The sequence below is a fragment of the Clupea harengus genome, chromosome 4 (assembly GCF_900700415.2).
Source record: "Clupea harengus chromosome 4, Ch_v2.0.2, whole genome shotgun sequence".
NCBI classification, from domain to species: Eukaryota; Metazoa; Chordata; class Actinopteri; order Clupeiformes; family Clupeidae; genus Clupea; species Clupea harengus.
In genome coordinates, this window is record NC_045155.1 from 21,837,197 (window position 1) to 21,959,092 (window position 121,896).

At 40.1% G+C, this 121,896-nt stretch overlaps 5 protein-coding genes across 15 annotated transcripts in view; 1 reads left to right on the forward strand and 4 right to left on the reverse strand.

Moving 5' to 3' along the window:
• The window catches only part of klhl21 (kelch-like family member 21), a 21,295-nt gene extending 8,624 nt beyond the window's left edge, over positions 1-12,671 (reverse strand). Inside the window, exons 1-2 of one of the 2 annotated variants that reach the window (XM_031566772.1) lie at positions 12,485-12,671; positions 3,426-4,498 (exon numbers count right to left, since the gene is read on the reverse strand). In XM_031566772.1, the coding sequence (XP_031422632.1) occupies positions 3,426-4,452 (1,027 nt within the window). In that variant the 5' untranslated portion in view covers positions 4,453-4,498; positions 12,485-12,671. Of the gene's footprint in view, positions 1-3,425; positions 4,502-12,484 lie in introns of both variants that reach the window. The other variant, XM_012820821.3, reaches the window with a different exon arrangement.
• A 16,467-nt stretch (positions 12,672-29,138) lies between these two features.
• ubiad1 (UbiA prenyltransferase domain containing 1) lies at positions 29,139-43,653 on the reverse strand. The gene is made up of 5 exons (XM_031565573.2): positions 43,595-43,653; positions 42,633-43,419; positions 40,586-40,825; positions 35,741-36,377; positions 29,139-30,287 (listed from the first exon to the last, which is right to left on the reverse strand). Exons 1-5 carry the CDS (start codon positions 43,651-43,653, stop codon positions 29,800-29,802), a joined length of 2,211 nt encoding a protein of 736 aa, XP_031421433.1. The 3' UTR covers positions 29,139-29,799.
• Positions 40,373-42,154, reverse strand: LOC116220330. Its single transcript, XM_031566773.2, has 2 exons — positions 40,586-42,154; positions 40,373-40,511 (listed from the first exon to the last, which is right to left on the reverse strand). The coding sequence occupies exons 1-2, from the start codon at positions 41,984-41,986 to the stop codon at positions 40,488-40,490; spliced, it is 1,425 nt and encodes a 474-aa protein (XP_031422633.2). The 5' UTR covers positions 41,987-42,154; the 3' UTR covers positions 40,373-40,487.
• A 14,580-nt stretch (positions 43,654-58,233) lies between the features above and the next one.
• On the forward strand, positions 58,234-84,110 carry mmp23ba (matrix metallopeptidase 23ba). Its single transcript, XM_012820759.2, has 8 exons — positions 58,234-58,638; positions 63,622-63,761; positions 63,907-64,046; positions 66,701-66,868; positions 67,108-67,272; positions 69,119-69,229; positions 79,284-79,410; positions 83,364-84,110. The coding sequence occupies exons 1-8, from the start codon at positions 58,510-58,512 to the stop codon at positions 83,536-83,538; spliced, it is 1,155 nt and encodes a 384-aa protein (XP_012676213.1). The 5' UTR covers positions 58,234-58,509; the 3' UTR covers positions 83,539-84,110.
• Positions 84,111-89,769: 5,659 nt separating this feature from the next.
• Positions 89,770-121,240, reverse strand: cdk11b (cyclin-dependent kinase 11B). Of its 10 annotated transcripts, XM_031566775.2 has the most exons (21): positions 121,146-121,233; positions 119,693-119,758; positions 118,060-118,188; positions 116,976-117,091; positions 112,476-112,603; positions 112,183-112,330; positions 109,025-109,093; positions 106,557-106,699; positions 104,566-104,697; positions 104,328-104,423; positions 103,503-103,622; positions 103,300-103,371; positions 101,474-101,682; positions 99,277-99,367; positions 97,369-97,596; positions 96,475-96,596; positions 96,161-96,268; positions 95,740-95,856; positions 93,614-93,762; positions 91,828-92,017; positions 89,770-89,925 (listed from the first exon to the last, which is right to left on the reverse strand). In XM_031566775.2, the coding sequence occupies exons 3-21, from the start codon at positions 118,168-118,170 to the stop codon at positions 89,833-89,835; spliced, it is 2,442 nt and encodes an 813-aa protein (XP_031422635.1). In that variant the 5' UTR covers positions 118,171-118,188; positions 119,693-119,758; positions 121,146-121,233; the 3' UTR covers positions 89,770-89,832. The 10 variants fall into 10 exon arrangements, with proteins under 10 accessions (XP_031422635.1, XP_031422638.1, XP_012676284.1 ...); XM_031566778.2 differs by lacking the exon at positions 119,693-119,758 and having other exon boundaries at positions 112,183-112,327; positions 121,146-121,240; XM_012820830.3 differs by lacking the exon at positions 119,693-119,758 and having other exon boundaries at positions 106,557-106,693; positions 121,146-121,240.
• Positions 121,241-121,896: the final 656 nt, after the last annotated feature.

The following is a 121,896-nucleotide window of genomic DNA, read 5'->3' on the forward strand; positions in this document are numbered from 1 at the left end:
AATTTGCCATATTTGAAATCATGTCAATAGTTTCATGAGTGAATGTCTATTTCTAAAATGATACAAATCAAGTTTTTAATGTCCCGTATCTACAGCAATACCCTATCATAATAACAGATTCATTCTAGTACAGGAGAGACTTTTCAATAATTAAAAAGCAGAGGTGTATATATCGGTATCGGCAATCGACCAAAATGAGCTTGTAAATATCGGCATATCGGATATCGGCTAGAATTCAATATCGTGCATCCCTACTTAAAATCTAACTATTCTTCTTCTAAAAATCTAACTTCTATTCTGAAACTAACAGGTAACCAGCGCAGTGATTTAAGACTGGTGTGATGTGTGCCCTCCATCTTGTTTTGGTGAGGACTCGTGATGCAGCATTCTGTATTATTTGTAATTATTATTTGTCGATACAAGAGCTACCATCTTGCCAGGAACAGTGACAAGTATTCCAAAAAGGTGATGAGCTGTTCTTTTAAATGATTTGACTATTCAATGTTTCCTTTGGTCTGTTTAAGCAGGATGGCCCACCTTGCTGTTTTTTGCCATTTTTGGGTGTTTGCCTCCCTAGTAGCTATTATAATCAGTGACGTGGAGAAATATTTTGTGGAAGCCAAGAGACAAAACCTCTAATTCTATAATCCTCTCACACACACATGGTCCTCTCACACACACATGTGGTCCTCTCACACACACACACACACGGTCCTCTTACACACACATATGTGGTCCTCTCACACACACACACACACGGTCCTCTTACACACACATATGGTCCTCTCACACACACACACACACACACACACACACGGTCCTCTTACACACACATATGGTCCTCTCACACACACATGTGTTCCTCTCACACACACACACATGGGGTCCTCTCACACACACACACACATATGGTCCTCTCACACACACACATATGGTCCACTCACACACACACATATGGTCCACTCACACACACGTGTTCCTCTCACACACACACATATGTGGTCCTCTCACACACACACATATGGTCCTCTCACACACACACATGTTCCTCTCACACACACACACACACATGTGTTCCTCTCATACACACATGTGGTCCTCTCACACACACACACGTGTTCCTCTCACACACACACACATATGTTCCTCTCACACACACACATATGGTCCTCACACACACACATATGGTCCTCACACACACACACGTGTTCCTCACACACACACACACACACACACACACACACGTGGTCCTCTCACACACACACACACGTGGTCCTCTCACACACACACACACACACGTGGTCCTCTCACACACACACGTGGTCCTCTCACACACACACGTGTTCCTCTCACACACACACACACATGTGTTCCTCTCACACACACGTGTGGTCCTCTCACACACACACACACACACATGTGTTCCTCTCACACACACACATATGTGGTCCTCTCACACACACACACACACACGTGGTCCTCTCACACACACACATGTGGTCCTCTCTCACACACACACATGTTGTATTGTTATGGCGCTATATAAATAAAATTGAATTGAATTGAATTGAATTGAATGTTCCTCTCTCACACACACACATGTTCCTCTCTCACACACACATATGTTCCTCTCTCACACACACATATGGTCCTCTCACACACACATATGGTCCTCTCACACACACATATGGTCCTCTCACACACACACACACACACATGTGGTCCTCTCACACACACATATGGCCCTCTCACACACATATGGTAATTGCAGACGACACCTTTAAATCAGTGGGCTTAAGGGTGCCCGTGTTTTAAAAAGCTACCTATCCATGCTGGAAGATTTACCTAGCAAGCTAAATAAAACTAATCGTGTTAGCCTTCTGTACATTTATTTTATAGTGACTATCAACAAATCAGATATAACTAGCCTGGCGCTTGCTAACTAGCTGGCTAATCACTAAACCCATGGCTGGTTTAAAAAAAATAAATAAATAAAAAAACAGCTTGCAAAACATGGAAACTCAAGTGTAAAACTATACAGCTAAACTATTGCTGAGAGCAGCTTGCTACAAACAAGTTTAGCTGTTCACTTAACCACGTCTGTACCATGTGTTTGAAGACAATGGTTTGGTGGTAATGTTGAGGAGCACTGACTCTGCACACCCACACCTTCAAAATGGCCAATAGCAGTGCACTTTTTGACCACCTATGACACAATTCCTAAAAACTATGAATGCTAAAAAAATGGCCAGATGATTTCTCCAGCTGTTATCTACCCATCTGGAAGTCAGATGCACTTACAATGCCTCCAAAAGTATGGATTTACACAAAAACAACTTTAAAGCAATTTTAAAAGATTTACCCCAATGAATCACAGTGCTAAATACAGCTGCGCTAATACATTTTGTGCCAATGTCACCCTCTCCTGGCATTGATTAAATCCATCTGTTCCTCAAAATTCCATATTTATATATATCTTTGTTAATGAAAACCCCTTCATGGCCTAAAAATGGCTTGGATGTAGCTCTACACTTTTGCCTCATTTAGTATTCGTGGATCTTAGAATATGTATATTAGTCCCGCCTTTATCTATCTGCCTTCAGCTTGACTATGTTATCAGGCAGCTACTGATGTGTCGCTAATGTTAAATTAAACGCTGGCCCCAATCCCCAGCACTGACTAGCTAGAATGATAAACATCCAGATGTGAATTAAGGGAGAGAAAAAAACTCTTCTAACTCCATATAAAGTCTCTGAAGAAATCCATTTAGTTCATCATAAGGCATATCATACTATATGTATACGTACAGATGGTACCTCTCCCTCCTAACAGGCAAGTTGACAGGATTGGTTCTTTAGGTTTCTGACATATCAAACCCAGGCTGTCTGACAATGTGTTTGCAGTTCCAAGATGGAAACACTGAGCCATGGCATTGACTGCTTATTTCCCTCTTGATATGTTGTGTATCATATAAAAACACCATATGGACATGTTGACAAGGTTCAAAACTTGATTTTCACCGGAGGGGGTCTTCAAAGGATTTAGGATAGGATTTAATGTAAAATTTAGGGGGATCTAGCAGAAATAGAATACAGTATTAAAAAAATATCACCTATACCTACGAATCATTGTGTTTTCATTAGATTAGAATGAGCCCTACATATCTACATAGGGAGCGAGTCTTCTATGGAGTCTGCCATGTTGCACTGCCATGTTTCTATAGTAGCCCAGAAGGGACAAACCAAAACACCGGCTCTCACCCTAACCCTATTCATAACCATAAATTGTAATTAACAGAGTTTCAACAGATAGTTTGTTTATAATCTGAACATCTGTAGATCGTCTGTAGGAAACCATCCAAATGAAGTGTGACCAAAATGTTATAGCGATTATGACTCCAATAATAACACTCCAAAGGCATTTACCTGTCACGTACATATCATTGCCCAGAGCAGCAATGCTGTATCCTCCACCTAAATGGTCAGGAAACTCTGCCAGATACCTCCACTGGCCCGTCTGTGGGTTGTAGCAGTCTACAGTCACCAACTCATCACAGTCCTGATCGCATCCCCCCACCACCACCAGGATCTCAGCTAGGCCAGTGGATGGACGGGGGTGCATGCGACGACAGGGCCAGTCATGGCGGTCATATTCACAGGACTGGAAGCTGCGGGCCTCACTGACCAGCCTCAGGCATGATGGTGAGAGGTACACCAGTGGGTCACTCTCCACATGGGCCAGTAAGTAGAAGCGGCGCACAAATGGCAACCGCACCTTCTGCAAAAGCTCTGGCCAATAGTGCAGCCGTCGTTGCAGGTCGACCTTTACCCAGCGTACTGCTATCTGGTATGCAGTCTCCTCTTTGTCCACACACAGTCCATTGTCCGACATAAACTCAAGCAGCCGCTTCCAGGGCAACCGCTCAAAGTCTTTGCCCTTGGCCAGGTCAACAATATTCTTGAGGACATAGCGGCGAGCGCTGGCAGCGAGGTCACGGCAGGCATAAGCCTCTGCAAAGTCTTGGATCTCCAGGCAGTTGGACACATCTAAATGCTGCTCCAGGAACGCACAGCAGGCCTCCTTTACGGATGGGAACTGAAAGAGGTCCGCTGTTTTCAAAAGAAGATCCACATTGTCCTGTGTAACCGTGACCCGGCCGGTGTAGCAGAAGTCTACCAGTAGGCCTAGCAGCTCTGCTGAAACTTCATAAAGGACCACGCGGTCCATGGCACTCTCGCGGAGCGTTCCAGCAAACATGGCACGGAAATATGTGCTGGCAGCAGCCAGGACCGTCCGGTGGCAATGGAATTCCCGGCCCTCAGCACACAATGTCACATCAAAGAACTTGCGTTCAGCCCGCAGCTCATGAATCCCTCGCAGTAGGTTGAAGGCATGGGCTGTGTCAAAGAAGGGGAGTGTAGAAGCCTGTGTCTGAACCAGTGGTTTCTCCATCACGGTCCTCACTGGGTTTGTATGCGTATGCAGGATAATATACCTTCTTCTGTAAACAAACAGAAAAGAGTGAAGAGTAAAAAGAGTTTTGAAGAACATACAAAATAATATGTTACCTGTTATTGTAATTGTTACGATTATTTACAGAATATGATCCACTTTGATATGCATCATTGTCATAGCATTTACTAGATCACCAAATGAAACACAGATGCCTAATGCCCTTCTAAACAACTGTGACCAAATGCACAAAGCAGCTAAAGTAAACCAATCAGAAAGCTCCACAAAGAAACACAATATTCTGGAACTTTCTGATTAGCTCACATGGCTGATCTAGCTTACTCTAATGAATGTGAATGAACTGTGGATGTGTGCCATCTTTCCTTCTGACTGCTGTAGGTCTATAAATACACCAGCGATATCCAATTCCAGTGTGTGTCTGGGGAAGGGGAGGGGGCGGGGGTTTACTTTACTCTTCACACCCTGATGGGACATGCAACAAGCACCCCACCCCCATCGTGCTGTACCCCTGAGCTCCTCTGCAGACACAAGCCAGGCCTCTCTACTCCCATCTCACAGGGCCCAGACACAAAACAGAAAGAGAGGCCCATCCCAGGGTCTGAAATGAACACTTACCTTTCCACCGGACATCTATATCCTCTCTCTATCATTCCTCCAAGCACACTAGATTGTTCAGCTACATAAACTACAGACATAGACTACAGTAGAATAGTACATCCCTTCATCTTTTGCTAACCACTTTTCCTTGGCCTCGATGGAAAATGCAATGAGATCAAGGAAATACATGAGAAAGAATTCACAAGAATATAAGAAAAGACAACTGCCGTGCTAAGAGAATCCGACTGCACTCACACCAGGCTACGTAAGGTGGATGTTATTGACGTCGGCCATGTTGATCGGTTGTTGTTGGTGCGGCGATTGTGCAAAACAGGGCTCTACAGTGCACCCATTTCACTCGTATATGCAAGTCAATATTTTGGCAAGTGACTTCCAACGTTAATATAGAATGTGGAAGTTGACCAGAAGTTTGTCGTTTTTTAGTGTTAGCATGGATAAAAACATGAACAGAGCAATGTCACAAAAAGGTGATTATAGTCTTATTTTACGGTGGACAGTGGTAAGTGATTCTACCGTTTCACTGCACGTCAAGGTACATGATGCCTTAAACTTATATTAAACTTTGAAAAAATATTTAAAATATATTTCCAACTTCTTTAGTTGTTCTTTTAAGTTAAGTTAGTTTCACAACATTTTGACATGCACGATGGTAAAGCCCAATGATCTTGCTGTTCGTTTGGCATTGTTTGTCCATATCAGCAAACTTTGATAGTTATGAAAAATATAAATAATCATAAACTATTTTTGGAGCAATATTTTCATTCATGTTTCATTTCATTGAATTCAATAACTTGGAATTGGTACCATGGTATGCCTGTAGGAAAGAAAGTTTAAATTAAAGATGTTTGTCCCGCCTTTCTCACAGGTTTTAATGCCACAGTTTCTGGGGGTTGGTTCTGCATGCTCTGCAGTCCTCATTTTCCCCAAAAGGCTACCTGTTCCAAGCGATGGGCCTATATGGTAACCAACCTTTGGATGAGTTACGAATCACACAAAAATATTAATCATAAAAGAGGTATTATCTCACAGTCCCACAGTAACCATTTCACAGTCAACTATTTTATTTTCAATAAATATTGTGGCCAACAGTAGGTATATTCGTCCTTCAGCCAGAGGTCCCTGCTACAGCTCCTGTCTGCTGCCCCGTTAATGAAGCAGGAAAACTAGGTGAGTGTCATTTCCTATTAACATCAGTCGGCTTAACCAGTACGTTAATTGCAAAAAGTCTGGATTAGATCAATTGAAATGCTATTTGATGGTGCTAATTTCTGGGGGATGGTGATAAGACTAGTTTTCCTCCATGCAGAAAGTGATGCATCTCCAGTCAATTAAACATTGGGCAGCACTTAGGCCCAGTGCAGCACAAAAGCAACCAGTCAAATATGGCAAAGGCAGAGCCTCACCTGTCATCTTGAAAAGTAAAAAAAAAAAATATATATATATTTTATAAAAACAATTATAAAATAAAATAAATATTCATATTTCTCTACTAATCTGTGGTATAGGTGTAATTTCTGCATGATTCCAATCATTTCGAGCATTTTTATAATCAAAATCGCTGAATTCGCTGAATTTGCGCATGTCATATTCAAATAGACGGGAGAAAACAAGGGACGTGCGGTCAGGTTAGGCACCATGTATTGTCTATGGGAGCTAGTGAGGCAGTGCCTCACCTAGGATTGCGCAATCGCTCCAAACTGGGTTTTGCGCATGCGTGTGCATGCGTAGAACATTTGAGCTGAGCTCAAAACGCATTGAAAAATCATGTAGGTGAGGCACACAGTACCTCTGCCTCAATGAAGGGGGCGTGCGAGAGCGCACCTGTCGGGGTTATGCTGGGGAACGTTGCTCTTCTTCTACACTTCTGTGGAATGGAAGATTTTATTGCTAAGCTGAAGCAGTTCTCAAAACTGGACTTTCAGTCCAAACGTGAAATGATTGATAATGGGAGACCCATGCCGGAGCTAAAAGGTATGCTTCAAGCGTCTATGTGAAGCCATTTAACATCACACAAGTGGTTGTGATCACTTGGAACCCAAGACTGCTTTTTATTGGTGAGCTAATTTTGGAAATTAAACTTAAATTGTAGGTAAATTGTGTTTCCTGGTTGCAATGGTTATCCTGTTGCTACGTTAGCTAATTAGCTAGCTAAGGACACTTAATAACCTTACGAGTTAATCGGAAGAGTTCAATTTGCATGAAATGATAGCTGGTTATCTAGCTGATGTTATAGTCTCCTCGATTTAACTATTCAAATTATAATGGGAAAAGGTACAAACCCTCAGGGTGCTTGTGCAACTTCGTAAGAAAGAGTTCATATTAACGAGTTCATATTCATGAGTGCATAATATTTACACATGAGTTCATCACAAGCTAGCAGCTGCCTACTGTATGCACCTTACCTATGTGTGTGTAAAGAATGCTGATATGAAAAACAACCAGTAGTCAATGTGAAAGCTGCCAATTGAATGGTGATCTTAGATACTCTATTGGGTTTATGTATTTGTAAATTTGACTCTGAAAGAATCAGTGCCTCACCAGCCACGAACCTCACCGCACGTCACTGGTTCTAACACAGGACATTCGTGACATGTCAAAATAAATTAATGAATCAATAATTGTTAATTTTTCCTTAACTCCTGTATTCTGACTGTTCACCAACACAGCTAGCAAAAACTCTGAAAGATACAGCAACTTTGCAAGACATAGTTATTGTTATCCTTCTCATTGCTAAACTGGGAAATCCAGACGGTAGATAAGTAGCTTTAAAAGCAGGATATTCAACATTAAATTCCATTAGGCCTAATAATATCTAATGAATCGAATAAATAACTAGCTTACCATACCACTTGTAAAGTATTGACAACTGAACATAGTAAAAATGATAAAATACTTTAATTAACAGGTTAGTTAAAGTCATGTGTTTTGGACTAGATAACTTACTTCAACCAACAACGTTTAATTAAGTTAGCCATAACGTTATCCGCTAACTTACTTACAACTGCAGCTACTGTAGTCTTGGTCGTCTCTCCAACTGAAACCTTTGGAATTCTGTTTGTAGTCGAACTCCGCAGTTCTCACATGCCCCTAGGTGAGCGCTACACAGTTGCTTGGTTTGTTCCCAGCATTTTCCCAACAGCCTCTTACTAAAATGAGTTTGCTTTCGATCATGGAATAGTTTGTAATAGCCTACTGTGTTGCAAATTAACACAATATCACACACACACAGGCTTCAGAGTTTTGGCACTGTAAATGTATTTGAATGTAAATGAATAAAACTGCAATTTGTGTGACATTCATTTTCAATTCAGTACCAGCATAACATGAAATTGCCTTTTTGTAAGTGCTGGGATGCAACATTTAATATAACTGCTAAATTGAAATTCATGTGGCTACAAGTATGATGCCTTCAAGTGCTTCTAGTAAGATCCTACTTTTGACTTCGGAAATTGTATTTACAACTTGTCTCACATTCAAGTCCCTGGTCGGACACCTAATAAGGAAAACTATTTTTTTAAATGAACAACCGGTCAAAGACACTGTGCGAATACTGTTTTCCTAACTGCTCAAATAAGGCAAAAAAATACCTTATTCTTAATGTTGACTTGCACACGCACCACATTTTAAGGTGCAGCTATTACTATGGAAACAGTGGAAATAAACAGAATGTGCAGGGGAATCCAATTTACGGTACTGATACATGCCAGCAAAGCAAAGTTCTGGATTAATTTCTGTTGGAGGCAGGCGATTGTGACGTAGACAAGCAAATTGGGCGAAGTGAAAAGTTGGGAAACGTTTAATCCTATGCAAATGAGGAGCGAATTTCGCTATCAGCAGCCAATCAGATTGTTTAGTGTTGTCTCTGACGGTTTGAAAATTGCAGGACTGTGGCGTTGTTCGGTCGTTTAATTTGCTAAAAAGAAAAGCTTGGAGGGCGTTGTTGTTGTTCCTGGTACATTAGATATTTAATCCTGTGCTTACTTTAACAGAATGACAGTTCTGAAATAAAGACAAGTGACTGGATAGCCTATTAGCTGGCTAGCTTGCTAACTAGCTCGCTAGTCCAGTCTTTCACTATTTCCACACGACACGCCCACTCTGGCATGCGTCAGTACCGTTACAGTTATAAAATCCACCATGTTTAGAGTTACAGATTCCCTCCTGTTTCCCACATTAATTTCCCATCAATGAGTTGTCTCCTCCCTCCCGACGTACTGCCGTTTTCTCAGACTAGGTTACAACCATGATAGACATACATCCTTAGGTCAATATATTGGGCATTTTAACCTTCATCTCTCTGCCAAACATTTTCCTGATGTCTTTAAATCACAGTTATAGTCGATAAATGATGTTTGACGGTTCTATGTAAATTTAATTAGCGGTTGATTGAGTATTAAAGAGTATTTTTCATGTAATGGGTGAATTTTATGTTTATTCAGTAGACCATTTAGTGCTATTGACAACCCCACTTTCATTGTGCCAGCTTGTTTACAGGGAAGCTAAGCCAAATGGCAAATGTCCATGGAGGGATGAAATAACAGCTGATAGGCCTAGTGTGCCCTCACCAATGCAGTACTCCCAGATAGGTTATTCAAAATAAATCCATAAATATCTATGTTTATACTGTGTTTTATGGAAGTGAAACGGAACAGCAGCTTGACAACTCAGGAAGCTGTTCTGCAATTAAAAATCTATTTTAAAATTGCCTACCAATCTTATATATGCACTTGGGAAATTGAACGTAAAATATGATCAAACCAAATATAAAATATGAACATTAAAATATGATGAACTGACATTCTGATATTCTTTAAAATCCTGTTTCCCCTTAATCTTTCCAATTGGTGCATTTACTTGTATTCAGTGATGCCGGTAACGCGTTACTTAGTAACGCGCTACTCTAATCTGACCACTTATTTCAGTAACGAGTAATCTAACGCGTTAATATTTTCAAACCAGTAATCAGATTAAAGTTACTTGTCCAAGTCACTGTGCGTTACTATTTTGTCATTAATAGTAAAATATATATTTGATTTCTTCTTGCGTCTCTCAGAGTGAAGTCATGTAGTCTATTCGACAATTAAGTCACGTTTTCAGCATGAGGGTCACGTCACGCGTATATACATAGCAGAGGTCAATGCTGAAGTCAAGCCTGATGGCTATCTAACTAAGCTATCGCTAGGTATGATAACTAACTATCTAGTTGAGAGAACATCCACAAACAGTTATTGTTCATGACAACTAGTATTATTACAAAACGTGTTAATGTTCAAATCAAAATGTTAATGTTACAGTCAACATGTTAATGTTACCGTCTGTAAAATTGCACGCTAGCTAGCGATAGCAAACGCCAGCTATTTACCAGGAGCTTAACATACTGTATGAATCAATATTGAACAAAACCTGGCGATCTGATACAAAGCCATAGCATCACATCAGGATCATCATTTTACAAGCAAGTTATCGCTACAATGACTGTGAAATACTTTCAGCAACATGCATACACATCCCTTGAACAATAACGTTACTGGGATAGCAGCTATCTTGCTCCACAATGCTACGTTACTGTACTGTTCTCTAGATTGTCACCATCCTAGCTAGCTAGCTAGATACCTATCCACAGTCTCTCGCCAGAGACGGAATAAAAAATAAGAATAACGAATCTTTGTAGGTTATTAGCTAACCTCAACTATTATATACAGATCGTACCCAGTGGTGAAAGAACATGACTAGTCTACAATGTTGTGCTGGTTGCATTTAATGAAGAGGTCGTGGGGTTTCTCAATTTTTGACAAGAGGTTTGAGAAGCTTCTGTTAATGAGGTACACTAGCTAGTTATAGCTGGCGGAGCTACTGAGTAGGCATACCCACAGGATCAATGAACCGGCATGATAAAAGAGAGCCACGACATAATTAACTCATGATGATTTAACCATTTTGTTTCTTTTACTATTTTAAACTTCATGTGCTATCTTTATATCCAGCAGCTGATTTTGGCAGCTTTCACCAGCTTGGGTCGGACAGTCGCTCCAAGTCTGTTTACTAGACGTTATCACCGCCTGTCTGCACGCTGGCGAGGCTCACTCACGACCAAACAGAGCCGTGAGCTTGCCACCACAGTCTCAAACAGGCGGGATTCCTGTGCTACTCGAAACTATTTATTTCTAACTCTAAAAATTAAACAAAATAATTTCACTAAAACGGTTGTTATGTGTGAATTTGACAATCTCAAAATGAAAATAAAAATATTTTTTTTGGGGGGGGGGGGGGCTAAGGAAACGTTTGGGGGGGGGGGCTCCAGCCCACCCAAAATAGGGCTAGATACGCCACTGGATACATTGTACATTGTTGTTGTGTACTTTACTGTTAAAAATGCACTTCTAATAAAGTGAGTGTTGGCAAAACTGGTTGTCATTTTTATGTTGAGGCGGCGGGGACCTTGGCGACAGCTGCTGAATGTAACTAATAAAGTAACTTGTAATCTAACTTAGTTACTTTTAAAATCAAGTAATCTGTTAAGTAACTAAGTTACTTTTTAAAAGAGTAATCAGTAATCAGTAATCCGATTACTTTTTCAAAGTAACTATGGCAACTATGCTTGTATTACAGTGATGCATTATGTTTAAGCCCTTAGAAACACTGACGTTGTAAAACATTTTGAGAGTTCTGAGGAATTTATGTACACTATCACTATGTCTTAATCATTTCCATTGGTTGTTATCGCTTTGCCATTTTTGCTCCTAATGCATAGGCCTAAAGTAGAGTTTTGACAAACAGCGACCACCAAGCAGTACCATACGCACAGGTCTACGCGGGGAAACCTAAAGTTTCGAGCGTCATAAACCGACCAAAACATTCCTGCAAAAGCGGACGGTGTAGCCTATTGATTACTCCACAAGTGTTCCCACTTCACGTAAATAGACTAGTCATCAACAGTGATTCAGTGCTACGCCATTGTGAGTTTCAAAATAATTAAATGTTGTCCATCTGCTGATCACTTGTTAACTAGTTTAGCCCCATATGCTGATTCCCAGAAAAGAAAGAAAACGCGAGAAGACTAACGTTAGCCTGTATAAATAGGCTACACATCGCTGTAAACTAACACAAAGAGAGCTGCTGCTAAAAAGCGTTGCTTTCCTGTCTGGCCCGAAAGAGCCAAGAGTACAGATTCGGTAGTAGCTCAAAACGAACACTCGATTAGACTGACACATAAACATATCCTAAAACCTCTATAAAGCTAAACCAGTGGACATGACCGCACACGCCATATTGACATATGACACCGTGACTTGACAAGTCAGTTTGACGTAAATAACTAACGTTAGCTTCCCGGAGAAGGACATAACCTTAGCAAAAGACCAAACACGGGTGAACGTCGATATACTCCACTTACCTAATTTTTCATATGTCTAATCAGCTCCTCTTCACTTCGAATAACTGATCTGCCACAGTTTCAAAAATAAATCATGACCTAATGCAAAAGTTGAAGCGAGGAACAGTCTCCTTTTTGGAATCCATGTGCAACTGTGCTCACTGGCTTACTTGCTTCTCATTGGCTATAAAACAACATCGTGACGTGTAGGCCTACGTGTGTTACGGTGTTGCAATCATTTATAAATAGATGGATGTCAATGTCGCAGTTATAAAATATTGCTTACAAAAAAGCTTTATTTTCATAAAATGTTAGCTATAACAAGCATTTTCCGAAAACCCGTCCTCACAAGGTAGCAAAAGACTGAAGAGTGGTTTCACTTTTTCCCCAGGATGGAGACAGCGGAGGCTGGAAGTAGGTGTTTCTGAGGTTTATTGCTTATTAAATTACATTCTATGCAACCAGCAAAATGAGGTGTCTCTAATAAAACAACAACCCCCTGAATACACTCTACGATTAATAAATAAATAAATACATATATTTGTTCAACATGTCTTACCGTCAATTTATTCTTAGAACTTACTCACTCCCGTGACCCCACCCCTTATCAATGACTGACCTGATGAAAAATTCATCATAACCATTTTACATATTCCAAGACATAGGAAGGAGAGAACACAAATACTAGTGGCATGTGTGGTGACATTTACAGTGCCCTCCACAAATATTGGCACCCCTAGTGAATATGACCAATATAGGCTATAAAAAAATATGTCTTTGCTGTTTATCCTCTTGGTCTTTCACTCAAAATATTCACAAAAATCTTACCTTTTCATTTAAGTAAAATTATTCAAAGAAAAAAAAACTGTTGACATTAAATAAATATTTTTCCCCAAAACATGTGTGCCACAATTATTGGCACCCCTAGAAAAATCTTATAATTCAAATCTAACTGAAGTATATTTCCAGTCATGTTTTACATTTTTAAGTTCACCTGTTTGATAAGGAACTCTTAAGAGGTCAACCATGACTTCCTGTTCCACTGGCGTACAAATATGAGGTGACACAGGCCAAATTCCATTAGTCATTCATCACTATGGGAAAGACCCAAGAACACAGTGGCGATGTGCGACGGAAAGTTGTGGAGCTGCACAAATCAAGAAATGGACACAAGAAAATCTCTAAAGAGTTGAAAATACCCATTTCCACTATCATGGAAATAATTAAGAAGTTTAAAGCGACAGGAGATGTTAAGAATCAGCCTGGAAGAGGACGTGTGTGTACATTGACCCCACGCACCGTGAGGAGGATGGTTCGACTGGAAAAAGAATCTCCAAGGATCACAGCTGGAGAATTGTAGAGGTGAGTTGAGTCTTGGGGTCAGAAAGTCTCCAAAACTACCATCAGACGCCACCTACATCCCCACAAGTTGTTTTGGAGGGTTGCCAGAAAAAAGCCTCTGCTGTCAATCAACTACAAACTAAAGCCCCTACAGTTTGCCAACTGTAAGTCAGACTTTGAATGGGGCCGAGTTATATGGTCAGATGAGACCAAAATAAAGCTTTTTGGCAACAAACATCAAAGGTGGGTTTGGCGTAGACAGAAAAATAGCCATACAGAAAAGACCCCCATACCCAATGTGAAGTATGGTGGCGGATCTTTGATGTTGTGGGGCTGTTTTTCTTCCAAAGGCCCTGGACATCTTGTTAGGATACATGGTATTATGGACTCCATCAAATACCAGCAGATATTAAATGAAAACCTAACAGCCCTCTCCAGTAAGCTTAAAATGGGCTGTGGTTGGACCTTCCAGCAGGTCAATGATTCGAAGCACACCTCAAAATCAACACAAAAATTGTTCACCGACCGAAGAATAAAGGTTTTGCCATGGCCATCACCGGCCCCCGACCTAAACCCCATAGAAAATCTGTGGGATGAGCTGAAGCCGAGTCTACAAACGTTGACCTCAGAATGTGAAGGATCTGGAGAGATACTGCATGTAGGAATGGTCTCAGATCCCGTGCCATGTGTTCACCAACCTCATCACGAATTATAGGAGAAGACTCAGAGCTGTTATCTTGGCAAATTTTGAGGAAAAATATATATTTAATGTCAACAATTTTTTTTTTTCAATAGTTTTACTTCAATGAAAAGGTACGATTTTTGTGAATATTTTAAATGAAAGACCAAGAGGATAAACAGCAATTTTTGTATAGCCTGTTTTGCTCATATTCACTAGGGGTGCCAATAATTGTGGAGGGCACTGTATTTATCGGCATGCAGAGCTGACGTTGACCACGAATAGGGTTTGCATGAGCTGTATTGAGGTTCTGTTGCACTAATAGGGTTTGCATCACCTGTATTGAGGTTGTGTTCCACCAGTTGGGTTTGACCAACATCGCTTGCGAAAGCGGCATAATACCCCTCTTGGACAGCCCACAGTATTTGCTTCTCTGACTCATCAAGGTCCTCGCTGTTTCTTTCCATAACTGGATAGTTTGCATCCTTGTGGAAGTTTACGGGACCTTCAAAGGAAGCTGAAGGTGTGAGGCTTTTGACCGGTATGGTGTTTGAGTGAGAATTTGTTTGTGTTTAGTTTTGTTGAGTTATGATTGGCTGACATGGTGCAGGAGAAGTTTAGTTATAGCAAGAGTGGCAGGATGCAATAACAGTGCACAACTGACTGGCGGCAGCCACAACACGCACTGCATGATGTAGGCCTACCCAGGAACCGTAAAGGCTCTCCTACACAGTACCACATGCGCTGTCTGTACCCACTGCTACTAAACACAACGACATGGCTGACAAGAGGTATGAGGTGGGCAATATTGCTTGGATGAAAAACTGATATCTGAGACGGTTTGGTCTTTCTTCAAAATTGATTTTGACTTTAAATCCTTACAGAACATTTTTACAAAATCTTGCCATCTTTCATGTCTTGGGGCAGTTTGCGCGTTGTGCTTGGAGCCCGATGGTTGCTGTTTACAGCTATTTTTTTATTTATGATAATACAGTGGGGAAAATAAGTATTTGAACCCCTGCCGATTTCGCAAGTTTGGCCACTTGCAAAGAAATGTGTGATCTATAATTGTAATAGTAGGTGTATTTTAACAGTGAGAAACAGAATATCAACAAAAAAATCCAGAAAACTGCATTTTATAACATTTATGACTTAATTTGCAATTGATGCAGAAAATAAGTATTTGAACCCCTAGCAAAACATGACTTAATACTTGGTGGAATAACCCTTGTTGGCAAGCACAGACGTCAGACTTTTCTTGTAGTTGGTCACCAGGTTTACACACATCTCAGGAGGGATTTTGGTCCACTCCTCTTTACAGATCCTCTCCAAATCCTTAAGGTTGCGTTTTCAGTGGGAGAGAATGAGGGAATGAGGTTCAAGCCCAATATTCCACGTTACATGGCCCCATCCATAGTCCCCTCGATGCGGTGGAGTTGTCCTGTACCCTTGGCAGAGAAACAGCCCCAAAGCATAATGTTTCCACCTCCATGCTTGACGGTGGGGATGGTGTTCTTGGGGTCATATTCAGCATTCTTCCCCCTCCAAACGCGGCAAGTCGAGTTGATGCCAAAGAGCTTGATTTTGGTCTCATCTGACCACATCCTGTCTCCCAATCCTCCTTAGAATCATTCAAGTGTTCATTGGCAAACTTCAGACGGCCCTGTACATGTGCTTCCTTGAGCAGGGGGGCCTTGCGAGTGCTGCAGTACTTCAAACCATTACGGCGTAGTGTGTTGCCAATGGTTTTCTTGGTGACTGTGGTCCCAGCTGCCTTGAGATCATTCACAAGCTCCCCCTGTGTAGTTCTGGGGTTATTCTGCACCTTTCGGATGATCACCGATACCGCACGAGGGGATATCTTGCATGGAGCCCCAGACCTAGAGCGATTGACAGTTGTTTGGTGTTGCTTCCATTTACGGATAATCGCACCAATAGTTGTCTGCTTCTCACCAAGCTGCTTGCCGATGGTTTTGTAACCCATTCCAGCCTTGTGCTGGTCTACAATCTTATCTCTGACGTCCTTGGTCAACTTTTTGGTCTTGCCCATGGTGGTGAGGTTGAAGGTGTGAAGTATGATTCTTTGGACAGGTTTCTTTTATACACGTCACCAGTTGAGATCAGATGTACCTTGTTAGGCCTAATGAGGACTAATCTGTGTGCTTCTTGGGCACATAACTGGTCATTGGGAGCCAGAATTCTTGCTGTTTGCTTGGGGGTTCAAATACTTATTTTCTGCATCAAATACAAATAAAGTCATAAATATTATAAAATGCAGTTTTCTGGATTTGTTTGTTGATATTCTATTTCTCACTGTTAAAATACACCTACCATTACAATTATAGATCACACATTTCTTTGCAAGTGGCCAAACTTGCGAAATCGGCAGAGTTCAAATACTTATTTCCCCACTGTATATAAGCCTGTCCTGCGTGTGCACAGGTGGTGCCATTTCATTAAATAACCTGGGTGTATTGATTTGAAAGATTGTATTGATTTTGAAATAAATGGAGTCAATGTGGGAAAGGTAACTTCTATTCACTGTGTCTTCATAGAATGATGAATTATGGCTTAACCATTACATCTATGTCAGAGTATTTTTCAGTTATTTGGATTCAAAGCTGTATGTTCTATTGGTTTTGCCAATACAGTGGCCGCTTTTAGCGTCTTTTGACACCTATCAGTCCATATTGGTATCAACCTCCTCTTATCAGTTTTACCTATATTCGTGTAAATGCACCCTCTTCTGTTTACCCAACATATGGATGTTTGTTTTACTTTACTTTACATATTTGCTACATGTGTTCTTGAGACGTCTACGTCATCATGATCAACACTTTCCTGAAAAACCTTGTATGCAATCTGACACGTCTTCTGCCCTCTGGTGGATTACCATACACTACAGTGGGTGTATGCTCTATCTAAAAATGGCTGCCTTCAAGTATTTGGCAGGGAAACTTTACTGTAAGAATAACTAATATTATTATAATAATAATATGATATTGTTACTAATAATTCAATATAACAATGTACTGTATTGAAGCAACTTATAATCACTCAATATTTCATACTTTATTTTATAGTCAAATTGTTTGCTGAAAATGTATGTGCAGGCATTTAAGGTAATTTATCTGTAAATCCCTCCATTGTCTTTGTGTTGCAATTTATGATGCTGTCAGAAAGATCATCAGCAACTATTTGATGATGCAGTATATGGACTCAAGGCCCCTTCCTGAGGTGCAAACATATAAACTTAATTTGGCCACAGGGTACCCTCTAATAAGCAAAATGTTTTTTTACTGATGACAAGGCGAACTGAAAAATGTGTAAAAGGTTCTTGTTTGAGAAATAAAAAGATCTAATGACATGTTCCAATTTTTTTTCACAAATATAGTCTACAACATCTTCCATCAAACATATACAATGGCATATTAGTGATTAAACACTAATGAAAACATAATTATGAATACTATATTCCATTTCTGCTAATTAATCTTCCTAAATCATACGCAATGTTTATCTGATGTTTCCAATAACAAAACTAACATAACTGCCTCTGCTATTACAAAGACATTGCTCTGGACTGCAACTTCACTTACCAACACATTTAATTAACCATATTCCAATATCCAAAATATACATTCCCCATAAGACATTTCTTTATCACAACATCACACTATATATCTATTTTACACCCTGTCAGTTCACAGCCGCCACAACAATAGCTTCCGAAATGTTTGATCAAATCAAAATATTCAACAAACTTTTCAATTCTTCCCACAAACAAAATCATTCACAATAGTGATAGACCGGTATGGGTTTTTCAATGGCCGATGCCGATATTTAGAGAACCGAGTGGTCGATATATAAAGCCGATATCATGTTGGTTGCAGGAGTGGTGTAACCATGACAACAATTGTCATTTCAACATGTTAATGTGGATGGCAAACATTCAGTAAACGATATAAAAACGGTAGTGTGGACAGAGATAGTTTTTATTTATGCCCGGGTTAGTGTGTACAGGGCATAAAGCAATCTATCCTCAGCTCATGGATCAAGGCTGATCAAGGCAGAAAAGGTAGATAAATGATGACATTATCAGAAATAGAATATGAGCTGAATGAATGAAATCTCTAATGCACGTTAGGACCATTAATGCTTTTATATACCTTCTTAACACATCTTTTAATCTTCCCATGGATTCTCAAAAAGCCAACCGTTTACATTTTTTACATGTAACACATGGACCAACAGATAGTATCTATGATTGACATGAACAGACTCTCTAATTTGTTCCACAGCAGCCACACATTAATGTGCTGTCTGCAGAATTTTTTTTATAATCAGCCTCATGAGCAGGGGCGGCGCCAGGGGGGGGCTAGGGGGTGCTCTAGCTCCCCCTGGATTAGCCATAGCACCCCCATAGCACCCCCAAGAAAATAATGGTTTATTTATTATTGTTATTTAATTTCATTCTGCGTTATTTATTGTGTGATAATAATATTATAATATTTAACTCACTAAAGAAAATAATAACAGATTGAAATGAACAGATTGTTTTAGACACAGAGCAATCATTCTGTCATAACCTTTGACCCAACTTTCACGTCGCACGCTTGAATGTTGACGTTACCGGACGGTTGAAGGAGAAAGCAAGCTAGTGCGTGGTAGTTTCAAGTGAATATCAACAATGCATTGGTTTTTGCTACCTAAATGTCCATGTTTGGAAGAACGATTAAGAAAGAATAGTGACGTAGAAGAAGAAGAAATGCCAGGGGTATCTGGTGTGGATTTTTAAGGAGAGGAACGTTGTGGTCAAGGAGGTCAACCCTCCACCACTACTGAGGGTGCTAACCATGGTGCTAGCAGCATCAGTGACATTAGCATGAACGCTCAGGATGGTCCGAGAAGACCAAAACTCCAGAAATATCCACCTTGCATGTTTGGAGTCCAACAAAGGAGTTTTTGTAAAAGCTGGTTGGGACAGTTTGCGTGGTTGGAGTACAATGCAACTAAGGTATTGCTAGCTGTGTAACATTAATGAAAGCTGTCTGATTTGTGGCATACATTGATTGCCCTGTGTCGCTGAAGACTCGTTTCGGTTGATTAGCAACTAAGATGCCCTTTTTTGCCGAAGATTTTAACTTTTTGCCTTTTTCCGCTTTTTTGGATTTTTTTGGAGCCGCCTTAAAAAATTCAGATACTCTTTAGCCTAAGAAAAGCAGTCTGTCTATGTGCTATGTATACTTAAGGTTCTATGTGATTATTGATGATTGTGAACTGAAATAATATATACCTTTTTAACGCATTTCTGACTCTTTGACTGTTTTAGTTATTTCTATCTGCTATTCCAAGATTAATTTTACTCTATCTGACATGGTAGTGGTCACCTGTCGCCCAACTTTAATCCTCACTACCACAAGTGTTTTAAAGTAAATTAGGTATTTGGGATTGCGGACTCTATAACATGCTGTATGCTTTTTGACAGTGAACGTCGCAGATGTGCGCGTCTGTTGGAAGAAGCCTAAATAATGATAATAATAATACAATCGCTTTTGCGCTTTTCATGGACCCCAAAAACGCTTCAGAGAGCAAACATGTAAAGTTGTTGTAGTAGAGAACCATGTGACACATAGGCTATCATCCTCATTTCATAGCACCCTCACTAAAACGCCTAGCTCCCCCATAGCACCTGCAGAAAAAAATGTCTGGCGCCGCCACTGCTCATGAGCACAGTTTATTGGCCGATGCCGATTAACAAAAAATGCCAGATATCGGCCCGATTAATCGGCCGACCGATTAATCGGTCTAACACTAATTCACAATAACAGCATTCTCTTTCATTCAATTCAATTTTATTTATATAGCGCCAGAACAATAAAATTGCTTCAAGGCGCTTTACAGAGCCCAGAGCCTGGACCCCCTTAGAGCAAGCACAATGGCAACAGGGGCAAGGAAAAACTTTCTGTTAATCAGGAAGGAACTTTAAGCAGAACCCCAGCACATAAGGGGGGACCCATCTGCTTGAGGTCGGCCGGGAGGAGATAGGAAGGGGGGATGGGGGGAGGGTTGTGTGGCAGAAGGGGAAGGGAAACAACAAGTGTTGTACACAGCATGCATTTAGATGCACATAATATATATACAAACATCTTATGATATATAGATGATACATACAATGGAGGGCAATAGGGGCAACACATTCTTTAAGGTAGTTTAGAGCCAAGTTGTTTAGGGTTTGTATGTTAGAAGGAGTACTTTAAAATCAATTCTACCTTGGACAGGGAGCCAATGCAGAGAGGCATGTACAGGTGAGATGTTCATATTTTTTTGTTCTAGTGACAGTACGAGCAGCAGCGTTCTGTATAAGCTGGAGGCTCTTTGAGTTGTTGCTGCATCTGGACAGGAGAGCATTGCAGAAATCTAGTCGCAAAATAATAATTAATAATAAGTAATAATTCTCTTGGTTATTTTACTTCATTCTTGCTCATGCGCTCACTTTATACGGCGGTCATAATACAGGGATCCTTTCCATGTTTCCAACAGTCAGCCTCTCCTCAAATCTGTCACTGTAGCCTTAACTATGCCCCCTTAACTGACAAAAGACCACAAGTTGCATACATTAACTCTGTCTTACAGCTGGCATTGACCGGGAACATACGTTCTTCTCTCCCACAGTCTGAAGACTACACACTTGTCTCTTAGCCCTTCAGAAGAGCAGGCCCCCGCTCTCACAGCCAATGCAACAAACAAGCCAAGCAAGTAATCGCGGAGACGACTGTGAAATCTGTAAACGGAACAAACTAAGCGACCGGGTCCTTCGATCTACACTGCACAGCAACGGCGACATCACAGCCATGACTTCATCCTCTTCATCCTCAGACACTCTTCTTTTTCAAAACATTGGTAACCCCTTTCCCCCAAGGACAGGTAACTTCGAAAAATTTGGGATTTGCGGTCAGAGTGCATGTTTGGCACCCTGTAGACCCGGGTTCAAGATTGGCGCTAGCCAATCAATCCGCGTTTAGGTTAATATCCAAAGAGCGCACCGCTGATAAAAAAAGATGGAGGACCGAACTGCGTAGATGGGCGTATTTGTACATAAAAGGTGTTTGTTTGACTTTTTTTTGCTTAGATTTTTTTAAAGTTACTGAGAAATATACACTGTACAATGTAGAAAAACTTTATTGTAACTGAAGAATACGTCTAAGGGAATTTGCGAGGTGTCTGAGCCAGCTATCTAATGTTAGCACATTAGCAAGGTAACTACCCACAAGGTAAACAGCTCACTAGCGGCGTGATTGACAGGTCAACAACCAATCTCACTATAAACGTCTCCGTTATCAACACAACCCCATGCGCCAGATACGCCCTGTCACGGCCAGGCCAGGCCAGGCCAGGGCTAGATGCCCAGTCCAAAGCAGTCCAAGAAAACCCTCAAAGGGTTAAATCCAAAATCCAAAGCCAATTCCAGCCAAACAGATAGGCAGGAGGAACGCAACAGGAAGACGAGGCAAGAGAGGTGTCCAGGCAAGCGAGGAGATAATCCAGCACTGAATGCTCTTCAGAGTGCGGTTAAACACAGGCACTGACGAGGTCCAATTAGACACAGGTGTGTGACCAGGCACAAGGAAGAAATGAGGTCTAATTAGCCACAGGCACCAGACCTTCAGTAGCCCACAAATCTTGGGGCAAATTTCCGAGAGAGGACCTTGAGAGGAAGGTTGGCAGTCGATAGCATTACCCTATGACCGGGCCGGTAGGCAGGAGCAGGGACGCGCCGTCTGTCAGCCAACTTCTTGTACTTCTTGCCAGCTTGCAGCAGATGATGTCTAGTTCGGGCATACTCTCCAACAGCGTCTGACAAAGGCCTGTACGGATGGCACGGCTACCTCCTCCTCCTGGGTTGGAAAATGCAGTTGTGCAGTAGCCACAAGGCAGTGGGGGGGAAGGATTGTCTCGGGACCTTCTTGATACACCGGGGCATACAGTCTGGAGAGAGCATCTGGCTTGGTGTTCTTTGAGGCCGGTCTGTAAGAGAGCACAAAATTAAATCGAGAAAAAAAAAGTGACCACCTAGCCTGGTACGAGTTTAGACGTTGAGAAGGCACTCTCAGCGTCCTTGTTCCAGAGAAAGCGGACCTTGGTGGATGTGAGGGCAGTACGCGGGGCTGCGATGGAACTGTAATTGCGAACGAACTTGCGATAAAAGTTTGCAAAGCCCAAGAAGCGCCTGAGCTCTCGTCTGGAGGAAGGAACGTCCCACCCAGTTACTGCCTTTACTTTGCCTGGATCCATCTGGACAACACCAGGGGAGATCACAAATCCCAAGAAAGCCACAGATTTCTGGTGAAAATGACACTTCTCAGCCTTTATGAAAAGTTGATTCTCCAGACGTTGCAGAACTCGTCTCACATGAGGTGGGAGAAAAAAATCTAAATTCGTTCAAATAACGAATGCAAAACAATTAATAAAATCTCTCAAAACATCATCCACAAGAGCCTGAAATACATCAGGAGCATTAGTTAAGCCAAATGGAAGAACCAAATATTCATAGTGACCAGTTGGAGTATTGAACGCGGCCTTCCATTCGTCCCCTTCTTTGATGCGGACTAAGTGGTATGCCTTATGGAGGTCTAGCTTGGTGAAGAACTGAGCACTCTGCAGCAGCTCAAAAGCGGTGGACATGAGTGGTAAGGGATACCTGTTCTTCACAGTGATCTCATTAAGACCACGATAGTCAATGCACGGTCTTAGGGACTTATCCTTCTTCGCAACAAAAAATAATCCAGCCCCGGCCGGCGTGGATGAAGGGCGAATGATCCCAGCAGCAAGAGACTCAGAAATGTACTTGTCCATAGCCTCTCTCTCTGGAGGAGCAAGAGAGTAGATGCGTCCCTTAGCCAGGGAGAATATCAATGGAACAGTCATATGGGCGATGAGGGGGAAGAGAGGTCGCTCTAGACCTGCTGAAAACACACCGTAGATCCAGGTATTCAGGGGGAACATTGGAAACATCAATATCTTTATCAGGGTCAGAGATCTTGGCACATACCGGAAGATGGGCAGAGGACAAACAGGTAGCCATGCAGTGAGAACTCCACGAAAAGATGGAGCCGTCTTGCCAATTAATGTCGGGGTTATGGAGCTGTAGCCAAGGGAGTCCAAGAGCAAGTGATACATGAGAATTATCCATGGCAAAAAAATAAAATTGACTCCACATGATTCCCAGAAAACTTCAAAATGACTGGCTCACAAGGTAAGGTACCTACATTACTCTGATGCCCATGTGAGGCTGGTACCCATTGTACCTACATTACTCTGATGCCCATGTGAGGCTGGTACCCATTGTCCTGTCAGTGATGGGGGATGATGCTTGCCTCATGGTATTCCATTGTATTGCCGGTTATAGCGTTCTAACTCAATACTGGACTTCATTGTCCTTAGTAAACATTTGTACCCAAAAAAGATCTCCAAAATAGGGCCCAGGTTGAAAAATTCAGATGTTTCCCTTTAACGTAAAAATAGATACAAAATATCACTGTATGCATGCCATTCGCTTGCAAGTCCATGAAATAGAAAGTGGAAAATACGAGTTTTAAGCAATTGGTTATTTAAGCAAGACAGATATCCAATCAAATTCACCTGCCAGAGCAATGGCAGAGGCGGATCTAAAGAAATGTTCATAGGGAGGCATGAAAACTTACAGTTGTTCTCTATATACCTTATGTACAGTATATACATGTATAACATTTGTATGAGCATCAGTCCAAATTATTAAACTTTTCAATGACATAAAAATAGTAAGCATTTGATCTTATGTAGGCCTACTCTAGGCTTTACAAGAAATAAATATACTGCCTAGAAAGCTACAGAGCATATGGTAGGTCTATATACAAAATCATAAAAAATGCAAGTCATTGTCATTGTAATTGTAATTGTCAGGTTTTAATGGCACACACGACACACTGCAACACACACGTGCATATATGGAGGCGACACAGGACACACACACACACGCAGGCCTGAGGTCGCGGTGAATTTATCCTCTGCCTTTTTCCCATCCTGGACCGTCCTTCCTCCAGGACCCCCAGGAGCAGTGGGCAGTCCAACTTAGATCAACACTCACTTAGATCAACATATAACTGGTGTATTGAAAACATGAGATGTGATGTCTTTGCTTGGACGGGAGAAGGAAGCGATCAGGAAAACAGGCATAGGTGTAGAAAATTCAGTAGAATAGTAATAATAATAATAATATTATTTTATTATTTATTGTTTCATTACTTATATAATTGGCACTACTGAGGACGTGCTGAAGGTTTTGGAGGGTGGCGCTCAGACTGAAGGTTCCATTCTTGTTTAATACGGGTGTTAGAAAGGTTGAATGGACTGATAGGTGCTGTTCCGAACGAAATCATTTGTTGTTCACACTAACCAAAATCGTATGTTGTATTTTATGCATGGTACAATGTTTGTCACAATTTCATCAATAGCGGTTCTAGTTAGGCTATAGTGCCCTATAGTAACTCTAGACAGCCAAACAGTCCTCTGTTCTAGTTAGGCTATAGTGCCCTATAGTAACTCTAGAGCCAAACACTCCTTGCTGATTTATTGAAAACAAAAAAATATTTTGTTAAAAATATGACTACATTTAACCACTATTAGTAGACTTACCTTAATACCACAAATCCTACAGCCTACCTCCTAGTCTACCGAGTATTTCTTCAGTGTGATAAACAAACAAGACATTTTACTGTAAGCTTCTTCAGTAAGAAGACATTTTACTGAAAGCTTTTTCAGAACTATGAAAACCATAGGTTGCTGCCACATCAATCATTTCCATATCTGTCTGCTTATGATGTCAGCAGTCCTGCCACTAGGTGTCACTATACACATTCAAGTGTTTGTGCCATCAATAATATGCCTAAAGAAGAGTGAAGAGCACGAGTAACCTGCAAGTCAAATGCTGTTATATGCCTATACGTCTTTAACATGGAATTCTACCTTCTACTGATGATCCTGTGTCTCTGGACATTTTAGTTTAGAACCTGTACTTGGCATAACATTACATTTATAGCATCGGCTAGTCTTAAGTTTATCTGTTCATGGGACTGTTTTCCATTCCATTCATCTCCTTTGCACCACCTATTTTATACACAGAACTGAAAATTCAGATTCATGCAAAAATTTTTACTGCGCATTTCCATTAAGACCATTATTTGTGTATGCTGGCTTTACTCTCTTACTTCTCTCCCATTCTACACCTTGCAACCTGTATGTCCTAGTGATGTCCACCTGCTCCACATATTCTCCCCCCTCCTTTTTTATTCTTTGAATCTACTGGGACGGCAGAGGGGTCCCCCCCTGAGCTGGGCTCTGCTCAAGTCTTCCTTTACACTGTCACCATGTGCTTGCTCTGGGGGTTCAGGCCTTGGGCTCTGTAAAATGCTCTGTGACACTGTGACACTTAAAGGTGTTATATAAATCAATACAATTGAATTATATGTGAATTATGATGAGGGAAATGTCAATCATTTGTGTTTCTGTGTTTTCATGATCTATAGCCCATCCATAGACACGTGCAGTGAATACATCTCAATTAGCCGAATTACAAGCCTAGACATCTGAGCACACAACACCTCTCTAATACTGACATCAATAACTAAAGCACACACTGAATGGACATGGAGCTACAGCACTGGAGGTGCGGACTGGGGGGAAAAAAACCTAAACACTCATCTAGGTTTGTGTATATGTGTGCATATATATGTATGTATATATGTATGTATATGTGTATATATGCCTCTCAATAATACGATATGTATTCAATAGGGAGTCGGTGGGGTGGGTGAGGTCTGGGAGTGGGGGAACTTGAGCGAGTTTGAATGTGCATGTATTTGTCTTTGTCTTGTGTCTTGAGGACCCCCTCGAAAACGAGATGCTGCATCTCAAGGGGTTATCCTCCAAACAATACATTTCAAATCTACAGGTCAAATTTTATATGGCAGAGCTCTAACAACATAAGTAGCCTATAGCCCAACTAAACAATTTGGTGAGAAGTTTATAGCCTTCATTGTACTTGTAGAATTTGGTCAGGGCCTACCGTGTAGCCTATATGTTGGAAGGGATAGCGAATAGTTAATACAACACAGTGAGAAGTTGAAACAAAATTATATTGTTTTAAACAAGAGATCTAAAAAAAATTTAAAAAAATGTAACTTAAATATTTTATCGTTTAACTTATTGATGAAATTCAATTGAAAATGTTTAACTGTTCAAATGTAGAAACATTACTACTCTTTATTTATAGATTTTTCTAAATCCATGTTACAAAGTGCTTCACAGAGGTCATACAATCATGAGGTTTTAAAAGAAAACCTATAAAACCAATTAGGTATATAAAAACAATATAGTAGTACACCAATGTGGATGTGGAGCCAAACCAAAATGTAATGGGTTCTTCCTTGGCCCATGCTACATCCCTCAACCAAGACCAATAAAAATCATCCAGATAGTTTTTATGTAATCCTGCTGACAGACAAACAGTCAAACAAAAGGCAATGAAAACATAACCTCCTTGGCAGATCCAATTCAAGGACTAACATTTAATGTACAAGTTTATTTTTATTAGGCTACAATATTGAGCATGTGCGATACAGTGTAGGGTTCCAATGGGTTCCAACTGTCGCAACACCTTCAACTGTCAGTTGTCTCACAAAACGATCATTCTTTCATTTTAGATCTTAGCAATTGGTGTCATAATTTGCTAGTCTAAGGATAAGAAGTTAAAGATCATCACAGAGGTAGTCTATGTTTTTACTAAATCTGAGTTTCTTCAGGGTACTGAGCCACTTCTACTATAGTATTCCATCGAAACAGAACAGCCTGGGGTCTCCCCTCGAAGACCTCATGGCCGCTACGTGTTCTCACCTGAAGAGTGGAATCTCCCCTTTTAGAACATCTTTGGTTTGATTGAGGTCAGAGAACATTGTGTTGCTGAGACCTATTGTCGTGTGCTAAAATCTACTGAATAGAGCATTGACATTTTGCCTAAGTTGGCCTTCAGAATTAATTGATTCTCTCCAACCAGTCGGCTTCACATTGAGTTTGTCACCTATGTTGGTAATTCTATACCACAATGGAGACTCAGTCAGGCAATGGTAGAAGCATTTACAATGATGCACATTAAGAGAGAAAGAGCATGGCTTCCCATAAAGATTCACCAGCTTCTCTGACTAAAACAGAGAAAGTCTCAGTTTAGGTATTCTAAGTCTGCAGGAGAGGGGGGAGTTAGTCACAGAGCTCGGAACACATGGGCCACCCTGGGTCCAGTTCTAATGTGTGATATAGAACAGATACCAACCAAAACACCCCTATCCCTATCACTGAGAACACAGAGGCACACAGATAGATATGGCACATTCAGGAACACACAGATGTCTGCTTAACCATACTTCTAATTCTAAGAAACATAAAGGCATATGAGTAGAATAATAAGACATAATATATGCAAATCTTAAGACTTTAGTTCTGACTTGAATCTCTCACCTACTACATCTGACATATAGAGAATGTATAGTATAATGTATATATAGAGAATGTATAGTATAATGTATACAGAGCGAATGTTTAGTATAATATATATAGAGAATGTATTGTATAATGTATATAGAGAGAATGTATAGTATAATGTATCATGTATAGAGAGAATCAGACACAAGCTGTTTAGAATGTCCTGTCATTCACTCAGTCCACTATATAGTGAATTACATTTTATAGAGCTCTACAAATTCTAAACTGTACATTTTATTCAGACATAATATATATATATTATTATTATTTATCTCTCTTATCAAATAGAAACCATAAAGCCGTTTTAGGACTTCATTCAATTTTGTGTCAATCAATGGATGTGGTTAAATTTCGCCAGTATCCAAACTATTAGTGTGACCAACTAATAAATACATTTCTCACCAATGCTTCCAATCTCATTTTTCTACACCCTGCATGATTAAACAAAGACATTGATCACTTCTGCCGTAAGATTGGTGTGGATGGTAGTATTTTTGGTCAAATCCATGCTCTAAAAAGCTACTCCCACAATACACCATGCAAATTGAATCGAAGCCCATCAGCGTCTTCCTTCAACCTGTATACGTTCCAAGACCTACTGCGGATAGAGGCGAACACCATATAACTTGTTTTTCATGTACACATAAACCTATGATAAAGTTTAAATTATAAATTACTCACAATAACAGATCAACAACAATATTAAGTAACAAAACAATTGTAACAACATACTGTTAATAAAGTTATGTGAATGTGGTCACTCAAATAAATAGGATTTTGACGTTTTTGCTTCCGCTCAACAGACGATGGGAGCAATGAAAAATATCAGGCCCTCCCATTTGATAAACACGTAAAGGGAACGCGTAGGCTGCGAAATGCAGAACAGAGGATAGAGGACATGCATGAAAAATGTGATGTGCTTCAAGGCATGTCATGCAAGTTCAAAGTGGTTCGAAATTTCAAATATACCCGTATCTCCAAACTGAGTTCCATTCTGCTATTCTGTCATTATTTAATGTCCACACCAAGACCACACCATTTTTTTCTGCAAACCACCACTCACAGACATACAGTATCACTTGATTATGTTTACAAAGCAGTTTAATAATCAAAGGCAGGTTCTTTTATAATTGCGTGTATCTAATAGCCCACCGAAAATGAGACATAACATTTAGTAATAACCAATTAGACACACATGGATGTAGGTCTAGAAGCAGTTTTCTTCCATTCTGTTTGGGTGGGCAGACAACCAACAGGTTTGGGCATTACTCAACCCTTGCCTACTCGTAGACACGCCCCTGCATCTAGACATACACACATGAATTTTAAAGGCACATGTTATTCTTCATGGCATCAACAATTAGCTTTAACATTACAGATCAGAAGGAGACAAGGGATTACAGATCTGAGACCTTTTCTTTAAAAATAGTGAAAGTGTGAAATTAAGTACACAAGGGCCTGCTTTCTTTATTTAAGGATTGTTGTTCACTTTACACTTAGAAAACAGAGGTAGTGAAAAATAACAAAGTAAAACCTGTCCTGTCAGCAGCCTCATAGACATACAAAAACCAAGCTTGAATGTACGAACCTTCAAATCCTTCTGATAAATCACTTTTTCAATATGAATGCAGTAACTTACTTTTGGAATATCTCTAAGGAACACAATTACATAAATACAAAACAATGCAGAGAAGCAATTTTACATGAAAACAAATTGCCAAGAAAAAAAGTCCTAAAAACATTTTCACATTAACGGTAAGCTGCCTTTTGGTGCTAGGATGATTCCAAAAACATAGAAGAGCCCCATGAGCAGGTTGAGTTTGGCAGTCTTCTGGGGGATTTTGGAGTAACACTGGCCGCGGAACTGGCGCTCCAGGGGGAAGGCCATGGGCAGCGTGAGCAAGGGCAAGGCCATGCTAATGGTGTAGCGTGTGGCCAGGATAGAGAAGAGTACATAAGGGACAAAAAGCAATAGATTATAAATCACATAAGATAGTGTAGGCCCCACCAGGATGGCCAAGGTGACAATGCCTGCCTGCTTGTCAGAGTCCATGTCTCGGGTGTTGTTGCTATGCAGGATAGCCTCTGTGTTGAGGGCGAGTGGCACGGCGTAGACCAGAGGCAACACTGAAAGATATCCAACCTGCACAGCATGTGCGAACATCACAGCCAGAGGGCCGAATGTGATGAGGATAACCACATCACCCAGGGCCACATATTTGAAACCAATTCCTAGAAGACAAATAAATGAGTTGGTTAAATTAGTGTGCACTTTTTCCTGACGTTCCACTGTCATGTTTCACCTAAGAGTAAAACATCTGAAAACATTAAAACAACATTTAAATGTGTGTACACAACCCTTAGCAAAACCATGCTGGACCACCACACAATTATATATGTGTTAACCAAAATGACATTCAGACAGAGAATACACAAGTCCAGTTGTGATGACACTGGAAATCTCGTTTTTTTGTTTTTGAACCTATGTACCACATTTAACTGAAATCTGATTGTGTGGGGTGTAACCCATTGGGTGATCTGACATGGAATGACACAATAACATTTACCCATGTGTAAATGCTTTTGAGCCCTGAATTGATCTTTTCCTAATTATCTCTGGTCTCTGCAAGATCTAAAAAGGTTTGTAGAGGTGACTTATCCAGTTAACATTCCTAAGGATGCTTAAATTGTTTACAAAAATGGACAAAGTATACTGCACAGAAAAGTATACTGTAACACTGCAAATGGCATACTTTTGAAGAATCCCTGTACTCAATCAGCAACTAAATATCGTTGTGATGTCGAATCGGGCTATTGCTATTCACACCACTTGTTCTACCCAAGTTCTCTGTAGCTTTTAGAGCTGTGAACAGTTTTAGAACTAAATGAATGTCATGCATATTAGGTGAGTTTTCTTTTCTTGTATTGATTTAGGCAAAGACAGAACTTCTAATTAGAAAAAAACAAGGATTCTTAAGGTAGCTTCAATTAAACGGCAAAAAGGAGGATATAAAATGTACTTTAAATGAACTTCACAACACCAATTCTGCGTCAGATCTGGCTGTCATAAACAACAGGCAGCAGTCCAGAGGGACCCATACTTTTGGCTGCTACATCAAAGAAAGAAGTCCGCATTTGTAAGAATACAGCAGATGTGTAGGCCCTTTTGAGAAATGTGGTACATACACATGGTGTAGGGATGTCCTGATCTGATCTCAAAGGCTGATCATTGCATTGATTGGTAACCTAAGCCTGATCTTTTGATTGATGTCAGCTGTCACACAGCTGTCATAAGCAGAGAGCACACGTTGTGGCAGGACATGGCTACAATGTCTGCAGATATGAAATATGAAAGCAGACCAACAGCTACCTGTAATGTCTGCAATGGCAGCATTTCATGAGGCGGTAGTAACAGAGCTGCCTTCAATACTACCATTTTGATACGGCACCTAAAAAGATAAACATTCAACGGAATACAGCGAGTTCACTCAGGTATCTCGGGCAAAGGCTGCACTGAAGCTACACATACTGGAGGGTATACTGAAAAGCATACTGAAAAGCAGGCAGTCGAGGAGATGCTGAACAGTTGGGAAATAGACAGGTCCATGTCATTTTGCGGGCCAATGCAATAAATATGAAAAAAGCAAAGGATAATAATGGGGTACCAAGCATGGGCTGTATCGCACACATGCTTCAGCTGGTTGTGTACAAGGGTCTGTTTTCTCAGTGCAGCATCACCGACACACTGGCTCATGCAAGAAAGATTGTGGGGCAGACTCCAGACTGATATGAAAATGCCAGCCAAGCTTCTACAGCAAGATCTGCAAGTTAAATGGAACACCACTCACTATATGATGCAGAGCCTTCTTGAGCCAAAACGGCCTCTCAGTGTCTGTGCAGCTGAACACAACATTCCAGCTACACTGACCGTGAACCAGGGAACACTAATGGAGAACACAGTGAAGGTCAGCTCCCTTTGTTGAACAGACAAGGGTAGTGAGTGCTGAGACTGCAACTGCAGCTGATGGGATCGATGGCATAACGGTCCTTAAACGTGTTCTTTCTTGAGAGCACAGCACTGGCCAGAGGATCAAGATAATAAAAAAACACTCTCCTAGAGGCAGTGGATAGACGCTTCAGCCAGTTAAGACTGAGCCATTCTACTGCATTGCCACTTTTTTTTGGATCCGAGATACAAACACAGGCATGTCGAGTACATTTACTTTTTGAATGCTATATTATGTCTATTTTGCTTTATAATGGATCTAATGTAAGTCAGTATTAATCATTTAAGCACATTTTTTTTTTCTTTTTAGTTCTTTTTTCATGTTGGTTTAGGCTAGTTCTGTTAATGGTGAGATGTTTTTTTTAAATTTAAGTACACATCATTTATCTATTTTCAGATACTTCAGAAAACCTGAGGCATGCCAAGGATGCTCTCATTCAATAGGCAGAGAAGATGGAGGGAGGGAAGGCTGCCAGTCAAGTGGCAGAGGCAGAGCCTGTGAAAAAGGCACCACGTCTAAACACAGCAAGCAGCAGTCTTGGCAGTGTCTCTGATGAGATTTTAAAAGAGAGTGAAACAGAGACAGGGGACCCGTTCAGATAGTCTTTTTTGCTTAGGAAGGTTCCTAACTGAGTGGCAGCCACGATAAGAGCTGGTAGAATGATCTAAATGCTTAAGAGGGGTGTTTCAGTGCTTCCTTTTGTATCTCCTTTAGCATAGGGAAGAAGATGGTATCGCCCCACAATTCCTTGCGGCAGCAACAAAAACCTTTTTAACAACAAATCAACATGCAACTGACCCACGTCAATAACATCCACCTTTGCATAATCTGTAGCCTAAGACCCAATGCAGACGGACTCTAGTTTGTCTGAACCCGGTGAACCCCGTCTCCGGATAGCCCTATCGTGCAGACGAACGCACTCTATCCGCACACTGTATCCGCACTCCCTCGAATCGGGGGTCCAAAGTGAGTAACCTCGAAATCCGATTGCTGTTGGTGTTCGTCTGCACGCTATCCGCATACCTAATCGGATTACCCCACGTGATCGCATCATTAGACCAGCCAGAACAACGGACACAACCGGCATTATTTAATAACTTAATGGGTTGCCATGGCGCAGTGAGTTTGGCAGCCAGTTTGGCAGCCAGTTATAACAGCTCTCCAGTTTAAAAAAAAAAAATTCTTCCTATTACCTTGCTCCTTTTCCACGTGAATTTCCCTAACGGGATTAATACAAATGTATCTATCTATCTGTTGTTAGGAAAGGGATGACATTAACAAGCCACACTTTAATCTATCACTGTTTAATCTATTTGCATCAGACCATTTTTGAAAAAACAGTTTTTAAAAGTGTCAGCAATAGCCTATATGAGCAAATCTGTTCTAAACTCTTTATTATCAATAACAAATATAATTATTTTTCGCGCCACCAACAGGCGTGGGGGATGTACTACAGCTGAGTCAATCGGATTCGCTGGGTTCATGTGCACGCGATTTAAAAAGTTGATATGTGTGAAAAATGAACCCGGGTTCAGGCAAACTAGAGTCCGTCTGCATGGGGTCTTAGACCCCATGCAGACGAAGCCTAGTTTGCCTGAACCCGGGTTCATTTTTCACACATATCAACTTTTTAAATCGCGTTTACACAAAAGAGTGGCACTATGTAAACAGATCAACGAATCTGACCATTATGATGACTTGCCATCCTCCTGATATACGCTCCAGAAAGTTAACACCAATTGTTATGAGTGGCTAAACCGATTCAACAATTAGGCTAGATACTATAGGTATTTGGAAATCGACTGAAGTCAGTTTGCAACCATGAAAAAGCGCAGCTATACCGATACACACCGGCTGCATGACATGAAGAATGACGTACAATCATGCATTTGACGTTGGCGTTCGGTGTAGCTCTGGTGTCATTGAGGTAGCTAATACTGCTATTGACTCCTTATTAGGGAGCTAACGTTAGCAATATAAGATACTATCTTAGATATATTTTCACAAAGGGTTATTATTATTACTAACAACAAATGTAGGCTATTGTTGAGGGCTTTGTCCTTCACGTACTGTAGGCTACCTCTGAAGTAACGTTAACGCTAGCTAGTAGCTATCGCTATCGTTGTCTGACAGGACTAAAGCTAACGTAACATTCATCTGTTTTGAAACTTCCGTCTATAATAAAAAATCTTTTCACGTCAGATTTGCTCATATAGGCTATTGCTGACACTTTTAAAAACTGGTTTTTGAAAAATGGTCTGATGCAAATAGATTAAACAGTGATAGATTAAAGTGTGGCTTGTTAATGTCATCCCTTTCCTAACAAAAGATAGATAGATACATTTGTATTAATCCCGTTAGGGAAATTCACGTGGAAAAGGAGCAAGGTAATAGGAAGATTTTTTTTTTTTTAAACTGGAGTGCTGTTATAACTGGCTGCCAAACTCACTGCGCCATGGCAACCCATTAAGTTATTAAATAATGCCGGTTGTGTCCGTTGTTCTGGCTGGTCTAATGATGCGATCACGTGGGGCAATCCGATTAGGTATGCGGATAGCGTGCAGACGAACACCAACAGCAATCGGATTTCGAGGTTACTCACTTTGGACCCCCGATTCGAGGGAGTGCGGATACAGTGCGCGGATACAGTGCGTTCGTCTGCACGATAGGGCTATCCGGACTCGGGGTTCACCGGGTTCAGACAAACTAGAGTCCGTCTGCACTTGGCCTAATGTAAGTGCAGTTGGATTCTCTTTGCACCGTGGTAGTCAGGTACAGAGTTACCTTGCAGAGCAAACCATCCCATTGTCAGACACCCCACTCTAGTTTTATTATTATGTAGTTTTTATTATAATGCTGCCTTAAGCAGAAAGACGTTTTGTTATTGTTGCTGTGACAATGTGTCAATGTTAAAGCTGTTACACCACTTCGAAGTGGAATTGTGATTGTACCACTCATTTTGAGTGTTCTTGTTTTACCACTTCAATGCTGCACTTAGTGGAATTAAGGTGTTTATAAAGACATCTTTTAGTTTGTTTACTTGATTATTTTGTAAAAAAGAAAAAATGAAAACCAATGCTCCATGCAAGCAAAATTGTGATAAGACTAAAATATTTTGAGTCTGTTTCCTTTGTTAGGCATATTTTGTTTAAATGCATTGCAGAGCTATTCAATTGTCAACATTGGATTGATCTTAATAACTTGAATGTACTTAAAGTGTGCACTGTGCTACTCTATTATCTAGGAAAAGGCAAGTATCAGATCGGGACTCGACAGATGCTCAATATTAAATGACTCAGATTGGGATTGGGGGCAAAACAAACTTGATCAGGACATCCTTAGTATCCTGTAGCCTTAAACAAGCCATGATTCCTTGCATTCACAGTGTTATGAAGAATAGAAATGCATAAGGCCTCTAACCAATTAGCTGCACCTCATGCAGAGAGGTGGGTAAAGGCAATTAGCTGCACCTTATGCAAAGAGGTGGGTAAAGGCAAGCCTGATGTTCCTACAACAGCAGTCAAGCACTCATTTTACAGTCTTGATTTTCCAGCACATGCATCAGTCCACCTGGGCTGAAGGCTATTTTTGAGACAGCATCTGTCACGAAAATTAACATTGTGTACACACACAAGGTTGAATAAACTGTAGAATGAAAAAAACTAAATTCTGTTTTACCTCCTGTGTACAGAAAAGAGCTTGAGAGGCCACCAAAATAAATGAGTGCCAGGTGTTCTAGCCTAAGGGTGGAGAGGAAGAAGAGCAGTGTGGCACAAAGACAGCCAACGGAGTACAGGACCGCTCCGAACATCACCACATCCTGTGGCTCAAGGATCTGGTCCACCAGTGTGCGATCGTCACTCTTCTTATGGTCAATGCCCTTGGAGAAGTCATAGTAGGTATTCACCAGATTGCCAGCGCCATGCACGACTAGTACAGCCACTGCACACACCAGCAACACCAGCAGGTCCACTTGACCTTCAAGTTTATAAGCCAAGGCACTGCCCAGAGCTACTGGTGTGAGGGAAGCACTAAAACTCCAGGGACGTAGAGCCAGCACATAGGCTGCACACTTGTGTTTGACATCCATTGCCACCCTTGTAATCCCTGATGAGTTCTTAATGTCTGTGTGGTTGTTGTAGACATGTCCCATCAAACCTGTGCCATCACCACCCACAGGCTGTATGGGGTCTTGCTGACCATTGGAACCCGCTGTTAGAACACACGTGGATGAATCAGAGTAGGTAGATTTACTCTGGGCCATTGCCTGGTCACAGGTTTCCAAACACCTCGAACAAGGTGTATACCCCGTAGGCTATAAGAAGTCGAACCTGTCCCTAAAATAAAAACAAATATGGAAAAGACGGTCAGCAATCTAGATTCAAACCCTCTAAAAGCAGTTTACACAAAAGAGTGGCACTATGTAAACAGATCAACGAATCTGACCATTATGATGACTTGCCATCCTCCTGATATACGCTCCAGAAAGTTAACACCAATTGTTATGAGTGGCTAAACCGATTCAACAATTAGGCTAGATACTATAGGTATTTGGAAATCGACTGGTCAGTTTGCAACCATGAAAAAGCGCAGCTATACCGATACACACCGGCTGCATGACATGAAGAATGACGTACAATCATGCATTTGACGTTGGCGTTCGGTGTAGCTCTGGTGTCATTGAGGTAGCTAATACTGCTATTGACTCCTTATTAGGGAGCTAACGTTAGCAATATAAGATACTATCTTAGATATATTTTCACAAAGGGTGTAATTTGATTAACTATGTGAATTGAGATAATACCAACATTCCCCAACTTTTGGCTTTGCGTGAATTTACTAGGGCAGGTAGCTAGATAAGGTAACTGTTAACGTTAGATACGCTAGCTAGCAGGTCAGCACACGTCTGTCGTGCTAGCAAGTTATCAGTTGGCTAACTAAGCAGATTAACTTGAGCCAGCTAAATTAACGTTATACCACAATATCCCCCATTTCACTTAGTGTTAACTCACGGTACAACTCACTGTTCAGAGAGATATATCGCTGAAATACCTACCGAAATGTATTGGCAATGTCCTTCTGACAAGACTTGAAATTCATTATTTGGTTGCCGCTAATGTTAGTTAGCAACGGACATTTCACATATATTAATGCATCACTGTCATAACAGCCGGTAAACTTTCTTTAGTTCTGCAGTCTCTGCTTCCAGAGCATTTCAAGACACCAGGCAGTCGCCATTTTGTCCACGTAATATCACTGTAAGCGCGTCAAGAAAAGAGTCCCACCACCAAGTCCCACCATTTGGTTTCAATGCCTTTGGTTCCTCTTGGTCTCGTGCGAAAGCCATAACTTTTAGTAGCACCAGTGGGAGACAGTTTACAGTTTTTCATAGTCGCTTTGGTACATTTCTCGAAGTGCATTTCTTGAAACAATTCGTATAAACAGCACCACACAATGAATTACATATTTGTCAATGAACATGTCAGTGCCATCAGAATTACATCCTTGTATCTGAGGCTTTGATTACAATTACAGTAGCCTACAAAGTTAAAGTGACACATTGCTGTTTGTGGGAGATTGATTGCAAGAGGAACAGGATTCACATTTATGCTTTTACTATTTGTCCTGTAATTTATGGACAGGCCATATTGTGATACAGAAAAGAAAGACAAGGCTGTTTTACAGCACTGCATAGTGTAACCCACCTAAATAAGTGGATCAAATAGTCGCGTGAAAATCTTTCACGCGACCGTCTCCAAGGAGATCTTTTGTTTTCTTTTATTAAAACTTTTCCTGACACCTTTGATACACCCCGTTTGATTTATGCTCCTCAAAGAAACCCTCTTTTGACTTTTAAATCGATTTTCCCTTTAATTAATATTTCTTCTTTTAAGTTACTTTACTTTACTTATTAACTTAGTAAAGTAATCGTTTTCCTTGACTAGCGTAAACCATCTTGATCTTTCATTTGGATCTCCGATTGGTTTTTTGAACACATTGGAATGTTGGATGGCGAGCTAACCCAGATTGACCAGATTGAACTGAGGATCCAGACTGGAACCAGCTAAGAAACACATACACTGATTTCACTCATTACACACACTATTTGTTTTGTTTTGAACTGGTTAATTGTATTTTATTTGATAATTAATAGAGCTCTCTTTTCTTTTGTATCATTGTCTTATTGTTATTATCATTATTGTTATTATTATATCATTATATTTATTAAAACTATTGTATTTACCATAAATTGTATATGCTTTTATTATTGTCAGTTTTCTTCCCCCTCCAATGCCGAGCCTAGAACTAGCCTAAACACACTAATAACTACGAGAACCCGAAGCACCTCTATCCTAGCGATAGAGGTCATATGCATAGATTGTTCCGCTCCCAGTTGAGTACAGGGGCGCTACAATAGCACAAAGGAATACATGCAACATTAGATATGTAAACACAGGAAACACCACTTAGGAAGAACTGAACATGCACAGCTGTATGGGCCTCTTAGGCTGCACTGGACCTGCACAGCTGTATGGGCCTCTTGGCCTCTTCCTCTTCTTTGCCTTCTTACCCTTCTGCCACACAGTGATCGGCCTACTCCTCTTCTGCCCAGCTGTTCACCCTGTTAATTTCCTTGTTCTTCCATTGTCAGAAATTGTAACACTGTATTGTGCTCTGTCTATATACTATAAACAGATGCACTCCTGAGCTGTTATACAGAACCGGTTGGTCATTGATTGATCTAACGCTTTGCACATTCCCCTTCATAAAGTGAAAGTCAAGATTCACCTGAGGGCAATTCATCAGGAGACATTTACCAAATATGCTTGACAGATTATGACAACATTGTAGCAGCAATTTCTAATTGCCTACCACGGGTGGCTGAGATGGATTTGGTTCTGACGCGTGTAGGAAAGATGAGAAGTAGAGGTGAGTCCAGTTGGTCCCTTTGACCGTTTATTGTAGAATGGTGGATAACAAGTTGTTGGAAATAAAATAAAAGATATTAAACTAAAGAGTCTTTCGTAAGGCACATGGTTCCTTTGCAAACGTCCTGGCACACGGTCAAAAAACTGTTGCCTTCCTCAGCCACGCCCAGATGCTCTGGCTGCTGGATTTTAAGGCCTTTCCCCCTTGGGCTCCACCTTCAGCCTCTCAGGTAAAGTTCAGGTGTCCTCTAGATGGGGTAAAAACACCTACGGCCATAGTGTCACTCATTCATTCTTACACACTCTCACACTTGCACATACTAATAAAGAGAGATAACATAAGAATCAACATAAAGGTTAATTTGGCTCCTACATACCGGCCCCTAATTGTGTTTGTAGAGGCAAAGACAATTATTTACATTACAAAGGAGCCATTTCTATTCGCAGTTTAGGTATTTTCAATCATTAGGCAATCTTATTATGATCTCAAAATATAAACTCAAAGTGAATAAATTCACTTATCTTGAACTCTTTCGGCGTTCATGGTTTTACCTTACAGTCATCACCCTCGAGCAGTAAACAGATTTTGGACACTGGCCTCTCCAGTACACTCGTCCTAGTTTGCAGCTTCACTACACGGACATGGCCTCTGGCATCAGGCTTGGCCTCTAAGACTCTTCCCAGTAGCCAGGAGCTGCGAAGAGCGTTGTTATCTGCTATTAGTACAATGTCGCCTGGGACGAAGTTTCTTCTGGTTCTTGACCACTTTTGTCTTTCCTGGAGGAGAGGGAGGTATTCTAGCAGCCATCTCTTCCAGAATAGCTCGGCTATATACTGGACCTGTCTCCAGCGTCTTCTGTGGTAAAGGTCAGAACTTGAAAAGACTCCAGGGGGCAGAAGTGGGTTAGTTCTGTACAGAAGTATGTGATTTGGAGTTAGGGCTTCTAAATCTTGTGGGTCATCAGATACTTTTGTTATAGGCCGGCTGTTGAGAATTGCCTCAACTTCACAGAAAACAGTGGTTAGGCCTTCATCATCTAAAGTTTGCTGCTTCAATACTGAACATAGGACATGCCTTACCATTCGGATGAGGCGTTCCCAGAACCCACCATGGTGAGAGGCAGTGGGGGGATTGAAGCTCCACTGAACTCCCTCCTTCCTTAGAGTTTGTTGGATCTTTCTGTGTTCCATGGCTTGAAGTGCTTCTCTCAGCTCTCTCTCTGCACCTACAAGGTTAGTGCCATGATCGGATCTCATGTGTTGTGCTGGGCCTCTTCGACACAAAAAACGTCTGATGGCATTGATGCACGAGTCTGTGGTTAAAGAACAGGCCACCTCCAGATGTACTGCTCGGCTGGTCATGCAGGTAAAGATACCTTTTCAGCATGCTCCTGCCCCTTCTCACCTCAAAAGGGCCGAAGTAGTCAAGACCAACGTTCGTGAATGGTGGCAAGTCTGTGACAAGTCTTTCACCTGGCAGATCAGCCATCTTTTGTTCACCAGGTTTTCCTCTGTTCTTTCTGCAAGTCACACAGTGAGAGAGAACCTTCCGTGCAGCAGTGTTTGCATTTACAATCCAGTATGTTTTTCGTACCTGGGATAGCATATGGTTCCTTCCTCCATGTCCAGTTTGAGCATGGATGTAGCGCAGGATCAGAGTGGACACGTGGTGGTCTTTGGCCAGAATGGCAGGGTGTTTCCTTTCCTCTGGCATTGCTGATCTCCTCAGACGCCCACCCACTCTGAGAATGCCACCATCCAGCATCGGATCCAGTCTGTAGATGCTGCTGCCTTTTCTCACACAGGATGCTCCCTCTTGCAGCATGCTGATTTCCTGTGGGAAACTTTGTCTCTGCACATAGGTAAGTATTGCATTTTCTGCTCCTTTTAGATCTTCAACTGTTATTGATTCTTTCATGCTAATCTTGACAGACCTTGTGTTTATTCTGTTTGCCCTTTGATACATATAGTCGTCCTTTGAGTCCTTTCTTTTCTGCACCAAGTGCCTCAATGCATCCTTCACTTTCATTATCCATGCAACAGCTACTCTCAACTTCAGCCAATCTGAAAAGTAATTGAGTAACTTGTCTGTGGGCCTTTCCTCACATGTCTGCATGATGGAATTAACTGTTACAGATTTTCTGACCTCTGGGTCATCCGTACAAAGCTGACTCCTGTCTATTGGTTCATTTGGCCAATCCTCTTCTGATGACCAGAGGAACTCTGGTCCACGGATCCATCTTGGATTCCTCATGAAGCTCTCTGCACTCACACCTCTAGAGCAGTCGTCGGCAGGGTTTCGCTTTGTGTTAATATATCTCCACTGAGACACTTGTGTGGCTTCCCTAATCCTAGATGTCCTATTCGCCACATAGGTGTGGAAGCGAGTGTGGTCATTTGAGATGTACTTTAACACAGCTGTACTGTCAGACCAAAACACTGACTTATCTCTTGTTGATGGTAGTTCTGCTTTGAGCATTCTGTCCACTTTAACTGACAAAGCTGCTGCGGCTAGCTCCAGCCTCGGGATGGTCTGCCTTTTTAATGGAGCTACTCTCGCTTTGCCCATCAAGAATGCTATATGGACCTTTCCTTTTGCGTTAGTCATTCTGAGATAGCTGGCTGTTCCATAGCCTAGCTCACTGGCATCAGAGAAATGGTGGATCTGGCTGTGCACTGACTCACCAAAATGATGTGGCTTGAAACAGCGTGGTACCTCAAAGCCTTCAAGCAGTGACAGCTTACTGTTCCAATTTGTCCACTGCTCAGATAGAGTGTGGGGAATGGTCACGTCCCATCCAAAGTTCTGTCGGCATAGTTCCTGCAACAACAATTTAGCTGGCAAAGTAAGTGGACACAGAAAGCCTAAGGGATCGTAAATTGAGCTTACCATGGATAGGATGCCCCTTCTGGTAAGTGCACGTTCACTGATTGTGATGTTGAACTTAAAGGAGTCACTTTGCACGCACCATTGAAGTCCTAAGGCTCTCTCCATGGGCAATTGATCCTTGCTCAAGTCCAATTCCTTTACCTCTTTGGCTCTGTCCTCCTGTGGAACAGTAGCAAGGACGGCTCTGCTGTTGCTTATCCACTTTGATAAATGAAATCCTCCTTGGTGACAGACTGTGGTGAGGTTTGAGATCAGCTTTACTGCTTCCTTTTCTGTGGGCACAGATTTTAAAACAATCATCCACATAAAAGTTCTCCATTATTGTCTTTGTTACCTCAGGTGGGAAGTTGCCTGCATTGTCCTGTGCAGTCTTTCTGAGTGCAAAGTTTGCAATGCTGGGTGAAGAGACCGCTCCAAATAAATGAACAGTCATGCGAAATTCTGTAGGAGCATCATCCACATTTCCTTGTGGCCACCAAAAGAAGCGCAAAAAGTCTGTATCACCTTCTGTGACCTTGACCTGATGGAACATGGCCTGTATGTCTGCCATCAGTGCTACTGGCTCTTTTCGGAAACGTGTCAGCACTCCTATCAGTGTGTTTGTCAGATTTGGGCCTTGGAGTAGTTCACAGTTGAGGGATGTTCCCTGAAATGTTGCACCGCAATCGAACACTACTCTGATGGTCTTCTTCTTTGGATGATATACCCCATGATGAGGGATATACCAAACTTTCCCATCAGTTCTGTTCACCTGTGCTGGGGGAACCATTTCAGCATAGCCCTTATGAATGACATCACTGAGGAACTCTCTGTACTCCCTTTGATAATTCAGATCTCTTTTGAACTTCCTTTTCAGATTCAAAAGGCGTTGCTCTGCAATCACACGGTTGTTAGGCATTGTCACCTTATCAGCTTTAAAAGGTAAGTTAATGCAGTAGTGACCCTCTATCACTTTAACAGATGCATTGGCAATGTTCAAGAACTTCTTGTCATCTACTGACATTTCACTCTTTTCATCATAGACTCTCTCATTGAAATCAGTGTTGTATTGACTCACCAGAAGTTCTTGCAGGTTAACCAGGGAGATCCTATTAGCAGTCACTGTGGCCTTGTCCACACCTTTACTGCATCCTCCCAATGGACCATTGACTACCCATCCTAGTAGGGTTCTTACAGCATAGGGCCCATCTTCTTGTGAGTTGATCACCTGCCAGGGTTCCATCAAATTTGCTGCATTCATGCCAATGAGTAAATCAATGCCAGAGTCTATTTGGAGTAATTGGACTTCACTGATATAAGGCCATTTCCTTAAATCCGCCTGTGTTGGGATGTCGTCCTTTGTCACCGGCATAGACCTTTGAGTGAAGACTCCAGGTAAAGGAAGGAAGTTGTTGCCTTCGAGTTCGCTCACTTCTAGACCTGACACCAACGTGCTCTTGACAGGCCGTTCTTGTGACATTGTCTTTAGCAAAACAGTTGTTGGTTTCCCTTCCAGGCTCAATTTCTGCGCCAGCCTCTCCGTGCAGAATGTTGCTGAACTGCCCGGATCGAGAAAAGCATAAGTTTGAATGATCCTGTTGCCTTTCACAGACTTCACTTGAACAGGTAAGATTGAAAGTGCACATTTAGAGTTCCCGGCCCCATTATGCCGACAAACATTGGACTTCACCTCTTTGATGTTCTCTGGTGGCTCTGCTGACTTTATGGTCTCACCTTTGACCTGAAAGTTGATGTGAAGCACACTGGGATGCATTCGGTTGCAGATGTTGCATGACAGACGCCCTGCATGGCAGTCTTTGCTTCTGTGTCCTGTACGCAAGCATCCAAAACAGAGTGCCTTTTCCTGTAAAAGATTCAACTTTTCCCTGTGTGTTTTCTTCTTGAAGTCAGAGCAGTGCTCTAGACTGTGAGCACCATCACAGCAGAGGCATGGGAATTTGACATCACTGTCCATATTTGAAGTCACTGGAGTGGTTACTGCTGCCACATTAGCTGCATAACTAACATTGGGCCTAAACATGGGCTTGCTTACCTCGGGCCTTTTACTCTTACTTGCAACTGACTCTTGGATATCTCCAAATACTGGGTTGGAACATATCTTTGCCTGTTTCTCAATGAACTGTACAAGATCTGCAAATGTAATCTTGCTGTTGCCATCCAGTTTCTCCTGAGCTTTAGTCCTCCACTTATCCCTAAACTTGAAGGGTAATTTCATGACTAAGGCTTTCAAGGTAGAGGCAACATTCAGTTCCTCCATGTAATCCAGCTTTGTCATGGCATTACAGCATCCTTTCAGAAACAGAGCATACTCATTCAAGGCCTTTGGGTCTTCAGGCTTCAGGATAGGCCAACTAAGAGCTTTCTCAATGTAAGCGGTGGAAATGTTATACTCATTGCCGAAATGTTCATGCAATAAGCGCTTAGCTCTGAGATAACCCTGATCTCCATCCATATGCTGACAGCTTTTTACTAGATCCCTAGCTTGGCCCTTTGTATATTGTTCAAGATAAAACAATCTGTCTTGTCCATTGTCTGTTTTACTCTCAATGTTATGTTCAAAGGAGTTCATAAATGACCTAAACTCTAAGATATCTCCATCAAAGACAGTAACCCTTTTAGGTGGCAATGTAGATAATTGCTGCTGTCTAAGAAGCATAGACGTGATTTCGTTTTGTCTATTTAAGATCGCAATTAGACTACTGGGAGCTACATTGTCCTGTAACGACCTGACCTGCTCTTGTTCAGGCAGCATAGGATCTGCCTGGGAGATTACAAGATCATCAACCAGCGGTCTGTATTCTGTACTGAGCTCAACTTTGTCAGAGTGATCAATGGCTTTCTCCCTAATAGGTTTCAAAATAGCATTACCTCGAGTTGCACGATCTGCCTGCATATTCAATGCAGACTGTGACCTTTGAGCTGGACCTACGGCCTCTGGGGTTTCCTGGAGTAACCAATGTCCTATATGGTCACCCAGTTCACCTTGTCTGCTGCTTGCTTGAAACAAAGGTACGTGTTTCGCTCTATCCTTTGGTCGAACAATCCTTTCTTCAAGCATGTTGGTTGTGAGAGCCACTTGTTGCAGTGTGTCCATGTTGGCGAGTTCCAGGTTCCTTTCCTCGAAGTACGCGTTCATGCCATCAGCTGGGGTAGAAGCCACTTGCTCCTCAGCACCAGCATACACTGCAAGCTTGGCATTTGTAGCAGACAATTCAGCCTCAAAATTCAAAGTCTCCATTTGCCTTCTAATTTCTTCTCTTTCCTTGGATAAAAGTTGTTCTTTTCCTTCTAAAGCATGCCTTTCTTTCATAGTAGCAGCCTTGGCTAAAAGTGCTGCCCTCTCAGCCTGTGCTACCAGACGAGCTGAGGATGAACTTGATCTTGAACTTTTAGATCCCCTACTAACTGAAGAGATGCTGTCCTTGGGACTAATTTCATCTTCTTTCTCTGCTGGTGGTGCAACTACAGGACAATATTTAATCCATTTATCAGCCCCTTTCCTAAACTCCTCAATAACAATCCTCTTCGGTTCATACCACTGTCCTGTGTCTGTAACACATTCATCCTTTGACAGAAGCTCTTGATATTGTTTGTGCAATTCATCAAACTCCTCCAACACCTCTGTATATTTCTGTAGGTTCTCCTTTACTTGCTCCAGGTTTGCTGGATCAGACATGAGTTCCCTCATCTTATTCATTTTGCGAGTCAAAGCAGCCAATTTATTCTTTCTAACTTGTTTTGCTTCTTTCTTCTTATTTTCTAACTCAAACATTTCTTTTTGCTTTTCAGAGTCAACAGAAGTAACCGCATGGTCCGCCATATTGGAAACTGAACCTCTTTTCTCAACTTGACAAACTTAAAAGTCCTTTTTCTTCAAAAATATAACTCAATAATCCACAAAAGTGATTCTTCTTAAAACAATAAACAAGATTCCTTTCAAAGTTTTTTCGTAAACATACCGATTGCTGCGGATTCACTTGGATTCAACCTTCCACTCACAGAGTGGCACATGCCCTTGAATTCACAATCCCTTTGTTCCCGTATCCAATGCTGCTTTCTTCAAAGTACATCCATCCAAGGTAGTTTTTTGACTAATTGTAGCAGCAATTTCTAATTGCCTACCACGGGTGGCTGAGATGGATTTGGTTCTGACGCGTGTAGGAAAGATGAGAAGTAGAGGTGAGTCCAGTTGGTCCCTTTGACCGTTTATTGTAGAATGGTGGATAACAAGTTGTTGGAAATAAAATAAAAGATATTAAACTAAAGAGTCTTTCGTAAGGCACATGGTTCCTTTGCAAACGTCCTGGCACACGGTCAAAAAACTGTTGCCTTCCTCAGCCACGCCCAGATGCTCTGGCTGCTGGATTTTAAGGCCTTTCCCCCTTGGGCTCCACCTTCAGCCTCTCAGGTAAAGTTCAGGTGTCCTCTAGATGGGGTAAAAACACCTACGGCCATAGTGTCACTCATTCATTCTTACACACTCTCACACTTGCACATACTAATAAAGAGAGATAACATAAGAATCAACATAAAGGTTAATTTGGCTCCTACAAACATGGTTCATAACTTTTGCATGTAATGACTTATGCAATGGATTAATGCCTAGATGTTTTGGGGGATAAGACTATTCAACAGATGACCAGTATAATACATTTTGATCAACATGACATAAGCATTTGATAATGTAAGAAACAGCAGACAATTGTACATAATCATTTGCAGAAATGTGCCAAAGCATTGGCTATTTGTTCAAAATAATGAAAAATTGTTTAGATAATGTTCTGATCTGAGAAATGTGCCAAAGCAATTGAGAAAAATTTTAACCAAAGGCACAAGCATTAAGTTAGTGATACAGAATAGAGCGGGCTTATATACAGACACATTTTACAGGCTCAGGGAAGACAAAGATGTTAAAACACCAGGAAATCACACTAGGGCATTCATACAGCACACTGACTCTTACACGCTAACTAAAAATACACAAAGAAATTAACAGATGGGGGAAACACCAATCACTCCAATTTAAAACATGAAACCCAACTTCTACTATTTTGTATAAGTTGAATGCTATCTACGGTATGTAATAATTTCAACACAAGTTTCCAAGTGGATGTATATACTGTAAGACTGTAGTAGAAGGATGTAGAGAAGCACCTGAAAGAACCTGGACAGTACTCACATTTACAACCTTCTTATAATTTACAATAATATCGCATTCCACATTCTTTGTGAAACAAGTAATTTCATACAATTATGAGACTGACGCTCATTCAAAAAGGAATGTCTGTATTGACTAATGCAATAAAAAAAGAATAGATGGAACTAACAGTAATCAACGTTTCTGAGGCCATGAATCTATTCCATGATGGTGTTCGTGTGGCAAAAGTGTTCATTGACCCAAATGACTATACAGTAATTTGGCATGCTGTTCCTTACAAACCTCTCATACTCTAAGGCATCACTGTGGAGGTAAGATTTTGTGTGCTGTGTTGTTGTCTAATATAGTGCCAAATACTGTTACTGTACACTGTAAGAAATGTCCATATAATTAACACTGAAATGCCGTAAAATCATGACCAGTCAGTTCGGCGTGTGATGTGTTTAGTAGTTTGGTGTGTGGTAGTATGGCTCACGATCTCTAGCGTGGCGGGACCGCAAGAGTTGGCAAACATCTCTGACCAAGATTGCGGAGGCTGAAGCAGGCTGAAGATCCCCTTCCACCATGCTGTAACAGTATGAGCTTTTTTGCACTGGCTGATATAGAAATGCTGAGCAAAGTAGTGTCACAACTGAAGCCGTCTACATGCCCTCTTGATCCCCTTCCCACCAAATTTTTTAAGACCATCTTTGACTCTGTGTCTAAGGACATTCTAGCCATTATAAACTGTTCCCTGCTTACAGGTATTTTCCCATCAGAACTTAAAACTGCCCTGGTGAGACCCCTCCTGAAGAAAAGCAATTTAGACTCTTCAGTTCTAAACAATTTTAGACCCATCTCTAACCTTCCCTTTCTAAGCAAAATCCTGGAAAAAATTGTCTTTAAACAGTTAAATAATTTCCTAGATGCTAACTGTGCATTTGACACCTTCCAATCTGGTTTTCGCTCCAATCATAGCACAGAAACGGCATTAGTCAAGGTTGTAAATGATCTCAGGATTAATGCTGACTCCAAAAAACTATCTGTCTTGGCCCTTCTGGATCTGAGCGCAGCCTTTGATACTGTTGATCACAATATCCTTATTGATAGACTTGAAAATTGGGTTGGCCTCACTGGTCCGGTCCTAAACTGGTTTAGGACCTATCTAACTGGCCGGGAATACTTTGTCGCCCTCGGAGACCACAGCTCAAAAAACATTTGTATGACCTGTGGGGTCCCTCAAGGATCCATTTTAGGGCCCTTACTTTTCAGTCTATACATGCTACCCCTTGGTAGTGTAATTAGGAGGCACAACATCGACTATCATAGCTATGCAGATGACACCCAGCTCTATATTTCTGTAACACCCAACAACTACAGCTCTATTGATTGTTTGGTAAATTGCATTTCTGATATAAATGTATGGATGTCACAAAACTTTCTCCAGCTAAACCAAGATAAAACAGAGGTATTAGTCATTGGTGAAAAAAACGAGAGAGAGAAACTAACTGCACACTTAAAAACACTAGCACTTAACACCAAGCACCAAGCCAGAAACCTAGGCGTCATACTTGACTCAGATCTCAATTTTGAAACCCATATCAAAAATATAATTAAAACATCTTTTTATCACTTCAGAAACATTGCTAAGGTGCAACCGTTTCTCGCTCAGGCTGACACCGAAAGACTGATGCACGCGTTTATCACGAGCAGGCTAGACTACTGTAACTCGCTTTTGTCTGGTCTACCAAAAAAAGCCATTAGTCAACTACAAACAATACAGAATGCAGCAGCGCGAGTCCTCACTAAAACAAGACGGAGAGCGCACATCACACCAGTATTAAAATCACTGCACTGGCTACCTGTTAGTTTTAGAATAGATTTCAAGGTTCTCCTACTAGTCTATAAATCACTCCATAGTCATGCACCTGAATATATAACAGACATGCTCTCAAGGTACACACCCAGTAGATCCCTGAGGTCCTCCGGCACTGAACTTCTAACAGTTCCAAAAGCCAGGACAAAGAGACATGGGGAAGCAGCTTTTAGTTTCTATGCCCCCAACCTTTGGAACACTCTGCCAGAATACCTAAGAATGGCCGAAACGGTTGAAACCTTTAAACATGCACTTAAGACATACCTCTTTGATCTCGCTTATCACTCACTGTAAAATGTATTTAACATTTATGGAACATTTATTTATTGACTTATTTCTGTCTCTTTTCAAGTATTTGTACCCCCCCCCCCCCCCCAGCAGCTGTCTCTTAGTTTGACGATAACTGTGCTGAGCAGTCCTTTATGGTGCCAGTGCGGTTAGTACGTAATTTCCTGTTCATTTATCTCTGGCAAAATCTGTGTCTTTTTATAAGTGTTTTGTAACTTGTAAAATGTATTTATTTAACATTAATGTAACATTTATTTATTTATTTACTTATCTGTGTCTCTTTACAAGTGTTTGTAAACCCCCCCCCCCCCCCCCTTTTCTTTCCTACTGTGAGGCGCATTGTGTTACTTCCTTGTATGAAATGCGCCGTACAAATAAAGTTTGATTTGATTTGATTTGATGAAGCAAAGCCATACAGCATAAATCAGATAAATCATGCAAAAATGCTTGGCATGCTCTGCCTCCTCATCTCACTGAACAGGAGTTTGTTTTGGTTATTTCATTAGTTTACTTTACCGCCAGCAGCCAGGTGAGCAGACATTGGCTATGAGTTTGGCTCGTGGCTAAGAACACGCGCCTGTCTACGTGAAGACCTGAAGAAGGACATAACGATCAGTACTAGAGGTGGTAAGCTAACGGGCCGTATACATGCCAGTGAATTCTATATCCCCATTCATTTATGTTGGAGGCAGCAAATTGTAGATGAGCGAATTGGGCGAAGCAAGCGAAAAAAGTTGGGGAAAGTTTAATCTTATGCAAATTAAGGTCGAATTTCGCCAGCAGCGGCCAATCGGATTGTTTGGTGTTGTCTCTGAAAGTTCGAAAATTGAAGGACTATGGCGTTGTTCGGTTGTTAATTTGCTAAAAAAAAAGCTTGGAGGGCCTTGTAAGGGGTTGTTGTTGTTCCTGGTATGTTAGATATTTAATCCTGTGCTTACTTACTAACAGAATGACACTTCTGATACACGCCATAACACGCCCACTCAAAGGCATGGCATGTATCCGTACCATAACAGTTAATTTGGTGTTAGAAAAAGAACATTTGGCTGTTTTTGACCAAGGATATATTTTGCAGTTAAAATAACGCAGTTAGCATACAAATCTAAGAGGGCGGTTTCAATAGTTAACATTAGCTAAGAATGATTACCTGCTGTTTTTGCAGCAAAACACTAGAAATGTTAAGGGGTTATGTGTTACACTGTAGAGTTCATAGGAACGAGCCACGTTGTGTTTTTAAATGTGATAGTACTGACTGCAAGTGGACATTTTGCACTTATGCAGCTTTTAAGGCTCATTTCTATGGTGTTCACAATGTGCTGCACCCCCTGTTACGGCTAAATATAGCGGTGCAGCCGTTGCAGCACATTTTTAAAGCGCCATTTCGCTGTGTGTGCGGGAATTTCAGACTGTGAAAGAACTAATATCCCACGTAAAAGAACACGTAGTGGAGGGGCAACCTATGGCAAGTAAAGTAACTGGTTGTAAAGATACATTCACCGTGAAGTAATCTACTGCTCACATGTACGGGTGCAGTTCCATCTGGTAGAGTAAGAGCAAGTAACTCATGCATGGCTACCAGGGTTCCCCTCATCTCCTCCTGCATTGATCTGCATTGATCTCCGGCCAGTAGCAGTATTGTCCCTGTATTGATAAACAGTGTGATTGAGTCAATATAGGCATAAGTTATGAAAAGAAAATGACGTGGTGTGTAAATGTAGTTTTGGAAACACAATGTAATGTAATGCTCCTGATATAAACTTAGTGGCTGTCCATCTCTTTCCAGAAAACAGACATTTCTTATCTTTGCTTGACTGAAATCCTCACTGATCTGATCTGTCTCCTTTGGGCCAAATTAGCAGGAGCCTTTTCATCACACCAACACAAACCTGGTGAATGTAACCAATGGAGAACCATGCCACCACATCTATAGAGAGGACAGCTAATTGTGTATCACCATGGTTTCGCCTTCGACTAGTGCGTAACTTGCAATTACAGCAGTTACATTTCTGCACTTCTTTCTTTCTTTTTTTATTTCATTTTGTTATATTTCTTATGTAAAGTAGTATTTATTTATTGTTACACCAGGTTCTATTGCTCGTAGCTTGAATATTCTCTCCCTTGTACGTCGCTTTGGACAAAAGCGTCTGCTAAATGACTAAATGTAAAATGTAAATGTAATGGTTTGATTTTTGACCTAAAAGTCTCATCGGTTCGGACAGAACTGGCCCCATGCATGCAACAGTAGTATACCATCAGTGTTCAACAATATGCCAATGTCATGGAGGGGAGCTACTTCTTCACCAGATTCTCCAGTGTGTCTTATAGCTTTTGTTGTAAAGGAAAATAAAAGTAATCCATTCCAGACACCAGCTGTGGATTTCTCTTGGGGTCACAGAAGTGTGCGGGTAGTAGAGGGTGGTTCACCATGTCCATTGCTTTTGTCATTTGTACACAGAGCTGTGTCTAATGTTATTTTCACTGGCCCAATTAAACAGGGACATATCTCGACCAGTCTCCCTCATGAGGGCATCTCACCCAGGGACATATCTTAACCCGTCTCTCTCACCAGGGCACCTCACCCAGGGACATATCTCGACCAGTCTCCCTCATGAGGGCACCTCACCCAGGGACATATCTCGACCAGTCTCCCTCATGAGGGCACCTCACCCAGGGACATATCTCGACCAGTCTCCCTCATGAGGGCACCTCACCAGGGACATATCTTAACTAGTCTTCCTCATCAGGGCATATCTTGCTCCATGTCAGGACACTCTCCCCATGGCAGGTCCATGTCAGATTAGGACTCCTCTCTTTCAGCATTCCCAGGAAATGACTGTACATGTGGTGGGTTATGTTCCAGGTGAGATGACTGTACATGTGGTGGGTTATGTTCCAGGTGAGATGACTGTACATGTGGTGGGTTATGTTCCAGGTGAGATGACTGTACATGTGGTGGGTTATGTTCCAGGTGAGATGACTGTACATGTGGTGGGTTATGTTCCAGGTGACATGTACATGTGGTGGGTTATGTTCCAGGTGAGATGTACATGTGGTGGGTTATGTTCCAGGGGAAGTGACTGTACATGTGGCCAGTGGCTCTCCAGGCACTCCAGGATACTTCCCTTGTCTTTCTCTTTATAGGAGCAATGCTGTACCACACATCAAAATGAATCATTATAATGCCAGATTACATGCAGATATTCCCATAGACTGGACCTTGTTGAGAACAGAGTGCAGACAAGATTGAATCTCACATGGAAAATTAATTCTATCTTGTCAATTGGTAGCCATTACATAGTTGAATTAACCTCCCCTACACTCCCGTCGCATAACCCTAGTGTAACATAAGTTTGACTTTGGCCCTAACGTTACTGTGGCACAAGGTTTCTGCTAGCATGGTTTTTATCCCACCTATTATAGCCGATAATGTTAGGAAAAAGTTAGGTCAACATTAGCTTTGACATGTAACTGAGCATCATTACTAAAAGAGAAAGTATCTCTGATGTTATTATAGTCTATGAATATTGTACTGTCGTGGCCCTAGATGTGCGCTGACTGCTAACAGGTTAGCCATATTAGCAAAAGCATAGTATGGTTATGGTACTACCCACCCAATCAATGACATTAGATTATTGTGGTGGGTCACACCTAAACTACCTCACCGCTAAACGAACTATAAAAATAGCTAAAATGTATCATAAACTATTGATTACTCGAATGATAACACTAATATAAAATATAAAACTAAACAAACTTACTAACGTAAAAAATCTCATCTAATCTCATCAAAATCCGACCACCACAACTGTCCAACACCAAGAGACTTGATTGTTACCCAGTGCTAGTATTTAGACCTAAAGAGCACAAGTGGAGGAGTCCCCAGAGCAGAACTAGAACCTCAAGAGTCAAGAACTAGATTGTGGTCAAATTAACACTGGAGATCAATACGGTGTTCTTAGGTATGGGCAGTATTTCAGATATCGAACTACTTCAGTATGAATCCTTGTGTAGCCGATTCAGTGCAGGTGCCCAACTGCATAGAAGGCAAAACACTCTCAAACTTGAATATTCCCACCACCATGTTTCACTGTTGGTTTCATACACTGTGGTATCAATCACTCTCCTATTCATCTCCCTACATACTCCCTTCTATTAGTACCAGAAATCTCAAACTTGAAATCATCAATAAATAGGATGTTTTTTTTCAGTGATCCACTACAATATTCTGAGTATGACTTGGCCCACCCCAAGCATTGGGCCTAGTTTTCCTTTAGACTGCTACTCATCTTCTGACACCATAGATACTAGCAGGCACGTGCACAGATAGACCCTTAGTGGTGCTCAAGCACCTGCCCTTTTGCCCTGGATGAGAAAAGTGCCCCTTCTGCTGGAGCCAAATTTTTTCTTCATTCATCAATATTTAAGAATAAAAATTACTCTCTGTCATCAATTCCCCCCAAATGTGTTTTGAAATATGACGGGGCATTTATTTGAGTTCTTATGAGAATTTCGCCCCGACATGCTACCCGGCGCTCACAAGCCCCACGCGCCCCTCCCTCCTCCTCCTCCACGTTTAGTGCTCATGCAGTGCTGAGCGCCAGGCTTCTTCTCTGACCCGCAGCATCAAACAAACAGGTAATGACGGTGTTTGTGCAATCCCCTGACGTTGTTTGGTGATAAATTAACCACAACATTAGCGCCGCTGAAAACATTATGTCGCAACTGGTCCGACGTTTCCTAAAAAAATAAACAAACACAAAACAAAACTGATTTCAAAGCCTTGTCCAGCTGTTTACTGACGTTTGTCATGTTTAATGAAGAGAGAGAGGGAGAGAGATACAGGCAGACAGACAGACAGGCAGGCAGGCAAGCAGGCAGGCAGAGAATTTAAAGGCAGTTTTACGGTTCTACAAATTAGACTAGTTCACTAGTTTTGTTTCATTTAAAATCGTAATTATTGAAACGAAAGGTAGGTCTTAAGTTGGACTACATGACTATATTATTAGTGTAATGCTGCTTATGCTTCAACTCAGTCAGAAAACAGTAAAAACAATGTGTGTGTACTGTGTTGTCAGCTTTACAGAGATAATGTAAGTCACTCTTGATCATTATGCACAACATTGATTTATCTCATTTACAAAATTTGCAGCATAATGCCAAGAAAAGAGAGACTCCAAAAGCAGAAGGACAGGGAACTGCAGCAAGCAGCTCAGGGTAGCAGCTTTCTTTTATCTTGGATCAGGCCATCAACTAGTAAAACAAATAAGGGAGAATCAGTAACCCTACCTGGTTCAGAGGAGCCCATCATGGATGAGGAAGGACAGACAGAGTGTAGGACTGAGTTATGTTCAGGAGATAATTTGAGTTAGTTTGTTAACAAAAATAAATATTTAAGTTGAGAATATCCTACTGTGTTTTTTATATATTTATTTATTATTTATTTTTTTTAATTTCATTAATAATTTTGGCGATGGGTGCCCTTTTTTGGTTTGAGCACCTGCCCCCCAAAATTTCTGTGCACGTGCCTGGATACTAGACAGGAATCTCTTGACATCACTTGTGGTGATTGCAGTGCCGTTCTTTATTTAGCAAATGATGTATCTATGATACATTTCCTATCTCTCAATGAACAAAGCTTTATGTGTTGCTTAAATGTTTTTATTTAGCTTAATGATGGTGTGGTTACATTTAGTCTGCCTGATTGTGCTTTGGGTACAACTGGTCTAGTTTCTGGCAAATAGTCCTTGTTAGTGAGAAGCTGTTGGTCTCATGTTTGGCCAGAGGAGTGAGTGTGTTGACATAAAATCTATGTTTGAAATGTTACCTGCAAAACCTGTATTGGTAGTCACTGCATTGGGGTGTGATCCACACACAAAATATCCCATTGAACTGTGAAACTGTTACAAATATTATATATTACAATTTTGCAGTCTTTATTTCTACCAACAATAAAAAGGTTTGACCTCTTTCTTCTGTTTTTCCTCACCAGATGAGTTGTCCATCTCCATTTTTTGTCCCTCCATCTCTATTGTCTGTCATCTGATGCCACTCTGCAAGTCTGACATGCAGGACGTGCCTGTGTTCAAAACAAACATGGAAAGCTGCCCTACAGAGAGGTCTGCTGCCCTACAGAGAGGTCTGCTGCCCCACAGAGAGGTCTGCTGCCCTACAGAGAGGTCTGCCTTAGGAACTTGATGATTTTGTCTTAATTTGTACAATTTAATATTTGTCTATGGTGGTACTTTTCAGCTCATTGCTTTGTGTTTGCACAGCTCTAAAGATGATATTAGTACAAACAGCACCACACCATTGATTACCTGCAAAAGCACATCATTCGCTCAAAATGATTTGTGTATGTCACTTTGTCATTGCATAAAGTACATAATTTGCATTGAATACTGCATTGATCCCTGATGGTGTTTTTGTGTTTATGTTGACCCGAATGACCGTACACAGTTGCTTTTGTAATGTACATAAATGACTATGGCTAAATCCCACTGTTCCCCTTAAGGCCTTAGCCCTGAACCCTCATACTGAATTAATGTCACATGGTGCAAGAGACTCTTATCTGAGAGGATTGAATAGTCAGGTTTCCAACAGTCATTGAATTTTAAAATCCCATTTTCCATTTTGGAAAAGTCATGAAATTTGATTTTGTTGTAAGTCTAATGAAATTGTTATTGTACTCTTCCATGGATTATGTTATTGCACTATTTATTGCACTAATGTCAGTAGTGTTGTGCAGTTTCCACTTGAATTGAGATGGTTTAACTAGGCTATTAGAAAAGGAAAAAGGTTGTATGTTCATTCAATGAGGCCCAACATGAGGAGGTTTTGTGTATTGTGGGTTGTGAAAGGTCATGGAAATGTCATAAAGGGTCCTTGAGAATTCTTGGAACGGTTTTGGAAAGTTGTCAATGAAAATGGTTGGGAACACTATGATATGGGAATAATATGACAAATTTTAAAGTCTATATATAGCCAGCCCCAATTCATGTAGTTGTTTATTTATTCATTGTTTTTCATGTGTCCTTAAATATTGTTCGTATTGTTTTTCAGATTTGATTATATTTGTGTTCTTTTACCAAAGATTGTATTATTTAACCTCCTATATGGGAAATCTAATGTTTTAATACATCATTCTATCAAAGCATTGTCTTGCAGTTTGCAATATCATGGAGATGATTGTGACATCTAAAAACTCTCTGGGGGGCATGCAGGCCTAAGCCATAAAGCTAAATAAAGCCATAAAGCTAAATATACTAAATATGTTCATCGCGAGATGCATCTTCTTATAGCTGCGTTAAGTACACTGCCAGTTCAAAATTCGTATAAAACAGCCATTGTAAACAAAATGATGTATTATATGCTGGTGCTAAGTTAAATGAATAAAATAACATTGCCTGTGTCACTGTTTGCAACATTAAACGTAAGTGCGTGATTGAAATGAATGTAGCCTACATGTACAGTTGCAATCTGCAGTCAGTTAAATTGTTTCGAAAAAAATGAGGAGGTCAGTCATTCCCGGAAATTAAAATTAATTTACATCTCCAAGTGACTAGGGTACGCATCGCAATGTCGTCAAAGAGACAACATTTGTGTCTGCTAGGGTGTCGCAGAGCTTGTTGAGTACATCAAAACATTTGAAAGGGCCAGACATTGTCACATACTCTGATTGGATAGCAACTCAAAGTTTTGCGTTCTGGTGTGTTGCCATGGTACGGTGTGTGGCTGTGTTTCACGTTAGTTGAAAATGTAAACAAACTTTGGCCTTTATCCTCAGTACCAAAAGACAACTTTTGCCTCTGACCACGTCCAATTTTCTGTGTCATTTGTAAAAAAATTTCATTTTAAGTTTATGCTGCTTAACCACTTTGATTTATTTCATATTATTTATTTCATTTATTTTTAATTAATTCCAAAGTTCAGAAACAGCAGCAAAACAGCCAAGCTCCTCAGAAACACCATAAAAATTATTATTTTTTGGACAAGACTAAGAAATCGTACATATGGCAGACATAAATAAAAAAACGCACATTGCCAAGGAGGAACCAAAACAAATACCAACCAACACCAGGCATGGCCAGCAGGGGCATGATGGCAAAACCAACAGTTCACACAGGAACAGTGATACCTCACTTGTCAATTGTTGTCAAGATCCAGCCTACGCCTTAGATATTATAGGGTCTTGTAGCCAGATATTGAGTCATTTGATACTTTGCCTAATTGAACTATTTATATATTTTTTTAGCCACTGTGGTAAGTTGTCACAGCTGTGGTAAGGTGATGTTGAAGTGGGCTTCTAAAGCCATGTGTTTCTATGATCTCTTGTTTTATTTTTGTATAGGCTCCAATAAACCAGGAACCATCGGAGAGCAAGGAGTAGACTGCTCATCACTTGAAGGCTCATCACCGAGACACACACACAGGCATTGCATACACATATATCCTTTTTGGAAAAACCCCTCTTTATACCATTCTCATTCTCTTTTCTATTCTTTGCCTTCTCTGTATCTTCGACAGCAGCCATAAGCTAATTATTAATGATCAACAGTTGGCCCAAAATAAAACACAATTCCACAATTTGACTTTGATGCAAATAGCCTTAAAAAACATTGTTTACATTCACGTAACCGCTATTAAAAAGGGGCCTCTTTGAGGGTCATTGCACATTTTGATAGTCTCTACCCAATGAAACATCTTCCAAGTCATTATTACGTTTTTCTCCATTTTGTACATCTACGTATTCACTTATTCCTGCTCCTTCAACTTATTGATAAGACTAAAAAAATCTGATGCCCATAATTGGGTAGCACTGTTCGGATTTCACAAACCAGATCAAATTAGGCCTGTTGCAGGGATCCTTTTAGCATAGGTCTACTGCACTCTAGTGGTGGAAAGACTCATAGGATGCCATATGCATTAAAAAAATAAAATCTGTGTTAACATCTTCTAAATCTCCTGTCTGTAACGTAACCTAACCAGAACAATAAAACTTCGTGGTTAATTATTAGTTCAGTAGGCTAGTCCAATATTTGAAGACCTATGGCCTCCATCTGAAGTAATTAAACCTTTTTAGGGTAGCATATAGTTTAAAGTTTGAGGAGAAGTCTGTGAAGACTGCCGCTGTCCCGTGAATGACCGCGGCCAGAGCAATAGCCACTATGAACACACAACTCCTCCCTACGGGGGCTCTCCAGTTTTGTACTGCCCATCAGTGAAAACGGCGACTTGATAAATGGTCAGTTAAACATAGGAAGTCAATGTTGAAGATATCTGGTCATCATATTTGCTTTGTTGACATTGCCGTACGGTGACATTGCATTGATGATGTGCCATTCAAAAAGAACTCTTCCAAAAGGAGATCGTGTCGAACTTCTCATCTTTGTGGTGATGACCGGATTCCTCTTAGTCGGGCCTCAAGAAGCAACAGCATTTCCTATATGGAACTTTGAGGTAGGTTATTGTGTAACGTTCTCTTCCTAATCGGTCTCGGGTAGTTCGGTGGTCCGAGTGGGCAGTGCAGCTCCCGGTTCTTATATAAGTCCTGGTGTCTCACTTAACTTTTTTTAGTTTTTCCCCCCGTTATATTCTCTCGATCGAATAGCGCTGTAGTATAAATATCTTAGGCTACGCCTGAGCGCTTATTGTATTTTATTCTGACCGTTATAAAGACTGCATTCCTTCGTATTCAAACCCTTTAAGAGGGAATAACCCTGGCAACAACTCAGGGTTTTGGATGTATAAATCAATTCTGAGAAACGACTTCAATGTCAAACGTCCTAAACAACATCTGTCGATACTAGTTGGCCCAATCATTCAGTATCCTACAACCTACCATTACGTTCAATGATCGTTAAACCTAATTACTAAAATTTCGAAAACGTACTGTAGCTGGTGTCACGTGGCATAATCTATCCATGTTATAGCATGTGCACACGAGCAGGCTATGGTCTAAAAAGGTTTTTGGAGTGGTAGGCTGTAATTGTACCCTTTTGTTTATTCTGAAGAAAAATATGGCTTCAGTGATTGATCACCCCACCCATTCTTATAATGATGCCTACAGTCATTAGTTAAGTGGTAGAGGAAGTAAAATTATTCACATCTTAAAATGCTACAGGTGATACATACATACATCTGCCAACTTGTTAACTTGTATGAATACCTATGAAATGTGTAAAGATACATAACTAAATATTTACTCCATCAGAGGATAAACAACCAATTTAGCCCTGATTTTAGCTACTAGTTTCTTGTGGCCTACACCAAGTTTTTCAGCCTAGTCCTTTTTTAAGCCCAGATTCAGTACTCAGAACTGAGCCACATACAGGCCATAATATAGCACCAATTTAGCTCTGACTGTCAGGCCTGGGCAAGCACTGGACTGTGTAATATGCAAAACTCTTGGCTGAGTTAAAGGGGACCTATTGTGCTTTTCCCGTTTCTTCCTTTATTTTAGGGTATTACATAGCTTTTTGTACATGTGAACAGTCTGCAAAGTTACAAAAGCCCAACGTACACACCAGAGGGAATAACTCTCTCCCGCAGTAACCCCTTTTCTCAGCTGCCTGAAACATTTTGTTGGAATTCCAGACATTTTCTCTGTGATATGATGATGCAATCTCGTAACACAATCCTTAGGAGAAAAGGCGACACAAACAGAAGGGCAAACAAAAGGACAACCAACATCAGCAAAAAAGACAGAGTCATGGTTCAGATCCACATGACCAGCTCTTTACCATATTACCACGGCGGATCTCTTCAGAAAAAAAGCCAAATCCTTAAACTAATGGAAACTGGGCTCCACCAGCAAACCAGTGGTCATTAGTCAAACAAAATGTTAAAAAGTTAGTCCACAGCTCCACAATGTGAAGTGTCCAAACTAACACCAGCAGACCATGCCTGGGGCCAGCACTCAGCTTCAAATCCAGTGGCTACACAAAGACCCAGGGAAGCATTAGGGCATGATTATGGCATCTCCAGATGTGAGATGTCAGATTTGAGCCCGATCCAGAACCTCTGTTTTTGACTGCCTAATAACATAAAATAAAATAAAAAAATAATGTTATTAGTGTCAGTGGTGTGCGAGACATGACTGTATCAATATTTAATAGTTGGTAAGACAACAGATTACTTCAGCGCCCATCCGAATCAGTTAAAGATTTGTGCATTTAAATGCCTTAGACTCAATGAGAAAATATGCGTTCTAAGCGAAATCCAAACTCTTCTTTCTTCTCCAATTTTTGCAAATTTCAGTGTTTTTCTGTTTTTGCAATATATAGCTCTCGAATACAAGAAATAGTGTGTGTGGAAAAGTGTGTGTCTATTTAGAAGTTTGTTTTCCACAGAGTTTTGATGGAGAAGAATCAGGACTCTCCTGATGGTTAACAGTCCAGCCAACACCCCTGCTCGTCACCATCAAAATCTATAAATTAATTTTGTGTTTTTTTATGTTATCATTTTGTACTTTTCCATTGAAAATACCAACTAGGGTGATGTCCAGATATTTCGTCTATAGGGGGTGCTGCAGTTGACACATTTCAATAGCTTGTTAACCGGTAAATTAAAAGATTATAACATTTTTATGACAAGTTACCCTGACCCTAGCTCGTTACACTTGGAGTGGCGCCACCTAGTGAACAATGTTCAAAGCAAAAACCTAGCACTTCACTAGCTAATTTCTTGTGATGTAAAGGTTCAAACTTCATGAAATTGTACACCCTCCATCACTACCACAACACATAAAAGGCCCAAACCTTGTACAGTAATTAGACTAGAGTGCTGTGGGAAAGAGATGAACACACATAACGTACACATGTCATTACTGCTTAATATTTCCAAAGCGCTGCATAGACTACATCATAATGGGTGCTGTAAGAAAGAGATAAACACATAACATACACATAGCAATACTAGTTAATATTTCAAATAAACTACACTTACCTGTCTCCTTACAAAGAAACAAAAGACAACAACAAAAAAGGCAAGTCAAACTTAACAGCTTGCATGTTGCACTTGGGATCCGTAAAGCCCTCCTACGAGTGCAACACGGACTGCCTGGACTGCCTCCATCTTAAGGCCATAGCGGCCATTGACAGAACGGTTCACACTGCCCTGTAAGAGAAATAAACCAAGTTAGAGAATACTTCAAAATTTCATAAAAGAAAAAAAAAGAATGGGTGACCATTATAATAATAATATTGGCTTACCTTTTCCATATTAGTTGAAGAACTTGACAGGTTAATATCCAAAAAAATATTTTTGCAAGGAGAAACTGGCTTTCGCATGTGTTAAATTTTATCCAAAGTTGAAATTCTAATCTTTGTTTGGGGTTGGTTGCCAATGGCAAATGGCAAAGTAGAATTTAGAATGTTCATGATGTAATTTAGAACTCAAGTTATGGCCTATTGGAGTGCCATGTCCAAGTCAATTTTTCAAATAATAACTTTTATGTTTGTATAGCACCTTTCTGATTATAGCCCAAGGTGCTTTACTGAATTATTACAGAAAATAGCAATAAATACAACAAAGCAAAAAAATAAATAAACAAACAGAAAAAATAAAACAGATACGTGTATAATAAAATATAAATAAAAATATAATGGGTACACAAGAATACTACAAAAGTTGTATCATATCATTTAGAATAAGTTAACAAAATGTACTCCTTAAAGTAACACATCTGACCAATAATACCAATCAGGCAATAGGAAAGGCAAGTTCATAAAATGTATTTATCAGAGTGTAGAATGTCCACTGCTTTAATGTATTTATCACCGTACCCATGACTGACATAACTGACCACCTCAAATTAGTCCTCTGAGCAACACAATGGCCCTTTTAAGGGCCACCCCAGCATTGCTGGCTGTGTGGGTGTGTACGCATGTCTGTGAGTGTGCGAGGGTGCTAGCGTAAGCTAACCAAACAGCGTTTAGGAGCTAGCTAGCTAGTAAGCTTGCGTAAGCTACTGTAATTTATCCTAACCCTGGTAAAAATCCATTGATAATGTGTTTCGATTACGTTATTTACTACTAGCGAATACATACACCGACATTGCTCCACCACAAGTGTAATTTGGGTACTATTAATGTTGAAGAGCAGCGTTAAAAGTGACACAACATTAAAAGTCAGACAATCAACATCGTTACTCAAGGACAAATAAAGTCCTGGTATTATCATTAATTAATATTACTTCCGTGAGTATGGATTGTTTCTCTGTTTCTGGTCAGGTGGCTAGTCTTAACCAATCATTAACTACAATTACTTCCGGGTATATCGATCCTCTACCCTTCCACCCATGGTCTACCAACATCCTCTGCGTTCTTAAAACACCCACAATCCTATGCGCACATATCAGAGCCTTTAAAAATAAAGTACAGCAGAATTTGAAGGCAATGACACACACCTGTATTCTCTTTAGACTGTTCCATTGTTTGTTCTCCGAATGCTAGGTAAGACTCTTGTTGGTGTCTTTTTATTTCGTCTTTTAATGTGCTATTTGTTGGCAATCCAAATACATTAATATACTGTACCTTATTGTTTCGTGTTGATCTGGTGTGACTCCTGTAGGCAATCTACAGGTATCAAATATGTCACGTAAGCACAGGAGTATGCGCCTGTCCATCATCCGCCAGACCTCAGGGCTGGCCCTATAGGGGTTTCAAGGGATGTAGACACACCTGGGCCTAGTCTTTTGGTCTCGGTTTGCAGGTATAGAGTACTTTGAATAGGTAAGGTGGAGGCTTATGTGCTCTTATGAATGGTAACTTGGGGACAAACCCGTAACTCCACACTAGATGGACAAACAGACATTAAAAGTTCATTGTGGGTATCAGTATTCAAATCTGACATGGAACAGACCATTGTTGAAGTAAAATAAAATATATTTTTTTATCGGGTTGATTTGCAGCACAGCTATTTCTATGGTAACAGTGAACATAACTGAGGTTTCGCCTCACCTGAATATTCAGTTTAAGTCTTTTGACAAAGTGATTGACTGTTCATAATACAGCCATGTATAGCATTATGGTGTCATCCATATAGACTCCATTTATCTTCCCTAGTGCTTTTGTCTCATCCTATGTCTCTTCCCTCTTGGCAGCATTCGTTTATGCTTTGGTCCCTGGAAAGCACGTTGACATAGTGTTCATTACTGCTTTCTATATTACATCAACTATATAAGTCAAACTGAAAATTAATTTAATTAAAATCTCTTACCAACAATCCTATTACATTCTGCAAATGTATTGTATTCATTGTCATTAGATTGTCATTTTGTTCTGAAGGGAAGAACTTCAGGACGAAATATATGTGGTGTTCAATTATAAAACAACCTTTTCAACTAAGGAGAAAACATTTAGTTTTGTTGTTTCAATTAGTATAGTTAGTAACGACCTTACATTTAGTATGTTTAGTAACGACCTTACATTTTTGTCCAAGGAAGAAGTTCATAGCTCTGGTGTTTTGATTATTGGGATTCGCAAAGATGCCCGTGCACATGTCCTGCATCTGAATAGGATCAAGAGATACACCCTGACCCCCGAGAAGCTGAAATGGGACAAGTTCAAGCTCACCTACAAGTAAGCAAAGTTGAACATAACGAGAGATTGATTTCCTGTGGCTCATCTGCTAATCATTCTCCGACAGGTATTCTTCAAAATGCAGTCATCATATTCATCTTTCTCCACCCCTTTATGAATTGAATTGAATACATATTTTACGCAGATTGATATCATTCCCAAGGAATTTGATGAATGCCAGTGACACACGGTGGGGCATAGCCAAGGCCTTCAGGATGTGGAGCGATGTGTCACCCTTCACCTTCAGAGAGGTACCATCTGTTGAAGAAGCTGATATCAAGATTGGTGAGAAAATTAGGAAAACATGATGGAATTGAAAACATAAAGGATTTTTTTAAATGCATAAAGCATAGGAAGAGCGTTACACTGCAAAATACCTCTCATATCATGTTATACACAATTTCTACTCTGCTCAAGACACATCTATATACATACTTTGTACCAACCTGTTTACCCGTAATGTAAAAGAATGCCATTGTTGACAGAGTTTCCTGCTTCACAGTTCTGCTTACCATATTTCTGCAGTCCTGCAGTTAATCCTTGTTAACATATATATATATATGTTAACAAGGATTAACTGCAGGACTGCAGAAATATGGCATATACATATGCATATTTTTCGCCAGTTAATTAGTAACTCACACAGTAGCTCTGCCATGTAAAGCATCAATGGGTCTGTCTCTGTCTCCCTCCCTCCCTCCCTCCCTCTTTCACATACAAATTCCATGAATGTATTAGGTAAAAAAAACATGGGATGGACAACACATTTTCATCCACACTCAATCTTTCATATCGTTAAAGTAACAGATGTCATGTATTCCCACCTGGCTGCGCTAACTACCATAGTGGTCGAAATCAGCCACAAATCAATTCAATATATCAGTCTCATAAAATATATTAAACTATCAATTTGGAAATCAGTAATTAGTAATTAAATGAATGACTGCAACCAAAGTTACCTCATCAATAGTGAGTAAAGGTTGATAGTCTTAGGAGTTCTGAATAGAAGAGGTTTGCAGCATTCATTCAATAAATGAATATCAACAATAAATAGCCCAGCATATACAGTCAAAGCATTTATTCACAAAATTATCAACACACACACAAATAAAACACACAATATGTACCGTAAATCCTCAAATAAAGACCGGGATTCAATTAGAGGTCGGGCTTCAGATAGTAGCCGGGGGCGTGGTCGATACGGACAAATAAAGGCCGGGCCCCGAATATAAGCCGGGGGTAAAAAAAGATACCGGTAGCATATTGTAACAAATCACGGATGCATGGAATATTTGTTATGGTTACTTAATAAACACTAAACACAACACAATGTCAAAATGGCACGGGGTTTATGCCCTGGTACAAGTTATCACGAAGAGACTGTGCTACCGTCACACACCTGTATAAACTCAGTCCCAACACAGAATAACGACATGCAATGAGAACAATAAGGAACATTGTTAAGGAACATCGTTGAGCGCTAGTGCATCACATAGAGGAAATTATGCGCCCGCCGCACGGCATTTTGGGGCGACTATTCCGGCACGTTACAATATTTTACTGTAGCCTACCAGAATCAGTCCATCAGCACAAAGCAGACATCACAATTTAATTGAATGCATTTCATAAATACATGTTCTCCTCATGTTGGCTAATTTCATGACTGTTTGCAATAAAAAAAAGAAATGTTTCAGCCTACAAGGCGAATTTGTTATTATACAGTTACTTGCCTAAACGATAGAAGACATTCCTCCAAAATACCTCTTTTTAATGATTTTGTTGCCGTTTCTGATTTCCGCTAAGAAAAAGATGTTCTTCAGGCTAATAGAACTTTAACGTTCCAGGTGTTGTGTAGCAACCCATTACTTGCTGACTTCAAGTAACAACGACATTCCGCTACGTTAAATGACCGGACTTCTTGCGGAATTATATGAAAGATGTGAATTAGAATTGCCAATGACAACGGTCATTAACTTTTCGCAGTGGTGAATATCAAGAAATGACAGACCTACTAACGTTGGGGTGCCCCATTCAAATCAACAGAACTTTTTTGAACATTCTGAAGAGCCGGTAAGAAATAAAGACCTGCCCCTAATACAAGCCTGCCCCAAATACAGGCCGGTGCGCTGTGCAGCCTAAGTAAATAAAAGCCCCGGCCACTATTTGAGGATTTACGGTAATCTAACTAATGAAATAAAGGGGAGTGTGTGTGTGTGTGCGTGAGTGCGTGCGTGCGTGTGTGTGTGTGTGCGTGAGTACGCAAACTTGTGTGCTCCAGTATGCACTGTAAGGTGAGCGCCAGAAAGAATGTGTGTGTGTGTGTGTGTGTGTGTTACTTTGTTCAGTCACCGTAGTTCCGCGTGCATGTGTGTGCACGTTTGTGAACATACATGCGATATGAACAAAGTCCAGGTACCCAAGCCTCAGCAGCAAAATGGGGGAACTCCACCCTAAAGCGCATCACATGTGAAAAACTAAATAAATAAATAAATACATGAAAACATGCAACCAATAATAAACATGAACAAAAGGCCAAATAATTGAACAGAGACCATGTGCACCTGGATCTGTCAATGAAGCCAATCCTAAAGCAAACTGGAGATGAGAAAACTCAGATGCATGCAGTTTTACTGTTATATTACAGACCAGTCTACATTTAACAGGCAGTTCCATTTATATTACAGAATCTTGCAATGCTGTCCATGTTTTATGTATCGCAGTAGGGCTCTCACAAATGCCCATTTGATCTTTATTCTGCAATTAAAATTTCAGGCATTTAGACATAGGAGAATCGATGCAACAAGGTCTCCCACTGCTCTCTTCCGATGTGCAATCCTTTCTTTCCTTCTGTCTAAAGATGGCAGAGATGAGTGAAATAGATTTGACTGTTCAGATCAAATGAAAATGTCATTATGTCATTTACTTTATGTCTTTTGAAGGCTTCTACCCAGTGAACCACACAGACTGCATCCAGTCATACCTTCACCACTGCTTTGATGGGATCACTGGGGAACTGGCCCATGCTTTTTTCCCCTCAACTGGGGAGATCCATTTTGATGATGATGAGTACTGGATCTTGGGGAACATGCGATTCAGTTGGAGAAGAGGTCAGCATATCTTGGCTGTCATAACTTACTGCACATGACTTTTCCCTTTTAACTGCAATTTACAGTTATGCTTATTCACAATGTGTTTATTTAAAGTTGTACAGATGTACATGTACAAAGTTACGAGCAGCATATTGTGAAAGCCAATGGGTTTATTTTGGGAAAGGAAACTCAGTAAACCAGTTAGGTTTGATAGAATGTGAACGCTCATCACAAATATGTCATGTTTTCTTCCACAGGGGTGTGGCTCACAGATCTGGTCCATGTGGCAGCTCATGAGATTGGACATGCCCTTGGTCTCATGCATTCCCAGAATCCTAAGGCCCTGATGCACCTGAACGCTACACTGACAGGCAGGAAGACTATTACACAGGATGAGGTTTGGGGCCTCCACCGACTCTATGGTTTGTTTTGTCTTCTGTAATACAATATAATGAGCTTTTGTACATAATGTTACCATGGGAATGGCCGAGCTGTTCACAGTACCTAAAAACAGCAGAATATGCTTAAATGGTGATGCACTGGCTGATGTTTGATGCAGCTTCAAGTGTTCATTTGCTAAGCATCTATAGATGTAATCTATTTCTTATGTTTGTGAAATACCAAACAGTTTTGACTTCCAGCATAAGGATCGTTTCATGCCCACTCTCTTTGAGCCTCCAGCTACCTCCCAAATCTTCATGAAAAACATCAGTCTTTGAAAACTGCCCTCCTAATATTTTTTTGCAGTGGATTTAAGTTGAACAAAATAATGTTTTTTAAATGCATTGAATGCCTTAAATGCATACGGTTTCAATCAGCTCTATTAACTAAAAGAGCATGTCTCATAAAGCCCCTTTGTACAGGCTCATTGCAACATTGTCCATTGGGAATATGTATGTACCTGTATCTGTCATGGGAAGTGGAATAAGTAAATGGTTGTTTTTTTTATTTTGAGGGCAACTTGACAGTGCAAGACAGTATTGTTGACTGAACTCCGCTTTCCAGACTCTCAGTTTCCTCATGGTTTGTGGTGTTACGTCTAGTGACGTTGACTGAGTCTGAGGTGAAGATGTCCGCAAGGGTTCGGGGCTGTGATTGTTTGAAATGCCAGACTCCGGATTTCAGTTATTGCTGTGGATAGGACACTACATACGCCTCCAATGCTTGAAATATGTAAACATATTCTAAAGCTCTGGCACCTGCAAAACCCTGTTTTTCATAATGGTACGTCCCAAGAGACAAAGGCTTTCAGCTCCCTCTCTCTCTATTAATGAGGTGCTTGGGCTTTTGCAGTTTCATATGTGCTTGTTGTAAGACCACAGCACATTTATTTTGCCGTCTTTGGATTTATCATGATGATGTTTATCATTTATAATTATTATGTTGCCAAACTGTGTTGTTGCAAAACAACATATAGAGCAAAAGTAACAATAATGACAGTGACTTATGGGTAATTGCACCATGGAAAGCTGGTGAAGTCTGCACATCCAGTGGACTCTCAGTCTGTAGGAAGTCCAGGAGAGGGGTCAGCCTTGGGCCCTTGCGGACTCTAAGGAGAAGGAGCGCATAGAACCCGTGAGTCTGTAAATTCTCTGAAGTCCACAAATCCAGATTGGGAAAATTTAAAGAAGATATGTGCAAATAAAGTAAAGTAGATATAATCACATGAAAATAAATTAAAATGCAATACATACAAATAATAAAACAAACAGAAACAGAATACTTTTGACTTCAAATAAATACATTCAAATGAAAATAAGTGAAAATAAAGACAAACATAAAACAACAAACAGCTGAGAATACCAGTTCAACAGAAAATAAAAGTGTTTGTTTTACTATGTTACATTTGCAGTGTATTTAGATGGCGAAACGTGTATAAAATCCAGTGTTGAGCACTAATGTTTTATAGCTGCATGTTAATATTTTAGACAAATGACTTGTACACACTTATCTTTGAGAGCAACAGTAAAACATTATATTTGCAAAAACTTCAGCACCATTAATAGGCCTAATAAAAGCAACCATGAGGTCATGAAAAACATGTGAACTTTTTTAAATGGAATTTACAGATTGACACTCTACTGGCTCAATATTGAGATGCCCTTCTGCTAGTTGAAGTTTTACTATTTGTTATTATGACATGGTGGAACATATTAAAACTGCTTTTAAATCTGTGGCAATCTCAAGTAACTAATCTTTATGATGATATTAATTCATATCCTCCCTTCTCCAACACCTTTTCCTTTGTCTCACGGCTCCTGTCTGTAGGGTGTATGGATAGGCTGTTTATATGTGCTGCTTGGGCTCGGAAGGGCTACTGTGAAAGTAAAAGAAAACTCATGCAGAAACATTGCCCCTCAAGTTGTGATTTTTGCTATGGTAAGTAATGAAGCCCCTTGTTCTACCTTACACTACTTAAACCTCTGATTCTTTAATCTAGAAATTCCAGCTTTTTTGTCTTTGATTGGTTGGTCTGTTATTTGGATTTGTATCAATAATTCCCATTCATGTGCCAGAACTACTGGGATTTCAGAGAAAGTCGCGGGCCTTAGAGGTCAGCTGTGTAAAACTACTACTAAAGCTGCTGCTGGTACATTGGCTATAACTGACTAATTCCATTGTCAAGTAAGAAATTAAGTCTTATGTAAAGCCGTTATTCAAAAGAACATTTGTTTATAGTTTAATTGTAGAGATCATAATGTCCATAATGAGTAGACGTTCACAACATTCTAGCCATGAAACACAATAGTGTAAAACTGCACAATTTATTTTGTCAACACAATTTGTGAGACAAAAATATTTGATTCGATTGGTTTCTGTCATTCTACTGTGTTTCTATTTGTCATCAGAAATGTGAAGAAAATGGCTTTTATATCTTTTAAGGATCCAAGCGTTGAATGGTGACTTGGGTGTGGGGATGGGTCTGTAATGAGAGAGTTGTTCTGGAACTTCCACTCACTCACTCATTATAGAACAATCAGTTGAGTTCACTCTGTAGGGAAGCAGACGTTAAAGGTCCATTGTGTAAGATTTAGTGACATCTAGCAGCAACATTACAGATTGAAACCAACTGAATACCCCTCCGTTACTCCTCCTTTTCCAAGTGTGTAGGATACTACCCCTCCGTTACCCCTCCTTTTCCAAGCGTGTAGGATAATACCCCTCCATTACCCCTCCTTTTCCAAGCGTGTAGGATAATACCCCTCCGTTACCCCTGCTTTTCCAAGCGTGTAGGATAATCTAGCCATCGGTTGCCTTTCTAGAGCCAGTGTTATGTTTGGCCCGTTCTGTGCTACTTCCACATGATGGACTCCCTGGAAGAGGACCCGCTCCCTATGGAGATATGAAGGGCTCATTCTAAGTACTGGTTATTTTATAGTGCATTGATTTCATAGTGCACTATTAGCAGTTGAGAATTCGAACAGCACTACAAAATGTACCATATCATGGACTACTGAGTGAGTGGACATTCTGAACAGAGCTCATGTTTTTCTCAATCTTGGCCTGGAAGTATGTGAGGAGACCTTTGCAAAGGTCTGGCATGAACAGTAGTAGGAAGATGTCAGTGAACTAAATCAGATTAACTGTGGTGATTTTTTTTGTTGTCTAGCCCAAGGAATATTTGCTTTTGATGAGATTGACCCCAGGTGAAATCTTTTGTCCCTTATAGTACATTATTAACCCTACAGCACAGCCAAACACTCTTTGGAAACTGTAGTCTAACATTTGCTCTAGCATATGTTTTTATCCAAAGCCAAGTTTTGTAGGATTAAAGTGCCAGATGGGGAAGGAATTTTCCTATGAAGACCTCCGTGAAGTTGGCACCCCATATGATGAGAATGTGAATAAAAGTATTTTTATGCATTTGAGCATCGCTTGTGCACAATACGAAATGTGTGCTTAAACCATTTTAGAGAAATGAAACGTCAGGTTATTTATTTTATGATGTGATGTCACCCAGCACCCCATTAAGGTCCAAAATACCTCAAAGTAGTCTGCTTCATTTGTGCACACAGTAAAAAACATACGTGTTATTTCTTAAGTTATGAAATGATCTTTGATGTGTGCCGTCACTCAGCACCTCATTAGCGTCCAAAAGACTCCAAAGTAGTTTGATCCGTTTGTGCACATAAAATAAAAATTTGTGGTGCCTATATTGTGTTGTCAAGTGTCTAGCCCAAATTTATTTTATGGAGTTATCTGCGTAGGCTAACAAAAGGTGCTATGCTGGAATCCATGGACACTTCAGTAAACTAACACTGACTACATTCAATGGCGCTGTTGTTCTTCACCGTTTGTCATGTGGAGACACCGACCGCTACGTGTGGTGAGAGAACGGAGCGAAGAGTGATGCTGGGACATTGAGGAAACATCGCTGCCTTTGAAGACAAGGCCAACACTACAACTACACTAAGGACAGTGGACCTCATTCCTGAACGCAGTTAAGATAAAGTTCAGAAGAAATTTCTTCTTAACTCCACTTACGAAGTTCCCGGGACAATTCTGGCCTTCCTGAATGGTTTCTCATCTGGGATTGGATGAAAAAGGACCTAACATGGAAAGGACAAATAAAGGGACAAACGCTCCCATCCTCAGTCTTCCCGGTTTGAAAAGCATCACTAAATGCGCAATCGCACCGTATATAAACCGCATTAGGGTATTGTATGTCATTTTACAAAACAAACCCGCCTGTGACTGCACCTGTGTATTAACTGCAGTTTAAGAAGCTGTGGTGCGAGCTCTATTAGCCATTTAAAAGTGGCAGGGATGGGCATTTCAAGCAAAAATACTACACCTACACCCTTTAACCTAAGACATTATAATAGGAAAAAGTAGAAACCTATGTAATAGTAATAGTCACTGCTGACAGCGGTGTCAAGCATTTCTGGCTATAAAAAGCACTTCTCACAAACCATTTGAAGCGTGGTTCTTCAGACGCAACTAAACCCATTTTTGGAGAAAAATCTTCGGCACAACTGATAACAAAGGTAGGTGTTTACACATCTTTCATCACATGTTAACTAGCGAACAACATTCATTTCTTAACTATAATTGCCCACAGAATTCTTAGTTTCTGGTTTGGTGTTTGGCTGTCATTACAAACTAGTTTTCCGTAATTTAATTCTTGTATAAACGCTAATGTTGTTAAACTTGAATGTCACTTTGCCTAATGCCTAATAATGAGCTAATTTCATTAAGGCTAACTTAATGGAACTCAAAAAGTTTCCATTGAAAATATTGTAAGCCAGCTCTTTAACAGATTTGCTAAGAGACCTGGGAAAGCTAATATGAGAACATTTCATTTTTGCTTAAAGTAACGTAACTGTTCATGGTGAGCTAGAACTGGTGTTCCATGTGACAGAATTGTATGAACTCTTGAAATGTAAAGATGCAACACAATATTTTATGGACGTTATTTGGCCTCCTTCTTCAAATGAAAATGCAATTGGCAGTTAAATGTGCAAATTGGTTATGCAATAAGAAAATACATTTTGGAGTTGGCAATTCAATATGCAATTTGGTCATGCTATATGAAAATGCATTTTGCAAATGCCATTGCAATCGTCAATGCAATTTCCATTACTTGGATTCAAAATTTAATTTCTACATTTGTTTTTTGTAGTCTTTTACATTTACACGTCACCACACTCTTTTGGCGTCAAAATTTAAATTCAAATGAATTGCCAATTGGAAAGTACATTTTAATTTGAATAAAGTGGCCAAAATACTTCCATTTTGTTTTAGAAATGTTGATCGATGTTATTTGTAAGGTTGCTGAATTTAAAGAACAGTTTTTGGGAAAGAGCCAATTGTTGTCCATTTCATGGAAATGCTGGTGTGTCTTTTCTCCCCCTTAGGTTAACCTTAGGAGAGGGCCCCCTGGGAATCTTAGCAATATACAGGGACTGTCTGTAGCCCACGCCTGGGAAACAAAGTAGCACACCAACCAGGGAACCACAGCCCATGCAAAACAGATCAGGACATGCCTCCCACTTCAGTCCACTCCTCCTCAGTATGGGTACCTGAAAGTGTCTCCAAGAACTTGCATGCAATTGTGTGACACTGTTCGTTCAATTTTTCACAAGTCTGTTCTTTACTCTGATTAGTCCGCCCATCTTTCCCATTTGTTTGCTAATGGTAAGCCCACGTGATGCAAGTGTGCATGCCAACTGTGGAAAAGATCCCCTTTTAAAGATCATTGGAATTACTTTCTGTAAGCCCAAAGGCTATAATCGTGCCAACAATTGATATCTCAGGACCCATCATGTTGTACAGAGGTTTTGCAATAAGCAATTTGGTGAACAGGTTGGTCATAATAATGTACTTCCTGCCCTTTGCAAAAGTAGGAAGTGGTCCTATCAGATCAGCTCCTAATACAGTCCATAGCTAGGACACGTTAATGGGCTGCAACAGTGGGACCACTGTTTTACTAAGCCACCCTGTGCCTTTACGGATCCAAGGGATGCCATGCAGCTGTCACCAGCTGTGGACGCCATAGTGCAGTGCTGCTCAGCTCAGGTTCTCTGGTTGCTGTGCTGCTTTGCTTGCCACAAGACATTGAAATCACAGAATCCTGGTCGTAGTATCATGTAGTATTGCATTGAAGTTACCCGTCACCGCCAAATTCTGCCTGCATCAGAATCAGAATCAGAATCAGAATAGTATTTATTTATTTATTTAATAGCATTTCGCGGGTTGGCCAGTGTTAATGTCAAGCCCTGCATATATCCCCACAGAAAGGTAAGGAAAGTTTAACAATATAGAGTATGCCATACATTAACATATTTGTGTTGTGATGTAATGTTCAGTTACAATGTTCATTGTTTATGTTATTAGCGCGCACCTTATGATGTTACCTAAGCACTACCTTTGATCATTTGCTGCTGTTATGCATAGGCACATATAATATTATGTAAAAATATATTTGGATCTCTTCTCCTTTTAAAAACAAGTAACATTGTTATGTAGAAACACAGGGTATACCAATGTATACCACAACTGATGGACCATAGGTACTTAGTCTTGTAATAATTGGCTTTCTTCCAGCTCATTTCCAGCTCATGACAGGCCTTTAATACAAACCACTTTGTAGTTTGTTTTTGTATTAAGTCTGCGCTTTGTAGTTTTGTTTTTGTATTAAGTCTGCAGAATTGAACACAGGCCTCATATTTGTATTTATTTTGTCAAGCTCTTACCATGTTTCAATCATAATAAACGATTCAAGATTCAACATTTGTTTGATTTTGGACCATTTTGTTACAGATTTATTACCACAGTAAATGGTGGATTATTGTTTACAAACAACTTGGAAACTAATAATTGTATCCACTTATTACCAGTCTGTAAAGTAAAGAACTACCATTTTATTACTACATTAAAAATCTTACTACATTTAAAAAGTATTCGCATATTAACTACAAGATACTGCCATTTTGTTTCTGACTTGTTACCACAATCAATGGTGGATAGTTGTTTAGAAACAACTTAAACAATAAGTAATTTGTGGGTTACTATGATTTTTGATGGTACTGTGATGCAAGTATTGCATGTGTATCAATCCCTGCATAAATCTCCACAGTAGGGTGGATACTACCCACCAAGATGTTAAGTGCTACTCCAGTTGATTTCTGTTAAACTGTATTAATTTAGCTCTCCTGTTATTAGAGATAATCAATGTACCAAAATTATCTAAATCAGAATATATATATATTTTTTTGTAATTATATTGTCATGTAAGATGAGAGTTTGAACACATCACATCCAAATTAATATAGCCAATAAAAATCAGTGACAAATTTGAATGTTTTCACTTCAGCCAAGGCCCTGTTCAAGCCTGGGCTAGAGGCAACCCTTTACCACTGTGGCCCTTCACCACTGCCAAAAGTATTGGTCCATCCTTCTCTAATGTCATGGTGAGAAATGTAGGAGAACAGAAAATAAAACCCTTTTACTGTTTATTGAAAAAGCTATAAAAACAGACTATTTCAGTTACACATCTTCAAATAGATATTACATTTGTTGGGCTATTGCTTGGGAATCTTTCACAGCAGCTAAACCTCTCAATGTATTTGTGAGGACTTAACTGGGGTTGTCAGTTGGACACCCTCCTTCATCTGTGTTTTGTACAGTTAGGCCCACAACACCTCTAGAAAGCTCAGCCGTACTCCATACCCACAATATTAGAGACAAGCCCACAGACACCTCAAGATACACCAGTGCCATTACTGAAGATCTTCCCTCAACTACCATACAACCAACACTATGGCAAATCCAACACATTCTTTGACTACTTTTTGATTATTTGACAGTGATTTCAGATAAAAATACAAATATGACATAGAAACTACTAAAGGTGCAGGCCATGATTCCAATCCAATACACCTTTTATCACATTCAGCAAAGTAAAGTGACTCGGACTGAGCCATACACTATTCCAGCCAATCAACAGGTTGCTTCAGGAGCATGGAAGGGAAGGGTGTAATTTTACTGGCTGTACATTTCTAAAACGTTTAGGGTGTAGGGGATGTAGAACCATTTAGTTATAGATAGCTCATGTTTGAATGTGTGACTTGAAGTTACCGACGGCAATTAGCAAGCTATGCCTGTTGGTAGCTAGTGCTAATAGCATAAGAGTACGGCTATGTCTCAAACCGAGCACTTGTGTGAACTAGGGCGTTCACACTGACAGAACCTGCAGAATTCAGGGCACTGAAAGTACCCGGATGGGCTCTATCCACGCCAGACTGTTACGTCATGTCCGTCTTTCGAAAAGCCAAATAATACGGCTCAGAGTCTTCCGGTTTACTTCCTAGTAACTGTCAGTGAGACTTGCAAGCACAGATTACAGCAGAGTACTTCAACAAAGTAACGTTACATAATGTATAGGCTATATCGAATCATGATTGATGAGCCGTATTATTTAGCTTTTCGAAAGACGGACGTGACGTAACAGTCTGGCGTGCATAGAGCCCATTAGGCTACTCATGGCTACATATGAACACGTTCTAGATCAGGGGTCTTCAACCTTTTTCAGCCCAAGGACCCCTTGGCTGAGAGAGACACTGAGCAGGGACCCCCACCCCCGCCGCCCCAAATTTGGGCCTGATATTCATATAATTTATTTGGAACTAAGTGTCAGTCACACACAAACACTCCCCTACACATGTTTGAACAGAATTACAAATCATCTGTGACACACAACTCGTTTAAATTTATTCTGTTTATTATTGACATCTTTTGAGAATTCATCATTCATGTCTTTCGCAACAACATTCTCCCTATGAAGCATGCAGTGCGTCATACATGGCTCTTGCACCGTCTGTGCACATCGCGACACATTTTGGCCAGGGTATATCATGTTCACGGAAAAAATTGTTGATCACTTTGAAAATCTTTTTACCTCCAGGCAGCTGCTTACAGAATAGAAATTCCTCCTGCATCTCATTTTGGTCGACAAATCACAAAAAAGCTAAAAGCTGAGCGTCGTTTGACACATCGGTGGATTCATCTAATTGTAGTGCAAAATAATCTGCCTTCGGGAGTTTTGCGACTAGTAGTGCCCTCCCATCAGCTGCCAATTCATAGGGCGGGCATTGGGATGCTTTTCAGTTTTTTTACGTACTCATCCTTCCCAAACATTGTTTTGCACATATCACTAGCTGTTGCCAATATTAAACTTTCCACATGGCTGTTTGGTCTGAGCGACACATAATGCAACTTGGTAAGAGGCTTTTAAAGCTAGCTCGCACACTTTGGCTGATTGTCTCATCAAGGTCTGCTGGCCCTCAAGATTTTAAACGGGAAATATTAAATGTTTTTTTTTTTCTTTCAAGTGAGCACGGGTTGTCTTTGAGTGTCGTTGCAGCTTTGATGGTTTCATAGGTTCGTTTGATAGCACGGAAGAGCAAACCACGCACACTGCTAATTCTTCACCATCGGTCTCTTTGTAGGTGAAGGCAAACTTCAGATAATTCTCTGAATATTTACGTGTCTTTTCCCGTTTGCGCTTTTCGCTGTTCATGGAAGGGGTGTTGGCATCCTCTGAAGGTAGATCATCTGAACCGCCATCAGTGATGTCTGACGAGGAGCTTTTGTTCCGAGAAATTACAAAACGATCAAGTATTTCAAATTGTATGGTTATTGCAGGTAACGTCTTTTGGCACCAGATAGCTAAATGTAGCTAAAAGTGCATATGTTGCCATTATGATCAAATTATCGCGTGAAGACTCATGGGTAGCCTATGTATTATTTTTAAGGAATAGAAAGCAATTTTTACATTCTGTTTATGTTTATGTAGTCTTGGACGTTTTTAATTTTTGGAAGAGGGAAAAAATGCTTCAGATGAAATCATTTGGCGGACCCCCTGCAGTACCTCCACGGACCCCCTGGGGGTCGCGGACCCCCGGTTGAAGACCTCTGTTCTAGATCAACATTCCATTCCCCACGTTCCGCTAGCTAGCTAACATAATAACATTAATATTTAAACTAAACGAGCACTGATTCACAATATCTTTTGCCAAATTTTCATGGATATATTTAAATATGTCAGTTGGATAGAAACCCAAATGATGTGTGTCTGACCATGGTAGGCAGTCCATTTAGCAAAGTTGCTCAAAACTAATCCTGGGAGTAATTTAATGAAGATAATGGAGAGACAGCAAGAACAAGGCAGCATTCAATGTCAAAGTCGGGGACCTGTAGGGAACCATAACTAACTTCTGTCAACAACCATTTCTCATATGACATCAAAATCATCAGTGTTGTGCATGAACGCGTTCAAAAGAACGCGTTCATTGAACACGTTCATTTTTATGAGAACGATGAACTGAACGCAACTTCATGACAAATAATGAATTTGAACGGTGAACACGTTCATATTATCTGAGGTCAAGCGCCACTGAGGTCTAGCTAAAACATTACGGAATGTTTTCCTTCTACTGAGGAAAGACGCTGTCTAAATCGAATGCTTGTACCATGTCGTTGCTCAGTACCTGTTAAAAAGGCCATAGTAATTATTTGTTAAATTGCCCAGACAGACCATGTTTAGGGTAAATTACCATATTTGGTAATTGCGTTGGTCATGTGACTCCACTTCTCACGGTGCAATGTATTGATATCGCTACACGGCATATTTAGATGGAGTAGCAGTTAACTTCGGGCATATTTTCACATAATTTAACGTTGCACTTTGTTGAAGTTGTGTGCGTCCATGTATATGTGAGTTTGACTGTGTACCTGTACCTTGTCATTATGTGTTTGTTATAGTTTAGCTTTCTCATAATTGTTACGAGCACTGTAACTTAATTGATCTAGCATGATGCACTGTTCGTGAACTCGCTTAGCATAAGCTGCTAATGTACAAATACGAGTGTTACAGGGTTTACCTATGCTAACTTTTGAGCGGTCTTTCATTTAGTGTACATGCCCTTGTTGATCTGAGATTAAGCCAGTAGCATGTCATTGCTGAAGAGGTTAAATTATTACCTTTAGTTTCCTGTATAATTCATTATTTAAATGGTACTACAGGGCTGTGTATTAATGTATATTTTCTGTTTGTACTTTACTTTCACACACACACACACACTCACACACACATACAAACATAAACCCACCTACAATGTATCCCATTCATTGTTGTTAATGCAATACAAAGAGTGAAGAATCAAACTGATTATCAGAGTCTCCATTCTTTTCCATTCTAATCGGATGACCCTCAGTGATTACACATTTCCTGATCCCCCTCTGTAACAGTACCCGTATAATTTCTGCGATAGCCTACCTAAACCAACTAACTTGACTTCGCCCTACATTAACCATGAATCATCGCACACACATGTGTACCAAACAAGCAACGTATTCCAAGGCAACAGCTCTCGGTCTCAATATAAAAATGGCAAGTGAAAGCGAAAACAGAGACGCAGACTCAGCGAGTACATCCGATCCACCTTATTATTATGTGCGGGATTTTTACACACTGTCTGATAAAGTTTCCGACAGTAAAAATCTCACCTTTCTGTGCAAATTATGTCCTCCTCAAAAATTAGCAATAATTAAAAAAAATAAATGAAAATGAACTGAACTATGAACTAGTTCAGAATTTAAATGGTGAACTATGAACGTGAACGATTCATGTTTACTTGTATGAACTGAACTTTGAACTAGTTCATGAGAGGTGTGAACGTGCACAACACTGAAAATCATATACTGAATTGTGCATAATATGCTTTTAATAGCATAAAATATTTTAGGTTTGAATTCTCTTTGAATTGTGTGGCCTCTTGAGGGCCTCTTGTGCTGTTTTCATTCATCTTAACATTCCTCGTTGTGATCATCTTAGGTAGGCCTGTGTTGAAAGAAGGGAACTGTTTTGAGTGAAGAGACTAATGATGGGAAAGGTTTATATGATTTTATTTTATTTGATCTCTCTGTACAGAGTTTCCAATCCCCACCCCTGCCCCCACTCCCCTCCCTGCCAGAACCAAACAGAAGCTTGTTGCGGAGGGAAAGACTCTCACCTTCCGCTGTGGAAAGAAAATCGCAGCAAAAAGGGGCAAAGTGTTGTAAGTAGAACTCCTTGTTTGAAATACTGGAGAGAGTAATTAGACATATGTGTATGGACAGTGCCTTGAAATTTTTTTTTTCACGTTTACAAATGATACACATATTTTTTTCAAACAGCATTTTCATTGTGAACAGTTATGCTCTAACGTATTTCAAAATGCAAATTGTTATTTGTCTACTAAAATTAAGAATAAAATATATAATTAACTAAAATTCAATAATTAACTGTCAGTCAGCATTTGGTTAGCTTAGCTTTAGAACTGTACCATTAAACTGGACATTTGGTTAGCGTAGCTTTAAGCCCAATTTATGGTCGTCTATTTACGCAGACACGGAGAGCCCTCTCCGTCGTTGTAAACCCTCTCTGAGCACCTCTCCGTGGCCTGACGTGCACCTCCCAAGTTTTGTAACTATCCGTCTCCGTCAATCCGTCAATACATCGCTGTTTACCTTGTGGGTAGTAGCATGCTAACATTAGATAGCTTTCTCAGAAACCTCGCAAATCCCATCAGACGTATTTTCAGTTACAATAACAGGGTTTTACATTGTACAGTGTCTGTTTCTCGGTAACTTTAAAAAAATCGAAGCCAAAAAAAGTCTTTTATGTACAAATACGACCATCTACAGAGTTTTGGACCGTCGGAGAACCATAAGTGTTCACGAGTCCGTCGAAGCCCTCCGTCCCTCCCTCCAGTTACGCAGTCGTAGAAGTATATTTCGGCCATTAAAATGGATATTTGGTTAGTGTAGCTTTAGAACTGTACCATTAAACTGGACTTTTCAGGGGTTTAACATGCACCTGTGCATGAACATGATTATTGTGTAAAAGAATGATACACTGCTAAACTGTCTGGAAACCGGAACCATACAATCCCCCGACCATACAATGAAAGAATGCCACTGAAGGATATAATAATAGCATATTGATATTTGCGTTTGGTTGCATTGGTGCTATAGAAATAACATTGGGCCTCATTCTCGAACGCAGTTAAGAAGAATTTAAGAGGAATTTAAGAGGAATTTCTTCTGAATTGGATTTAGGACAACATTTGGCATTCATGAAAGTTTTCTCATCTGGGATTTGCTCTGAACTTCAGAAGACTTTCCGAACTCGAAATAGCAGTCGTAACTCGGCCAGAGTTTTCTCAAATGCCCCATGGGCCATCTTGTGGTTTTTTGAGGAATTGCATTTAAGAAAACTCTCCGTGTTAATGAATTTGTGAGAAATCGTTGGTGATTGCGTTCACATCAACTCTACAGATCCTCGGATTAAAGTATCATTAACAATTACGTTTCACATGTAGGCCTAAAGTCATGATTCTACGAGGCACCGTGATGTCATAAAATAAATAAAAGGACTACACCGGAATGCTGCGCTCGTCTAGTGAGCGTCGTTTGGCACTGCCGTCTGTGCAAGTACGGCAATCCAGAATTTTCAAGTAGTTCCACGTTGGTGGAACGAACTGCCTAGCACTACCAGAGCAGGCGCGTCCCTCTCTACCTTTAAGAAGCTTTTGAAGACCCAAAGACCCGAAATTTCCTATTTCGTTTTTCTATTTCTTATGTAAAGTAGTATTTATTGTTACACTAGGTCTCTATTGCTCGTAGCTTGACTGTTCTATCCCTTGTACGTCGCTTTGGACAAAAGTGTCTGCTAAATGACTTAATGTAATGTACACGAACACTGCAAATGTAAGTGAATAAATAAATAAGCACTAAACTCAATCACGTTGATATAGCTATAGTGGAATAGAATGGACACATCTACATCCTGCAACAGTCCATCTCTGCACCGTTCAAGTCATAGACATATATAGTTGAAGTTAGATCTGCGTTAACTCGACGGTGATCGCTAGGCGCTTTGACATGACTCGTTTACGAGTTGCTTTCGTGTAGATTCGGTCGATTCCGACTGCACACGTCACTACGGTTGCGTGCCCTTATAAGGAGCTGGCAGGGCGTGTATGTATGCAAATTCAGGAGCACGAGAACGCGCTTTCAATTTAAGAAAACTCTTCCGGGGGAGCACAGCCCAGAAAACTTCTGCTGCGTAGGACCACACTTTCAAGCGTGCATGAATTTGGCGGATGTCTTTTGCTTACGTTGTTTTTCCGAAGCCCGTAAGAAACATTTCAGAAGAAACTTCAGAAAATGTTCGAGAATGAGGGCCATTGAATTGAATTGTTTTGAGACATGAACAATATTAGATTTACGCCACATGGAACACTTTGAGGATTAACCAAAACGTTCTATTTGGAAAAAAACCTTCTCTCATATCTGAAGCATGCACCTCCATACATGCTTCAATGTGGACGTTTTAAAACAATGGCTTCTTACTACCCTCCTATGGAAGCCAGTTTCATGGAAAGCTGTTGCACCTGCACTCTGCACTCCAACCTCTGAACTTTGTAGATTGTCCAGAGAGATGGCTGGACTCTGGAGGTCCCCTTCACCAGTTCATGTCTTCCTTGGATGCTTAGTTTTGGGGGACAGCCTTTTCTACAAAGCGTCTAGGATGTGTGATGCAACATCCACTTTCTTCTTCTGGATCCAGTGGTAAACATCTAAACACTTCCTCTGGATCCAGTGGGGAACATCTAAACACTTCTTCTGGATCCAGTGGTAAACATCTAAACACTTCCTCTGGATACAGTGGGGAACATCTAAACACTTTTTCTGGATCCAGTGGTGAACATCTAAACACTTCTTCTGGATCCAGTGATGAACATCTAAACACTTTTTCTGGATCCAGTGGGGAACATCTAAACACTTTTTCTGGATCCAGTGGGTAACATCTAAACACTTCTTCTGGATCCAGTGGTGAACGTCTAAACACTTCTTCTGGATCCAGTGGTGAACGTCTAAACACTTCTTCTGGATCCAGTGGGTAACATCTAAACACTTCTTCTGGATCCAGTGGTGAACGTCTAAACACTTTGTTGTTGTTGTTATTTTGTTTTCCTCACTAAAGAATTTGAATCATTTTGTGTCTTTAGTCACTCAGTCAAACCCCTGATCAAAATCCTACTGAGAATATGTGGCACTACAATCCAGAAGTGCCATTCCACTAACCTAGAATATCCATATACATTCTACCAAGTGGAATGGGGAAATATTACTGTGCAAAACTTGCTCAAACAATGTGCAGACCTAGCACTTCCCCACTTCAAAAGACATAATGCTGTTATAGCAGCAAACGGACTCTTTGCCAAGTATTAATGGATAGGGGCTTTTGCAAGCAGTACATTTAGGATTTGTATTTATTTTTAATTGTAGACATGCTGATTAAGAAAATATGTGTAGATATCTTTTGGAAACCAACAAATGGTGATGAAGTGGTTGAACACTTTAATAAAATTTCCTCAAAGTCCCTTGTCTCCTCCCACCCAAACTTGAAATATGCCACAAATGAATACATACGTATGTCAACTAGCAATGGACAAGGGATGTCAAAGCACTCTGAATGGCAAGTTCAGTCTTGTTACCTTAGCAAATCATGCTATAGCATATTTGTATGATCTTTATATTATATTATAGGATATTATAGGTCTGTTGGACCTGTGAAGGTTTCTGACAATCTTTGTCATTGTTTTTGGTCGTCAATTGATTTCCATAATAGATGCATAGATTTGCATTAAGGCATTATATTTATATATATATCGTGATTAATTGAAATTAAATGTTTTAATCGATTAACAAACATACTTTTAATATAACAAATTAGGATTAGCTAACACAATGTGCCACAGGAGTAATGGTTGCACAAAATGTGGCCTTTGTGCCTGTTCAAAAATCAACTGTTTTCAGCTCCAGTAATAAATCACAACATCAACTACTTCTAGACTATAAATCTGATCAATTTAATGTTGCAGTGGGAGAATGGTAGTGTTTATATGCCCTCATGACTATGCATAAAGGTAACATATCATGATTGTGTATTTGGTCTCTGCAGCTGGTATAAGGACGGGGAGCTGCTGGAGTTCTCCCACCCTGGTTACATCACCCTTCAGGATGGCCATATCAGCATAGTTGCTAACGCAATCAACGAAGGCACATACACATGTATCGTGCGGAAGAAGAACAAAGTACTAACCAACTATTCATGGAGAGTGCGTGTGCGCTTCTGAAGGGCACTTCATTTGTTGCTTATAGAAAACACCAATCACAACTGGGAATGTGTATGATTCACCAGACATTTATAAATAAATTAACAGAAAAAAGCCCAGGTTCCAGGGAGTCTTTTCAGTAGTTCAATTGCAACTGAATGATGAATGAATAGATATAGTTTTTGTGTCCACTTTCTATGATTGTTTTGCTTCTCAACTTTACAGTAATTCTTTGCCATTAATTTATGAGGTCACATTTATATGAGTTTATGATATTTTGGATCAAACCTGTATTGACACATACCTATTCCAAAAATACAGTGGGGCAATTGGCTATCTCAGCTGCGCTTTAAAACTGTACTACTTGAACCGGACATTTTGAGTTTAAAATGCTGCTGTGTGTTGAACAAGATTGCTATTTAAAACTAGCATAGGTTCAGCTGATTCGCCGCAAAACCATCTGGAGACCAGAAGTATGAGACCCAGACCATATAATGTCCAAGAATGCCACTTAATGAATGAAGTTGGATCCTCAGAAATATCAATATAATAGACACGTTTTTTTTCCAGAAATAAAGAATATACCGTCATCATTGCAGTGTTTGAGAATCACAATCTGTTAATTGGGAATCATTAGCCTCAGATATTGCATAAACTTGATCCTGGAAGGGCACCAAAGTTGGAATCCTTAAATTTAATGTAGTATCCTAAGTGAATGGGGTTTGTGATGTCGTAGCCTAAGTGAATGGGGTTTGTGATGTAGTATCCTAAGTGAATGGGGTTTGTGATGTAGTATCCTAAGTGAATGGGGTTTGTGATGTCGTAGCCTAAGTGAATGGGGTTTGTGATGTAGTATCCTAAGTGAATGGGGTTTGTGATGTAGTAGCCTAAAAGTGAATGGGGTTTGTGGTTGAATGTCAAATTCAAATGGTCGATGAATCAATATTCCCAATGGTACTATGAAGCATTACATAATCCAAGTAGGGTAACACTTTATTTGGATAGTTATTAGTTGAGATTCAACAATTCAGCGTATATGTGACAATTGATGAACATATGTTCATATTCCCAGAATAATTTAATTACAGTGCATGAAATTCCCTGTATTGTTATTCCTTCGTTTCTTATACTTCTTCTTCTTATTCTTTGTACCGACTTCTGCGCTTAATTCAGCTTGAACCACTTAACGTAGAAACTTAATTCGAACTCTGTCGCATAGGTCTTGTGAAGGACACTTATGCTATGTATTTTTCATTTTTCTAAACTTTATACTTTTTAAAATATTAAAGAAAAACTAATACAAATTTTCCCATTGACTTACATTGGGCCATTATGACATCATAATAGGGTTATTAAACTGGCTTGCACCTGTGCTTCACTGACACCTGTGCCAATTCCAAGGAACCTCTTCTCTCTGTGCCTCTCAATTCAACTGTAACTAGGAACATTAAGAGACACCTTCCATTCTCTACTTTTTTTCTCTCCATCTTTCTCTCCATCTTTCTCTCTATCCCTCTCAGTCTACTTTCTCTCACACTCCATCTCTCTGCTTCACTCCATTTTTCTCTCCTTCTTTCAATATTTTCCCTCTTCACTCTCTATCTCTTTATCCATAGCCACTCTTGTTCACTCTTCTTTCCTTTCTTCTTTCTTTCTTCCACTCTTATTTCCTTCTTCCACTCTTCTTTCCTTGCTTCTTTCCTACTTCCACTCTTCTTTTCTTCTTTCCTTCTTCCACTCTACTTTCCTTTCTTCTTTCCTTCTTCCACTCTTCTTTCCTTCTTTCACTCTTCTTTTCTTTCTTCTTTCCTTCGTTCACTCTACTTTCTTTTCTTCTTTCCTTATTTCACTCTTCTTTTTCCTTTCTTATTTCCTTCTTTCACTCTTCTTTCCTTCTTTCACTCTTCTTTCTTTTCTTCTTTCCTTCTTCCACTCTTCTTTCCTTCTTCCACTCTTCTTTCCTTATTTCACTCTTCTTTCCTTTCTTCTTTCCTTCTTTCACTCTTCTTTCTTTTATTATTTCCTTCTTCCACTCTTCTTTCCTTTCTTCACTTCTTTCCTTCTTTTACTCTTCTTTCTTTTCTTCTTCCTTTCTTAACTTTTGCATTTCATGCACTGGTATTTCCTTCAGGAAATGCATTTTTATTTGAATTTGAATGACTCACTCAACCGATGAAATACAAAAGTTCAACAATGCATGTACAGATATTCAACATTCAATTAGCAAACCATTGAATTTATCTTTGAACATTTTAATGCTCAATTCATGTTCAACATTATATTTATTTTAGTGCTGTCAAACGATTAAAATATTTAATCGCGATTAATCGCATTTATGTCATAGTTAACTCAAAATTAATCGCGATTAATCGCAATTTTTTATCTATTCTAAATGTCCCTTCGTTTATTTACATTTACATTTACATTTAGTCATTTAGCAGACGCTTTTGTCCAAAGCGACGTACAAGGGAGAGAACAGTCAAGCTAAGAGCAATAAAAAAGCATGGTGTAACAATAAATACTACTTTACATGAGAATTAGAAAAACAACAACCTAGAAAAGAGGAATAAGAAGTGCAGGAATGTAACTGCTGAAGTGCAAGTTAAGCGCTAGACAGGTGCCAGTTAGGAGGGGAGGTGCTCTCTGAAGAGTTGGGTCTTCAAAAGCTTCTTGAAGGTAGAGAGGGACGCCCCTGCTCTGGTAGTACTAGGCAGTTCGTTCCACCAACGTGGAACTACAAATGAAAATAGTCTGGATTGCCGTGCTTGCACGGACGGCAGTGCCAAACGACGCTCACTAGACGAGCGCAGCGTCCTGGGTGTAACATTTGCCCTTACAAGAGCATTTAGGTAGGTGGGAGCAGAACCAGTAAGCACTCTGTAGACAAGCATAAGTGACTTGAACTTAATGCGAGCAGCTACTGGCAGCCAGTGGAGCTCGATGAGTAGCGGGGTGACGTGTGCCCTTTTCGGTTGGTTGAACACCAGACGCGCCGCCGCGTTCTGGATCATCTGTAGTGGTTTCACCACGCAAGCCGGCAGGCCCGTTAGGAGGGCGTTGCAGTAGTCAAGGCGGGAGCTCACCAAGGTTTGCACCAGCAGCTGGGTGGCATACTGGGTTAGGTACGGCCTGATTTTGCGGATGTTGTATAGCGCAAAGCGGCACGACCTGGAGACAGAGGCGATGTGGGCCGTGAAGGTCAGTTGGTCATCAATAATGACCCCGAGGTTTCTTGCTGTTTTGGATGGAGCAAGAGATAAAGAGTCAGTATTGATCTTGATGTTGTGGTGGATGACCTGTTTGGCTGGGAAGACCATCAGTTCCGTTTTGGCCAGGTTCAGCTGAAGGTGGTGATTTTTCATCCATGTGGATATATCAGCGAGACAGTCCGAAATCCGCGCCGAGACCGTGGTGTCCTCAGGAGGGAAAGACAGAAACAGTTGAGTATCATCGGCATAACAGTGGTAGGAAAAACCATGCGAGCGGATGATAGGGCCCAACGAGGTGGTGTAAATGGCAAAGAGAAGTGGTCCCATCACCGAGCCTTGGGGCACCCCAGTGGTGAGGCGGTGAGGTACAGACAGCTGACCTTGCCATGACACGTTGAACGAGCGAGTAGGATTCAAACCAGGAGTGCGCATTGCCAGAAATGCCCATACTTGACAGTATGGACAGAAGGATGCGGTGGTTGACTGTATCAAACGCAGCTGATAAATCAAGCAGGACGAGAGCCGAGGATTGAGCTGCTGCTCTAGCTGTTTTTAAGGCCTCCATTACAGACAACAGGGCTGTTTCGGTGGAGTGACCGCTTTTGAATCCAGACTGGTTCGGATCGAGGAGATTGTTCTTTGACAGGAACTCAGTGACCTGTTTGGAAGCTGCCCTCTCAATGGTTTTAGATAGGAGCGTGAGAAGTGAGACCGGTCGATAGTTTTCCACCTGAGTGGGATCGAGAGACGTTAATCTTTTTATTTTAATTTTAATGCCCTTATCAACATGGAAAAGTGGATTGGCTTGCTTTATGCAAATGTTTTATTTTATTGAAAACCAACATTGCCAAACAGGGCGGTACAAAATAAAATTATAAAGTGCACATTTCAGGTAAACAAGGACTCAGCCTATAGTGCAGTTAAACTATGGCTTAATATTTTCTTTTTTTCAAGTTTGCTGGGAACATAGCAGTCAGGCCTCTTATTTCAGAAACAAAGAACCGTAACAGTTAGGTTACCAATAAAAGGTAAGCCTACTACTTCTTTGCTTTCAGACAACAGTGAAGCTCGCTTCTTTTGCACAACACAACTTTTAAAAGTAAACTCTCCATTCAGAAACTTTTTATCATCCATTTCGCCGTATCGCGCTCACCATTCACTCAAACCGTAACGTTAGCCTACTACACAGTTTGCGAGGCCAAAAAGAATGTAAATCTAAAAAAAAAAAAAATTATAATAAAAAAAATAAATAATTTAAATCTCGTTAATCTCGCGATAAAAAAATTAACGGCGTTAAAATGGGTTTGCGTTAACGCCGTTAATAACGCGTTAAACTGACAGCACTAATTTATTTATGTTCAACAAAACATCGACAAATATGCTTTTAATGTTTTACTGTGTTCACGTTATTTCTTTTACTGATGTTGAACATTAGTGAGATTTTACTTACATGTCCCTTGCCCCTCTCAAGAAAGGTTTCCCCTTCTTTCATGTAGTATTTATATTGCCTTATCTATGTAGCGCATTCATAAACATCAGCCGACCACATTGTCGTTGACAGCTTCTAGATGTTGGTGAAAGACGATCACTTACAGCTTGTGGTATCCACCTCCCAGGCCTTCACAGTTTAAGCAATGCACCCAGCACTGAATTATGACTTACCACCACCTGACTTGATGCGATGGATGCTGATTTTGTCTGACTATTGTCTTGACCTTTGTTGGCATTACAGAGAATCACAATGGCCCTAAAATCTTGCAGGACGGCCAGGCACTGCACTCTACACTGGCTGCACGAGCTAGAACACGCTTTTGTCATTGGCTTGAATCTCTGAGGACAAACATGATTGTTTCTTTCATGGATTGCATCCCAACAATTGATTAAATGAACATTAAAATGACTCCTCTTGTCCACCTTCATGAAAAGTAAACATGGAAAAGGATTCTGCAAGATCTGCTGTTTCCCACATCAGTTGCCCTCTACAAAGGACAGGAGAAATTGCCTGGTTTGACGGTCATCTTTTCAACTCTTCCCTGACTGTTCCCAGCTGTTCTTGCTGACTAACAAGGCAGGGTGAAGCTAAAACCAAATGCAGCTTGTAACCAAACAAACCTTGTATAGGCGATTGACGTTTTTCTTTGAGAGGCATGAAATAGACCATTTTGGAAATCCTGACATCTTTGGTGACCTGATTTACTGTGATTTGTGAGGTTATTTGCTTCATTTCTGCATGTAGATCACATCTATGGGAGAATCCACAAGCTCCAATACAATACGTATTGCCTCCACCAAGGGAAAAGGGTACATTGTGGGATCTTGAAGAAAACATTTGATACATATATTCGTAATTGTTTTTTTTTTTAAAACCATGAACAATTATGACGACTTATTATACAGATTAACAGACACACTGGCACCCCAGCAATATGAAAGCAAACCATAACAGAATAAGATGATCTATTCTTTGCTTGTACTAAGGGGGTTAAATCTGAAGGCAAATGCCTTACATCAACTGAGGAGTCAAGATCCCTAACAACCTCATTCCCTCAAAGCCAGAGAAAAAAGCTATACCTAGCTGCATATATAAGGCCTTCACCTGTGTGCTCTGTTGCAAATTCCACAGTTTGATACAGGCTCTCCTGAAAGCACAAAACTCAGTTGCACTTGCAGTTGTCTTGATTTATTTTTATGAAAGATAAAACCTTTTATGATAAATGCATGCATAAATTCAGAATATTTTACAAGGTACACAAATAAAAAAAGATACAATGTGATATGCCTCTAATTGCTGCATTGGAAAATGGATTTTGAATGAATGGAGAGATGAGTTTTCCAAAAACATTTTATTTGTAATAAAACATACCCCAGATGCTCATTCAAGACATCAATATCTGTGTAATGTGTTGAGCAGCAATGTTGGACATCCCACATCACATCAACACGGGACCATCATTTTAGTAAAAAAAAAAGACAGGCAGACTAGAAATAAAGAAATAAACAGACTAACGCATTTACACAAAAGAGAAAAAGAGGAGCAGAATAAAAGGTGATGTAGGGCGCTGAATGAGAGCCTCTTTAAGGTGATGTAGGGCGCTGAATGAGAGCCTCAAAACTTCAGGCTGAAGCCCGGGCCTGCTTTAGATGCTCCCTGATTGGCCACAGTTAGATGGAACCCTGTGTCTTTAAGGTCATCATCCCCCTAAAGAAGAAGCACAGACTTAGACAAACTTGGACAAATAAGTACCTGTTGGAACAACTCATTATTTCCTGTAACAGGTTAATTAGTGGATTGTTGCCTCCACAACTATTCTTGATTTCCTTAAAGGTGCAGTCTGTAATCAAATACATTGTTGTGAAATTCAGCTAATTGCTCATCATAATGCTCTAGCTGTCCTTTCTGTGTGTGCATCCACTGTAACTGGGAAACAGACTGAGCCATACACTATTCCAGCCAATAAACACGTTGCTTCAGGAGCACAGAAGGTAGGGGTGTAATTTGATTGACTGCTGAGCTAAAATATCGACATTCTTTTGCAAGATTCGCAGACTGTACCTTTAACAACAACAGAAAGGAGAGGTTTAATGTTAAATTTAGCCTCTGGAGTTAGCAGCAAAGGCGATAGCAAGAAAAATGACAAATTCTGTCTTGAATCTTGATTCCGATCTTAGCTCCATCATACAAACATGATATTCTAAACATAAACCTTCAAGCTGTAATTTATATAAAGACAGACGAATAACATTTGATAAACATTAGTAAAAAACAGTAATTAAGAAATTATTTCAAATAGCAGTAAACAGCATTGCAAAAGTCTAGTTTCGAAATAAGCAGGGCTTGTGCAAACAAGAGGTGACGTAGCACATTCTGTGAGATAGGCTCTGACCTTCTCCATATTACAGTGTGTGAACCAACAACACCTCAAAATAGAAGCTAAATGTTCAGAGAAATGAAGTCAATCAGAACACCAAAGTTGTGCAACGCTTAATATCAGAGATTTGACTGAAACCCCCTTACACAAACATTCAGAGTAGACTAACATGTCAGGCTTTATCAACATTTGTCAGTGCAGTAAATATCAGCAGGCCTATGATATAGTAAAAACTACAGTAATCATTAACGTTAGCTGTATTTAACAGTCAACTATTTGGATCAAACAGCTCATTTCATACACATGAACCTATTGAGGAGGATTTTTTTTAGAGAAGTGTTTCAAACACATGCTCTGGTGTCTAGCTTTTATATTGAACAATGAGTATGACGTATTAACCCATAATAGGCTACGTGGTTATAGATAGTTTATTAGCTCTGTAACTCAAAGACCCTTCCTAAGATAAAGTTAGACAAACATCTTTTTTTGTGGTTATAAATGGAAACAAATGCGAACCATCTGGGGGCATTTTGACTACCGATGAGGAAACACCATCAAATCCCTGTTTCTCAATATTTCCAATTCCTGATTTCAGGGCGTTTATGTTGTGATTTGGCAACACATAACAGACTTTCTTTCACTAAAATTGAGAGTATATAAATCTGTAAAAAGATGGAAAATCCTACTCACTGATATTTTTATGTAGAGACGTGTATCGAGACTTGCCATTGGCGTAAAGTTACTTTGCAAACAAGCCATGGCAGTGTGATGTTTACCACACATTAATGCCAAACAGATACTTCAATGAACGTTATTTAATGAACACCACATTTTCTTTATTCCCGAGTAACCTCTCGTAGATTGTCTAAAACTAGCGAGCTAACTAATTCAAGTAGTCAGACTTCACCACCAAGGCCTACAGTAGCACCAATCAAATCTCGCTAGATTGCGAACTAATGTAACCCAAAACCTTATTAATTTGATCTGCCTCTGCTTAATGCAATGTTTTTCTCCAGGCTTGGTTTCTTCCAAGTTTTTCATGACCATACAAACCCTGGAGAGCGTGTGTGCAAAGGAGGAACTGTGCGTGGTGGTGGCTACTTTGTGCGTTTGTTGCATAGTTCTATACATGAAGGTGGCATTCTGTGCCTCTCCCTATGTTCTGTTTCATGTGCACAATAAAACTGTGGAGGAGTGTGACGATTGCATGTTGAAGAAGCTTTAGTTCTTACCAGCTGGGCGTAGCCGAGGCCTCCTTCAGGGGGTCTGGGGCTGGTGCCCCTCTTGACGCGCTGCTGCTCACTCTTAGCAGGCCACGTGGGGAACATGGACGGCTCGATGGGGAGCGGGGACTCACGGAAGTACTCGTGTTTCAGAGCCTCCTCTGCCATGATGCGCTTACTGGGGCAGTATGTGAGGAACCTGAGGACAGAAAAGGGTTGTAGAGAGGAACAATGGTTGCAAGAAGATATTTTCACAGCTAAGCAAACTGCCAATAGCATTGCTGCCACTAGCATGCATTACTCATTCACTCATACGCATTTTTACACATCTCATAAAAACAATCAAGTTATGTTTGAACCAGATAATAGAGTAATGTCCCCAGACTCCTCCTAACCCATGGCCATCTCCATCCCATCTCTGCCACTGGAGTGAGTGCATTTCCATTGAGGTTCAATTAGTGAACCTTTTGAAAAAATATGTGAATAATGTCAGTTTCCATGACTGGTACAGATGCTATATTTACACTGCAGATATTAATGTACAGTTTGTTTTTAGACCATCTACTTACACCTACTCAAATTATTGACTTGTACATGATAGATGGATGGATAACAATTTATTCAAATATTCTGCCAACAATTCAGCCGTTTTGCTTTTTTCTGTGGATGATTAGCAGATTCTATGTAGAGTATATGTGACGATTCATGTATATGTGGTGGTTTAGGAGGTAGAGTCATCGTTTAGCAATCGGAAGGTAGTAGGCCTCAGTACTGGTCAACCATCAGTTGGTGGAGCTTTTAACCCAATAGAATGTACTTATTAAACAAACCACAAGTGAACTATTGCCTTGTCCATGTAGGCTAGAGCATTCATGAAACTTAACCTTTAGCCTACCCCATAATTTCAACCACATATATATAAACATCAACTGTAAACATGAAGGTACAGTCTGCGATTCTGGCAAAAGCATGTTGATATTTGAGCTCAACAGCCAATTCAATTCCACACCTCTATTCTGTGCTTCTGCAGCAACATGTTGATTGGCTAGAATAGTGGATGGCTCAGTCCGAGACCCTTGTTTTGCCTTCTACAGTCGGACTGTAGGAACGCTAAGGTTTTTTTGAGTGAAAACACAGAATGGACAGCTAGAGGACTGTGAGGAGAAATTCGATGAATTTGATAAAATAGTGTCATGGATTAGAATCTCGCACTGAACCTTTAGCCTCTAGCTTCATTATATTACATTGTGTTTCTGGTACATTTGTCCTGTTCACTTTACTTGGGTATTCAAATGAAAATCTATAGATATTAACCAGTTATGCAAGTGACAATCTACTTTTAGCTTTTCTTCTGTATTTATTCGTTTTATTTTACTACACTGACAGAGGCCACACGAAATGTCACTGTACCTGCGTATATTATCATAGAAATCATTCATTATCAATTTACACCATTTCAGGTGCTTTACAAACCCAAGACCTGAACTCCCCAGAGCAAGCACACTGCTGGTGGAAAGGAACACTCATTTTCCCAAAAAGAACCATGAGCAGAACCCAATGAGTAGATAAGACATTTAGAAGACACTACAGGTGATGGAAGACACAAGTTCTGGATCATAAGCTTGATTTGGATGGTCATATACTCCATACTTTTTTGTAACAGTACCCAAACTTAAAAATAATCTGTACCAAATCAATATTGGATCAATGTATCTCTAGATGGTCTCAGCTGGACTGCCATTGCTCTGCTGCATCTCCATGTCCTGTCACTGAGTGATCTACAGTTCCTACTTACTTGTTCATCAGATCAAAGCCTTGATCTGACAGAAGAGCTCCAAAGCGCTTGCGGAGGTTGTTGTAGGGGTACTCGGTGAACGTCATTTTCTTTACTGCCGGAAGCTCATTGTAACCAGGCCAGATCTTCTCACTAGGGGAGCCCAAATCCTGGTGTATATAGAGAGACCATTAGTGAGGTGAAGGAATGAAGACTAATTCATGGAAGTTTTAGTGTATTATGTGATTGACACTGACACACACACACACACACACACAATACTGTTCAAATGTTTGGCATCACTGATACATTTAGTTTTTCAAAGAAAATTCCATATTGTTCTATTCAAGTCTATTACAGTGCCTATGAAAAGTATTCCCCCCCTTTGGAAGGTCATTGAATCATGGTCGATTTAATTAAGCTTTTTTAGTAAAAAAACTCTTATGCCAAGGTGAAAACAGATCTCTGCAAAGTGCTCTAAATGAATAAAAAATACAGATGGTCCAAAAGGAGAGCTTACTTCAGAAACTCATCTGGTTAACCAGGATAGAAAGAGAAGTGGGAGGCCCAAGGTGGATAAAAACATCAGAATATGTAGTTTGAGAAAGACGCCTCATAAATCCTTAGCTCATAGCGTTATTAAATATCTAGTTTGAGAAAAATGCCTCATAAATCCTTAGCTCGTAGCATTATTAAATATCTAGTTTGAGAAAGACGCCTCATAGATTCTTAGCTCGTAGCATTATTAAATATCTAGTTTAAGAAAGATGCCTAATATATCCTTAGCTCGTAGCATTATTAAATATCTAGTTTGAAAAAGATGCTTAATATATCCTTAGCTCGTAGCATTATTAAATATCTAGTTTGAGAAACGCCTCATAGATCCTTAGCTCGTAGCATTATTAAATATCTAGTTTGAGAAAGACACCTCATAGATCCTTAGCTCGTACCATTATTAAATATCTAGTTTGAGAAAGACGCCTCATAGATCCTTAGTTCGTAGCATTATTAAATAGTATCCCCAAAACACTAGTCTTCTATTCAACAATGAAGGAATGCTATCCTTCTAGACAGGTTTTAAGAGAAACAGCCATATTCGAGATTGGCCTATGAAAGGAAAAGACTAACATTCAAACATACTGGGTGGAAAATGACTGAAAAAAATGGAATGAGAAATCTAATTTGAAGTTTGGATAACACAGTAGAAACTTCATGAGGCACAGAGCAAATAAAAAAAATCCTGGAGGAGTGCTTGATGCTCCCTCTCAAGCATGGAGGGCAAAATGATTGCCAGGGAGTGCTTTGGTGATGGCAAAGTGGGAAACTTTTTTATGAAAAGAAAGTTTCAAGCACAAAAGGACAAAAAACAAAAATGTCCAACCCCGGTCCCCGTTTCCAACCCCTGTCAATGTCTTGACTATATTGTCTATATATATTTTGCACTCTACTGGATTGATAACAAAATGGGGGTTTTCAAAGAACATGATATTTAAATGCCTGTTTATTGGAAGTACATCCAATACTTTAAAATAGTATGCTTAAAAATTAGCATAATATTCACTGAAGTCATCGAGAAACAAAGCTGACTTCTAAGTAGTCAAAATGGGAATCCAAACTGTGAACACTGCCATATCAAGCAATGTATTTACAATGTGCTATTTCACTATTAGCATTCACATATTTCACCCTTTCTACTTTTTATTGCTTGCATCATTTTAGGCCTTTAGCACAGCTCCAAATAGCAACATATTTGTAAAGTCTTTTCTGTGTGAATATTAATATTATTAGTAGAACAAAGTCCTGCTACAATGTATGGTACATAGAGATCTGAAAAGATAATCCCTATGGTCACCAATCATATATCATTATCTTTGTAATTGTTTGAGACAGATCTGTTCTCAGATATGGATTCTACAGGTGGAGGTTAGTCACAGTAGAAAATGTTGAATGTTGATTAAATATAAATTTATTGTTTATTGAAAGAAACATATTCAAGTTTGTATTCCCTCCTGAGTTGATTGAATATTGCAATGCTTCATTTCTTTGTTTAAATGATCAATTAATCAGGCAATCACAGACTACCACAACACTTATGACAAGAACCCCCTTTGGTGTGAACATGACCTTCACAGAATATTCATAGGTACCTTAAAGATTTTGTTGATCTGGTCAATCTCAGACTTCCCTGGGAACAGAGGTTTCTGAGTGAGCAGCTCACCGAAGATACAGCCCACAGACCACATGTCCACTGCTGTCGAGTACTCCTGCGGGAACAACATGAAGATTCATATTAGAATTAGATAGGTTAGAATATCATTAAGATTCATATTGGAATTAAATATCTTATAATATCATTCATATTAATATTAGAATTAGATATGTTAGAATAGCATTAAGATTCACATTGGAATTAGATATCTTATAATATCATTCATATTAATATTTGTTGGGGGTCCTTTGGAACCCAACAGGGCCAGATCACCTGGCTGATTAGTTTCCTCAGTAAAATCACAGTTCACAGCAATGTAGAGAAAATGGCACACATTTACATGAAACAGTTCCACAGACCTTTGCTCCGAGTAGGAGGTCAGGTGAGCGGTACCACAGAGTCACAACTACAGGTGTATAGGGTTTCAGAGGAGAGCCATACTCCCGGGCCAGCCCAAAGTCTCCAATCTAAAAATAAAATTAAAAAAAAATAATAAAAAAAAAACACATTACACATTCATTGTTTTTTTTCAGCACATGCAGTAAATGACTACATTAGGTGACTAGACACACATGTGTGTGTACTACAGTTAAGGAAGAAGACACACTTTTAAGATGCCCTTGTGGCTGAGAAGTCTACACATGTGTGTGTATTACAGTTAAGGAAGACACACTTTTAAGATGCCCTTGTGGCTGAGAAGCAGGTTGGATGTTTTCAGATCGCGATGGAGGATCCAGTTGTCATGAAGATGGCGGGTACCCCGTAGCAACTGTATCATCAAGGTTTTAACTTCACCTGTATGACAGACATTAACAAGGTTAACATCATTTTGGTCAATAAAGCTAGACATTGTCTTTCCTTGGGTAGTACGGAGTTGGCATAAAATTCAATCCTTGGTGAAAAAATGCAAAGTAAAGGCTTGCTCACATGCAACATGAGCCAGCAATTTACTCATATTCTATAGTGCCAATTGGCTCATTCAAGAAAGTGGCTACAAATAGCCCATCACATTTCAGCAATTTAATGCACTCATTCAGAATGGCAAATAGCATCGCCATACTTTTCAATACGATTCAATTAACCACATTTACAAAATTTGTTGTAATATTTTGTTTTGTTTTAGGCCATTAGTCTGCTTTGTATGACATGTGATCATTTGATCACCACCAAGTCTTGATCACAAAAAGATATCAAAGGAATTTAAATTAAGAAGATATGATGCATTTCATTTTCTTTAGTTGTCATTCAATTCGATATAAGTTAATAAGCAGGATTTGAAATGTATGAGTACACCTGCAAGGTGTTGTTTAGTTAAGCACGTATATTATATACGGTCATTTCTAAAACTACTAATCATTTCTCTACACTCTTCTCAGTAAGTCAAATTACACAACCTGTCATCTAACAACCTGACGGCAAGGACTGATGGCAAAGCTAGGTACCAAGGTCTATGTGCAGATATGGTGTTGCGACAAGGTCCAACTTCCCATCTTTCAAAAGCCCTCCCATGGGAAAATGGATGCAAACATTGGAGCTTTAACTTGTAAGACAGAGTGAGTGGTTTCACCTGGAAGAAAGGGCTGCTTCATGGTCTCCATGAGGCTCTTGAGGTCGTGTTCCACATAGTTCATCACGATGTAGATCTTGTCCATGTTGCTACCAACAACTATCTCCCGCACAGTCACGATGTTGGGGTGCTGGGCCTTCAGGATGGTGTTGATCTCCCGCAGCGACGTTATGGGGAACCCCTCCTTCTCCTTTTCCATCTTCAACCTCTTCAAAGCTACTATCTCATCTACAAGCAAAAACTGTTTTTCAATCCATTCTTCGTGTCCTGGAGTTGTACTTACTTACTGTCTGATTAGTCATTTCTAAAACTACTACTAATGATTTCTCTACACTCTTCTCAGTAAGTTTAAGAACAAGGGCCCTCATTCTCGAACATTTTCTGAAGTTTCTTCTGAAATGTTTCTTACGGGCTTCGGAAAAACAACGTAAGCAAAAGACATCCGCCAAATTCATGCACGCTTGAAAATGTGGTCATACGCAGCAGAAGTTTTCTGGGCTGTGATCCCCCGGAAGAGTTTTCTTAAATTGAAAGCGCGTTCTCGTGCTCCTGAATTTGCATACATACACGCCCTGCCAGCTCCTTATAAGGGCACGCAACCGTAGTGACATGTGCAGTCGGAATCGACCGAATCTACACGAAAGCAACTCGTAAACGAGTCATGTCAAAGCGGAAAGCGATCACCGTCGAGTAAACGCATATCTAACTGCAACTATATATGTCTATGACTTGAACGGTGCAGAGATGGACTGTTGCAGGATGTAGATGTGTCCATTCTATTCCACTATAGCTATATCAACGTGATTGAGTTTAGTGCTTATTTATTTATTCACTTACATTTGCAGTGTTCGTGTACATTACATTTAATCATTTAGCAGACACTTTTGTCCAAAGCGACGTACAAGGGATAGAACAGTCAGGCTACGAGCAATAGAGACCTAGTGTAACAATAAATACTACTTTACATAAGAAATAGAAAAACGAAATAGGAAATAAAAACGAAGTGCAGGAATGTAACTGCTATAAGTGCAAGTTAAGCACTAGTCGAAGTGCCAGTTAGGAAGGGAGGTGCTCTCTGAAGAGTTGGGTAGAGGATCTGTAGAGTTGATGTGAACGCAATCACCAATGATTTCTCACACATTCATTAACACGGAGAGTTTTCTTAAATGCGATTCCTCAAAAAACCACAAGATGGTCCACGGGGCCATCTTGTGGTTTTTTAAGGAATCGCATTTGAGAAAACTCAGGCCGAGTTACGACTGCTATTTCGAGTTCGGAAAGTCTTCTGAAGTTCAGAGCAAATCCCAGATGAGAAAACTTTCATGAATGCCAAATGTTGTCCTAAATCCAATTCAGAAGAAATTCCTCTTAAATTCCTCTTAAATTCTTCTTAACTGCGTTCGAGAATGAGGCCCAAGATCTTTAAGAAGAGGATATTTCCACACTGGAATAGTTAAGGATTAGTCAAAAAGTGAGACTGATACCTTATTCTTTAGCTGACCAGTCATACTATATATACAATATTTGGCCATCTCACTCTTATTCAGAACACTTGTTTTAAGAGCAGCACATAACATGGATTATAAATGTCCTCTTATTTATGTCACTATACAAGGGATCATGATCATAATGCTGTAAAACCCCACAGAAAATGTCTGAGTCACTTCATTGCATCTTCAGGTGCTAGATGCTTTCAATGATAATTTGTGTATATACCAAATATGGTTGTAGATACAATCAGTGAATTCATTTTCAGGTTCCTAGCACATATGCCAAAACATATAAAAAACAAACAGAAAAAATGTTTTATGATCAGTTGGTCTTCAGCACTGGTTTACTGAGAAAAAGAGCTTTATTCTCTTGATGTGATTAGTTTTTTGCAAACAATTACACAATATGTGCAGCTACCTGTTTTTTTGTCTTTAGCTCTGTACACCACGCCATAGGTTCCCTCCTCAATGCGATTCAGACACTGGAACTCCTCGACACTGCGACAGCCCTGCAACAACACAGAACTGATATTAGGACACAAAGGACTTCATTAATACAAACATAAAACTACACGCAAGTGGCTCCAAGTCCAGGCAGCATGTATGAATCGCACTGAATGGCCCATGTTTGAATAATTCCACAAATTATGGCAAATGTGGTCAACAGCATATAAATTTCGAACTTTGTAGATTAAGCAGTTCTTGAGAACCCTCAATGCATCAGATAAAGTGTTCCCTATTAAACAAAGTTCACAAAATTGACAAAGAATGTCTTGATTTCTTAATACAAGGTTTGATCAAGGCATTACAAGGCATTATCCCTAGAGTAGATACTGTATGGGCAATGCCTTGGAAATTAACCAGATCGTATCAATGATTTGACAAACCAAAATTCCTTTAACAACTTTTAGTGTACAACGTTTGTCTGATTTGCATGAAATGCTTTGTGTAGCATCTACAAACAGCCTATGACAAGTCTGCAAAGACACATTTTTACAAATGCTAGAATGTCAATTAATTGAATTGCTGAAAATGATGTGTACAGTTCGTAAGGACTTCAAGGCAAAAAGAGTTTGGAAGATGGACCAAACCATGCCAGAGATACAGAGGAAAACTCATTGAGGATTGTTGTAACGCCAGATTGTGTTCGATTCGTTTTCAGAACATAGCTTTTATGTGTCCTTATGAATTATCTTAGAAATGTTGGCAAATTTTGACAGCTGAAATTTGATTGGTTGTTGGCAGCCATTTTGATAAGAGAACCAATTGGTACTTGACATCCAATGTGGCAAAATGTAATTATATGCATAAAATTGAAAAAAAATTATCTTGCAGATATTGCAATTTCAGTTTATGTTTCAGTTGTTGCACCGCCCTCATACGGAATTTCACAAAATGTAGCATGCATCCAAGGAATGTGGTGGTGTTTATGTTTCCTAAAGTTTTTACTTTTACATCAGATATTAGACAAGTAAATATGGGCCACACCTTAACATTTAAGTGGCTAGCTCCATTATGCGAGAATTGGTATTTTTTGCTACTGAGCTCCCCCTAAAGTTGCAGAGTGTAGTTCACTTTTACACCAAATTCGTAAATACACGCACATTTGTTGACAAGCTGAAGGATATGGAACAGGCCTAACACCGGCAAAGACAACACCAGAAGCCAATGAAGCATGTGGACTGACAAGGTACAGTAATATTACAAAATTTCTTCACAGATATGACTGCATAGTTTAATTTATTGTGACATTGGAGATGAACGCTAACTCAACCAAAAGAATTAAAAAAAAAAAATTTTAAATTGTATTTTGCTGAAATATGTGTTTCAATGCATGTTCAGCCTAAATACATTGGACCTCATTCTCGAACATTTTCTTAAGTGTCTTCTTAAATATCTTGTTACGAACTTCGAAAGACCAACCTAAGAAAAGATCTCTGCCTGATTCATGAACGCCTGGAAATGTGTTCTTAAACTTCCAAAGTGTTCTTAGCTGTGCACTGATTCTTAAATTGAATGCACGTTCTTGTGCACCTCACGCGATTGAGTTTAGTGCTTATTTATTTATTCACTGACACTTGCAGTGTTCGTGTAGTGCTTTCGTTTATTTTAGGACATCACGATGCCTCTGTCTCAGCATCATGACTATAAATGTGAATAAATTGTTAAATATTCTCTTATTTATTATTATTATAATTATTTAAAATCTATGGATGTCTGTAGAATTGCTGTGAAAGCAATCACTAACAATCTCACAAAGTCAGCCCTTAAGAACCATGGGCGCACTCCAATCTGGCCGATTTACGACTGCTATTTAGCGTTCTTAAATTCTGTTCCAAGTTAAATTAATCCCAAATGAGAAAAACTTTCATGAATGCCAGAATTGTCCTGGGAAATTTGTAAGTGGAGTTAAGAAGAAATTTCTCCTTAACTTTTTCTTAACTGCGTTGGAGAAGCAGTTGAGTATGTGTAATGTAATAAAATGTTTTCAAATTTTCAAGGTTACAATCTTCAAAGGCTTATTTGGTGTGAGATTGACGAAGACTGATCAAACTTTTTGCTGTATTAATTAAATGAAAGGGAGCAAGTGCAAAACAAGACTCAGCCAATCTCACCTGAAGGGCAGGAAGGTACTTGGGCAGCTCCTTCTTCAGCTCCACTGGAGAAAGCGGGGGTGAACTGGGAAGGTAAATCTCTTCAGGTGTGGCTGACTGTGTGTGGGACTGTGGTGTGACCTCGTCACCACCACCCTCATCTTCATCCAGTTCCTCATCATCCTCCTCTATACTCTCCCCAGAGTCATGGTCAAAACGTGACTCCAGTACTAGGAACAGAAGCACAGTTACTGACAAGCTCTCTCTCACCATCTGAGCAGTTAAAGGTTACAGTGTACACGTGCATTGCTGCTGCTTCAAGGAGCACTTTCATAGCCCAATCTAGTCTCTCTGCATAAGTCATTTGGATATACTGGATACACCAATGAGCCAAATCACGATGACCACTCACAGATAAAGCAATGAACCAGGAACTAGCAACAGTGTGTTGAGTGCCCAAGTGTTACTGATACATGAAGGCAGCGACTAAGGCCATCCCATCTGATCAACAGTGTGTTGAGTGCCCAAGTGTTACTGATACATGAAGGCAGCGACTAAGTCCCTACTGTGTATGGGGCGGAATACCCCAATGCGTTGGCCTTTATCAGTACGCAACCTGCCACACTGTACACATCGTTCAGGAATGGTTCAAGGAATATGACAACTAGCCCAAAGTCTTGTCCAGGCCTTCAATTCCCCAGATTTCAATATGAATGAGCATCTGCAGCATGTGTTGGAAAAAAAACTCCAATCCATGACTGCTCCACCTTGCAACTAATATGACTAAGAATCTGCTGCTAATGTCTTGGTGAACATCCTCTGAATGTACCCTTGTAGTGAGGTCACCTTGTAGTTGAGGTGTTTTGGCGGCATGCGGAATACCAACAGTATATTAGGCGGGTGGACATGTTTTGACCCATCAGTGGATATTTATAAGCATAAAATTGGCATGAGCGGTGCATAAGTAATAAAGGAATACTCCTGTAGATGCTGGCAGTGTTTAGGTTGTGAACTACATCGCTTCTTGAGAGCATTAAACAGAACGGAGGGGTGTCATTTGATTGGCTGTTCAGCAAAAAAAAAAAGAGGAAAAAAAAAAAAAACTTTCAGCAGAATTGTGGATAGTTCCTTTAGTAGAGGTCCACAACACTGGCTAGCTGTTGACTAGCGAGCTAAATGATTTCATACTCCACATTCCAAATAAGTTGGGGGCAACATATCAGTAGAAAGTTAGTTTGTCCCTCTCTTCTCCCTGATGACAGAGACTTAAAGACTACATGTAGCATAAAAAGCATGTGATCATACGTGTCTGCATCCACACACATCCACAACCTGACTCCTATAGATCTTCATTTACGCACTCCAGCATTTGAGAGACACAGTGACTCATCACCTCTTGAGGTAAAAAGTGGTATTACAAAATGAGTCATTATTTGGTGAACTGCCACACCTCATGTAGACCAACAAAGGCCTGATAACCTGCAGTGAGCAGGGAGAGATACAACATGTAAAGAGTACAATGGTAAAGGAATGGGAAAATATGTCCCCCAATATCTATCTATACATCTATGCAGGGGTTGCGCTCAGAAACTGCATATCTGCTCTTCGTCAGGCCAACTGGAGCCATTCTGAATTTTAGAAGACCCCAAATGCTGAGAACATCCCTATTTCTCCATCAGCTATTTAGGACTTTGAAACAGGTGGAGTTACCAGAAAGAAAGGTTCTGAAATGCCCAAAACCAGGGATGATTACCTGCTGAAATTTGACGGGTGTATTTCCTAGTCCGCACGTGTTACATAATCTGAGTAAGTGCCTTTCTTAATTCTAGCTCTAGGTACATTCCTACCTGTAAGAGGGAGGTTGCCATTTTCTTTCTCCTCTTCTCCCTCCTCGGACGGCTCCTCCTCTGTAATATCATCTGAGTATGTAAAAGGACAAGCATACATTTACGAACCAGAAACTGCTTCAGGAGGACAACAAATCTATTTGTCTTCTGTGTTTGAGAGCCAAAGTCACCCTAATAAATAGTGTCAGTTAGCGTGGGGTGACCTGCACTTTGTTCTGATCCAGCTGAGTTTGAAGCGGACTCCTCTTCTTCACTATGGCTGCTAGACTCATCATCTTCATCGTCATCTTCATCATCATCTTCTTCTGAACCTGAGCCAGAACCTAATTCAAGAAATACATAAAAACAAAAAAAGATTGTTATATATATATATATATAAACTGTGTATATACTGACCACTACACAATTCAACACTTCTGAAATGGCTCATGAATACCACATGTTATGGATAGCACCTAGATCATCTTAGTTTGTTTTTAATTGTTCTTTTTTATTTAATGTTTTTTAAGTTGCTTTGGATAAAACTATAACCCTATAACTATAACCTTAACCTTAAAGGGAAACACCTGAATTTTTCAAGCAGGCAAGCCAGCATGAAAAAGTAAACCGTTTGTTTTCTCCAGTGACAGGCTCAATAACAGCCACATACTTCACAAGGAATTGCTCCTTTAGAAAATCACAATATTCACAATTGAGAGCTGCAGCATACATTGTCCTCTGATAAAGCAATTCAACTAATTTAGCAATACTCTGAACGTACAATATTGACTTTCCTACAATGTGACATCAGACAAAATGTCTGCAAAACATCTAGCTTACCAATCTATCTGCATACATTTAATATACACTACTAATAAGACATAATTGTATCATACTCATGTACAGTTGTCTACATAAATGTTTAAAATCCTTCATGTGTTTGCCATTCATCTCTGAAGCTCTGTGGGAGCAGGAGCTGAGTGAGAAGGTCAGTTTTGGAGCAGAATATATTGTATTACGTGTGTGTGTGCGCATGAGTGTTGAATTACCCATTGAGGACTCTGCAGTGCTGGTCTTTCTCTCACTGTCACTGATATCCTGCAGGTCGGAGAGCAGGTCTCGGTCTTCTGGCTTTTCATCTTTTACTAAATATCAGAGAAGAGACAGAACGTTTACATTCAAATCATTTTGATCATGTAACTGCTACATTGCTATAGGAACATTTCACAATAATGAAACTACGGATAACTGTAGAGGATCCAAGCGATTCCATTTCTGATTACTCACAAATCCTGTCTTGATCCCCAGGTTCAAGCCGGTCGCGGTGATGCCGGTTGGGGTTGAGGTTGGGGCTGCGGCTGCGGTGTCTTGGTTTGACTTCATACTCATCCGGTGGCCCACGGTGGTGTAAAGGAACTGCTAGGGGACACAGGACACTGACGTCAGTTAAAGACATTTAGAAATCTGTAAACAAAACTAAGCTCTTGCATGACTTAACCAGAGCACATATGTAGCATAGCATACAGAGGGGTTGTAACTGATGGCATGGCATGGTAATGGCAGACAGAGGGAGGTATGCAAAAATGTGAGGTGTCTGCAGAAAAGGTTGGTGGAAAAAGTCAGTGGCATCGTTGGCAAACTAACGTGATACAGCGTTGAAAAACACCATAAATGCCTTGCCTTTCAGTAAATCAACTTAAAAATGTTTTTTACTGTTTCAAAAGTACCTCAAATATGTGAAATCTTTAGGTATGCACACCTCTTATCACCATTAGGACAATGTCAATACCCAATCCTTCACTAGCTTTTCTATTCACATGCTAAAGACTGTCATTACTTTCGATTTTAAGAGGAGATGGACCAAACAGTTAGCCTGGATACCAGACCGAACTTAGCCCCGCCCACAACATTTGAAGTCGGGAAGTTCGGTCTGGTGTTGCTCCATTGGGGAGAAATTATCTCCGGACAGAAATTGCCGGACCAATCAAATTGTCAAGGCAGGCTTTATACGATGATGGACAGATCAACAGTAACGTAATCAACACACGGGTTGAATTCGTTTTCAACAAACATGGCTGCCGCTGGAGAGCAGAATTGTATAGATTCGAGTCCATTTAGACATTGACAGTGCATTCATTTTAAAAGAGGAACAGAGAAACGCGATCAAGGCATTTGTCAATCGAAAAGATGTTTTTGCCTTCCTTCCTACGGGATCCGGTAAAAGTTTAATTTATCAGCTGGCCCTGGTCACACACTACGTTGTTCTGATTGGTTGTAGGTAACCAATTGAGCGAAGAGGCATTTTTTCTCCTGGTTCGGTTGAAACATGCCCCATAATCACAGCCCAATGGAGTGGTATCAGACTCATATTCTGACTAGAATTATGAGTATGACATCGTCAGGCTACCAAACAGTAATGTCCATTGTTAAAAAAAAAATCAAAAGCTGCCAATCATAATGCCTTGATCTTGAGGCGAGCCCTGACATGTGGAAGGAGCACGATGGATGCATGATGCATTTGTCCACTCAGGCAAGTAACATGTGAACAGAGAGATGGTGCTAAACAGGTGGGCCAACTCCCATAGCACATTTTGTGAGCAGGCTGACGTTTAGGTAGTGTGTATTTAGTGTACAGCCTGTGAATGCCAAGGCAGGCTGACGTTTAGGTAGTGTGTATTTAGTGTACAGCCTGTGAATGCCAAAGCAAGGTGGACTCTGATTCTCCATTCTGATTGCTGTCATTTTCATTAAGATGGTTATATGTCTAGCCTATATTTTGATAACCACACAAACTTGTAATACATGATGTAGGCTAGAGCACAATAGTGGTGGGCCTATAGCATTTATTGTCATAGCACTGTTCTACAAAGAAATTAAGATGTATTTTCCAAATGGATCATATAAAAACGCGTAGGTTTAGACATAAAAAAACTGTCTAAATCAAAGACTGAAACACAGTAATGTGTGAACTATTTTGATGGATATGAAACTGGGGTCAAATAACCATAAACATTCATAGACGTAGGCGACCGTATAGGGGCGCGCCCCCATTTTCAAAACCACCCACTCAGTATCAAAGGTTGAGTCCACTTCAATCATCTTGTGTGCGTGCATGGCGTAAAATTAAGGCAGCCCCAACCACCTAACCTTCCAATGACGATTGAGATTTTTGACAGCTTTTATTAGACAGAATAGTTTTTCTAACCTAATGGAACATTCTACTTTGCCATAAACACTGCTGTTATTGGAGACTTGTCTGTTATTTGAAGTGTTCAGACCTTCTCTTCTGGAGTCGCGCTCTTTCCGCCGGTCGTCTCCCCCCCTCCTCTCGCGTTCCTTGTGATCGCGCTGCTCCTTCTGCAGCTGCTCCCTCTGTTTCCTCTCCCGCTCCCGCTGCCGCTCCAGCTGCTCCAGCCTGTCTCTGAGCCAGAGGTGGTGGGGACAAAGGGGATTCGGTGAACAATCGTCTCCATTATCCAAAACAGCACTACCATACATGTTGCACCTTACAGAAACACTTAGGCAGGACAAACATCTAAGCAAGCAGAATGGTCCTGCAACTTAAGTTATTACATGATGAAGGAGCAACTCTAGGGAACAAGCTGGAGGCTGGAACTCTCCCACTAGGTAACAAACCCATTACATGTGTTTAAAAAAGGTTTCAAAACCAGAACTCAGAAGCACTCAGAAACACTTACTCAAGGGTAAGATTATTTATACATGAAAACATTTTGTAGTCAGCACTGAAAATAGCACTCAAAAGCTACAGTTAATGTCCTTAAACAAATGGGTGTTATTAAACCATATTTGCCATACCGAGACAAAACATACCTTTAATTTGAAATGTAGACACTAATTGCACTATATACCTGTTTATCAATAGGCCTAAACTGGCGCCTAGTTAGATTTAGAATTTATTTTGTAATATTCCATGACTACTCAGTTTTCATAGCCCTTTCTAGGCACTTGGCACTAAGCTTCTTTGTTACAAAGTTGAGGCTAAAAAAGAAATGTTTCGGTTTTGCTGTAATAGCACCCAAACTTTGCAACAGCCTTGCTCTCCATAACTGCTGAATTGCCGATTCTGCATTTTTCAATATGAAATATATTTTCAAGCTTGAAAACACATTTTCATTGTCAAGTTTCTACCTCTGTTCATAACTGAATTTATTTGCTCCTAAGCAGAATTCTTTTCCTCAGTTACCAACAACTCAACAGCCAAAATTGGCAGCAACTTGCTGACCGAATTTAACAACTTGTTGACCGAATTAAGTTTGATAGTCATTGAAACTCAGTCATTGAAATGACAGTACAGAGTCTCTTCCTGCTTAGATACGCTGACGCTTTTTCACGCAGCAGACGTGTTTAATATTGTAAATGGATCATTGCTGTCTGGCACATTTCCTAAGTCCCTGAAAACAGCTTGTTATAAAGTCGCTACTTAAAAAGAAGAATCAAGATGATTATTCCGGGTTGAACAATTACTGGCCCATACCCAACCTACCAAAATCAATGAAAAAGGTAGTTTTTAAATCAACTAACCGCCTTCATAACGTCAAATGGCTATTTTGAGAACTTTGTCAGGTTTCCTCAAAGCTCTAAAACAGGTTTCATTAAGGTTTGAAATGACATGCACCTCAATTCCGATACAGGCAAAAACATCAATCATAGTGTTATTGGACCTCACTGCAGCCTTTGACACTGTTGATTATAATATAAACTTGCCCAAAAAAAGTTTGGAAATTTGTGTTTGGTCGATTATTTCTCTGTCGATACAATGCTTATTGGCATTGTATTTTATATCGTTGGAAAGCCTGTTTATTTACCTTTTACCAATGATGTCCAACTTGTAAGGATCATGCATTTGTGGGATGAGCAGCACAGCTTATTATGTGGGTAGCGCGGAAGTAAAATTTGCCAAAATTCTCTATTCTCCTGTTGGTATTGACTCTTGTTTTGAGTTGTTTGGTGGATTGGATAATCGAACTCTCGACCAGTAACAAGGGACAAACAAGACATATTGGCAATTTTACACTTTATTCATTTAATACACCGTCAGGGAGAGAATGGAATGGCCTTGTGGGATCAGCTTGGGAGTGCTGTACGTGTTAGAGTGACCAACACAACCATGCTGGCTGACCTGCAACGACTCCTGCTTGAGGAATGGAATGCCATCCCACAGCAACATGTGACCAGGTTAGTGACCAGCATGAGGAGGAGATGCCAGGCTGTTGTGGCTGCGTATGGATCTTCCACCGGCTACTGAGGCTCCTGATGGTGTATTAAATGAATAAAGTGTATAATTGCCAATATGTCTTGTTTGTTCCTTGTTACTGTTTGAGAGTTCAATCATCCAATCCACCAAGCAACTGAAAACAAGAATCAACATCAACAGGAGAATACACTGTTTAGCATTGGCAGAGAATTTTGGCAAATTTTATTCGCCCCAACCGACATAAATCAGCTGTACTGCTCATCCCACAAATACATGATCCTTACAAGTTGGATATCATTGTAAAGGTAAATAAGCAGGCTTTCTAAGGATAGAAAATACAATGCCAATTAGCATTGTAACGACAGAGAAATAATCGACTAAACACATATTTCCAAACTTTTTTTGACGATATATATACTTTGACACTGTTGATCATAACATATTACTACACAGACTGGAACATTGGGTTGGATTATCAGGCAGGGGGTTATCAAGTGGCACAGACAGGAGCATCTTTGTGGGAAACTACACCTCATGAGCTCCGTCGTGCCTTTAGCTCCAGCAGGGTTGACAACTGCAATGGTCTTTTCACAGTCCTCCCTAAAAAAGACGATTAAAAATACTTCAACTTGTGCAAAATGCAGCTGCCAGAATTCTTATGAAAACAAGAAGATCTGACCACATTACACCAATACTTAAGTCCTTATACTTAAGCTTACTTATGCTTTTGGTAAGTCACAGAATTGACTTTAAAGCACTGCTGCTTGTTCATAAATCTAAATGGGACAGGACCAAACCTTCAGCTGTCCACACCTGCTAGACCTCTCAGATCACTGGAGAAAAATGTGTTGGTAATACCCACTGTCAGAACTAAACACAGCAGCCTTTAACTGCTATGCTGCTCAGCTCTGGAACCAACTTCCTGATGAAAGGTGCCCCAACTGTAGCCAGTTTCAAAGCTACTCTTCAGACCCAACTGTTCTCAGATGATTAAATGCACTCTTCTTTTTATTCAACTGTTATAATGCACTCTACTTTTGATGTATTTAACTGTTATAATGCCTTTTCATTCTGGAAGTAGACCTCTGGTCTTTCCCAACAGGCAATTGACATATAGGGCTCATGGTGAAGCCCTACTAGCCGGCCTCTGTTGAGGCTCTTAGGCTCTACTCTCTGTCCAAGCTGCATCTCGGGCCTTCATCTGAAAATGGCTATTATGGATACTATTGGTCTATGGTTCTCTATTTGGTGTTCCTCAGTGTTTTTATTCTATTTGATGTACTTTGTACATTCTTTTAATTATGTTTTTATTTATTCACCATGTTTTTTTTCTATGCTCTTCTAACTGTTAGAATGCAATTTGATACTATGTTATCTTTTCTTTGTCTTTATTTGTTCCTTTAGCTTTTATTTATATAAAATACATTGAATTGCCTTTGTGTATGAAAGGTACCTTGCCTAGTTGGCTATACTGGTTTAATACATATTTATTTATTTATTCTAGTCATTTTTGTCTCATTCTACAAACAGATCATATAAAACAGAATATACACAACTAAGCACAGTTGTGTATATTCTGCAATCTCAGAACAATAATAACATTTTAAAATCATTTTTGATTTTCTATTTTGTTTTGTGTATTTGGTCTGACTCCCTGAAACTGGACCACTAATGTCTGTCCCCTGCAACTCCACTTTCCCAGTTAGTGTAATGAGCCGCTGTCTGTAGAGGCAGGAGGAATGATGACATGTTCCAATGAGATGGAGCTTAAATGTCATTCACATATTTGCAAGAGGAACTTATTGCACAATAAATATAATATTATTTGCTATATACTATACTTTGATAGTAGTTTGGACACTCTGCACTGCTTTAAAACCATTACAGTATAAAAATGTAATATTTTATTACACTCTAAAAATTATATTTTGGTACACAAATCTGTCTTTTCTGTTCAAACAGTGTGCAGCATTACACGGAGCAAAGATCGGAATTGGGACTTGTTCAGAAGACTTTAACCACATGCACTTCATGCTATTCTAGCGTCTGATGATGCTTAAATCAAAATAGCAATTTACTTCTCCCCCTCTCTAACTCTGATGTTGCAATTATTGAAGTAGGGGCACATATGTTATGTGGAATCAAGCTATTTGGATATAGCCTGTAATCACACTCATAATATGACTACCAAGCAACTATGTTTTTCTACATTGGCGGAATGATGAATAATTCACATCCAACCTGTCTAGTCAGGGGTGTGGTTCTCGAATAAGGACGGAGGTCCTTGCTGAACCACATGATATAATGCATTGCTGGTTGAACTAACACCATAGTCCCAACAACATTGTTAATGACATAAAGCAGCATGTAGAGAGTACAAATTAGAATAATGAATTAACTTATGAAGAGTGTAAGAAGAGTTTTACATTGTGTCTCAATATTGCATTAATTACAGCCCATCAGCTACCTGTACACATGCAGAGGCTCAGAGGCAAGAGGATCCTGTAACAGATGTTGAGGAGACTGAGGAGAGAGTCGAGGCTCTTCACCAGGAAAGGATCATTATAATAAGGGACTGCTTGCAGTATGAAACTCTTGGATTCAGGCTGTTCCTGCATTTGAAGTGCTCATATTGTCAGTAATTTCATGTAATAATATGAAAATATGGCTACATTGAAAGATCAGTTATGGCAATAATAGCCCTACACAATTAACAATATGTAAGAATTCCTGAGTGCAGTGATACACTGACTGTTTAGCCTACTTGCATCACCATTAGTTCCTCTTTCTGTTGCCAATCTGCGAATTACAATTATTATGTGCATGCACCATTGATACATGTGGCCCATAGGCTTTGAAAAAACATTTGAATAAAACGTCATATTTTCATATTACACCCCATTACTGCCAAATGTACAAACAGCCTAAACAACAGTTAGCCATAATTTCACTTAGATCGACCACAAATACATTACACCAATATACCAATACACCGTGCAAACTGTTCTACACCAATCAGCGTCTTCCAGCAGATTCTTCCTAACAACTACTTTATCTTGTACACATTGAACATGCTCTGTTAAATGTAATTTTATCTGATACTGATTCGTATTTCAGTATGAATATTCAATTAAACAGGATGACACAGGTTTGTACCGTACATGGCAAGAGGGTCATTTCGTTAGCTTTATAATTATGGTTAATATTTGTCATCATGAATGGTCAGGCTTCAACCACCCGTATCTCAATACTATCAGTTGTGACTTATGCCAGGTTTTGCTGTTAAGGTTCATTTTAATTTGGTCCCAAATCTAAGAGGTAAAGGCTTCAATGCTGGTGACGAACATATATTTTGTTTGTCACCACAAACCACACACCATCCACAAAATGCCTGGAGTTCAGATCAAGTATGAAAGAGTTAGTTTAAAATCTAGCACTAATACAGCAGCCATGGTTAGAGCAGTAAAAATAACCATTCTTTGTTCTCCATGGAAACTTGGAAATCGGTATGTTTGGTCAAGAGGTACAGAATGGAGTCAAATGTTCGAACATCTCCAGCATTGGGCACGCTTCTGTTTTGGGTGATGTCTAAAATGTTCCATGACACGTTTTCTAGCAGCTTGGTTCTTGACACGGACACCTGAAGAGTAAGTGTGCATGTGAGAGTGCATGTGAGTGTGCATGATCACCTTTCTCTGCGAGAGTGAGCTCTAGCCTGCTCTCTGCGTTTCTGTCTTTCCCAGTCTCTTCTGGCTTTCTCTTGGTCCTCCCAGGCCCTTTTCCTCCGCTCACTCTCACGTTCTTTCTCCTTCTCTTTTGTCCGCACGTGTTTCCCTGCTGATTACCATTATTACCATTTTCAAAATGGAAAAAACTTTTAGAAATTAAATCCAAATTGTTCAATAATGTCACTGTCTACAACAGCATCCAATGACTTTCATGTAAAGCTCTGTGAAAGCACCTCTGTGTAATGACGCGTTACCTTCTTCAGCGGAGTGGCTGCGCCTATGCCTCTTGTCCTTACGCTTTTCGTCTTTCCTGTGATGCGATTTGTCTTTTCTGGTCATCTGCTGGGGAGGCTTAATAGCCAGTGCGTCGTCCTCTTCCCCTCTGCAGAGTTCATACAACACTTCTATTACTATGTGTATATCCCAATGTGGACTCTAATGGAATTGAGATCATTTCTAAAAACAAAAACATTTTTCTGGCCTAGACCTGAGATGTGGTTGCCCAGTGTCAATATCAGAAATATACAGAGATGAAATTGACCTTCTTGTATAGTTTATGTGGCTCAAGGTATGCAAAAATCCAGAAGATCTTGCAAAGTATTCCATCATTCCAACTTCCAGAACATCTTGTGACAACAGGCTTCTTCACATAGTAGAGGTTAATTCACATGTCCCCCTTGAGCGCCTCAGCAGTCTCAATCAACTCCAAGTGAACATCCTCAAAATCCAACAGAAGTGATGTGGCTGATTTAGGTACAAAGCCTCTAACACCTATCTCCACTGGTCTTGTGTGCCAACCTCTAACACCTATCTCCACTGGTCTTGTGTGTGCCAACCTCTAACACCTATCTCCACTGGTCTTGTGTGCCAACCTCTAACACCTATCTCCACTGGTCTTGTGTGCCAACCTCTAACACCTATCTCCACTGGTCTTGTGTGTGCCAACCTCTAACACCTATCTCCACTGGTCTTGTGTGCCAACCTCTAACACCTATCTCCACTGGTCTTGTGTGCCAACCTCTAACACCTATCTCCACTGGTCTTGTGTGCCAACCTCTAACACCTATCTCCACTGGTCTTGTGTGCCAACCTCTAACACCTATCTCCACTGGTCTTGTGTGCCAACCTCTAACACCTATCTCCACTGGTCTTGTGTGCCAACCTCTAACACCTATCTCCACTGGTCTTGTGTGCCAACCTCTAACACCTATCTCCACTGGTCTTGTGTGCCAACCTCTAACACCTATCTCCACTGGTCTTGTGTGCCAACCTCTAACACCTATCTCCACTGGTCTTGTGTGTGCCAACCTCTAACACCTATCTCCACTGGTCTTGTGTGCCAACCTCTAACACCCATCTCCACTGGTCTTGTGTGCCAACCTCTAACACCCATCTCCACTGGTCTTGTGTGTGCCAACCTCGTTCTCTTGCTTCCGCTTCCAGTTCTGCATGCTTTAGCCTTTTCCTTCAAAGGCTTCCTCAATCGCATTTTCAAAGGGGATCGTTAACTCATTAAAGTTAAGAATGTGCTCACACTCAGAATACAAGACCATGTCTGGTCTCGTAGCAGAAATAACAATTCACTGTGGAACCATCTATAAACATTGATCCCAAAGTGCTACATATGCTGTTACTTAGCACAAACTCAAAATAATCATCTCAGAGCAGTGCCATTTTTATAATTTTTCGCTGATAGGCTCGAGGGAAATTCTAACAAGCTCCGGAGATGTTCTGTGGATCTGAATGTACAACGTGGATGTCGTCAGCAGCGCAGTAAGCACGTTTTCAAAATTATACGAAATTGACAGAAGTATCGTAACACTGCAGATCACATGTGCGTATTGAAGGGAGCATACAAAGGTTCAATAATATACCATGTACCGCTGCATTCCTAGTGGGTGGCAATGTTGACTATTCTTTATTACTTTTGCACCTTGTTTAATGGATCAAATGCGACATAATCAAATTACATGACTTTTCCAAAACTTTAAACGAATCTACCAGGCCTGGAAATTGGATTTTAGAATAGCATGACTTTTCCAGGATTTCCATGACCGTGGGAACACTGCTATAGGCCTGGGGACTCCACCCAGGTGGAGATTTGTCTATGCTCCAATGGGTTTCACCTGCTGGATCGACTTAGTTTGTGGGATGGATGTGGGGTTTACTGTGCGTTACCACACAGCTCAGGTAGGACAGGATGTCATCACAATAGTGGCGGTGCTGGTGCATGGTGCTGTGGAAACTGTTTCATTGCCCGGCCTAATGAAAGGATCTGGCAGGGAGTTTACGCTGATGCTAGAGCTGCTGTAAATGGTACAATGTTTTTGGGAAATATGCTTGCCCTTATCTAGCTCCTTCCTATGTCGTGCCCGCTATAAGATTACGAGAACCAGGAAACAACACACATAGGTCAAAAAGAGATGCTTTTGGAAATCACTATAGCACTATAGCTACAACCACTTAGAAATTATTTTCTGCAATAGTCCCAACATGGCATAACTGTGGCTTTAGATGATATGTGAGAAGAGTACAGAAGAGTATGTGTTACACAAAACTGCTACTAATACGGCCCCATTATGTCAAAATTGGTACTGGGCTCCCCCTACAGTTGCAGAGTGTAATTGACTTTTACACCACTATCGTAAATACACATCACGCTTTGAGCCCCTCATGGACAGCGCTACAAGTGTATTTGTTAACAAGCTGAGGGATACAGAACCAGCAAAGACAACATCAGAAGCCAAAGAACCAACAAAGTAGAGTAATATTACAGGACTTACACAAATATGACTCTCCATAGTTTTACTTATAGTGACATCAGAGACTAACTAAAGAAACACATCAAAAACAACAAAAAGACGGGGGGCACTGTGGCGCAAGCAGTAGCCCCGACCATATACGGAACACGGTTTCGAATCTGACCCGCTGTTATTTCCCAATCCCACTCCCTACCTCTTCTCTCCATCTCATTTCCTATCCAAACCTTCACAGTCCTATCTGAATAAAGGCAAAAAGCCCAAAAACAAATCTCGTTTCTGACACGAAAGGCACATAATACACATTGGACAGGGTCATTTATTCCAAGCTAGCGGAGAAGCATGGTTGCAAACTTTCCTGGCATTTGGCATAATTAAGACTGATAATTAAGACATTTTTTTAATTTGCATTCTAGCCTGTCAGAACCACAGCGGTTCTCTATGAGAGAGAAATAAACACAAACAAAACTCTGCGGCATTATAACAATGAAAACATATTTCTTGAAGTAAACATGCATGCTCAAGGCCAAAATGTGCACAAGCATCGCACACAACTCAGAGTAGTAACATACTAAGCTGATGACATCTGAACCAGAGGCAATACTGCTGCTGCAATACAACACCTGGCTATAACATAGGGGAATACTGCTGCAATCCAACACCTGGCTATAACATAGGGGAATACTGCTGCAATCCAACACCTGGCTATAACATAGGGGAATACTGCTGCAATCCAACAACTGGCTATACCATAGGGGAATACTGCTGCAATCCAACAACTGGCTATACCATAGGGGAATACTGCTGCAATTCAACAACTGGCTATACCATAGGGGAATACTGCTGCAATACAACACCTGGCTATAACATAGGGGAATACTGCTGCAATACAACACCTGGCTATAACATAGGGGAATACTGCTGGGGATTTCTTTAAACAGTCCAAGAATAGCGAGTCAACTAAATTAACCTTACAAAATCTGGATTCCCCAGACACAAAGTGAAACATGGGTGGCAGGCTAGCCAACATAGCTAGACAGCAACTAACACAAGAGCACTTATTAACAGTACCATTACCTAGCAAATTCGCTAACATCACCACAAGATGACTCACTAGTGGCTAAACTCAATTGAACTGGGCTGATTTTGAAACTGTTATTCTAAATGTAACATTGTTAAATCATTGTCATTGTAGAGCATCAAAATCTTTCAATGGCAAGCCATCAAGGACTACGAAGCCGCCAAATGCCACAAGGAGGTGATCTGCATCATACAAGGAGTTGGCTCCAGAGAAAACTGAATCTGATTCAGACTCTGATCAGGAGGAAGCAAGGGAGAGAGAGAGGTGCGTGTGTGATTGTAAAAGTTCTGTGTTTGCTCAAGATTGATGTTGAAAGAGTGTTAAAGTACTATTTCTGTGCATTTTAAGAGTGTGTGTGTGTGTGTGTGTGTGTGTGTGTGTGTGTGGTGAGGGAGAGAAAATAAAATAATTATTGAATATAGAATAAATATTAAATTAATAATATATTAATGGGGAAATGTGTATTAGGTATTGTTTTTAAAGCAAAACAAACATTATACAAGTTAGTTACACACAAAAGTGCGATTACAAAATGGTGGATTGAAAAATATGAGTGGCTGGTAGATTTGAGAATGGTAGAAAAAAAAGTTATTTCAATCCCTGGTGATGAAGATCAATCCTCTTAAACAAACCTTGCATTTGTGCAATCTTAACATTTCTGACATAAATTGTGTCAACTATGTGAAATATGCTGAAATTAAATACAATAAGCCGAAGAGTAAAAACATTATAGCAACATTATTATTATTATATCTTGCTGCAAACAACAATCTAACCCATAGTCTATTATGATGGGATCTTCTCTGGAATCTTTCCTCAGCAGTCACCACTCTTATAGAAAAGGATGAAACTCAATGACGCCATGTCCTCCCCTGGACTGCAATGGCTTTCTGCCTCTGTATTATTAAGATTACCTGTCCTCTACTGCCTCTTCACGAATAAAAGGTGAATTCCGGATGGTTATCTCCATCCTGTGGTCCCGAAGCTCTCCTTCCTCCAGAGTGTCCCGCTTGGGTTCTCGCTCATCCGTCTGCATTGAAAGATAATATTCCTCTGAGTAAAACATCACAGGGATGAATAGATTAGAGTAGAATGTTATTCTGTAATAATAATTGCAACAGAAAAAAAGGACAAGATGCCTAAAAGTTGAAAACACACGACTCTATCCACACACATCCATCAAATCTTTCCATGGCAGAGAACTCCACTGGCGCTCCCAAAATGTCTACACAGGGTGAGGGGACATAGAACAGTCTTGCTCCCAAAAATAAGGAATATGTCCTTCTCAGCTAGCTTGGAACTACGGTGACCAAATAAAGGAACACAAACACCCATTCTTTCTGGTGCGCACCCGACAGCAAACACTCTCACACACAAGCTTGTGCACTCTCTCAAACACACACTTTCCCTCTCTTTCACACACCCCTTTAGTGTGACGTTAGTACATCTAGTTTGACTACATATTCTGTGTTTTACATCTGATCGTTTTGTGAATAAATGCTTTTGATTGTATTTGCTGGTCTATTTAATGTTGCACAAGAGTGAATGCTACCAACCTCTTCTATTCAGAACTCTTAAGACCTTCAACCTTTACTAGCTATTGATAAGGTAATCTTGGTTGTAGTTTTTAAATTCATTATTAATCAGAATTCCAAATTGATAGTTAATATATTTTATGAGACTAATATATGAGATTGATTTATGAGACTGATTTGTGACTGAACTTTATTTTGATCACTTTGTGTGGCGCCCCCATGTGTTCATCTAAATTGATCTGCTGCTGTGTTGAATGGTGGAATCCTATCCAATCGTGTGAAATCACCAACATTATCTCGTAAGGAGAGTATTACCATGTATGCACAATTGCATCATGCTTAGGTCAAAAGAAGATTTTGTGTTTGGATTGTGATACACTGATCTGAAAGCTATACCCTATGAAGCCTATGAAGAAAGCTATAACCTATGGGTTTTCCCACCACCAAGAAAATAAAAACGTACAGTTTTTGGACGTTTGCAGTCACTTTTCTCTTCCAGTTCTCGTCTGCGCTTTTTCTCTAAAAGAATTTCATCAAGTGTTTTAACTTTCCAGGTCTCCTTTTCGTCCCCCATCAGCTCCAACACCACCAACTGCAAAGACAGAAACAGAAGATGCAAAGCCAGGGAAAAGGTAACAAACGTAACATCTATATTGTTTTTGGCATATCACAATTCAGAGCAGTCCCCGGTGTCATCAAACATAGGGGTTGCTGTTGGGCCTTATAACATGACTGTGCCTCAGGACAAAGAACTTTGATAGAAAGGCTGAACTAAAGTATCAGAGGAAGGATTTTTTAAAAAGCTTAACGCACCAACAGTCAACCGGCGTCATCCATTCTCAACCAGTAGCCTAGAATATTGCCTAGACAGTTTCTGTGAAGGTTCAAGTTTAATAAATGCTTTAAACTTCACCTGGCGGTCGCCTACCTAATATACTGCAGTCTGTAAGAGCCTGGGCTCTAACAGGCACTAACTTGTTGAATGTTTCTACTTATTGTCATTTTAAATGTACTAGTGAAAACAGTGACAAATGTTTGTGATTTATAAACTGTAGTGTCAGAAAGCCTAAATATGAGCAAATATTTACACACAGACTTACATTAATGCTTGCAATTGGGTAATTTAAGTGGCTAGCGAAAGCTATAGATAGTTTGTCCACAAGGCTATACTGTAGCTAGCCAGCTGCTAAACTAGAAAGTGAGGGTACTGTTAGCAACATAATGACACGAACTAGGTAGCTATCAATAGCTTCATCTAGCTACTAGTAAATAGAATGTGCTCTATGTGAACGGTACTCACAATCACAGATTATATGGACATCCCAACCAGTCTTTGTCCATGTATCCAATAACAAATGAAGTGAAATACTCAAAAACAATGCAACAATTAATGTGCTATATTGATAGGTTTCTCGCTAGCTAGCAGTGTTTCTACAGACTGTTATTTTGAATGTACAAAGTAACTCAACACACTGTTACGTTAGAAACTATCATTTGTCAGACACTCTTTGTCATTAGTCAACTTCCCAGGTTAGTTAAAAATAGCTTATGTTAGAGAAGTTATTAAAAAAGAATGTTCCCAACCATCTATGCATAGAATGCAAAGGCTCCAACTCATTAGCCCACTACATTACTTGACTGGACATAAAACATCATCTGAAAGATAACCTTTAATTAATCTAAGGTGTGCCTTCATATTAAAGCAACATCATATAACATTTTGACCTTAAAGTAACAGCTTCAAAATCATCTTGGTGGTACACTGACAGCACACCTGATGACACTAAATGTAACCCCCTGAATATCACACAATGTCAATTGGCGTCAGTGTTGTTCAGACTATTTTGTTTGATAAAGCAGCTAGTAATCTCAGTAAATGCAGACGCCTCTCTAAAAAAACATGCCAAAAATGATTCATTAACACGCATTAACTGTCACAACGTGCATTTGACACCTTTAAGTAAACCCCTTAGTTTTAAATGCGATACGTATGAAAATCGAGTTATTTAGATGGTTTTCAATGGGTTAATATATCAGCTAATGTTATTAGCCTACAGTGATTCAGTTATCATTCAAATGAATAAGTTTTCACTAACCTGCACTCCTGACTATCACAACTTGCAACAAGATGATAAAGACAGACCATTTCAAATCCCGTTGCCCTACAAAGCATAATGTCACAATGGGCATTGGAAAGTTAAATAGTGTTGGTCAAGGTCACAGTGCAAGAGTTCCACCTCATGTCCACTTCAAGTGTTGGCTGCAATATGACTTGCATGAGTTGTTACATTACAAAGCAAAATGATAGTCATATACAAAATAAGATTTCATAACTGGCTCTAAATCTGATCAACTAGCTAACCTAGTTTAGAAGAGAACTTGTCAACATTACTTTGAGACTTCGTGTTGGCCTACCCTATCTTTATGACAACACTGAATTGAACAAAATGCATTTCCTCAACATGTCAGCAAGGGCACATTTATCATCCCATTCATTACAGACGAAACACGCCGCCACACTCTGAATCATCTGCAACAGTCTCGCCGCAAGCACGCAGGCCCGCTAAAACAGCATTGCAACAGCCTAGTTCAGAAGATTGGTGATCAATCAGAACACCCTACCCAGACTGCAAAAGGTCAGTGGACTGCTATCCAGGCCAGGCGTGCTGTGGCCGTGGCTCAGGCTCCACTCTCCGTATTACAAGTCAGTCTACCACCAAAATGATTTTGAAGCTGTTACTTTAAGGTAAAATTGTGACATAATGTTGCTGTAACCTAAAGTTGATGGTGAAGTGGCACACCAGTGGGGCGCCGACCAAACTCCATGCTCGCCAGCAAGGTAATATGTTTGATACTTTGACACTGTCACATCCAGTAATGCTAATGCTATGAATGTGCTGTGTGGTGGCAAGGCTAGCTCGGGAAACTCATATTTTCCAAGTGACTTGTTATCAACAACAATAAAAAGCTATGTTAAATAACAATAATAATAAGGTATAATGCGCTTTTCAGGAACTATGCGTAAATCTCAGCTCCACATGGCGCAAATACCGCATTTAAGTTCGTCACTTTTTCACTTGCCCTGAATGTCACTTATATTCTATCTAACGTTAACGTTATAATGTAAGTTGCCTTTTATCAACCACGTAACAAGTTAGAGACTCCTTCCATCCCTGCTGTCTGAGATATGCTAGAACAAAATAGAACAAAATAGTGCTAGCAATAAGCTATGCATATATACCCCAAATTATTATTGGTTGATTATTAGACTTGGAAAATATTCGTAAATCATCTAAATCAGTATGGCAAAGTTAGAGAACGCCGAGATGATCTAACGTCAACAGGCTAACGTTAACTAAATTTAGTTACGTTAGCTAACGGATGGCCTTTATATCTTTCCAACTAGTAAACTAGTGCATTCCACCACGGCCACAACTGCTTCTTCATGCCACCCCAGAAGCCCAAATCGAATTATGTATAGTAAAACATTTAGGTAATTGTTGCCATTGAGAAATGTAAATATGTCTCCTAGCTAGCTTGATAACTTACCTGAAATTTACTCGGCGCGAGTTCCAAACCGGTGTTACAGACAGGAAAAATGCTTTCCTTAGCAGCGTGTTGCAAGCGACAATAATGAATATTTCAATATGGCCGCCATTCGTAATTTCTTCAAAATAAAAGTCGAAACCGAAAAATGAAGAAATGCTCATTGTGAATGTGCTACCAAAGTTACAACAAACGTAAAGGTGGGAAAATACAAAACCAAAATGAAAAAAGCTTGAAGTACAACAAGCCTACTTGTGTTGTTCAGCTTTAAAAAGTAAATTGTTCCTCAAATCTTTTCTAGGAAATGACCAATCCAAAAAATTATCTGCAAGGGAAAGGGGTTTTAACATCTACACAAGTCATTCAACCTGCCTGAGACTGAGAGTTGAAAGGTAGGCAATAAAATGCATAGAATAGGCCTACATAATTGCCTGCTGATGAACTTCAAATTGTGTGGCTGAGAAAAGTAAGTACAAGGGCATGGTGAGCCCCAGCCAAATCATAAGCCTACTGTAAGCCTACAGTAATGACCTATTGAAGTCATTCAAATTGTGTGGCGAAGAAAACAACAAATTATGCATCCTTGATATGGGGATGAAATGAAATCCTTATAACAATTACTTTCAGGAAATATATAAATATTTAGGCCTGAATCGCCTTTGTAAGCAACAAAGTTATCTTTGGATTTTTTTCTCACTGTATCTTTCAGTGTTACTGTTTTGTGTTTTTACATGTGATTGACATACATGTACTG

Coding starts and splice junctions, on each gene's coding strand:
- mmp23ba (XM_012820759.2), top strand. CDS start 58,510: ATGATGTGCCATTCAAAAAGAACTCTTCCAAAAGGAGATCGTGTCGAA. Junction 63,762..63,906: donor AAGTTCAAGCTCACCTACAA/GTAAGCAAAGTT, acceptor TATTTTACGCAG/ATTGATATCATTCCCAAGGA. Junction 66,869..67,107: donor GCGATTCAGTTGGAGAAGAG/GTCAGCATATCT, acceptor TTTCTTCCACAG/GGGTGTGGCTCACAGATCTG.
- ubiad1 (XM_031565573.2), bottom strand. CDS start 43,653: ATGCAACATCTGCAACCGAATGCATCCCAGTGTGCTTCACATCAACTT. Junction 40,826..42,632: donor AAATGGTTCCCCCAGCACAG/GTGAACAGAACT, acceptor AGTTTCCCACAG/GAAATCAGCATGCTGCAAGA. Junction 36,378..40,585: donor GGAACCATATGCTATCCCAG/GTACGAAAAACA, acceptor GACTTCTTATAG/CCTACGGGGTATACACCTTG.
- LOC116220330 (XM_031566773.2), bottom strand. CDS start 41,986: ATGGAGAGAGCCTTAGGACTTCAATGGTGCGTGCAAAGTGACTCCTTT. Junction 40,512..40,585: donor GGAACCATATGCTATCCCAG/GTACGAAAAACA, acceptor TGTGACTTGCAG/AAAGAACAGAGGAAAACCTG.
- cdk11b (XM_031566774.2), bottom strand. CDS start 118,170: ATGGGGGACGAAAAGGAGACCTGGAAAGTTAAAACACTTGATGAAATT. Junction 117,092..118,059: donor ACTGCAAACGTCCAAAAACT/GTACGTTTTTAT, acceptor CTTTCAATGCAG/ACGGATGAGCGAGAACCCAA. Junction 99,368..101,473: donor AGTACCTTCCTGCCCTTCAG/GTGAGATTGGCT, acceptor GTGTTGTTGCAG/GGCTGTCGCAGTGTCGAGGA.